This window comes from Aythya marila (genome assembly GCF_965140915.1).
Source record: "Aythya marila genome assembly, chromosome: 2".
Classification (NCBI taxonomy): domain Eukaryota; kingdom Metazoa; phylum Chordata; class Aves; order Anseriformes; family Anatidae; genus Aythya; species Aythya marila.
In genome coordinates this window covers 114,817,926-114,952,821 of record NC_139043.1, presented here as the reverse complement: position 1 = coordinate 114,952,821, position 134,896 = coordinate 114,817,926, and the positions used below count along the sequence as shown (strand labels likewise).

Below are 134,896 nucleotides of genomic sequence, written 5' to 3'. Positions count from 1 at the left end.
GACTCCAGCTCTTCCCGTCTCCCCCTGGGAAGGACTAGCTGAAGTACACGAACACACCCTGCAGCCTTGTTCTAGGTTTAATGAGGAAGGTAGCGGGGGCCCGTGAGGCTTGGCTAGATGATTCCTCAAAGCCATGGCGCTCTCTTGGACACTTTGACACGAGTAGCTTAAGGCTACTGTTTGCATCGAGTTGTTCTAGGCCTGCTCTCTCGTAGGCACCTGCGCCCTGCCACGTGAGTGCACTTTGCTTGGGAAAAAATGCTGCCAGCTCTTCTCCAGGTCCGGCTGTTTGCTGCGTTCTTTGCTTTCCTCTTCATTTGTGATCGCCGGGATTAAGAAGGAAAGACAAAAGCAAATGAGGCTGTCCTAAGGGGCAGGCAGCCCAAGCGATTGGACTCGCTCTCGGCAACTTTTCAACTTTCCAAATGAGGGCTGCTGGCTTTCTGAGGCCAAGTGCTGCACGCGCTCAATCTCTGCGCGCACCACACGTGATGCCCACACATCTTCTGAGGCTGTTACCCACAGACCTGTGGCTGGAGCCTGCAGTGTAGGCTTTTCTCTGGTGGGCACAGAATTTAGTATAAAGGCTGAAGAACGTATCACAGCTGGCCTCTCTCCATTTTGCCACTTACCGGGTGTCTTGCTGCAGGTCAGTGGTTTGTCCCACCTACGCCTGGTAGGAAGGCAGCCAGGCTGCAAGTCCCAATGCCAGTGTTTCACTTGGTGCAGGCCCTTTGCAAGCTGGGCAAGTGCCCATTTTGATTTTTTTCCTTATTTTGAAGGTGTAAGCAAGAAACCCAGACTTTTCCTTCCAAGTTATATCAGTCATTGTTCCTACCACTTTTTCTTTTATATGGTAGGCAGGAGCTGATCGCTCCCTGTGTGCTATCTATAGCTATTCTGGCATGTTAGCTACTAACTTTGCCACCCTGTCCACTCTCAAGGTCCTCTGCTTCCCAGTTCCCAGGTCACTCCCAGGAAACCTGCTTTTGAAGGGGTTTTTGCAGGGAGGAAGGAAGGAAAAGGCTGGTTTCTATTCTAGACTTTAAAGTCGATGACTGCTCTGAAGTGGAAGGAGGTGGTGGTGCGGATCAGCTCACATCAGCCCTGAGTCTGCTCCTCTCTTTGCAGTGTCCATAGAATTGTAGGATGGTCTGGGTTGGAAGGGACCTTAAAGCTCACCTTGTTCCAACCCCCTGCCCTGGGCAGGGACACCTCCCACCAGACCAGGTTGCCCAAAGCCCCATCCAGCCTGGCCTTGAGCACCTCCAGGGATGGGGCATCCACAGCTTCTGTGTGGAACATATTCTAATGCCTCACCACACTCGAAGTAATTTCTTCCTTATGTTAAATCTAAATCTAACCTCTTTCACTTTCAAACTATTATCCCTTATCCTATGCCCTTGTAAAAAGTCCCTCCCCATCTTTTCTTTAGGCCCCATTCAAGTACTGGAAAGGTGCTATAAGGTCTTCCTGGAGCCTTCTTTTCATTCTTTTATGTTTCATGGTGGCCAAGACTTCTACCATTAGTCCCTGCGTTGGTCAAGGGTTTTCTACAGGTCCTTGCTGCAGTAGGTACTGCTCCTCTTTCAAAGGCTGTTCTTCCTGGTGGATATCTTTCTTCAGAGCCACCTAAAGTTCATGCCTACGAACCCACCAGAGCTGCTCACCCGTTCTCTTCCCCGCACTATGGGGGTGTTCTCCATGGGTAGTGCCAACGCTAAAAAGTCATCCTCGCCTCAACAGCTTGGCATGGGCACTCATGCTCTGCAGGCTTTCCTTTGAAGAATTGCGGTTATCAGTAAACAATTCTCCCTAGCAGGTCACAGAGAATAGCACTCCAAAGTTTATCTGGAGTGAAAAATTATCTGACAGATCTTCTGCATCTGGTTTTGAGAGCTAATTCGTAATTATGTGTAGTTCCCCAAGCTGGCTGAAATACTTGCGCTTATACTTTGAAGTGTTCAGCGTGACCGGGTTTATTATTTACAGTTATTTGAAGGTGTTTCTTTATTTATGTCTTTAGAGGCTGGAAGGAGGAGTATTTTTTTTTTCAAGTAATTATGTGAAAATACACATGTATTGTGTGTACAAGGATGGGTAAGTAACTTTTCAAAAGAAATACCCTACTACTTGTAGGGACTGCGTTGTAACAGCTCCCAGGTCTGAAGCTCCAGCAGCAAGGAGCAGGTGAGGAAGGAGATGAATTCTTGAAGAGGTTGCAAGAGGTAATCCTTAAAAATCCTCTGATACCTGGGTGCAATATTGGGCAGAGAATAAAGATTCCCTTGAAGAGCTAATCAGCTGGAGTCCTCAAGGAGGAAGGTAGGGAAAGAAGAACGGAAAAAAAAAAAAAAAAAAAAAAAAAGAAGAAAAAGGATGCATCAAAGTAGGTGGGTATGTGTACGCAGGCTGTGTATTTAGTGAAGCAAACATATTGCATAATTACTACTTGGGAAGAAATCCTTAAATTGTTACTTCCTGTCCAATGCGGTTTTCACTCTTAACTTGGTGTTTCTTAAAAATTGGCGAGATCCCGTGTAATCCTCTTACTGCTGCTGTTAGGAGCAGCAAGAGAGATGATCACCAGCTTCAGCCCGGTGCCGCACTCCAGCCACACAGCTGGAACACTGCCAGATGTGGGGAACGTGCTCTCTTCACAGGACACGGTGGCCTGGCTGATGCTGAAAGAGAGGCTGGAAGTTGCAGAAGATGTGTAGATACAGCATGATCTATTTGACGTCTTGAAGGTGAAGCAGTTTTCCTGTACTGACGTGAAAAGAAAACATGGACGGAGGCTTGCAGCCCATGTAAGCATCTGCCTAAGCATGGAGCTGACACAGTAATCAGGGCCATGCTGCCTCTTGTCAGGGCTGGGGCTGTAATTGTCTGCACTCTGCCTTTCACCAGCCGGTTCATTATCCCTTTGCAACACGGCTGGAAGGTGGTGCAAACGCAGTCGGGCCTCGTCTCACAGAGCTCTCAGTCCTTGCTTCTCATCTGAAAGTTTTAGCCGCCTTTATTACAGAGGAAAAAATTTGAAAGTGACCCAAACTTCAGGCACAGAGGGCAAGTATTAAAAGCGAGGTGGTTTTTCCCTTTGAAATTCCTTGCTTCTTAGAGACTGCTGGTGAGTGATGCCCTGGAGCTGGGGAGGATGGCTCCAGAAAGAGATCCCCTTGAGTGTTTAATCAGCCCTTCACAGTAGTCTGCTGTGGATGCTGAAACAGAAATCAGTGTTTCTAGTTTTTTTTCCCATGCCGTAAAGAAGAACCTGTGGGAAGGTTCTGACTGTGTCCTTACACAAAACCAGGATATCCAGTAATTAGTGAGATACCTCCAGGGCAAGCTCAAATTTTGCAACACTTCCCAAGGCAGGGAGAATGCCCTGGGCTAGGGCAGTCTTGGGAAGAGAGTGAGTCAAGAAGCTTTTTTTTTTTTTTTTTTTTTTTTTTCTTTTAAATGTCTCTATAGTCTTGATCAAGTCAAAACTTACGAAAAGTTTGCAGGGATCCAACTCTTCCAGACCTTGCCACATGTGGGTGAGGCTTCTTCACCTCCTGGGGTAGATGGCTGCCTTTTGGGGCTTTTTCTCTGTAGCGGGCTGGGAATTAAAAGCTGAGTTTCTGATGATAGCCCAGCCTAGCACAGCCAGCCAGGGGCCACAGGACTGCCCTGCCCCTCAGCTCCTGGACGTTGAAGAGGTCTCCTGGATGAGCCAGGTTCTCTTGTGGGCATTAAGCAACACGTAAGGGGCTTGAGCCCTGGGGCATTTGGAGATGTGGCACAAATACTCTGTGGCTTTTTGAGCTAAGAGCCCTAGATGTGGCTGACTGAGGTCGGGGTGCAGTGACACAAATGATGCTCTCAGGGCCATGCAATTGCTGAAATGGGTGTTCCTACCTTCATCTTGCGCAGCTTTACAGGCACTTTTTGCACGTCTGCTCTTCCCAAAACCTTGTCTTCCCCTCCAACCTCCACAGCTGCTCTGGTTCACCTCCCTATCCCTGAAATTATTTGTTTCCTTTTGATGACGACCATCCTATCCCAGCTTTCTTTAGGCTCGGCACTTGGGTTTCCTTCCATAGGAGGACATCTGCACACACAACTCTTCAGCTGCCAGTTGCCTGGGTTGCAGGACCACAGATCTCTATGGCAGGCCTGATGTCCTCTGTGCAGACAGAAATGGTGAGCTCTTGGATACCCTCCATATGTGTTGAAACGGTAATTGAGATTCAGGGTTCAGTTACTTCCTCTTCCCATGATCTTCGTTAATTATTAGGCAGAGTTGCTCCTGTCACACTTTCCCTCTCAAGAGCTTACAAATCTGGGATGTGACATCTGGAGGGCCTTGAGGCTGCAATGTTCTGCGCCATCAGCTCGGTGTCCCCCACCCTCCAGCCCTCCCGAGGTGTCAGGAACGTGGACTCCCTTTCCCCCCCGAGGAGGACAACACGAGTGGAGCAGTTTTCCTTTCCCAGACCCCTCTATGGATCAAAAGCAAGGAGCAGGAGGAAGGCTGTCTCACGCGGCTGTAGCTATTTTAAGCTGTCGAGCTGTTTTCTCTCGGATGTCTCCTTCAAGTTGTGCTTTGCTGTACTGCCAACAAAAACTTGCTATTGTTAGGCTTCTGCGGCATTGCAATGAACGCCGTAAGAAGGAAGCACTTCTCAACAGCCCGGCACCTACGTCCCTGCGTCGGGGATTTCCCCGCAGGTAGTTTTGGTAGTTTCCCCTCCCAGTGTGCCACGTTTTGGGGATCTCCTTGGCACATGGCTAGCGGTAGCGGAGTCCATAGCCCTGCAGCAAGGCTACCTCTCGCAGCACCTCCTGGGCCCATGCGGCCAGTGGGGCTCCCTTGGATCTCTGAGTGCTCCTCTGTCCCCAGGCGGGCAGGGATGCCTCTCGCAGGGAACTGAAAGCAACCTCCACTCCCCTGGGCGTGGGGCTGTGCCTCGTACCCTGCCAGCAGCAGGCTGCCCATGGGAAGCTGAGCAGCGTGCTGTGGCGGCTTTGGGTAATTAATGCTGTTTCTCTGCACTGAGTGCTACCTAGCACTTATGCCCTGATTGATATCTGCGCTGATAAAGATACACCCTGCAACAACTGGATGAAAAAAGATTTGAGAGGAATCATACTATGGACTGGTTTGGGTTGGAAGGACCCCACAGACCAGACAGTTCCACCTCCCCTGACACCTCCCACCAGCCCAGGTTGCCCAAAGCCCCATCCAGCCTGGCCTCGAACACCTCTAGGGATGGGGCATCCACAGCTTCTCTGGGCATCCTGTGCCAGGGCCTCACCACCCTCTGAGTGAAGAATTTCTTCCTGATGCCTAATCTAAATCTCCCTTCTTTTAGTTTAAGACTATACCCCCTTGTTCTATCCCTACACTCCCTGACACAGTCTTTCCCCAGCTTTCCTGTAGGCCTCTTTAGGTACTGGAAGGCCACTATAAGGTCTCCCTGGAGCCTTCTCTTCCCCAGCTCTCTCAGCCTTAAAAAAAAAAAAAAAAAAAAAAAGGATTTTTTGCTACATGATTGAACGTGGGTCCCAACCTCACATTCACCCTCCCAAAACACAGCCACCCTCCACTTGGTGACCCCCATAGAGGCTCCTAGTGCTCTCCCCCGAGCCGACCTGTGTATGTTGTGCCCCAGGCCCCTGCCTGGAGGTGGGGAAGGGGCTCAGTGCCCCCCACACTGCTCATGGGGACACCGGGGCTGGACTGGGGTCAGGGGCAGCACCCTCCTGCCCCCCACCTGCCTCTGCCCTAAGGCCGAGCAGGGGGAGAGGAGCTGCTGCCACCCCCCCTGCTTAGTGTATGCTGTGAAGTTGTGGGGAATTTGTGTGTGTGTTGTTTAGTGAGCAGCTCGCTGTGAATTTAATGGTTGAGTTTTGCTATCGGTTACAACTCCCCAAACTCCCCGAGCAGTTTATTTCATGTATACAGGAGTGAAAAAGGGAAAAGTAAGAACACCTCTGGGGAAAATAAGGGGTTGGGAAACGGCTCGAAATGTGAGCGCGAGATTGCCAAACCCACACATTCAAAAAGCATGAATCAGATCTCCAGGAATCACAAGACTGGTGGTCTGAATTTCAAATATGAAATCTGGGCAGTTTCTGAAGGGTATTTCCCTCCTTGTTTTCAGTGCTCCGGGGGAAGCTCATGCCCTGGCTCTTGGAGCCAGCACTTGTGGGCTGGAGGCGAGGCTCACAGGAGCCCGTCCTCCTCAGCCTCCAAGTCCCCCCAGCCCACCAGGTTGCACTGCTCCCTGTCCCCACTCTTCCTCTGTGGGACATCACTGCCGCTGGTATCCCCACCGAGCTGCCTGGAAGGATGTCTGGGCCCTCTGTAGGTGGGAAAGTGGGATCTCTGTTTTGGGTGTATGGACTTTAATGAGACAGAGCCATTGCTTCAAGTAATTCAAACACTTGCATAGCCTGGGCCAAAGCAGCACTCCCCAGGGCAAGGAGAGCTGCCCCTGTTTTGGAGGGACATGAATTACCAGAGATTGCCCTGAAAACCTCATGCTGGAGCCGACATGCCTGCACTGGGCAGCTCGCTGCCTCTTGCACCGTCCTTCCTCCCTGAAGATAAGGGAGCACCACGACCTTGTTTCCAGATGATGGAACCTTCTGGCCAAATGCTGCATCCCTTCTCAGAAGAGGAGAGCGCCATGGCATACTTAGGCAGTGCTAGACTAAATCTCCCAATTTGCTGGAGCCCAAAGCCTGAGGCAGCGAGCAGCCCTCACCCACACCTCCAAATATGTCTGTGCTGGCAGGAGATGGGAGCTTCCTCCCTCTCCTGCCTCACTTGAGGGCCTCCAGATCTATCACTGATCTAAACTGCTGTTGCCCAACTCAGCCTTGCAGAGTCAGCTTTGCTGCAAGTCTTTTCTTGTCTATTCCTCTGGAGTCCCTCAGCCACTGCCAGTGCCATGGCATTGGTCCTCTCAAGTTCCCTGGTCATGCTCCATCTGCTCAGCTCCAGCTGTCCACACCAGAGGACCTGTGTGGTGACCCTTTTGGGAGAAGACTGCCAAGGATGGTTGCCGATGCACCACCATGAGACCTTCTTCCCAAGCCAATGCACATTAGCATTGTCCCCCCTGCACTGGACCAATGTCTTCTTCCTTGGCAGACGTCACCCTCACCCTGTTGTGTTGCCCCCTTGTCACTCCTGTCCCAGCTCACAGTTACACGAGCGTCCACACCGGACCTCATTGGTGAGAAATGTGGGGAAATCCCAGGCTGAATGGCTCTTCCCGAGCTCCCGTCAGCCAGGCAAATTACCTGTCACAGGGAGAGTGTTCAGCAGTTAGAGGGAATTGCATGCAAATGGGGAGAGCAGCCAAAGAGCTCCAGTTCTCCCAGACCTGCTGAGACTGAAGTCTGCAGTCGGCAGTGCACCTGCTTCGGAGAAGGGTGGAGCTGCAGTGGGTAAAACCTCACAGGCTTTCTCCTTCAAAGCTGAGCGGTGCATTATGCACTGAAGCATTTGTACCAGCCGCCCATGGCGGAGGAATCCGGGTGACTTCTAAGCCAGTGGGCAGAGACAGCAACCAGCGGGCAGCGAAACCACTAAAACCTAACAGGAGCAGGAGCTGTTGCAACGGTAGCTCATGAGCTGGTCAGCTTCCAGCGGAGGAATGACTCAAAGCCAGTTTATGGTTACCTGTGAGCTGTCATGCCCGGCCCTGGGCTCCCCGGGGCCTTGTGCAGAGACATTTTGCTTCCTGAGTTCGGTGAAAGGGAAAAGGTGCCTTGGCCTCTATTGATGAGTATGAATTAATCCACTCTTGCCCTAGGTTGGAGGTAATACCAACAGCACCAAGCACTCCCTCTTGCTGCATAACAAACAGGTGTGGGAGTATCCTGGCCTGAAGGACCAAGCACATTAGCCTGTCCCATAAGCGAAGTGCCTACATCAAAGACGAGGTGAGAATAACGCGTACGCGCACAGCCAGCGGCACCTTGTAAACATGCCTGCTCACCTTGTTAAAGGCTCTTTATCTGTTAGATGGTCTCATTATCTGGTAGATGGTCTCATTTGCCAATATGAATACACAGGTCTGCTTCCATGCTCGCTAGTGGGAGGCACACCGTGCATGCAGCACAGAAGCAGAGAGAGGGAGGCGAGCCCAGAGCATGTGAAGATCCAAGGCAACGTGCGCAGTCACAGCCCCAGGGGAGCAGACCCAACCACACCCCAGAGAAGCTCTTGCTTCCACTCCTCTTCTCCCAGTCCCTCCCAAACCACACCTTCCTGAGGGGGAGAGAGACCAGGAGAAGCCCTTCTCAATGCTTACTGGGGTCATGTGTAGTAAGTCAGCCTACACTCCTGGTTGGAGCTTGATGGAGCACCTTTAGCTTCTCCCAGGCTGAGTCTCTTCAGTGTAGTCTCCAGAGAGGGAAATTTAACCCTCTCTTCACTCTCAACCCATAGCTGGCCCCTCATGCTTTCTAGCTGATCAGCCAACACCATGCATGGCCTCCTGGGCACTGGGCATGGTGCTGGCTCCAGGGATGAACGACGTGGAGCTCCATGGCAAAGCCATCTCCAGCTGCTCCCTGACAGCTGGGGCTGTGATGTCTCAGCCCAAATGCTGCTCTAAGTCAACACAGCAAGCACCCACCCCAGATCTGTATGTGGTTCCCACTCTTCCTTGGGGACAGGGAGTGCACAGTGCAAGGTGCATGGATCGCCCTCTCAAGCCTTTCGTCCACACTGCAGACCTGCTGAGCTACTCACTGAATCCCACCTGCCCAGTTTCCTGGATACAAATTTCCATTCCTTGAGGCTGCCAGCACTCAGGCTGGCAAGCCATTCCTTTTGGCCCCCTTGCACACTTCTCCCACCTGCTTCTCTCCCTGGAGTTGCCCACAGTGGTTGTTTTGGGACTCAGAGAGTCAGCCGATGGGTGACTCTCTGAGTGGCGAGTGAAGAATTTTACTCATCTCAAGCTCTCCATCAAGTTCGTCAGTGTGTGCAGGCTCTGAAAGAGCTATTTTTATGAAGCAACACTCATCTGGCTTTAGCTACGTGTGCCATCAGCCTACTGAACTTTCCTTTGAAGGAGAGGGATTTCCCAGCCTTTGCTGCAAACTTCCAGTGTGCAGAGAGGTGCTTTGGTCTAGGCAAGATGGCCTCGGCGGGATGGCTCTGTTCTTCATTTCTGAATACCGCTGACTCTTCGAAAGAATGGATTTGCTGCTTGCTCCTTGGCTTCAGAGCAGCAGCCCTTACCCAGCTAAATCCAGCTGGGGGAATTCCACCTGTAAGACGTGCAAGTAAGGGCAAAGACATCCTCTGCTTTGTCCCTGTCAAGTTTCTGCTCCCCAAGGCCTTGCTTTCCCTGTTGGTAGTTCCTGCATGCAGCAGCAAGTCTGCTCCCCATGTGTTTCGCTAAAGCAGAAATGCCCACACATTTTTTCCATTGTGAACCTGGCTACATCCCTGCCAGCTCACGCAACAAGCTATTGTTAAGTAATTGTTTGAGTCATCAGCCGAGCCCACACCCAAGCAGGCTTTTTAGATTTGACACATGGAGGATTCACTACCGTTGGTGTTGCTCTGGGGTACTCTGCCTCCTGCCTCAGCCCAGGAGGCAGAGTACCCCAGAGCAGAGTACCCCTTTTCCCTCAAGAACAGAAGCTGAATGCGATGCAGAAGAGCCACCACATTGCCCCATGCAGGAGCTCCTTCCCCCATTCCCAGTAGCTTGCCTTTGCTTCCTGACGTTGCTATAGATAGAGGTCTATCTTGCTCTCCCTGTCCCCGCTGTCATTACCAGGTAATGCAGAGCAAATATCAGCGCTGCTTCCCCAGCCAGTACCGATGCCTCCTACTGATCCCTGTTTGACGTGTGGGATTTATAGTTCAATTTAAGTTTGGCACGGTTGCTACTCCCCGACTCCGGCAATTAGGGGATTTGAGAAGTGCATTGTGGGACCCTGATTTTTCATATGGTCATTCTGGCTGACACCACCCTCTTACCGCCTTTTTACATACACAGCCAAAATGCTCGGCACATTTTCAGAAGAGGGAAGATTAAAAACCCAACCAAAAAAAAAAAAAAAACAGGCAACAAAAAAAGAAAACAAAGTGAATTACTAAAGTTTATAAGGCTAATACTTTATAGGGCTAGTATGCACAGGCCTGAGGCCTTCCAGATAATATAATCTAATACTTGGAGATCCCCTGATGAAAGGCACTATATATGCAAAGTGCTTTATAAACATTAATTAGTTAATGTTGAAAATTTTGCCCAGGGCAAAAAAAAAAAGAAAAAAAAATACCAAAAATCCCCCTTCCCTCCCTCCCTCTAGTCCCTAACTATTCAACGTTAATGATTCTCTGTGTGCAAACTTAGAGCACATTTTAATTTCTGTTTACTTCTGGGAAGATGGAAGCACTTTCATATATATTATATTTCTGCAAGCACTAGTAACATGGTTCTTTTGCCTATCTTCTGATTTAAGCTTTGTGAATAAAGACACCTCAATGCCTACAGCATGATCTTGGCCGCAGTGTTTGCAGTAACACTGTCCAAGCTCTGCCATCAGTCTCAGCTCATCCCTTCATACTCTGTAATCACCAACCAACCAGGCCATGTGCCCTTGTGATGATAGCTTTCATACCACGCCACCTGCCCAAACCCTGGGTGCTCTGGGCAGCTGCTTTCAGTGTCATCACACCCCTTTACATATGCACAGGAGCAACAGGCAAAGCAATAGACTTGTTAGTTACTGAAAAATGAATGAAATAAGGGGGTCTGAAGGGAAAAGTAGACCTTGCTTCTGTAGCCTGTTGCGTGTAGGATGAGGCTGTGTTTCAAAGCAGCTTGTGTACAGGACAGCAAGTTGTATGTTCAATATTTCCATCAAGAACATTTCATGATTCTTACTGAGGAAATGCTTAGCTTCTAGGTAACATCTCTGGAAGTGTTCAGAGTTGGGTGGGATGGGGCCTGATCTAGTGGTGGATGTCTCTGTCAATGGCATGGGGGTTGGACTAGGTGATGTTTAAGGTCCCTTTGAACCCAAACCCCTCTGTGGTTCTGTGGTTACTGGGGCTCCTTTCAGCTGAAGCCTACGTCTGTGCTGGTCTGCAGTACAGACACTGTGCAAGATCCCCTGACAAGCGAGCACGTTGCACCTTCCACCACAGTCCCTCCTGGTGCTTTCAGAGCACCGTGCTCACCTCCAGACTTTGCAAAGTTTGGGGACCCCCATCTATCACCCTGGCACCAGCTGGGCTACCACAGGCACCAGCAGCAGGACACCCAGACGGACATTTTGTGTCCACCACAGAGAGGCAGCACCAAGGAATGAGACCCCTGGTAAGGAGCCACCATTTCCCTCAGCCTGAGACTTGGTAACCGGTTATGAGCAAACTCCTCATGTGAGACAGCCCAAATAACCGCTGGCAGCGCATCCATCCCCGAGGAGTGGTGAGAGCTGACTTCAAAACGCGCGTCCCCAGCACAGAGGCAGGCAGGGAGCCAGGGCAGCACCTGCAGCAGGGCTCGGTGCCGGCGGGGCTACCAGCCACACGCTGCCTGGCCTCAGCCCTGCCCAAACTCAGCCCAGTGTTGCCGTACAGTCTGCACCGGGGAATGTGGAAGGAGCACTGGAACAGTGGCCTGGCCCTGCTCTTCTCCATACCTAGGCTGTGACAGGCCAGCTTCAGCCAGCATGACCCAAACGAGCCCCATCCTTGCAGTGGCTACCAGAGCAGGAGTTGGGGTGGCCCCAGCCATGGGGCAGGAGGACATCTGAGGATGGGTCCAGACCTCAGCAGGCAGGCTGGGGAAGGCTGGCTCCTTCCCACCACCACAGATAGGGCTGGAATAAAACACAAGGCCCCAGTGAAACTGTTGGAGGGCTCTGGTCGGGACAAGGGAAGCTGGACTCTTGGACATGTCTTCTGTTCAGCCAGACTCCTCCAGCCCTGGGGTCCTCATGGTCTCCCAGTGTTGGGTCCCAGCTCCTCATCTTTAGAGAAGAGGTGAGTTATCAAGCTTGAACTCTTCAAGAAGAGTTTGGACAATACTTTTAGGCATACATACATACAGGGCAACATACTTTGCCCTGTGTGGAATCAGTAGTTGGGCTTGATCTTCATGGGTCCTTTCCAGCTCAGGACACTCTGTGATTCTTGTTGGAGAAGCATTGCACCACAAACCCCATGTATTCCTGAGGACCTCCAGTCTTAATGACAAGCCCTCCTCCTATCAGCCCTCTTCGTATCGATGACAGCTATCGATGGGGCCTTCAGAGAATCAAAGTCTGCAGGGATTTGCCCTGGCCCAGTTCAACCGCTGCCACCTCTGGGCATTGTTGCCGTTCATCTGAGCATCCGAGGCAGGCGAGCCTTCCTGGGGGAGTTTTGTCTGTACATGAACGCAAGATCAAGCTAGCAAAGAGTAATCACTTACACACGTATCTAATGCAGACGTACCTGAATGAGCTAAGCTGTGCTTTCATCTCACGCAGTTAAGGATGTTTAATTTTAATCCTGTGTCAATGGGGAGAAAAAAAAACCTGTACTGAAGTTCTAATAAATAAACCATGCCACTGAATGCTCAGATCAGCACATCCTTGCTAGCAGCAGTACAGAAAAAGCCGCCTTCCAGCACTGCAGACTGTTAGAACATCCCTTCAAATAGATGCTATTGCAAGGCAGTGATACACTGGTGCTGTTGTGTTGACTTCAGATTGTGAAGTTGTTGCCATTCTGAGTGCATAAAACACCAAGGAAGAAGAAAAATGTGAAATATTTAGTGGCTTTTGATGTTTGGCTTAACTCTTGAAGACCTCTGATTTTTAGAAACCATTCAACATCTGCTCTCAGACAGTCTGGCTGTTTCAAGGTGCATCATGCTGGGCACCTGCCAAGTCAGCCACTGAAATCACGAGTCTTCTTGGAAAACCCAGATCAGAGATCACAGTGGGGTAAACCATCTGCGCTGCTATTGCTGAAGTCATTGATTTTTACCTCTTCTGCTTTTAAATTACTTTGTGGCATTATCTGCTCTCAAGGAGAAAACTGGAAAACTGGAGAAAACTGGAAATTTCAAAAGCAAGAGAAGTTATTTGTAGTGCAACAGGCAAAAGACCTGATTTTCCTGGGATTTCTTGAATACTTAGACCCTGGTTAGGCTCCCATGACAGCAGCTAGCACAGTGAACTGTTGTGTCTCAGTCAGATGCTACCAATTTTACCAAAGCCGTCAGTCTGTGCCGCAGCAAAATTATTTGCAATATGTATTAGGACCAAAGCTGTTTACCACCCACTGACGAGCTTTTATGTGTAAAACGTCCCTTTCACTCTCTGTGCTGAAGCAGACACAGGTTTGTTGCTTTGATAGTTATATGAAAAACCTTAACTTTGCTTCAGGATATTTATAACCAAAACATGCAGAATTATTGCACCATAAAGTCTGCTTCACTGGGTTTTGCCAATATAAAGAGAAAAAAGGAAAAAGAAGGTTAATATAATAAAGCAAAAAAAAAAAGACAGATGAGTACACGGAACACAGTTCAGATCTACAGCACTATATCGTCCCAGCAATGCCACCAATTCAATTTAAATCCTAAGGAAAAAGCTAATGCTATTGAGGCACGGCAAATTAACAACAGCGCTGGCCTTGTACATCACCTCTCCAAGACAACGAGCACATCAAACACCTTTGCTGCTCTGTGCAGAGACGGAGCAGGGGAAAAGTAGCATGAAAGTGAAATGGTTTCTCTTCCTCCGCCACGCCAGAGGCAAGTGCCAACTTTTGCTGCTGTAAACTGTAAGGCAAGGCAATCTGAGGAGCTATGGAGAGAAAATGAATGCTACACTAGAAGGCAGGCAGGCAGGCAGAATGAGACAGAGGTATTTTTAATTGATGCTAGACGAACATAAATACCTGAAGCTGGCATTAAGCAGCACAGCCTTTTTTCTCTCAGTGCCAGGTACCCATTTACCCGGGCTCATAACCAAAGGCCAACATGACATCAGAAGCCCTATGGTGTTTTGCCTTTGGGCAACAGCCGGTAAAACTGGTTTCATCTGGCAGATGAGTGTGTGAGCTGAGGTAATTGGTGTGTTCTTTTCTGCCTCAGATTCCTTATCTCATCCTGAATATTCCCATAACCTCCCTTTTTCCAGCCCTTTTGTTTCTCAACAAAAAAATATTTACATTGAAATAAACAGTGGGAGCCTCTAGATTGCATCACGGCGAGACACAGGTGCCGGGAGCAGCGAGCAATGCAGCGGCAGCTGCAGAAAAGGGGAGCTGGAAACGGGGCTTTTTCTGGTGGGATGTCTCATGCGGAGCAGAAGGGGTTTAGGCAGGCACCATTTGACAAAGGAGCCCAGCTCTAAAACAGCTGCCACTCTATCGGTCTTTCACTCCCGAGATCTGTTTGGACTATTTTTTTGGTTTGTTTCACAACCGAAGAATAAAAAACCTCTGAATGTGATGGCAGTGCCACGAGGGAGTCTTTCCTTCTACAAACCAAAACTAGAAACAGCCCTGGCTGTTTCCAGCGCTGCATGAGCAGTGCTTTGCTAGTGCAGCCAGCCCGGGTTATGCAGATGTCGAGTGGGCTTCCTGCGGGCATCCCCCCGTCAGTCCTTTCTTTGCTTGCTGGACAGAGCAGGCCACAGAACAAATCCTACTGGTAGAAGCATATTTTCCAAAATGTCAGTGAATGCACATTAAGAATTCTTTGTTAGTTTGGCTCTGTGGGTGAGGTGCTTCACCCATCGTTGCTGTTGGTTTGGGAAGACCACAACGTGTCCACAGCATACACAGTAGCTCAGAAAGCTACTGTGAGGAGCACCACAGTCAGGCAACATGTGAGCCTGTCATCTAGGTCGATGGGACAAATATTTCCAGCTTGCCAGGAACAAGTGAACCTCTATGAGCTGCCCCTGGTAACACCTTGAAAGGGAATAAAGTTTGGGGGATAAAATCCCCTTCTTTCCAATTGTATTACTGACAGGCATAAGTATATCACAAGGACTGAGCATGATGCCTAGCAAAGAAAGGCTTTCCAGAGATAAGGTCCCTGCTCTGACACACCGGATCAACCCTGGTGGGATAAAGCCTCCATCATCTGCAACCTAAGGAGATGTGCCCTGCTTTCCAGTGTCCTTTCTACCTACAGATCCAGCTGAAGCGGCGAAGGGGTGCTGGGTGCAGAGAGGAGCCTGGGAAATCTGACCAGGTACAAGTCCAGAAACTTAGTTTTAGTCTCCCATATTGGAACATTTTGGATGTTTTCCCTGATCCTATGGAAATCACTGTTGAGGTTTCCCACTGAAGCCAAGCTGGATCCCAAGTCTGTCAACCCCAGCCTAGATTAAGAGGCAGAAGAAAAAGCAGATGATAGAAAAGGGAGACTTTAACTTGCCGAACAAGGCTAAAACACAAATCTAGTGGTTATGTTAAACAGTCCAAATGAAAATTATCCAAATGTACAGGATTATAGGAGAAGAAAGAAAACAGACGACTGGAAGGAGATGATGAAAAATGGGTTAAGGGAGGAGGAATATATAAAAGGTGGGAAAATGAATGGGAAAATCCACTCTGGGATGAGGGAGAGGCTGAAGAAGATGTAAGAGGAGGCCACATGGAGGAACATCGGTGTGAAAATGTGACAGAAGTGCAGGAGGTGCTGGGGGTGGGGATGGACACAGGAGGTTCAACACTGGGATCTGAACCCCATCAGTGACGTAAAGAGGGGGGCACCAACACCTCTGGAGAGGCTGGAGACTCAGAGCTGTTTGTGCCTGATGCACACACACATCCCTCGTTGCACACCTGGGGATAGCCCTGTCCAAGGGGCTGTGGCACTGCTGCGGTGTGCCACCACTTCACCCCTACCTTGGCAGGTAGTTTTTTGGCAAAAAAACATCTTGAGAAGATGCTGAGCCCACCCAAGAAAGTGCTTCTCCCATGGCCCAGCCCATAATGACCAGACAGCTCAGTGACCACACATGATGGTCCTTGGCCACCATTTTCTAAAACAGGTCCATGGCTACGAATTTGGGATCATATTTTGGTCGCTGCCCTCTCTCCCATGCTTGGGAACTGTTGGTCCCCCGTTTGGTCAGGGTCTCCACAGCAGAGCAACTCGCCTCCCTCCTGCTTCCCTCTCTCTTGGGTGAAATGCCTGCCAGCACACAGCTTCAGGGACCGGAGGAGATGAATGCCTTGCATTCAGGAAGCATGTTTCGGACTTTTAAGAATGATGAAATGAGGCAGCTGTCCATTGTGAGCAATTTAGCCTAGTGTGATACCGAATTCATCTGTTTAATACACCCAGATGCTCCAGCAGTGAGTGCATTAAAAAAAATCTTCAATAAATAATGGAGATGTGAATAAATTTTTTTTCTTTTTTTTAATGAAAATGGCAAAAACAGTAATTTGCTACTGTACATCTGCATCAGTTATTTAACATGACATCTTGCTGTAGTAATAATCCATCAACATCCAGTATTACATATGGATTCATAAAAAGGTTTATGCTTGTGTTGGTGCATTTGCTGTCTGCCAAACCAATTATATACATTTTACAATAAATTATACATATTGAACTGAGAACCTGCTGTGTTAATTGCTTGCATTTTTATAGGGGAAAATGTGGTCACAGAGTGATTTTTCTTTTTAAGCATATTGAGAACATGGCAGAAGAAGACGCTGTGTCTTCAGTTTACAGAGCTGAGAAATCAATATTTAGCCTGACAGTTTACCATCACTAAAACAAACAAAAAGATCAGCAACAAACACTCGGAAAAGCTTTCTCTGGTGCCTTCACTTTCCTCATTCCTTTAGGCATCCGTGCATTAGCTTGGAGAAGTATGGACATGTATGCACAGTTTTAGTATGTGAGTGTCCCATGGAAATAAAGACTAAACTTCAAAGGTACCAAGAGCTAAGGGGACTTTTCCATGCCTTCCCGTGCTGGGGCTCCATGAAGAACTTGTGAGGAGCACTGGGTCCACCTTTCTCAATGCTCTGCTACTAGCTTGTTCATTCTCCAGCAACAGTGCCGTGTAATTATGAGCTTCAGCTTTGCTGCTCTCAGATGTTCTGTGAGTAATGCTTTAAATATGGTTCAATACATCAAGCTCAGCACTGGCGCTTGATGGTTTTCAACCCCCAGTAAGACTGAATCCCCATTCAGTTCCCTACTGAAAAAAAATTATATATATTGCAAAAGACCTCTGTCAATTGAAAACAAACAAACAAAAAGCAAAAAACAGAGGGCAGAATTAAAAACCCAGATAATATGACCAAGTGAGGAAAGCAGAATTAAGTGATATCTTAATTGTAAGAAAATCTGAGACCATTTTGATGACTCAGAAACAAATGGTGTAACTTTAGAGTGACACTTGGAGGGAGAAATGCTCTTTGGATCATTGTAAGTAGAAGGAAGCACACATGTAAAACCCCTTTCCTGATGGTTTTTATTTTTGAGGCAGTACATGAAGACTGTTCTGTTTTCAGGGAGAAAAACTACAGAAAATACAGCAGTTACAGTTCCTGTTGTATAAAAGAAGCTGAAAAGTGAAGCCATTTTCCAATGCTGCTCGAAAGGCTCTGCTTTCCTTTACCCATTTCACCAGAGCTGCTGGTTGTCACCTTCAAGAAGAGCTCTTCCTACAAAAGAGTAACAGCTTCATGCTACGGCACTTCCCAAAGCAAACTGTTACTTAGACTCTGCCACGTCCAGTTTCTCTCAAAATATATTAAATTTTAAGTTGAGGGAATGGATAGATGCAGAGTGCGTAATCGCTTATTAAGAAAAACAGTCAGGTATAAATAATTAAAAAAAAAAAAAATCAGAATATTGTTTCTGCTTCTTTTGATGAACTTGCTAACAGTCCATAGCACATGCTGCTGAGCAAGAAAGAATGAAGGGATGGCCAGGCAGGAGACTGACTTCGTAATTAATGTAGAGATGTTGGAGGAAGAAAGTAATGAGAACATTTTCTGTAACAAAACAGGCTTTTTCAGGTTGTCTTTTCCACTCAACATCATGGGTTTTTTTGTTGTTATTTTTTTCCCTTTTTTTTTTTTTTTTTTTTTTTCCCCTGTAGTACCATCTGTAGCTGTAACATTTTCCTCTCTAAAGAATGAAAACAATCATGAGCTCCTCCTTGCACTGTCACTCAGATTACTGTCCTTCTCCCACTCTGGCATGCCATGTAGAAAGTGTGTGTTAGTCCCTTCATCTGATGAATGTTTCACTTGCCCTCATCTTTTATCATTCCCGTGTTTCATCATCACAAACCTAATACCAGAGCTGCCAGTGACCTTACATGCTGCTTTTATGACAAGCTTGTTAAACATTGCTGATGACTTACAGCCTCGTTCTCCCACGCTGGGACCCTTCCCTGTTTACACAGCACTTTTCCTCCCATACTCTCTTTGTACCCCTGCAAGGTTCAGCTTGCCCTGAGGAATGGCAGGGCTGGGACACGGGATGCCAAGCCCTCAGTCCGGCTAATTACTCAAAATGCACTTGTTGTCACCTGGGGACCCAGCTGGCCTGCCCCTGTAAAGTCCATCTGTCACCCTGAAGTTCTTCGCCTGTACTGTCACCACCAGGGAGGCCCCAGTGCCTGTCCAACACAGGATTTGATGCCCTTCCTCAGTCTGCTTTCTTTGGCACATATATATATATATATATATATATATAACATATATGTATTTGTTTTAACAATGCTTGCTTAAGCTTACAGCAAAGCTGTAAAGAGTGTTTTCCCTGGTCTCTTCACAACTTCTGTAGACAGGATAATTGTCTCCCTGGATTTATTTTATTTATTTATTTTTGAGCTACAGGCACACCTTTCAGCAAAAAGAGGAGGACAATGGGTGGCCATTGGTCACCCATGCTGTTCAACCACCACATCAGTGCTGTTGAGCACCTAACTAGACCACACCGTCTGAGGCTGCTGCAATAAAAATAAAGCCAAGCAAGTATTGAGGAGCGGTAAATACCCTAATTTTTAATGACATGCATTGCAAGAGGTAGTTCGTCTTGTACTGCAGCTGTTACCAGGCCAATGAAAACAGCAAGCAAGCAACATCCAAGGATGAAGCTAAATCTCTACAGTTAAGAATACATAGCAAGGTAAGTATGTTTAAAATGAAGGCATACTGCCTAAGAGGTGCTAGCAAAAGACAAAGAGCAACTTCATCACAGTACAGCCCTGTAACATGCCTTTGATATATCTTATGGAATAAGTCAGAAATAGAAACAGTCCTGGTCCTGGGGAACAGGAAAGAAGCATTTCCTGCACATTTTAAGAAACACCTTTTTTTTTTTTTAATTCTTTTCCCACCAAAACAAAGTATTTATTATCTGACTGATTTATTATCTCAGCCTTTGGGCTGAACGGATATATTAACATTAACAGGTAAAGACTTAAGGATCAGCTAAAACAGAGCTTGCAGCAGAGCTGTAGATCAGACTGATCTGTGATGTTGTTTGGTGAAAAAAAAAAGGACAACCAGAAACATTCTGTTAAATTTAGGCAAAAACCCAGTTGTGTTTAAAGGCATCAGTGAGAAGGAGGTGTGACAAGAGTTGGTCACCTGGGAACACTGGCCCGTCCAGAGATGGGATCTTGTGCCAAGCTGCTGTGTGAACACAGTGGTGCAGTTGGTTGGGGCTCACAGGAAGATCTTTCCCGTGAGCCTGACATTCATTCACTCTCTGAAGAGCAACCATAGGATTTTCTTTCTCTTTTCGATGAATGAGAAGATCAATCAAGAATGAACTTGACTGCATGCAACATGTTAAAGCACCAAGTTACACGCGCTATGTTTGATTTTTCTTCAACATTGTTTCTCTGTGCCCCCCCCCCAGCCTTCGAAATACTCAAAGAACTTGGCTCATGCAATATCTGGTTTCAGGCAAGCAGTGTGGCAGTTTGCCTGAGCTGAGAAAATATGCTTGAAGTCTGCATTCACAGGCAGCTTCAACGTCCTAAGGAAAATGCTTTGTTTTTCTAGCCCGAAAGTATGTCACAAACATGAATAGAATTATACGCTCACTCTCCCTCGCCCTCAATCCTCTGCACCTTAGGAAAAAATTATACACTTCCAATTACAGGGCCAGTTAAAATCAATACAAAGGTGGGAGAAAACAGATCATTTTTCTTATGGAAGTAACTGTTTTCATTAATTTTTCATTAGTCCTGCTTTTGTTGTGCTATCCATCACTGAAGGAGCTGGTATGCAGTAGATTACATTTAGGTTATCTTACATGCTTCCAGGATTTAGTAGATATTGCCTGATAAAGCTGCAAGCTTTATGGCTTTAACTTACATCTATCAATAATGCATCAGAAGAGATTTTTCTGCACAACAGCAGTCCCTGAGCCAAGCAGCTTTCTCCTGGAAGAGTTGCACTGGTTACAGCGGATACGCTAGCACAGATTTCAAGCTACTCCTCTAAAGGCTACAACTGCAAGAAACACGAGCAGATGCTTCAGGAGGAAGACAGTTTTGGGAGGGTTTAGCCCTAATTTCCTGGTGTTGCCATTTTGATTTTGGAGCTTTTTAAGCCAGGTGCCAGCTGTGCTTTGCTCGATGACAGCAACCACAGCTGGAAACCTTTCTGGCATTGACCAACCTGGTGCATCTGGGGATTTTGTCATGATCACTTTATTGATGACCAAAGCTCTTTCACAAATTACATGGATTTGTTGTTGCAGGCTTTCCCCCTTCATAACGCCTAAGTTTTGTGGTAAGGAACTGAAACATCACAAATAGAAAATTACAGTCACTACAGAAAAGAAGGGCCAGAAGAAGGAGAAGACATAAGCAGAGCCCACTTACATCATGAAAGGTGAGGGGAATTTTCACAGAACAGTCTGGGTTTGAAGGGACCCCTGGAAGTAATCTGGGCCCACCTCCTGCTCAGACAGGGCCACCTGGAACAAGTTGCCCAGGACCATGTCCAGCTGTCTTTTGAAGATTTTATTTCATTTATTTTTCTCTTGCCTGGGAAGGAATTAGAAAAAAATCCCCAAGGTGTACCAAGCCTAACAGTGTTACTTTTTGAGATTGTTCAGGTATCTCAAGGGTGCCTTGTATGTGCTCAGCTTTAAAACCGTGTGCCGTAGCACCTCACCAACTCCAGCTTTCTTCCATCCTGTACGGGCATTGCAGAAGGCAGCTGAAGGTGAATCCCAAAGTGCAGCTTGCCACCCACTGCTTGGAAGTCAGCCCTCACGAGTCCCTCCCCCAGCTGTAAGACGAGCTTATTGCTACCTTTTCTCCTTACAGGTGGAGAGACGCTTAACTGAAGGTTTGCACGATGCTTTGAAGAAACCAAGTACGGCGCTGGGCCAAAATTACTACTCTTGAGCTGCCTAGGCTTAGCCTCAAGCAGAAGAAAACCAAGCCTCCTGAACTGCAGAAAATGAGGGAAAGAAATGCATGGCTAGTTTTGTTATTTATTATCTGGCAATACATGTTTTTAACGTGAGCCCTCAAGATCTTAAGCATTTATTCATTCAGAGGCAGTAGGAATTAGTGAAATTTCTGTTACAGATCTTCAGAACCAGCATCCATACTTGGGTTGTTTTGCCTTTTGCTTTTCCATTGACTGTGATTTCTTTGGGACTAATCAAGAAAGCATCAAACATCCCCTTGTATCCTTGCTAAGCCCCCTGATTTGAGCGGAGCCAGAATGAGAGCAGTAGGGGAGTTCAAGGGACTTCAGCAAATGCAGTTTTTGCTTTGTCAGTGCCCAGAGCAAGGTACACACTTAGCATGTTGCCACCCTGCCCTATAGGCTTGTGTGCCACCAGCAATGGGCTGTCTGGAGAGAAGACCCTGTGGATCTGCAGCTCAGCCAGGCTTGGAGAGAGGAGTCTGATTGAACGAGGCTTCCTACAACCTTCAGTAGGAAACAGTGTTGATTTTAAAAATGGCACACCACAGGGACAATGCACAAGTGCGTTTGATGCAACCGTACAGCTGACCACCATGTGGTGCCTCTTCTCATAACCCCCAAATTACACTGATCTATAATTCCATTCACAACTTGGGTGTGGGGCAAATTCACAATGAATATAGAAGGCAGAAAATGGGATCCAGCCCACAGAATCTAATATCAGTTGAAAAATAATGTACTCTATTTTAGGGGCACAGAACTCAGTAGCATATTAAGCTGCTAGATGACAAATGTGAAGAAAAACACAGATTCAAGGAAAATGGACTTTCTCCATCTGTCAGAAGACACCCCCATTTCTGGAGCTCGCTCTTATACAAATGGAGGATGCTTTTGGGGGTTGGCATCAGCATTTTCCTCCAGCATGGACATAAGCATCCCAGTTACCAGCACTGTCTCAGCTTACAAAGGGATGAATTTTTGTGCTATGCATGTGCATCTTTTATTTGGAAGATATATGGTTTTAAGCAATGAGACTTTAACAATTTTGATCTCAAATAGAGTCCCCCAAATGCCAAGTCAGTTTTGGGGTCTTCAGTAACCATATCAGTGAGGTGGCAGCCAAAGCCAACACAGGGACCTGATGCAATGTATTGATTTTTGGTGGTGGCGATCCCTCCAGACCCTCAAGAAATAATAAACCACTCAAACTAAAGTCTGAGAAAAAGCAACTGATCTACAGGCCCTAAGGGTGTCTTGGTTTCATTTCCACTGTAAATAAACCTCAGGCTGCAAGAATGACTACATACAAATACCAGTTGTCCCTAGAAATAATTCATAATATAGAACTCTGCAGTCAAGAAATGACAGATGGAAATAAATGTTTTTATTTCTCTGAAAAAACTGCCTCATTGTCAATAAAAATACTTTCCTCATCCTCGCCCCCCAAATCAAGTCTTCTTCCCCCAAGTCCCCAAAAAAGTGAACATCAAAGAAAAATGCACTTGATGACTTATTTCAGTCATCAATTATCTGTAATTATCAATCCATTTTTAAAGGTTGTTGTAAAAAAATTACGCTCATGAACAAAATGTTTCTCTTCCAGTTGAAATCAGGGCCTATTTCGTGTAAAGAAAAGTAACTAAGGCTCAAATTTAATGTTTTCAGCGGGTGGTAGGATGTCCCCATTGAATTTTGTTAAGGATTCAACCAGACCTCTAGAAATAGTGCCTCACCTCTACGTGTCCGTGGCAATCAGACACTGAAATTTGTTCTGGACATAAGGCAATGGAAAGGTAAAACATCAGCTGGGCTAGACTGCCTGGCCAGTAAGATCTTGGAGATAAAATAAATTAGCAGTGCTTGTTTACAGGCAGTACTGCGGAAAAGAGAAAGTCATGACTCTGTGGGACTACATGCATCCCAGCTGGTGAAACCAGCTCAGTCTTCAGTGGGATACTCATGGCTTAAAGGTTCATCCAAGCATGCCAGGATCCATATTTATTTTATGCACTTATTTAATACATTAAGTAGGCAATAGGGAAAGAATTAAACCTCAGGTCGATGGCTGCTGCAGGAATCCAGTTGTCACGTTGCAGAAAGAAACGATGAAGAGCCAGCTCCTCTGCCTGTGTCTCACCATGAGAAAGGGTGGCAAGAGACATCTGCCATCTCTGCATGTCCACAGCGCTTCTCCTGACAACTGCTTGACCAAGTTGCTGAAGTACAATGTTGGCAGCTACTGTTCACTGTAACTCTTCCTCTTATTGAACACAGCACCACTGATAGCAACATTTTTAATTAAAAACATTAGGTAAATTTAAGCTATGGTACACGTCAACACTACTAACCTCCAGAAAATAGCTGGCTGTAGAGTCTGGTCTTTCCCTACCCTCCACCCCCTTGAAATATTTCTCATTTGTCTCACTTTTTCTAAAGAACATTTTAAGAAATGTTATTTTTAACATTTTTTTCTAAAGAACATTTTAGAAACACATGCTTACAAGTCTCATTTGCAAACAGGACTACCTCACTTGTTCTCAAAAATCCACGTCCAGCTTACTCCTGCATATTGTTTGCCATCAGGCATGGCTGTGTTTACTCATGACCTCCGACTCTGTGACAGCACTGTAATCACAGAGACATTCACATCCAGGGTCTCGGGGTGATTTGTGACTCCTTTAACAATGAACACTGCCTCAGTGGGAGGCCATCCAGCCAGCCAGAGGTGTGGAAGGAGCACAGGGGTGTGCCTTGGTTGCTGTCAACTCAAACACGTATGGACTGAGCAAGCAAAACTGCTGGCTGAGCACAGCCTGACGGCACGACAAGAAGCAGAAGGAGCAAAAAGTGGGGTGAAGATCAAGTGGATCCACACCAAAGCTGTGCAAAGGCACTGTGGGGCCAATTTCGGGCCTGACAGTGCTCCCAGGCTTTGCCTCTGGCCTAACCGGAGCCCATGCCCACACACAGGCACAGGGCAGGTCTGGATCTGGGAGTACCTCTGGGCTCAGCAGCCCGGAAATGTGTCCTTGGGTGCATGTGGGGCTGCACCTCGGAGTGCAGGAAGGGTTTCTGCAGCAAACCATCTCCAAAACACCACGTCACCTCACACCAACGTCAGTCGGCGCATTGTCAGCCCACGGGACCGGCTTCTTTGTTGACATTGCTAACACCGTACCACTTCCAGAAGCCTGAAAATCTGTTAAAAATATTTATTTCCCTTTTTTTTTTTGTTGTTTGTTTTCTAACCGACTTCTACGCAGACTAACAACCAAATTTTAGGCAGGAAGAGTAAGCATTTATTTGTTAAGAGGACTACTTGCTGCTGATTGAAAGCAAGCACTTGTGCTTGTTTGAGGCAGCTGTTTCAGTACTGGGAATAGACCGATCAGCGTCACATTGAAGATCTAATAATCTGCTAATGAACCTTAATTTCTGGAGTCCCCCTCCCCCTCCCATTTCCGTGTTTCAATAATTTCAAAACCCACTGATTATGTGCCGACAGAGTTATTTAAATATGCCCTCTGACAAATTTTAATAAAAAACAGCAAAATTGTAGCTTTGAGTTATCAGACTATATTAAAAACCTTGTTACATGTATTTACTTTAACAATTTCTTTTTTTCTTTTCTTAAATAAATAGCAAAGTGTCACCAAAATGAATGGAACGCCGGCACCATTGCCTTGATAGAAACTTCCATACCAGGATGAGTACACAGTCATATTTTGGAATATTGCATAAAAAGATACTTTGGAGGAAAGAAGGTGGTTGCTGGTGCATCTTACGTGGCGAAAGCATCACCCTGCGAAGAGGCCGTGCAGCAGCCTCGTTACGTGGCATGTTTGCAAAGCCTCGCCAAGCCGGGTTGGCCCCAGCAAGGCTCTGCAAAGGAGCAGCTGGCAGGACAACCACGCAGAACTTACCGCCTGCTGTCACAGGGACGGCCTGACACAAGGGGCTGGTGGCCTCACTCTCTCTAGGCAGAAGAACGCTAGCTCTAAACAAGGGAAATGAAGGGCATTAAAACAAACAGCCTGGCTAACACTCAGCAGGGCAAGGTCTTTGAGAATTGGAGCTGCCAGGTCCTAGTTAAGAGGGAATGACGCAACGTGGATGCTTACAAAACTAGGCACCCCTTTTTGACAGGCTTCCCTGGGCTGGACTGGTATTTTCTGAGCTTGGCCAGCAGCTGCTCTTCAAACTGGGACAAAGCTTACAAGGGACAGTGCTGAAGGAAGACCAGCGCACTGGACTGACCCCACAAAGCAACCCCACAACAGCACCTGCTGCCTTTAGCTCACTCCACCGCGCCGGACTGCAGTGAGCTAAATCCCACTTCTCTGCTCTTGTTGGCTGAAATCAGACCCTCGTTACTTTAAACAGAGTTTATTGTATTTAATACATTATAAAATTTGAAAAATTGTAGGAAAGCAGCAGATTCAAACCAGAGCATCTCTACCAAATATTAATTATTCTGGCCCCCTTTGAAAAAACACAAAACGAAACAACAACAAAAAAAAACAACGAAAAACTCATTCAAAAGAAAAGTTAACCTTTCACATCTGTGAGGGCAGACAAAACGTGTGCGACTTCTGTACAAACTACATTTAAAATTTCAGTCGACTAGCTTTCCAACGCAATGGATGGTTGTCTCCTGAACGCCTGCCCATCCACCTCTAAAAAAGACAGACATAAACCTCCATATGCAAATAAAGTTGAATCAAGGTGTGTACACATTAAAAATTGGATGGTGTTTGGCAATGGAAAATGCATTTTGTATGAGCAGTCTATGTATTCCCCAATGGTAATGGCTTGTACACCGTTAAGTGGGCCCGAGTCAGGCCTAGGACACTTAATGGCCATCACAGCACCAACCTCATCTACTTCTTTGTTGTTGCATTTCCTACTCTTTGACATATACATACATATATGCATGTACATACATACCTATACATACATACATATATATGTGTGTGTGTGTGTTTTCATTTACACCTTGAGGTTATTATTATTACTACTATTCCAAGTGTTCCCATATGAATTCAGGTGTGGTCTCTATATTTGATATAAATGTGTCTTTTATTCAATTTTAGTTCCAGGACGTGTTTGGAGTCCAAACTGCACATGAAACGTCCCCCTTTTTTTTTCTTTTTTTTTTTTCCTTTCTATCTTTTTTTTTTTTTTTTTTTTTTTTTGCATAAAGAAACATGTCCATTTTAGTCCAGAGGCTCTTGCTTTATTCGAATGACGGAGGGTGCACGAGATGTCCTTCTGAGTTCTCGTCTCAGTACGTATTCACTGAATTGGGAAGAGTCCACCCCACCTCCACACGAGCCAACAATCTCAAAACCTCTTTGCTGTAACCTCTCAAGTACCTGCAAAAAGAGGAAACAAAACACCAATGTGTAAGTAAATAAACAGACTACCCGTTGTCCAAGGATGATAGTTGCTGTGTTCAAATGGATCCAGCTAGAAAACAAATGTGGTTACACAGATCCACTAAGTGGTTCCCTAAGCTCCATTGTATTGTCTGATTTCTGCTGACTTTTGGGCACAGAGCAATAAGAAAAATAGAGAAAAATAGGTATTCTTTAGTACTGTCAGCAAATACAGTATTCTTCTATCCACAGATTCATGCCTCAAAAAATGCATTCTCTGCTTCACACAATTTACAATACAATAGGGCAAATACAGGATTGCACATCAGACACAGAAGCATGCTGAGCAAACACTTCAGTTCAATTGTGATAATGCAGATACTGTGGTCGCAATTTCAGAAAAGTTACCATCAGATTTTCTAGAGATTTAAAAGGTACCGTAACTGCAAAGATCTAAAGCTATACTCGTACCAGTGGCAAAACCTGGGACCTAGCTAGGACACGTGCTAGGACAGTAAGGGCAAGCAGAGAGCTGGGACAGGGGCAGAAGCGAGCTGGGATTCATAATGCCCATAAAACTACAAGACACGTCACATTTTTACATTCATTAATTCATTACATTACATGCTTTAGGTTAGCAAATGTCTTTCCAAAATCCAGCTAATTAACACAGCAGACAAATCTCAAAAAGCAGGAGGTGGGAAAAGAGTCTCAGAAACCCCCAGTGAAGAACAAACATCAAAACTTCAGTGCAAGTTTTATTTAACCTGAGCTTTCTCTTTTAATAATATAAGCCCAAATACGTCTCAATGCAAGCCACTGAAAAATAGAGGAGAGAATTTCAGTGCTGAGAGAAAATGTGATGGGTCAGGAAACTAGTGAAGCCCTGGGCGAATCACTGAGCCTGCACTCCACTTTCCAGGCCTACCACTAGTCCTTGTCTTGCCTCATACTGTTCTTGGAACAGATGCTTACTTCCTCCAGAATGGAAGATTTGGCATCATCAGCGTGGGATCAGCATCTCTCTTGAACCCTGTGTGTATTTTGCCACTCTGACTTGAGTTTTGCACATCACTAGGCTTGGCAATCCTTATTTGTGTGACAAAAATGTAAATATCAGGAAAAAAGCTAAGCTGCTGATGGATAAAATTGTTTTGACAACTATCATACGACATTTGTCCCCCTTGGAGTAAGTACTGTGTCCAGGTCCGGGGCCCCCAGCACAAGAAGGAGGTGGATCTGTTAGATCGGGTCCAGAGGAGGGCAACGAAGTTGATCAGAGGGCTGGAGCACCTCTCCTGTGAAGAAAGGCTGAGAGATGTTCAGCCACGAGAAGAAAAGGCTCGGGGGAGACCTTATTGTAGCTTTTCAGTACTTACAGGGGGCTTATAAAAAAGATGGAGAACAACTTTTTGATCAGTCAGATAATGACAGGACAAGGGGAAACTGTTTTAAACTAAAAGAGGGGAGATTTAGATTAGACATAGGAGGAAATCCTTCACTCAGAGGGCGGTGAGGCAGTGGCACAGGCTGCCCAGAGAAGCTGTGGATGCCCCATCCCTGGAGGTGTTCAAGGCCAGGCTGGATGGGGCTTTGGGCAGCCTGGTCTGGTGGGAGGTGTCCTGCCCATGGCAGGGAGCTTGGGACGAGGTGATCTTTACGGTCCCTTCCGACCAGCCCAAGCCATTGTGTGATTCCACGGACATGTGGCTAAATATCCCTCTTTGCATGCAATATCCCTTTTCCATTATAAGCTTGCATGCAGCGGTGTTCTAAATTTGAATTAGTCACTCTGACAAAACAACTTTGATGTTTCAGCATGACAATAAAGGCCAATTATTTAAGAGACAACTGTCCAAGCATAGCATGCATTAACCATGTCTTGACAGGTCAGATAGGACTGTTCTTTCTCCTGTGTTGAAGCACAAGCATTATATGCAGCATCTAGAGAGCCCTCAGCACATACCACATTGCTCAACCCTCTTCATCAGGGGATGGGAGCAGAGCTTTGCTACCTGGAGAGCAGGACCTGGCAGCAGAAAGATGCCAAGCTCAATTGGCAAGTCTCCATGTACGAATTTGCTCCTAAGTCTGGAGCATTTAGGAGGTGTACCTAAACCAAGCAGCATCAATAGTGCTAATGATGATTCCAGATGTTAAAAAGTGCTCTCACTCCAAATTGCTGCCTGTGCATGATGTACGAACTTAGATGAAGGTGGGTGTGGATTTTTGTTTCAACTAACAAAGGATAAAACAGATGACACTACAGCTTGTAAGCTTAATGCAATTCTTCCAGAAATTACCTGCGTTTGTCTCACAGATTATTTTACCCATTTCACAACTGTTTTTTTTTTAAACAAATACTACTGATTTTAGTTATTGCCACATCCTCTGAATGGGGAAAAGGAGGCCCTTCCTTAAGACCACAGAATTAGATAGGTCAATTTTTGCAATACACAGATGTGTCACTGTTGTTGCCACTGAATGAAGGAGAAAGAACGAGCCAGTTGTTTTTGTCCAAGGTAAAAAGCATATGGTACATTTGTTCAAGAAACATTTAAGGATATCATAATCAAATGCAAATGACCTGCGTACCACTGGAAAAATATACTATACTTTCTACCAAATGTGTGATAACTTCCCCCCTACTGCCCTATAGGAATCCTTCATATTTCAGTTTGCCTGACAGTCTTACACAAGGGTCAAAGGCCCACCAGGATGCCCCCCATTCAGGTGTTAACAGAGAGAGCTGAGAAGCTCCTTTCTCCTGTGCTCCCTTCTCCAGAAATACTGGGTCCTACTTCAGGAGAAGGAGGAGGAACAGGAGGAGAAGGAGGCTGGCTGTGCTCTCCTTTTGCAGATGCATGACCCTCATTTCAGAGGCTGGCCAACACTAATGTCCAGTCACCTTTCTCACTTTAACTCCCTTTTCCTCTCACTTATCCTGTGTTATCCAGAATAAGAGAGCAGGACTTTACTGTTTTTGTTCTTCTCTCTATTCAGTTTCCGAGCTCCTAAGGACTCTAGGAAATCAGAGTACCTCCACCACCTTTCTCGGTGCATGGCAATTGCTACATTCCAAGGTGAAGGGACATAGCCTGATGCTCTCACAGTTGCTCTGTGGAGATGTGGCACCCTCCTTCCCCAGCTTGAGATGTCCCTGGGCCCTCACATCAATCCAGAAAAACAATTTATGACAAGCAGGGCATGGGACTGGAAGCAGGGTTGAATAGTCGCCTTATGTTCAAGTGTCAAAAAAATGTTTATCCAGATATACAGTGTCTTTATAAATTGAGGCAAACATACCTCTTAGAGCTGTTTTTTAACACTAGCGTAGTTTGTTTTGCAAAGAGATTTGGTGATGATGTGTGAGAATTAAGTTGAGAAAGCAGCCCTGACCCACGGAAGTAAATAACTAGCTCAGAGACTCCAGCTGATTTTGTTCATTGAAACCTTCCAGTGAGAGAGAAGTGCGTCAACCCACAGGTACCTGGCCAGCAAGCTCCCCTTCAATAAATGTGTATGTGACCTCCTACCTGAACTGAGTTGAGGTGACAGTATCCGTTCAGTGGAAATCTGATGACATGCGTTGAGTCATGATTCCAGCCGGCATTGACAGAATTACACATCACATCACCGATTTCTGGAAACACTTCTTCTATCAACGACTTATCGCCACTCAGTGTAATCCTCTCTCCGAGATCTGGGGCAACTCGCACCACCAGGCACTCGCAGGACTTCGAGAAGCGGCCACTCTCCCGGTCCTGTTTCCACCTTTCCATCTCTCCTAGCATGGGCTGAAGCTGGAAGTACTTTGCTTCTTCGTATAGCAAACTGTAGTCCTGAAAGACATGCATATTACTGTGCATAATTAAGAAAGAGACATTGATAATGTACCACTTAATGTATATGGTTATTCAGGCTAACACTGTTCTATATCTGGAACCTTTTAGAGCTCATAGCTCATAAGTAGCTCATAGCTACTGCGTAGGAAGGTGTAATAAAATAATAGTGCAAGCAAAAAAATACATATATAAATTAAAAAAAAACAACATCAGCAAATTGAAGCAGACTGAGTATAGCAGAATTTGTGAGGGGAGGGGGAGGTTACGCTTGATCAGGTGCCTCATGCTATGGAATAATCCAGGCAGCCACATTCCACTTTTCCCCACATCTTTATCCCCACAGTGATGTCATAAAATAATGACCTCATTGAACAGATGGAACAGAATTCAATCAGGATTCAGAAAATTCATCATTAGGATCCATCGCTTCTTACAGCAATACTAGCAGGCATTGTAACAGGTATAAGAATGTAAATGAGAGAGACTGCAATGGTTCTCAGTGCAAAATGCTTCAGATATTTGCATAATGAATTGCACATATTACTGCATTTTAAAAATTAAGTATTTTTTAATACCTCTCAATTTTGCCAACAGTATTGTTTACTACATCATCTCAAGCACCAGAGCAGAGAGAATGCATTTCTACGCATAGCCAGTACAGATGTAATTTAGAATTGATGATCCCGAGTTTGTCTATTGCTGTATTTTAAATAAATAAATAAATAAATAAAGATCGAAATCCTGTTTTTCTACGTTTAAGACCATAGGAACATTTGGAAAATATACAGAGAAAAAGAAAGAAATGAGAACTATAGAGGGCAGAGGAATCAAATGACCACAAGAAATGATTGTTAACAATCAACACAGCCCTGATTTGGGCTACAGATGGAATACTTGATGGGTATAGGACACCTGAAGCATATTTAGAATATTGTTTATATTTAATGTCTAATTAAAAAAATCATCTATATATTTCTAAAGAAACACAGGGCTGAAGTTCACTTTAAGCACTGATCTGTTAGATGACTTACAGCACAACTGGAAGGGACACCCCTTTGAACATCATGGTGGTTGGGTGAACTTGCCAGGAGTTAACGTCTCTAATTTCAGCTGAGCTATGGTATATTTATGTGGTTAAAGCATCCTGCATATGTAATTTCTTAATATTGCATGGAAAGTGGCTTTTCCTTTCTCTGTACTTCTGATTACTTTTAGGACAGGCGCTCAGAACAGCACAAAGACATTCTAAGGCTTCAAAAGAGGGACACGATGCTATCAGCCGTTTCTGAACTCCCACTTTATTCGGGTAGGTCTACCACATCCCCCAGGGAGAAATATGTAGGTATCTACAACAGACAATTCAAAGATTGCTCCTGAACCAAACCTCACACCTATTATGCCTCAAACACCTGAAAATGTCTCAGGTATGAGGGATAAAAGACTGCACTCCAGTGTGAACTGCTCTAACCCTTCCACATCACCTCTTCTGTTCAGTCTAAATTGCTTCATTTCCTACGGTGAACTAATGGTGCAGCCAGCCACACTGATATGCATTCATAAAGTAATGATAAAGATCTCTTCTGATTGCAACTTTGGTCTCCAGCACTCACTTCACTGACACCACAGGTACACCCACATACCTGCAAGCACACAAGAGTCTGAAGGTCTGCCTCTGTAGGCTGAAGTCTGACATGGGGAACTATTACAAATTTGTTATCAAAAAGAGAAAAGCAGACTTTTTAATAAAGGTTAAATGATAAACATAGAACTATTCATCCCTGACTTCTCTAAAAATGTAAAACTAAATTGCCATTATGCATCCAGGAGTCTGGGGAAGAAAATACTCTTCTATGACTTAATGCTCAAATATTACCACGCGTGCTGTTTATTTTGTCAATACCATGATTCCCACATGGTTCTCTAAATTTCAGCATGTGAGTGGAAGCTGGAGTTGCTGTAGTCAGAAGGGAATGATAAAAGAGGATGACAGGACAAGTAACCAGCAAAGCTCATGATCGGTTGGTTGCAGATGGTAACATCCTTTGATTCCACCATCATCCTGCAATGTTTAATTTCCCTGGGTCAAATGTGGCAAGATTACTCCACCACACTAGAGCTAGGAGGGGAAAATGTAATATTGATGCCACTTTAGGAAAGCCTGACAGATGCCACTGTAGCAACCCCATGCTTACTTTTGCCAAGTACCTGAAATCAAACACTGTATTCCAGAAGTACCCCCTGTCTGGGGCTCTGTTTTGACGATATGTCAGACTCTTACTTCACCAAGGTACATGCAAAACATCCATGTCCCTTGAAATCTCACCTTGAAATCATCAGGAATGAGGAGTTTTGATGTTCTTAAAAAATTCAAGATATATCTGAACATTTGCCCATCTCTGTCGATGAAATAATGCTGCTTGAGGCTGTCGAGGACGATGGGCTCCGTGCCATCAAAGAGCCTGCCGATTCTGGAGAGGAAACAAGAGGTGAACGTCAGTGTCAGACCACACACAGTTCAGCAGTGACTGGGAGAACTTGCTACCCAAGCCCTGTCTCATGAGATGACAGTGCTAGAGTATTTGGGGCACCTTTCTCAATGGCCCCTTGAGCAGTCGCCATCCCACCCTGCAGCACCAACCTCCTCGATCAGCTCCGTTTCGCTTCCTGGAGGAAGTACGTGGTGAATTAGCTTGAAAATTAGACTCGGAAAAACTTTTTATTTAATTATTTTATTATGAAATTATTGTTAAACTCAAATCATTTCTGGATGCTATTTACTGGAACCAATGCTTGGACTGCCGCAATTGAGGGAGCAGTAGCCGGGGAAACAAAAGTTATAATATTTCAACGTGAGGTAATGATTTCATAGCAAAACCCAGCCATTTGTGGCAGGTATCAATTAGCATGCTTTAAATTAATCAGGAGAAATGCCTCAGCATTTACAGAGACCACCCACCACTACGCAGTTGCCCAGAGAACATCCGCTTGCTAAAAACACTTGCAACATCAGCTGCTGGCTGAACGCACATTTTCTAAAGGTGTTCTTTGCAAAACCTGATTTAGTCGGAGCTGTACGAAGGACTAAAAACTGGGAACAACCCCCCTGCCACAGTAACACGAAATACACGCCGTGTTTTTGCACTGAGGTGTTTGCAAAACACTCCGGAGTTACTCACAATTTCCCAATGAAATCACCAGGGGTGACTGGCACGTCTGATGTTGTGTGCATGTTTATGTGCCTATACGTGCATGTGGAAGCACTTTTTGACTCTTTCCAGTTCCACCCCTCCAAAGAACTGTAAACAAAACAGTCTCAAAATAGCTAACTTGTGATACGTCACGTGGGCGCTTTGCATGAAACCCTACTGACATTCTTGGGCACGGCTTTTGAGCCTTGTCACAAGCTGTTAGATTCTGCTATATTCCGCAGATTTTGCACCTTCATTGTTTTAATGAAAAAGCTAATTCGTACGTAGTTTTTGTCCTAACATAATCAATCTGTTTTGGGAATTAGCACAGAGAAACCTATGCAGTTCACCAAGGAACGTGCAATACCACCACCGTACACCAGCATGCGGCTAGGGGATGGACTCTTGTTCCCTGATCACACTCTGCTTTTGGTGTAGGCAAGGTACAAGTCTGTCTTTTTACAAAATGAATCCCACAAGCCCAACAAATAGCCATGACACACTGTTTTCCTTTTAAAAGAAGCAAGAAAACACCATTCCTCACCACCATCCTAAGGCTGCTTTGATCTCTCACAGAAAACCAAACCCCAAACCAGCACAGCTCAGACACGACCAACCCTCCTGGCTGCACAGGGCATCCCAGGATGAGATACACCTGCACTTGAGCAAGGAAAGGAGATCTCCAGCAAGGGTTCAAGAGGCAAAAAGATGGAAACAGCTCCCAAAGTTGGAAGGATGGCAGGGCTTGCAGTGAGGTTGTGGGGAATTGCTGAGAAACTGAGCTTCATGTTATCATCAAATGGTTGGGGTTGGAAGGGACCTTAAAGATCACCTTGTTCCAACGCCCTGCCATGGGCAGGGACACCTCTCACCAGACCAGGTTGCCCAAAGCCCCATCCAGCCTGGCCTTGAACACCTCCAGGGATGGGGCACCCACAGCTTCTCTGGACAGCCTGTGCCAGTGCCTCATCACCCTCAGAATGAAGAACTTCTTCCTAATGTTTAATCTAAATCCTCCCTCTTTTAGTTTAAAACCATTACCCCTAGCAATAAGTCTCTCAACGTCTTTCCTGCAGGCCCCCTTTAAGCATTGTAAGGCTGCTGTAAGGTCTCCCCGGAGCCTTCTCTTCTCCAGGCTGAACAACCCCAACTCCCTCATAGGAGATGTTCTCCTCTGATCATCCTTGTGGCCCTCCTCGGGACTCACTCCAACAGGTCCATGACCTTCTTGTGCTGGGGGCCCCAGAGCTAAACTCAAGACTTTAGGCAGGGTTTTGTGAGAGCAGACCAAAAGGGGAGAATCACAGAATGGCTGAGTTGGAAGGGACCTCCACAGATCATCTATTCCAACCCCCCTGCTCAAGCAGGGTCACGTGGAGCATGTTACACACGATGGCATCCAGGCAGGTTTTGAGTATCTCCAGAGAAGGAGGCTCCACAGCCTCTCTGGGCAGCCTGTGACAGGGCTCTGTCACACGAACCATAAAGAAGATCTCCCTCATATGGCAATGAAATCTCTTGGGAATCACCTCCCTTGGCCTGCAGGACATTCATCTTTTGATGTGGCCCAGGCTTTCTGGGTTGCAAGTATACATTGCCAGCTCATATTCATTTTTTCATTCACCAGTACCCCAAGTCCTTCACCGCAAGCCTGCTCTCAATCCATTCATCACACAGTCTGTACTGATGTTTGGGATCACCCTGACCCAGTGCAGGATGTGAACAGAGGATGCTTCGCACCCACAGTCACATATCCTTCCTTTAAAACAGCACAGCCAACCCAGATGGGTCTCCTCTCACTAGCCAGGAGAGGTGAAGACTGGGAAAGAAATAAAAACCCATTAACCTTGGCTGGCCATTTAAAATTCTGTAGGAAATGCCAGAATCAATTCAAACCATGTGAAATCTCTAACATATAAGGAATTAAACATATTTTCCAGAATGATCCAGCACAAAACATTTTTTCTCAAAGCTATCCCTTAGAACAATTCAAGCTTTCTTCCAAGGTTACTTGTTACTGCCTGCCCCGCTGCTCAAAATTTAAGCTGTGACAGGCCATATAATACAGACTTCTGTTCACTAGGTGGATGAGCAACATTTATGTCTAATATGCTAAAATGAGGCATTTAGATTTGATTTTCTCCCATACTCAAGCACGTTGTCTTGGAATCTGTCACAGAACTCACACACAAACCATATATATTTGGCCAAGTCAGTCATTACTGAAATGTATAATTGTAATTGGTTTCTGTAGCATTTCCCTAGATCTAAATTACTGTTATAATTACATATTTTAAACCTCTAGGCTTTCTGTCTTCATTTTATTAATTGTTTAGAAGAAGAACAAGATAGTATCGGAGGCTGGAGCCTTCTGACAAAATCACAAAGCTGACACCAGCGCACAAACAGCAGGGACCCGAAAGCCAGTCTGTCCGGCTTGGAGGAGCTTGCAAAGTGCCACCTTCGTGTGCTGCTGCTTTCCAGCAGCAGCAAACCACGAGGAAGCTGCTAAGAGCTGAGGAACTGCTAAGCACCAACTCCTCCCCTCCCCAGGACCACTTTGCGGTACACAATGGTATTTTCAAATGGTACAACAGCTTCAGGAGACATCTGTAAATAAAATTAAAGCCTTTTTCGGACCAAAAACTACAGATTCCAGCTTCATAGGCTGTGATAGCTCGGTGGCAGGGTCTAAGTTGCATTTGCAGCCATGAGAAAAGACTGGAGACCAGAAGAAGCACAGCAGAAAACTCTGCCTTGCCTTGAGCTGCACACTTGCTAGACGGTAATATCTGAGCACCCATCCTCCCTGTCACCCACAGCTCTGCTTCTCCTTCTGCTTGGTCTCATGCTGAAATTATAAATGCTTAAGTGACACCAGACTGCTGGCATGAGAAAAGACTGTGAAACCATGTTCATTAAAATTTCGCTTCCCAAGAAAACCTAGAAGATGCTTTTCCCCATCTCCTTCTCGACAGCTTCAGCTGATGACTGACAAAAGATTTATATATCTATATTTTTAAATGACAAGCACAAAACAGCTGAATGGATTGCTAAACAGCAAAATGCTTTGAAGGATGCTTGCAAAATAAGTTGATATTTATATGAAGAATTAGCCAAATATCAAGGGTAAAGGCTAAAAAAAACTGTAGTCTATTTATAAGGAAATTTACTTCTGAAATGTTTAATTAAAACTAACAGGCTGGAATTTTCTGTATATATGGAAAATTAATGTCCCATGGGTTGAAAGTGCGACCTCCAATGGGTAATAATTAACGTCTTTGGCTTTAAGTATCATAATCCATTGTCAGAAATCGAATGCTTTAAGGGTTGAAAATATAACCATTGTAAAACTCAGCTTCCACCAGAGAACTTGGGTTTACTTTAAGGACACAAACCTGGTTTTAGTGGGGAGAAAACAACAGGACGTGGAGAAGATCAATGTTTTACTTCCATAAAATACTACAGGGACTCTTGTCCCCACAGACCAGCACTTGCAGAACAGCATTTCTACAACAAAAAGCAGGGGAAGATGACATTGCTTACAGGGTTTCTCAAGTTCTTCAGAAACAAGTCCTGTTTGACAAGTATAAAAATACACTCAGTCTGCAGCAAAGCTGCACAGCATAAGTGTTTATATCCTTGCTCTCTGAGCATATAAATATTTACATATATTATTATAGACATGAAGAGAAAGTCTCTCCTTTAGTATATTCTGCCTCAGTTGAGTATTTGGGAAAGAAGCAGTAATTAAGAACAAGATGGACAATATTAATTGAACAAGCCAAGTACTGCACAGCTTTCTCACCACTATTAAAATGTCACAGTTCTGCAGATTGAGTGACTTCACTGGACAGAGCAACAATTCTCCTCTTTTGTATTTTGTATTCTCAGAAGGATACAAGGAACATGGAAAGGCAGCAAGCTTTGTTATCTGCAAGCATGCAGAATATTGCCTTATGTTTAATCATTTCAAGAGGTAGAAATGAATGTGTTTTTTTTTTTTCCCCAAGAAAATACAGAACTCTTATTGCTGAATATATTCAGCATATTATCACTCATGTTATTATTATAGACACTACAAACTCAGACCTGATTTTTTTTTCCAATAAATCCTTTTCAACTGTTCCAAGTTGCCAGCTTTTCTTGTTCTCTGTGCCTTTCACAAAACAGCAAAAAGGGAGGAAAACTCACGGTGCAAAGTCCTTTCAGTAACCTGGCAGAGGAAGAGGTGCAGCATTGGTGATGGGGTACCTGCAGTCCCGTGCAGCAACCTGCCTGGGACTTGACTGTGCTCTGACACCCAAGTGGCAAACCCACCTCTCCTTCCTCAAATAATGAATTGCATGGCAAATAATTATAAATATATATATATATATATATATTTAGTTGAAAGCTTACATGGTTGGAGCCATGGAAGCAAAGACAGCAGGGATGAGTGAATGCAGGTTTTCCTATCTCGTCATTACATTTAAGTGGCTAATGCGAATGAATGCTTATTTAACACTCCAGGGTGTGCAGAGAGTGAGTTGGAAGAAGCTTTTACTTTTTTTTTTTTTCTCTGCGACTTTTTAGTCCACATTGTCCTTATTAATTTCTTTTCATTTTCTTTTGCTGAGTGCTCAAAGGCAATTTGCATAAGAGCCCATTATAAATTAGATCTGTTTAATGGTATGCTCATCTCATGGCTATTTAATTTTACTTCCTCATATGTCTAAATTATATAATTTTGCACTCTCCCTAGAAGCTAGTACATTTGAAGGGGTAGCCACACCAGGGAGAAATGCTATGCTACCCAAGTGGAGAATGACGAGGCTTTTATTCATTTTTCAGAGGACCACTTTAGCAGTAACAACCTGCTCATCTTTTTTTTTTTTTTCCCAACATCTCATGTCATTTGGATCCACAGCGACTGAATACCTAGCAACCTTCATAACTCTGCATAACAAAAGTTGCCTCATAAACATGATATAAGAGAATAAATTTGCAATTTTCAGTAAGACATACATTATGAAAACCACATTTTAACCAAATACCCTGTTGTAATCTCCTGCTCTCAGTGCTATTATAATTTGTTCTTATCTCTTCCTCCTTACATTTAATTTAAGGTTTCGTGTCCATGAGTCTCAGGAATTCCTTGGCACAGACAGTTCCTAAGTTATTAGAAGAGGCATGAATACAATGATTGTAAAGTGAAGGTAACGGGGGAAAAGTGTATTAACACCTAAAATCTTATTAAACCTTCTAGAGAAAAGGTATTTATATAGGAGCCAAAGCAGACAAAGCAAGAAGGAGAAGACATTAAAACCTCGGGTCTTATGAGATTTAAGAGAGAATGTTACATGGCATTTTAAAGAACAGATAAATCCCAGATATTGAGTGGAAGTGATGTCAGAAACCTTTGTGGAAATATTTGCCAAAGATTAAAGGACTGAATCATTTACATGGAGACCATTTCAAACATCTTATGATTGTTATTTGAGCATGGAGGCAAAAGAGAGGGTAAGGACAAGCTCAAGGGGCTAATAAAACACTTAGAAGGAATTGAGATAGATGGGAGGTGGTGAGTAGCCTTAAATGCAGAGTAAAGTATATGAGGAACAGTTGGGAAGAATTCAAAATGATGAGTGAGGTGGTATCATGAGGGAAGGCATCAGAGACAAAAAAAAAAAAAAAAAAAAAAAAAAAACGTGGGATTTGCTATAACCTGCTTGATCAGCAGCAGCACCAGGAGCAGAAATGAAAGCAAATCAGGCCTATTAAAAATGAACCAATAGTCACCGGATCCGACCCACATGGACAAACTGACACATTAACTGGGAGAGAACAAATTGCACAACTCCGTGCAATCATGTTGCAGGAATGAGACGGCCACGAGAGACAACTGCAGCTTTATATGCTGCAGATGAGTGTGGAGATGCTGGGGATGTATAACTGAACGACAGCCACGCAAACGAGAACATGTGGGTCACAGGAAACTTTGGGGTGAACTAAACAATGGATGGCAAAGGCCCCAGAAGACAAAAGCAACAGCCTGATCTGTTTGCCTGAAAAGGAAGTTTTTCCAAGAAAAATTAAAACCTGTATTTTCCCCACTAAACAGGTGATCTGGCAACCAAGGAAATTCAGAGCAGAGGTAAATAATTATTAAATAATAATTCTCCTGTGATGTTCAAATGCCCACATTCAGGACCATCAGCCACCCAGATCCAAATGGCACTTGTAGAAATACTGATGATTTAGAAAGGAAGGCAATAAATAATTGGGATGGGATGTTGAGAGCTGGTGACTCATGGCTAGAAGAGTATATATGTGGGCAGACAGAAACCCTTTCCCCCCACTGCATGACTGCAGCCTAGGTGAGGCCAGCACAGTCCTAACTCCAGACTGCAGATGACGGGATGGGGAGTTTCTGTTTACCATATACCCTCTGTCTCTGCTCTGTACCTCTCAGCTTCTGGTATAACAAAAGAGATGCAGACAGATAAGAGGAACAGCCCTTTTTGCTACCATACAGACCCGTCTCCCAACAAAACCAAGCCTTGCAAACCCCAAACAGGCTGTCCCTTCAGCTAAACCACTATCTACAACACAGCCCCTCTCCTCCATCCTGCAGGACCCTGAGACATCTCTCCAGCTGGCCAGCTCCCTGATCAACCAGACCTACACGCCAAGTCAAGGACTGGGCACTTGACCATTGATGTTTGATGCTTTGTTGTGCCACCTTCTCCTTGCTCCTTTATTCAGGCTCACTCATGCACTGGATCTGCTGCAGAGCAGGCTGCAAGCCTTTAAGCTCCGCATCTCCTGCAGTGTTTGGTATCTTGCAAATAAATCCCAGAAAACTTTTTAGTTTTCCAGCGTGTATCAAAACCACTTTTCCTAAAATCATTTAAGCCAATGAAATGTTAAATCAATTATTTACGCAAATACTTTCTCCATCTCTATTTTTTGTAACCAAGTTTTCTTGGCAATGATAACATTTCACAGAAAAATTAACAAATATTCTCTTTGCTTGCCAAGATAATTTTACTAAGCTTGAATCCGATTTCATTGAGGTACGTTATTTATGTTTTATCTTGAGGGAAGCTGCCTATTAAGTTAGTAGCAACCGTGTCCTTTTGCTTATGATACGGTTATTACCAAGTTATCAGGAGTACCTTTAAGTTATTAGGGTGCAATGGCAAATTAAGTACTTTGCGTCATAATTAGCTAATAACTTTTGAATTATATTTTAATCATGTTTAAGATGGTCAGGTTTGCTGTGAGTACAGATAATGGAGGATAGGAGCAGAACTGGAGTGTTTATCGTTCAATACCAAAAGCCAGAAAGCAGCTAAACTGGTGAATGTGCAACATCCCAAAGGCCATGATGCTCTATATATGCAGAAGACTGAGCTCCTTCACAGTCAGCAACGTATTGAAGTAGAACTCGTGGCTTGGGACCGCTTTTAGGTAGAAAGCAGAAAATGTATCTGCTCCAACCCACCTTCCTTCAAGCCTGTCATTTTTTAAAAAAAGACATGTTAGCAATAGCCTTCTTCATAGCTCTGTCAATAAACCCTGTAAACCTAGATTACACAAAGAGACAACGCTAAAAAAAAAAAATAAGAAAAGCTACTAGAGACATCTCTCTTTCAAAAATCTTGGCACTGGGGAAAAAAACCACCCCAAACTACCTTCCCAGAATGGGGGAAATTCTTTGATGTATTCTTTCGTATATCAAACTTGCCCCTCAGCTTTCATGAATTTCATTCAAACCACTGCTAGCTCTCAGTATTTCCTCTGTACCCTGAAGAATGCTCTGCATTAAAATTCCACATTCAAATCACTGGAAATTAGGAAATACTGCCATGAAATTGTAAAAGATCAAGCTTTCCAAGATCTTCACAACTCTGGCTACTCAGCCAGAAACCCTACCTGTGTTGTTTTGCTAGCTGCTGCCTCCTCTAGAAGGACAGATAACCCATTTCTGCAGACGGGACAAGAAGGCACTTGCCATAAAGGCATCAGAGTGTGAAACCAACCTCTGTGTGCCACACAGGGGGTCCTACGAGGACTAATTCTCGAGAGGCCACTTCTACATTGCAGCCTAATTAACAGCTTCTCACCAATGAATAAATTTCAAAGCGCTTCTGAAACCTCTAGCTGTTAACTACAACGAGCCTGTGTCCCCGGAAAACACAGAAGCCAGCATGGAATAAAGCATTCCCACATACTGTCACAAGGCAAATTTGCCAGGGAAGGTGCAAAGTTCTTTTAAAGCCTTCTAAGAATAGACAAACGGGGAAAAATATACATGTAAAGAACATTGTCCTAGTCAAAACAAGCATCGCAAGTTAAGATGTCAGACACCGGAGGTCCTTCTGCAGCTTCTGTTTGCAAATCTCCCTGTGCCTGAAATGTGACTTTTTTGTGATCTTTCGTGACCTACAGCCTTCCCACAGCACCCTCCACTCGGGCAGCACGGGATGTGGGATCAGCCAGGTCTTCAGAGTGTATCAGACCCTTGCCCATGGGACCCTTGCTTCAGCTGCTGGAGGAGCTGGGAGAGGCCGGAGGGGTGAGGCGAGGGGAGGCAGGAAGGGGCGGAGGCCATGCAGAGAGGGACCACGCTGGAGAAACAAACTCCATCCAGATCTCCTGTGTGATGCTACCAAGTGTGTCTGCCTTATTTTGTGAGCTCCCACCCCACAACATGGGGGCCAGCTCACAGAAGCACTGAGAGCTCATGGCCTGAGGTGCCGCGACACCTCGGAGAGCAGTGGCCTGGTGGCCAGAGCACAAACCCAGCCACAGCTTCCACATCTCGCCACCTCAGCCCTTTTCACGTCACATCTCTGCCTTCAAACACAATCTGCCGTGAGTGAGGCAAGAAGGTGCCAGGCTACGGAAAGCTGCAAGAAAGCATGCAAGAATGACTCCTCAGAACGGGACTTGAATAACGTGCAGAAAATACAGCCCAAGGACACGTGCTGAACAGTGAGGAGGAACAGGAGATGCTGACGAGATGTTTATTAATTGAGCACCACATTTCTCTGTGCAGAGCAGCAGGCAATCACGTATTGGAGATGGTATTACTGCGCATATACCATGAAGATGACAGACTAAGGTTGCCCTAATAACGTTCAGGCAGCTCTAATAACGTTCTTTTCCTATTAAAGCTGACTTTAATTGCACAGAGAAAAGCTGCAAGGCCAGCTACACGATAACAGGTTTACTACATGTGTCTCGAGCACTTGTGCTCTGCTTTAGTGCATAGATCACCTGCTCCCACATTCCTCCACCTGGACCGAGGATGCGCTTCCAGGTTCACAGCTCAGATTACAAATTCCTTGAGAAAGGCAACCCAGATAGCATGAGAGCACGCACAATAGAGGCAAGGAAGATGTGGGCGTTACGACCACAGAATTTACTATGAGAAACGCAGGGCCACGCACTGCTATTGTTCTGACTAACTCTAGCTTATATGCATTACAATTACATTGCCTCGATTCCTAGTGTGGACACCCATGTGCCTACATAGAGAGACGTGTTTATACCTGTCTAATTTATTCTCATACATTTACATGTTTAACTGCTTCCACGCTAGAGGTTGAAATGATTTAGGCATTTCAGTAACTAGGAAAATCACACCATTAACCAAATCAGTTAATACAAAACCTGTGTGCTAATCAGTTAAGAGGACAGGAAAGTCCACCTAAAACATCTTAGACTGTGGCTCTGAGCAACAAACAATGCTTAATGCATAGGTTAGAAATGCCAAAGCCACGCCTGCATATTCTGCTGGTGGTGGGGGTGATAAAAAGCACACAGATAACATTACTTCCATTGACAAACTTTACATATACTAAACAGTGGCTTTATTGTTTATTAAATTAGATGCTGTCATGGTGTAATAGTCCCTGCAGCCATACCAAACCCCACAGTAAGAATGTATTTCTGTGGAGGAGGTAAAGAAGAAAGGATAAGAACTGAGATACCATACAGAAGCAATACAGCCCTGTAAATAGGGTGATGAGGATTAATTAATCAATGTAGCTGAAAACAGACAGCATTATTCTGGCAAATGAAGCCCTCAAAAATACCATGTCCAACATGAATGTCACACCATGATTCTTTCAAAGCAGGAAAGCCAGGATGCAACTAAACTGTCAAACTGAAGGTGCCTGGTGCCATTTGGGATGCTCGAGGGCATCCTGGGGACCCCTAAAGGGCTATGGACGATGCAGGGAAGCTGCCAAAGGCTCACAGAGCAGCCACGGAGTCCCAGCAAGAGCCGTGAATGAGCACTTGCTGCCCATGCTCAGCCAGCATCTCCCACCCACGGGATGGCCAGATCTTACTGGCAGAAACCAGGGCAGCCCAACAGCCAGGATTTCCTTGTGGCAACACCAGGCTGCTAATAAGCAAGTTGCCTCCCTGGAAAGCTGAGCACTGCTTTTAAGCCAGCAGTTAGACGTTGCTCATGGAGTAGTCTACTGCTTGAATCTATATATTTTTATTATTTCCTATGCTTAATTTGAAGCCTTTCTCTAAAAAGACAGAATGAAATTTAACTATGCCTGGATTAAAGTGGGGGGGGGAAACAGACATTGCTTAAGGGTCTTTCCATGCTGTATCTGTCCTCATCCCCAGACACAGGTACTGCTGCTGCACATTTCTTCTAGCAATAGCTTAAGTTGCAGCTTGCACTAACGATGGATACTGAAAAACCTGATCAACGCCTAACACGAGTAAGTGTACACCACAAGGCGACAATTCCCTTACCAACAACAAGAAAAAGACCTACAAATTCTGTAAGAAAAATCCTGAATTTCAAAACTGCAATTTTGGAGAATAACACAAATCCCAACACAGGCATTTCCAGGGACAGAGAAGTGTTTCAGTGTTCTCTTCCTCTCTGTGCTTGCTGAAAATAAAACATGTTTCAACAACCTTGCATTATCCCCTCCACTTGTGTAGCTACTTAATACCAATACATTTTTTCTCTATTCCTGAATGTAATAAAATTTTAATTTAGCAGAAATCCAGGTGTTTTGTTAGATTTTTTTTTCTTGCATCACCACCAGGCATAGATGTAATTGTTTTCTGCTATCTTTACAGGAGATCTACAGAACCACATTCTGGTTTGCCTTAAAATAGTTTGGGATAATCAAAAGCTGTGCTGTTTCATCAAAGCTCTGCACCCCCCACCTCTCCAGAATTTGTCAAGGCTGCAATATATGGTTTGAGGCTGTGGGACGGTTCTGATCATTTACCACTACCTTCCCGAAAGCCTACTTTTCTTGGAGTTCAGAGGCAGGTAGAAGCCAATTAGCACAACACAAGTCTGGAAAAGATAACGTCTTTTAAAACAAGCAATTCCAACCATGAAGCAAGACCACCAACCTATACTTTCTCACTAACTGCATCCATGAAAGTCTGTCTTTATTTGCATTAGCCATGCAGACCTCTGTGAGGAAAAATTATGGATTGTCCTGTTTGGCTGCTCACTATTGCGCAGCTTTCTTCCCCTCTTGGTGTATGCTGCAAGGTGCCCAAGTTGCCAGGCAGAAGCTGCTGCTGAGCACCAGCTTCGTGATGGGCTTTACCAGGAGGGAGAAGGCTCTGAGATGGTTGGGCACTGCGATGTTAGCAGTGATATTGCAGTGATACAGCCGACAGGAAAGCAGCAAGTGCAATGAGGATCTGTTTGCAGGTCTGCTGATTGACATCAGTCAAGACATGCTTGCTCCTTAAAGTCAAAGGCAAAATTAATACAAAAAAAAAAAATACAGGTAAAATTAAACTCCCAATCCCATTTTGGGAGCACATTGCTGGCTTATCATCACAGGACACGTAGAGAAGACAAAGAGGGGATTTCTCATGGACCCATGGAGCACGGAAGGCTGTTGGGAACAGCGCAGAGCCCTTTCTGACCGTAGGGACCAGCCCCGCTCACACACTGTCCCACAAATGTTTTGTTACTACGGCAGAATAACATTAGCACAGCGATGAGGAAAATAAACTCTCCGTGCTATGATGGATGTGCCCTCCTTTTGTACGTAAGTTTAGTCAGCAATGTACTGCAACAGACCTGACCTTTACTGGCACTGGGTTTCACCAGCCCTGTTTTTCCAGACCCCACCCCGTTTATTTTGTTCTGTCTGCAGCCTCCTCAGCTTCCAGCTGATGAAGCTTTCATAACTGCTCACCTTCCCCAGAGGAAGCAGTTTGCAAAGAAAGACACCGAGGCACACGAGCCGAAGGTCCTTCGCAGGACGGGATGGGGCTGCAGGGAGATGTGCTCCTGGAGCAGCCCTACCCAGGCTCTCTCAGTGCTGCAGTTTGAAAACAATGTGACTAATTATTCTCCTATGGATGAGAACTGCACCACCAGCTTTATGATTTTTGCATGGTACAAAAGCCAGGTGTATGTTCTCCATTGATTCCTCTGGCCTGTCCTGTTTTCAGGACTCCGTTAGTAAGAGAAGGAAGGAGGACTCACACCCCTTATTTAGCTACTTCGCATTTTAACAGGAAATAAAGTGACCCACATAGAAGCTAAATGCAGTTGAAAGTTACAGCCGTAGCAGCTGTTTCTATTTTCAGACCAATGCTTTACACCTTATAATGACACCAGACAAGCAGCGACTTCCAGCAACATCCTTTTCACCTCTCCTTTTGTTGAGCCTACCAAAGAGAGAAGCATGAAACGCGCCTGATTAGGGCTGTTATTTCTGTATCTGAAGTGAGGAATTAGAGGCTCACCTGGAACCAGACCTCTGCAGCCTGGAGAGCAGCATCCGTTCAGTCAGAGGGAGCTGCGCCATTAATCCAAAGTGGAAAGGGGAAAGTGCAATTGTAGCTCTGCTGATGAGTTTATCTGGGTTAGCTACTAAGCAGGGAAAGGCCGGCATGAAAGGCATGGCCCAGGGCCCAGCTTTATGAGACAACAATAATAGAAGCTGGAAAAATGAGAATGCCTGACAAAAAGCGGAGCCTCCAAATACACATTAGCTACTGAAAAGCAGAAGTTTTTCTCTCCTCGTCCTTTCCCTTGAGTTAGGTCTTCCACAAGGAAAATACAAGCAGGGAGGCATCTTTCCCCTAGCTTACTTCTGCCTGTAACAGCATGTTAGCAAGACTTAAGAAACATCCATTCAAAAATAAGACACCGGAATACTGGGAGTCAATCATGACTGGCAGCAAAATGACTTGAAAACCAAAGAGCAGAAAACAAATACAGTATATATGTTTGAAAAGTAATTGTCTGCTTTTCAAACGCTTGCTGGTGACTTCATTCATAGGCAGCTGTACCAGCAGCACTTGGAGAACACGCAAATCACCTTATTTTTTCAAACACAACACACGCTGTTTCACGCGACAAACTCCAAGTGGAAAATTAAAAAAATACATTTTTAAAATTCTGCAATTATACAGCTAGTAGAACAGAATTTAATAGCCAAAGTGAATAAGCAGTAGGTTTTGAGGCTGGAGAAATTACCATCGTGGTGTTATCTAATCTCTCCCCAGAAGTCAAGAATTATGACTAAGCCCTTCCAACATAGATGCAGCCTGCAATCCTATGTCAGAAGTATGTCCAATTGCATTTGGCAACCCTTAGTCAAGAGAGAGGCTGGATATAATTGGATGAATATTTGAAGTACTTCATTATTCATGTAGGAAGGCTAGGTAGAAAGTATTTTGTAGTCCCAAGACACTCGAGGGTGTGCGTTATTGGGTAATAACCAATTAGGAATGTTGACAGCACTCTGCCTTTAGGATCACCATGGCCAACAATGCACCTGGGTGGATGTTGTTGTGCAAAAGCACACACCCACTGCTTACTGCCCAGTTTATTTAAGCAAACCTTTCTCTAAAGGAAATGGAGGACATCCCGAAGGACGTAAGCTTGACGAGTCAGTTGTATTCTGGAATACTGTCTGCGTTCTTCCCGTTGCAGCTGCCCTCCAAAAATACATTTTTTCACTAGTCCTCCTGGATTATTGATACTACTGATTATTGGAATTGATCCTCATTTCTTCTCTCTTTTATTTCATATAATTTAACAAAGAACAATATCCTTATTATTTGCAGCAAGGAAACACTGGCAGCAAAATATCAGCTTCTAACCACACAATCTGGTAAAATAACACCAGTAAACACTGCAAACTCAGAACAGCTGAAACCAAGTATCTTCCTTTCATGCTCGTCTAAGTAAAACATACAAATCATTAATACAGGCATGCAAAAAATTTAAAAAACGTCACTGTTTAAAAACTAACAGTTGTGACACACTCAACTCACAAGAACTTGAAATTCAACACCAGTTTAGCACATGATAGTGCCGTCTCACCCCTTGACAACCTGCCAAAACAAGGCTAGAATGCACTGACAGCACATGACACTGATCTTTTTCTTTCCTCTTTTATTCTCTTTATCATCGTAAAGCAGAAAAAAAAATCGGAAAGAAAGTTTGTATTCTGATCTAAAGCAAAGCAATTATTGTAATAGATGCCCAACAGGGCTTTCCTACCGACACAAGAGGCACTCAAAACTTTTCCTGAACGATTTGTTTGTGTTTCAAACATGTAAAATATGAAATCAATTTGTTATAAAAAGGAACATATCAGTTTTGCTGCGGCTCTCATTTTCTGGCTTGTAACGTGTTTAGCCTATCCTGTGGCACTGGGAGCACCGCAGTCTTCTCTGAATTCCCCAAACGCCGCCTCACCCTCTCCCCCCACGTATCACTGAGATGATGATGTTTTGATGAAGCACCACACGCAGGCCCTCAAGATAATGGATTCAATGGGATACACTCAAAAGATCATTTTTCTCTTTTGTATTGACTGCCTGCACTGCTCTAAGACAGGAAGGGTTTTCATTTTTTATGCACGCCGCGAGCCCCCCAGGGCCCTCTGAACTATTTAAGAGAAATCAATTCTCAGATGGGCGAAAGGGGCCTGGCGGAGCTCCTTGAATGGGGTGGCTGTTTTGGGAGGCTTCTCCTTTGGATTGCCGGCAAGTTTGGGCAGACCAGGAACCATCTCCCAGCCCGGTCGCTCTCTGGCACAGCGGCGCTTCCTAGCATTTAAGCTCTGAGGTTAGTGCTCGCGAAGAGCTGCAATTTATCATGTGCATATGGGCAAGAAAATAAGAAGAAAAGTTCCACAGAAGCAAAATCATCACCGCTGCTGATGGAGATAAACAGCAATATTGCTGCTAAGCAAAGCAGTCCTTGGCACTCGCATAGCGGCAGGAAACCATTGCCCCATGACAAGGTTTTAATACCCTGACATTGTTGCAATTACATCCAGGCAACCTAACAAAACACATTCACTGTATGGCAGAAAATATTTCCAATTCAACGTTGCAACATTTATTTTTTAATTATAGCACAAAGAATGCTTTTGGGGTGTGGAAGGACGTAATCCATCATTTGCTCTGAAGTGACACACTTACGGGAAATGCCCCGTACTATAACTTTCTACGCCGCAAGAAGTAACTACAAGCAACGTCTCAGGCAGGGAATGCAAAGAGCCTGGGTGCGGCCCTGGGAGATGCTGCTTCTCCCTCCATCTCCCTCCCTGGCAGCAGGCGCCGAAGGCAAGCCACATTTTGCTGCTCTGGACTTCAATCGCTCCCGTTTCACGTGTGTATCACACAGCTCAAGCCAGCTCCTTGCAATGCGCCTTGCATGGAAAGGGCTTCAGCAGTTTGGGTACGGACTGCGCCAGGACACAAATACAACTTTTAATTAAAATGAATGGTATTTTAATAGGTCACTTAAAGAACAATTATGCCTACCATTTGACTGACAGACGAGTCACATTTCAGCATGGAAACCCCACTGAGGTTTAGGAAGTAGAATTAATCTTTGTCTTTATAAATTGATGAACTGCTGAAGTATACTGCCATTGAACTTAATATTGCTATGCTCTGCCATTTAATCTTACGAAGAAAATCTCTGTACCTTTCTATCACTCTCCCCTTTCACCTCTTTTACTCCTTCACAAAGTTGATTTATAGAAACTGAGTTGCCAGCATTGCTCTCCTTTCACCGAGTGCCTCTGCTGCAAAATGCAGTGGTGCATAGAAATATAAAGTATTGGTCTTCAGTAATTAGCTTGGGTACCAGCGGCAGCACAGCTGAGTTAGCTGGAAGCAGGATAAACGAGTCCAGGTGGAGCGTTGTACTATATTGCTCTGAGCATCAGGGCTAACCCAAGTGTCTACACAGACAGAGCTGTGCAGTGGAAGGACTGGGTGGAAAGGTGACCGTCAGACCACTGCTCTCCTAAAGGCATGCTCCTGCAAAGCAGGCCGTGAGAATTAGCTACAAGCTCAACTCAGAGCTGTTGTTCCAGCTGTTACAGGAGCTCCTTGACTCTCTGAGGCAGGCGGAGTGCCTCAAAGTGCCTAGGAGATTGTCCAAATGAGGTGCAGAGACAACTGTGCTGGATCTAAGATAACATACCCACCACAGTTAGTAATGCTTTATTTTGATCACCCATTCAAAGATTCAGTGGTATCCGTGAGTCTCAGAGCATCCTTTCAGCTGATGTCACTATGAGTGAAAGCATCATATGAGATATCCAAAAACCAGGCTGGCTGCTTAACTACACCAAGAAAACTCACCATTAACAGGAGTCAGAAACCTAATGGTGTGTGGGGAGAAAGAGACAAGAAGTAAGCAATGTGCCTTGATCTGGCCAGGTAAAGATCACGTGTGATCTTTGTGAGCTCTGACTCCCTTCTGACAGAGGCAGAAAAACACAGGTGAAGAAGAAATGAAGACAAAGCAATGAGGGAATTCTGATGGCAAAATTAAGCTCGATACTCAGAGATGAATGCGGACAGAAAAAAAGATGTAGTCGAAGAGACAGCGACATCCTGAGAGCTGAAGATTATAGGGAAAGAGACTGAAAATGAATGACAAAGGAGAACTCAAGCCTGTCAGCTGACAGTTGTCTGGTTATGACACGACTGCATTTGAATACGCTGCAAACCAGTTAAGTTAGAGGACGTGTTCACATAACAGGAGCTGGTGACAATCCCACAGTATTTATGCATTATTTGTATTAGAAAGAGCACAGATAAACATTGGGTCCTAAGCAGTTTTTCCAAATTCCTATGCAAACTTTGCAGATAAAGCCCCAAACGGCAAACACACTTGTATGCCTGAAACCCAACAGGAAAACTGACCATTATCAAAAAGAAGACAAGTCAGAGCCTTAGTCCTAAAGCTCCAAACACACCCAATCGGTGGCCAGGTGTTGATGGCAAAACTGGAAACCAAATGTTTACTTCTGCAATTGCGTACGTAGGAGATGCCAATTTCCTTAGCAACTGCATTGCAGTTCACGAAAGACCAGCGAAGAGCAAACAGCCCATGTGGCAGCAGAATCAGGACCTAGTGCTAACGCACAGAGGTCCTCGAGTGCAAGGACTGGGTACAGCAAAAGGCAAAACAAACCAGTGAACCTCCAGGCTGTGATTCAAATCTGGACCCAATCAGAAATGACCGATAAGCACAACGCTTCAGTGCCAAGCAGGAAGCTGCCACCTCAGTTTCTCATGGGCTTGTCCTTATCAGAGCAGCACAACTCACAGGCTGAGCACTCCCTTTTCTCTGAGCGTTTTCTTGGTCAGTTAGAACGAGCAATACAGCTCGGGTGGCTTTCTTTATGCTGGTTTATGAGCCACGCTACCAGGCTACAAGTCTGAAAGCTCCTCAGCTGTTCCTCACTAACAAATTTCCACTCACGGAGCTGAAATCAAGCAGCCTGTGCAATGAGAAGAGTTATTGGAGCACTGACCCTTCACAAACAGTAATTACTGACTGACAGCTTGAACCAAACCATACCACCTCACCAAGGCCTACTGGTACATGGACCTGTGAGCCATGCTGACAATATGGATACAGATTTTCTTCTTTTTCTTCTAGAAAAGCATTTGTTACCTCAGAAGACTACTAGCCTCAGAAATAAGGAGATGAAGCCTTTCACTTTGTAACACTCATGAGGGTAGAAATTTATTCTGAATACTTCTACCCACACCATCACATTCATGGAGCCATGGCTAAGCATGGCACAAACCCCTGTGATAGAAAGTCCTTGGGCCTGCATGTGTGAGGAGTACTCTAACACTCTACTACCTTGATTTCACTATTATTTTACTCATTAGATTGAAAAAGTATATAATAAATAGAAAACTATTTAATCCTACAAATAACTAATACACAAAGACAATTTTACTGACACTTATAACAGGAAGACATCAACTTGATGGCCCCTTTCAGTGATGACTCACTACCAGTTACTGACCACACGATGTGAAAACCTGCTAATCTGATCATGCTATTTCTTTCACCCAGTCACTAGCCACAAGCAACAGCAATGGCTTGCTGACCTTGCTAGGTAAACATAGTACAGGACTAAGATTCAGAAAATATTAACTTCTACCAAGGAGACAGTGATGGCTGACCTGTGGTGATCATTCGTTGAGGCAAAGTGAGGTCAATATATACCTTGAGTTCAATATACATACCTAGAGATACAATTAATCTCAGTTCAGCCATGACTAGAAAATACCCCTCTGAGCAATTTATTGACAGATGTGTGTTACAAAAGATTTCTCTTTACAACATCAGTTGTGTAAATTCTCTAAATTTCTTGAAGTAGGAATTAAGTATACTATCATTTACTGTTCTATTTTCCCCCCAGATCTGTATACGTGGTTACAGCAACCAAGACAAAATAAAGAACAGCAGCCCAGGAGTAAGAAACACCAAGTGACAGCACAGAAGTTTTAAACTTTGTTGAACAAACTGTATTGTGCATGGTCCTTCTGAATCAGCATTTCATTTTTCACTGATACATGCTTCTGATGATAATAATGTCATCAACTGTTTCTATCGCTGTTACTGGCATCTATAAATATTTATGCTTAGAGACAGCAATCTTTTACACTTCAATCCTCATCACAAAGCATTTTACAAATTGCTTTTTTGTTAACCTTAGCAGGAAGCAACCAAAGCTCAAAGTCAAATCAGTTATCTTGGGTCACAGAACACATCAGTGGTAGAGTGTTGTCCTATCCCAAACCTTTTTTCTTACCACAAGACCATGCAGCAATCAAATGATGAAATATAAAAAGTGAATAATTAGATGAGCAAGCCAGGGTAGGTAACAAAGATTAAACCAAGACTTTGCCAACCTCTTCTGTCTATTCCCCCTTGCCAGGACAAAAAAAAAAAAAAAAAAAAAAAACAAAATATAAAATAAAAAATACAAAATATTAAAAAATTGCCACCTGGACCACTCATACTGAGGCAGCTGCCTGAGTATAACAACACTGAAAACTCTCAAGGGAGCTTGCTCTTTACAACTTACAGAAGAAAAAGCTGTATAAGAAATTTAGCACAATGGTTTAAGTAATATTACCTCAGCCAGCTTTGACGTTGCTACTCTAGAAAGATCACCAAATAGTTCTTCTGATACAGATGTGCCTTCCAGGAAAATTAATTCAAACAAGGAGACTAGAAGTTAAGATGTAATAACACCCATTCTGTTATCATTTTCATAAAAACAACCAAAAAATCAAACATAAAGCTCATTAATTAGAAAACTTAGCTTTTTTTTCTTTTTTTTTTTTTTTAATGACTAACCTCATATGACAATAGTTTGAGAGGTACCATGAGTCAGAAACAAGTATGAGGACTGCTCTCATGAGGTGTTGCATGGGGACTCCTATGCACAGCACGGAACAGCCCCACCACAACAGGCCTCCTACCTAACAAGAAGCCTCCAGCATGGCCTTGCAACCTAGAGAAGCATGAACCAAGGGACATGTCTTCTTCTGGAACTGCAGACAGCCTTCAAACAGCAGAAACTGCCAAAGCTCTGAAACACGCAAACAGCGGTACCCTGCCTAATGCACAGGATGTCCTTGGGGGTTCACATACGCAACCTATGAAGGGTAAGGCCTGCTCCCAAACTCTCAGTAAGGGCCAAGGGCAATCTGGGCATTTTCCTAAGTAATTTTATGCTATTGATGCAAAAGAAACCCTCGTCAACCAAAAAAGCCAGTGTCCTAACTAGATCCAAGTGTGTGAAATTTAATTTCCCTGAGGGCTGAGAATGAAGATTGGGTAAGAAAACTGGGACATGAATGGATTGGTTCATATGAAAACCTGAAACAGCCCTGGGCAGAAATTTGGAAGTATTGTGAAATACTATACAAGAAGAACCCATCTTTGTATGCAGGGAATAACTCAAGATGGGAGATGTAGCAATGCAATCAAATACCCCAAAAGGTTCCAGAAGGAAAAATATCTAAAGTTTTTAAGAAATCTTCTGATTCTACAGTGGGAATATAAGATGTGCCAATTTGATGCCATGGAATTACGCAAAGGTTTGTACTGTGTGAATCGGACAGAACTAATTAAAAGTCCAGATGCTTTGAACCTATGACAGACCACACTGCTGATATTGCTGATAACAGAGATATCAGAGAGCTGATGCTCATACGGATCAAAGTCAAACATCTCATTTAGCTACGACAGTCATTTGAGGTTGTCTTAGCCTGGTGCACAACAACTTTTGGTAGACAACATACAGACAGGATAAGGCTGAGAAATGTAGGATTGCCATCTCCAAGCAAAGGGTTGATCTTATGCAAGATGATAATACACTGAGAGAAGGTGAGTAGGCTGCTCGGGTTCAAACATGAGAACTAACAGACCTGTGTTTCCTCTACTCATAAACTCTACAAACACAAGCTACTTTCCTCAGACTCTTTGGTGGCCATGAAGAACAATGGAAGAACTTGCACATGCCTCAGCTCTCAGGTGAGAAAGGCACTTCTAGGAGATCCTCATCTTGTATCCATCTTCCCATTAAAAAATGTGAGGCTTATTCTGGGTTGTTAGAAAGCAGGCTCATTTTTGAAAATCTTTATTTGCAAAAACAAAGTAATAAGATAAAAAACAAAAAAAAACAGTGCATCCAAATGCTTAACAGAAAACCATGTTGCCAAATATTATTCTGCATAATCTAGTTCAAAACAGAACAAATTCTAAAACCTCAAGATTTCTCACAGAGCAGAAACAACCACATCTGGTCCATTCACATGGACATATGCATCACCATTGGTCAACAACTGAAAAACGGGAGGAACAATCTACACATGAGTGAATGCAGCAAGTTTACAGTATTATAGGGAAAAGGTGCACAAAAGGACGCTTGCCCCTGTTCAGGTACTTAAAGAAAAATAGCTTTTTAATTTTTTTTCCGGCCTTAACACTAGGTCTTGTAGGTAGATACACTGATTCAATCTGCCTTTTCATGAAGCCTAACTCTGGCAAATTTTATTATTCAGCTGTATGAGATCATGTCTGAGGCATGGTTTCACTGATGGCTTGGGAGAACCTGAAGTTTGTTGATGAGATAAAACAATCATATGAGATCTTCCTTGTGAAAACAGCAAGTTCTCCCTGGTCTGAAATATAAACTGGGCTCCCCTGCATTTTATACTGCTGATTCGTTATGAATTGTATTTTTTTAAGCATTATTTCACCTTCAGAATTTTACATTCCAGGATTACTTAATTCAAAGATAAGCTGCTTGTCTGCTGGATTTCTTCACTGCAATCAGCCTTTGGCCAGAATACAGTTAGGTCCTGATTCCTTGGTTTCTTTGTAAGAGTATTTGAGAGAAGCCCTCGATGGACTTTCCATAGCAAAGGACAAGGGCCCAGCATCTTCAGCAAGATGCTTTTATACTCTCACCTAGCTTTTCTTTGGAGGAATGGATGGATGCTTGTCAGTAGGCGTTTTACATATCAAGTCACAAACTGGTTCTGTGGATCTAACAAAAGAATTACAGAAAACGTGCCCTGCAAGGTGCAAGTCTTTACCTGGTACCATTTAAGGAACCCTTTTTGAAGTACTCTTTCTAATTCCTAGTATCCTGTCCAAGAAGGGAAGAAGGGAGAGGCACAAGAAGAGATGTTACTGAACCCAAAAGGAGAAGGAAGAGTATACTTGCTCCAAAGCAAAGACTGCTCTATCAGGACAGGTCTCCTCCATACTGGCAAGTCGCAGTGACTCCAAAGCTGCTGCTTTGGATATCACCCTTTCAATCTCGCAAAGAAAGATGACTCTGGTACCTGGCCCACAGATGAAAGGTTCATTTTAGGCTTCTGGCCCTTAGACTGCATGTAATACGAGTCAGGAGCCTAATGACTTTCATGTCTCAACCTGTTAGATGCTGGAGCCTGCAACCTATGCCTTGACTCATCCCTGGAGCAGTGCTCTTTCAGGCAAGATAGTCAAGACCTTATTTTTCAAAGACAATACTTCATGTGACAGTAAGCCTCAGGAGGCTTCAACTCACCCTAAGAGATTGGTGAGGCCCTGCCTTAGTTTTGATTTCATTCACACACACGATATTGGTAGAAAAAAAATAAAAAATAAAGCAATGTTGACCAAAAGCTTGGATTAGAGTGAACCAGCACTAACAAAGTTAGTCTGTGGATACAGACTGATCAGGTCAGGCTACCTACAAGGAACAATTTCTAGTAAGGCCCAAATACTACTAGATAATGTGTAACCAGCACTCACCACGTTTATACACAAACGCAACATTGGAAATAAACGTTAAGGTAAGATCTCACAGACAAAAAACAAGCTACAATATCATGATTGCCAGCTTATTGCTTCACGCCACGGTCTTGACATCCAAACGAGTTTAGTAATTGCTCTTTTGAAGCTGCTAATGTTAAAAAAAAATATATCTCAAGTTCTGGAAGTGTCTGGGAATTCCAGATTCTAATAACTGTACTGGAATTATTCACTCATCAAGGGGTTCAAAAGACACTTACTGTCAGAACTGAAACATAAACGCATGTCAGAACGACTTGAAACAGAATGACTATAACTTAGAGTTTGGGTTTTCTTTAAATTATGTTTGAAGAGCTTTAAAATGTTTAATTTATTAAACCAGCTTTGATACTAGAGGCATAGCTTCCACTTTAAAGTGTTACAATAGCTCAATTGAATGCAGAATGCATTAAGCTTAAATTCCACTGCTACCAAACACACTTATGAAAGACATTTCAGTGTTTCTTCACTTAAAAAGGAATATGCTGTCCCGGTGAATTTGACATGGAAACAGAAGCTGCATGCATTATTAATAGAAACAGCCACTTCTACTGCACTGGAAGAAGGAATACACAACAGGAAGGCACTTCCCTACAGTTTCAGACACCACCACTACTACAGCTACTGAGAAAAACGCTAAGTAATCACCACTTCTAGTAGCTGAACACAATCGGGTCCTAAGAAAAGTTTCTGAAAAGGGCAAATTCCATTTTTGACGAACAGTTCAAGCTTTTCCAGACATAGCTTCAATCTCTCCTGGCAGGCCTTTGCTTTGGCAATGCTTCTATTACTTTGCTCTGCCTGGCCTTCCTTGAGGAGGTTGTCATAAGAAAGGCCATGTGTTTAGCTGTTTCTCTTTCATATGCCTTTATTTACCATTCTCTTCTCATAGCACTGTCAGCTCTTACTGTTAGAAGCGCTGTCCCAGTCCTATGCTGCAGAGGCAGTAGTACCAGTGAAACCTATGCTTAAAACAAAATTATATCCCATGAAGTGTATCTTGTACCCTCCGGAAAGGCAAGTTAGAGTTGTGGGATCAAGAAACTCACAAACTCGCCTCTGGTCTTCACCCTCCACAACCCAGTAGCTAAGGGCTGATGGAAACAAAATCTGAGAAGACAAAAGAAATTCTCTGAATAAATGCTTCAGTTGTGAATTGCTGCTATTAAAATAGCTGAAAATAATGGGCAAAAGCGACACTGGAGACCAGTCATGTGATAGGACAATAATTAATAGAGGGAATTGCTCTTGAAGCAGAAACAGAGAATTGGCTGCTTGAATTGCAATAAGGATCTTTCTGGGTAATTGTTAAATGAACCACTTAACTGAGATTCAACTAGAGCGATAGGATTCCACCAAGACATGGACTAACCTGAATACTTCTATTCTAAGTTTCTCTTAAAGCCTTAGTCAGGACTGATTTAATTTCTTTAGGTCCCAGTGCAAGAATTACAAGTCTCATCGTGGTGGACAGGATCACTCAAACCACTCACAAAATCAAAAATAAATAAATAAATAAATAAATAAAAGGATCTCAATGCTGCCAAGCACCCCTCTGGCCAAGAATCTGACAGACTGCACCTTCCTTCTTCCACTAAACCCTCGTACACCAACCCATCTGTCCTGTTAGAAGTAATGAGACCTGCCCTCACCCCTCTGCAGGACACATGTCAAGGTAGCAATGGGGCCCCTCTGGGTCTTCTACTCCCATGAACTTATGCCGACGACACTACACAGAGTTTCTTTTTTGCCCTAGCAGTGCAGAGGTGAGAGGGAGGGGTGTACAAGTGGCTGAGGGGAATGGGAGCTGCACCTTAATCTCTTCCCCACTCAAAGGCTGGCGTGGAAAGACCATGAAGGTAACCCTGTCTTCCCGCAGGATCAGGCAGTGAAGGGCAAGGTGTAGACTAATACTGTAGACACGATCAACCTCTGATAACTGATAACCACTCTTAGAATTACAATATCACTACAATGTTTATCTGCCACACGAAACATCCACATACCATAATATGTTCAATGAACTCTTGTTCTCTTAAAGCTGCACTTTTGTTACATGAACTCTACATACACCCTTTGCTCATGCACCCCAAATTTTTCTAACTGCTTAATGCTAGTAAGTTACCAAAGCCACTAAATTCTCATTTAGAAGATATATGAAGTGCAAGTTAAGAGAGTTAATTATGTAAAAGATCCTAAGATTCTATAAAAAGTATGAAATTAACGCTGTCCTATATTCTGTTACATACAACCTTGCCTTTACCTCAATTGACACATCTGCAAATATACTGTGACAGTACAGGAAAGTAGACCCAAAAGAAAAAAATCCCAGCACTTCTACATTTAGACTTAAATGCAGTACCTATACAGTTTTGGATTGTCATAAACCACAGAACAGGTCCCAGGCATCAAACCAGAATCCTACGTGGTAGAAAGTCAACCTACTTTACCATCAACTTTGTTTTAGTACATAAACATATGGATCTGTAAAGATGCCATTTGTCTGAAACACAGTGGAGCAGGGGAAGAAAAGTCAGTGTCTAACCTCCTAAGAACAAAGAAACCTCATTTAATTTTGAAACAAAAGGAACTAAATTTGTCAGTCTAAGACAGCCCAGGGATGTCTGAGCATGAAATTGAAGAAAAAGAGTTGCCAAAGACATGCAGAACAATCTTTTTAAAGTTACCTGGAATCGGGATATTTTGTAAGCGTGGCCAAGCTGCTGGTATACATGTGCCCACCCACATCAATGTGAACTGGTGCGTTGGATTTTGTGAGTTGTGCTGGAGTGGGGATGCCTTGATTGTTCAATGGAGATGCAGGGGATCTAGTGATCAGAGGTCTTGACATATTGGGCCGACTGTCCTGTGAAGAGATAGACGTGGGTTAATGATCTCCTTGAAAACCTCGCAGAAACCCACAGTCTCGAGTCAATAGCACTGTCTCGTAGTCTCAGCTTATGATTTTCATCTCATTAAAGCACAGACAAATATTTGGCAATCTTTAAAATCAATCCAAAAGTCTTAACTGGCTATGTTTTAAGTAGGTAAAGTGTGGCAAAACACAACGACCAAACCCAGAAAGTAGAAACCATGTTCAATACAACAAGTTCTTCCTGAACACTGCTCATGACAGACGACCCGTGCAGAGAAAAAAAAAAAGCTCATTCTCGCATTTCAGAGCTGATATAGGCTCTGACAAAGACACCACGAGCTGCAGACAGAAAGCCTAAGAACAATTACTATTTTAATTAAAACCCACAGGTAGAATATCTGCGCTCCTTCCCAAGCCCTCCACAGTCATTGCGAGGCAGTCAGAAGAGAAATACAAACCCTCAACTCCTCCATTCTGCACACTCTTCTCTCGAATTTCCAACTCACATATCACGGAAACCGAAGCAGAAACACCTGGACTAGTCAACTGTTCATGCACTGCAGACCACTGGACATCGACAGCCTTTGAGAAAGACATTTTCCATTTAAAAGTTATACGTATAGCGACAGATGCCCCGGCGTGCCCCACATAGGCGGCGGGTCTGAGCGGCTTCCCCGGGCAAGCGAGCTCGGAAAGTGGAGCAGGAGCAGATGCTTGCTGATGAAACCAACTTTTAGTCACAAAGGCAGAGATGTAACGCCGGTAAACAGTGCGCTCGTAGTCTGTGCGCCCAACAGGGTGGGGCAGGGCAGAGCGATTTGCTGGAGCCAGTAAGGCAGGCTGCATTCAAAGTTGGGGATTAAAATAGAAATGCATTCGAGAGCGGTTTTGAGACAGGCGAGCTTTCTGCTGAAGGAAAGCTCCACGCACCTTGGAACCTTACAGAGATGCCCTGAGAACTAAAAGCCCTTGCAAATTACCAAGTTTTACATTTAAAAGGTAAGCAAAGCAGCGAGAAGTCAGATACACTTCATCACAAAACTCTCTTTGTTCTTTCGACACATCTTTTAGCTGCACAAGGTAATGGCTCCTTTGTAAACATCTCCGCAGAGCCGGGTACTGAAACCTCGCCGAAGCGGGGAATTGCGGGGAATTTGGGCCGGCGAAGCCCTTCGCTGCCGAAAACATTTATACATTTTTCACGGCTGTTAAAGATTCAAAGCATAAAGGCAGCGTGAGCCAGGTAAATGTCTAACTGAAATGATTTACAGGCCAGCATTGCACAATAAATCCAAGTAATATGTAACAAAAGGCATCTATAAACCACAAGGTACTTAACTAATTTTCTTTCATACGCAAAAGCAAGCTTAGGTCAAATACCGATAAAAACGAAGGGGATGAAGAAAAATGCCTAGTTTAGATGTTGAGGGGGGAGGGTTGGGTTTTGTTTTTTTCTCCCCCTGTTTCTGTATAAGCAGAAGTTAATATATTATTTGCAGAAATACCACTCTTAATCACTACAATTGCTCGAGGAGGTGCCTGCAGCGCAATGAAGACAAGTCCAGACAAAATAAGGTACACACGCTATGCAAAACTAATGTCTGCTATAAATGCTATGTGGTACAACCACCACCCAAGATGCTACTGATCTGCAGTGTGATATTTAGTAAAATAATGAAGAAAAAATGAAAAACAACAACTGGAAAGGTGAAAGTAAGAAGGCAAGAAACGATACGAAGTGGGGAAAAAGCACACGTCATGGGGAAAGGAACACCTTTCAGTGCTTAAAAGCAGGCAAACAATTTGAAAAATCAACAAAGGAGGCTGAAACTAAAAGGAAAAATAAATTCTGTAACTTGTATGAAATAGATAACATCACTCCCCTCACCAGGATCCTCTCCGTCAGAAAAACACAGCCCTGTTACAATTTAGCAGACTGCAGCACTGCAGAGCCTTTAATAGTTTTTCAATTGGACACATTCTCCTGTATAACCTGCCTGGGGCTGCTCGGGAGAAAATGAACAGATTTGCAGGGTTAATATTGTAGTTAGGCTGGGACCTCATTCAGCATAGCTGTGATAGCACTGGGTGTACAAAATGGGAGAAGGTGGAGTAGGATAAACATCACCGCGAGGATGGGATATTGGTCAAAGGACCATGGGTCTTTCACAAGGCAAAAAGAGGTATGAAAAAAGAACTGGTTTCCAAAAGTGAGACAACCAAGCGGCCCTTTACAAAGTTTACCTCCTAAAACTCCCAAGAAATATAGAATAAAAGTACATACAATTTTATCTTAAAATCTTTGCTCTTTTATTTCGCCCTCCTTTTCAACATTCCCCCTTCAAGTTACCTGCAGTAGTTGTGCCTCAAAAAACAATGCCCCATATACTTAATATTTAGATATTAAAAACTCTAATGCTAATATTGCTCCAGCCTTAGCTCACAAAGAGCATTTCCCTGGATGAAACCTTTTCACTACCATTTTGGCGGCCACTTTGAAATGAAGCAATAGTATTACTATTATTTCTATTTCTATCCAGTTGCCCCGGAGAAATTAATGCAGAAGTGGGATTCAAAGAACCTGGCGATTGAAAACCAGCTTCTTTTATGTGGCGCAATCCACCAGCGCAGCAGAGAAGATCACCGCTCTGACATTTGCTTAACAGATTGGAGTTAAACTGTTGTTTTAGTTCAGCTATGGAAAAGATGATAGGGGCAGATAGTCCCTCTGAAAAATATACTGCTTTTGCTGGATTACTGCAAATACGAGGTGAACAAGCTCAGATTAAAAAAGTGGTTAGAATAAGGCGGTACTGGTAAATTAGGCATCCACTACCATGAAGTGTTTACAAATATAATTCCTTACACACAATTAGAGGAGGAGAGAAAGCAGTTACAGAAATTAAACTCAGTGGGACCCAGCTGATTTCAAGCTATTTAAAACAGCCCATGATAAAGAGGGCTGAAAGGCTCGTCAGCAGCCTTCCTTGGGGTGTTTGGTCTCACATAGGTCCCTCTGTGACCCAAGAAAGGTCTGTAGCTCAGCCATGGCTGCTCCCAACCGGCAGGGAGATCACAGAGGTGGTTTTGTGCCTCAGGAACTGCACTGACTTTGTTCACGAGCAGGACACAAAGCACAGCCAGAGCCCATGCAGGCTATAGGGGCAGCAACCTTCCCAATCTGCTAGCAGTTCATTTTTCACTTTGTATCTTTCCTTTTCAAATATTTCAATTTTTGCCCTATGGAAAACTTAAAAAGAACAGGAAATCTCAATGTTTTACACCACTTCCCATGGACCAAAATGCTTGAAATACCTTTTAAACATTTATCATTACTACTACTCAATGACTTTTTTCCCCCCCAACAACTTTTCAAACTAATGAGTTCAGATTTCAAACAGAACAAATTTACTGCTGGAGCTATATATTGAAAAGGACTACTAAAAATCTATGCAGTGGGCAGCTTAAAGATATTTAGCTTTCAACAGCAAGCAGTTAGTCGGCTCAGGTTGTCAGAGTATATTTGAACCTCCTTCTCACTTTCTGCCCTAGGAAAGCCTTCCTGTAGACTCAACAGAAAAGCAACCTTGCCTCAACTCTCAACTCCTCCTCCCCTGGACCTACAGAAGTCCTTAGTACTAAGAAGCCTTTCTACCAAAGAGGACCAAAGATCGTGGAGGAAAGCTTTCAGATCTCTTCTCCTCCCTGTCTTCCTCTCACCAACTCCACTGAAGAGGGTTGGTAAAGAATAAGCCTTTACATCCAGGCTGACAAAACACAGTAGCTGTAGGGCTAAGATGTGCACCAATGCCACTGGTCCACCAAAGGACAACACAGAAGCCATATCAATCTTCTGGCAGCAAGTGGAAGAAATAAGAGGTATATAAACTCATATATATATAAATATAAATAAGCTCAAGAACACGAGCTATTAAAATGTGCTGCTAAGTGTACAAAATCAAAGAGACAGGAGGCTTCCTCCTCCCCTGAAAATATGTGCTCATGTTAGGCTTCTGTGATTAGAAGCATTTCAAAAGTGTTATTTACACTCTGTGGTCTTGAGCAGTCATTTCAGTTCCCTTCTTAAACCAGGAACCCTGACATAAACCACAGCACTACAAGACAACCCGTGCTCACTCAACTGGAGGACCAATGCTCAAGTACAAAGAATCCACCTACCTGACCCACAAGAGTGGGGTATCATTATTGGTTGTGGTTAGTATAGCCAATATATGTCCAGGAGCCAGCCCAGCTCAAGCAGGAGCATATAAATGCTACTCGATATACTGCAGGTCTAGTCTTTGTATCATACTGGATCCTCCCTGACACAATTCAAGGAATTACAATTGCTGAGAAACTCCAAGTTACATATTTCAAAGTTTCTTGGATTTTTTGGGGGGAAGGTGAGGACAAGCTTGTCTCACCTGGACAGGACAGCAGAAAAGACAATCATGCAACAGCTTATTGTATTGCATCAAATCTGTCTGTACCCATTATCTTTTCTTACAATAGAAAGCCATGAGGGAGAGGTTTCTCTTCACAGAAGCTCTGTGCTTAGGGATCACTTCAAGTAGCAAAAGCAGACAGCATAGTCACACCAGCAGTCTCTGGCAGAAACATCTCCTCCAAAGACATGCAACCCCACTGTGTGGAAAATGAATCCAAACGGTGAAAAAAAAAACTTCAGAAGATAGAGGCACAAATGCCTATTCCTTCAGTATGAAGTAGGAACCACTCAAATCTCACGGACAGCTGTGTGCCCCACCACTGAAATAAACATCGGGCTGCTACTTAGGGGTGTCTGAGGGTATGCGCGATACCCTGCTTCAAGTCTCTCATCCAAACCAGAAACATTAGGATGACTCTCTCAGATTTGGCTCCTGCAGAAGTGTCCTCGTTTTGAGGCCAAACTTTTTCAAAATAAACATTTCATTAAAGATAAAAAAAAAATCATGATCATGTCTCACCACAATGCTTAAGCAAGTACCCCCCACTTTTTTTCAATTCAGCAGAAACAGTCACCACAACAAAGAGGCTGGAGAATATATTTATTCAATATAAACAATATCAGTAGAGTACAAACAGCTCTTCTGGAAGGTGTAACAAGCACATAGAGATACAGAGCTACGTGTCCAGGAAGCCCAGACACTTTCTCTTGGAAGGGGAAAACCCAGCCCTGGGTTCCTTCATGGGCTGAATCCTCTGAATTCTCTGGCTACAGCCATGGTATGCTGCATCCACAGTTGACACCAGGTTGTGCTGGCCCCTCAGAAAGAGCCCACAAGGTGTTCAAAAGACGACTACGTGCACAGCATGGAGCATGACAGATGCTTTTCAGTCTCCTAAGTCATCGTATGCCATCATGGTGCTTCTCTTCATCTTCGTTCTGAGTAACACAGACACCAAGAAGTAGCCCAGGCTACTGGCCAAACCCTCGCAAAAGGTGTTTACACATGAGTATATCAATGCTGTTTCTTCTGCTTCTTCACACCCTTACCCTGACAGGTGGTAGCATTCTGAGGAGATGGTTGGGCTGTACTGGAGCCACTGGGTCTGCAAAACAAAGAAGTAACGCATCACTTTCCCCAGTGAAAATCTGCCGATTGTGCTGTAATGTTTTGCCTTTCATCAATATAATGAGTGTTCTCTCCCTTGCAGCTGTGAGCTTTAGGACTGCTGACTCTGAACATTAAGAATTGCATTTATAAAGCAAAACTCCAAAACAATTGTGTTTGAGTGCTGCATGAAAGACAGGCCCAAAACACTATCAGATGCAATTTAGTGCCACAGTAAGCTGAGATACTAGATCCCCTGAGATGCAGCGGTAGTAGTAGAAGAATTATTTTAGACCTCTGGAGGAAAAGCCTCATTTTACATCCTGAATGTCTGTCAACATGTGATGGAAGACCAAATTATCCTATACAAGAAAGTCAAGTACAACAGAGAGCTTGAGAAGTTAGGAGGGTTTTCTTGAGATGCTAAAGCACTGTACACTAAATGAGTACAGCACAAAACCAACTACTACACCAAGCAGCTGCTCACTGCCCACCACCAGTGCCATGTCTGCAGCAACCAGTACGATTTGCAGAAACACATGGCTGCCTGAGAGATAGGACACAGATACCCAGAGGGGTCTATCATAGCCGGGGGTAAGGTACAGGCCATCAGAAGACAATGACATGGCTCAAACCATCTCCTAGACGTAAGTTCTTCTGCATTGTGCAACAGCTCAAACACTGACCAAGTCTACAAAAGCAATGACGAACCTTTGTCACACCAGGGTGGCTATAGCGATACTGAGTGGAGCACTTACCTGACGGGACAATTTTAACTGCTACATCCTCCTTGTCCCAGAGGTGCTGTCCCCAGGGGTGGAGCGCCGATCCCATCCCTCGAGATAGGGGTCCCTTGCTCCATATCCTGCATGCCGGCTGCTCACAGCCTCCTCCTTGAGACCTGGGCACTGCTGAGCATACCCGCCCAGTCAGTGCTGCGAGCGCTGGAGAGAACGTGGTTGCATTTCCTCGGCGTAACGAGCCTTGCTGGGATTTCACCGGAGCTGATCAGGACCTAGGATAAACGCCACAGGTGCAGAGAACCATGTGCAAGGCAAGGGATCGAGGGAAAAAGGAGCACTGCCCACCTGCAGGCTCAGGACAGCTAAAAGTGCCCTTGGACAGGAGCCTGAAGATGCTTTGAAAACCCCAACACCCAGGTGGACAGTAGCCGAACCTGTAGCTCACGATTGACTTCAGCAGAACAGCTCTAACCACAGCTTCATCAGAAACTGTCCACTGAGAGCTTAAGAAAATATCTAATTAACCTGAGAAGGGAGGCTTTAGGGATAAGGGCAGGAGCTATGCTTATACCACTAGTGCAGCAAGTCCGAAATCTGGAGAAGGTCAAGTTTACAGAGAGAGGATATATTTTTTCAAGTGCTTATAAACTTTTCTGAAGCTTCCCGTAGGCCTTGAAACTGCATACAAAAGTTTAATACCTCCCTCAAGATATTCTGTAATTTTGTACTCTTTATGGGAACTCAGCCCCTTGCCTGTTTGGGTAGGCGCTGCTGAGGCCAGCCCAAATGTTTTATTACCTTCAGGCCCTGCAAGTAAAGCTCTGTTCTTCTGCACCACCTCCCCATTTCTCGCTGTGCACACCCTCTACACTTTGGTCAAGCCAGTGGTGAATGTGGCCGGCACAGGACTTGACCTAAGCCCATGATGCAGGCAGGATCTTCTGCATACATGCAACCCACTGCACTATTAAAATAAAATCCCCACAAAACTCGGGGGCCCAGCCCAGGCCCATCGCCCTCCCCCAGCACACATCCACTGGCCACTTTGCTTTTCTTAATGGAAGCAGACTTGTACGGTCTTGGGGCTTGCTGCTGATTGGATTCTCGCTCAAGAAAAGTGGCAATTTAATTTACAAGCAGAACCGGATTCGAAAGCTGCTCCCAATTACCGTGCAGCACACAATGCCCACCCGACACCGGATAATCACAGGGTGCGCACCCCAGCACGCAGCTGGCAAAAACATCCCGTAAGCACACGGGAGGACGCAGGAGGACATCAGACCAAAGGTCAACAGACCTGCTGTGCCACTTCTCATGGCGTCCCAAGATAGGGATGGGCTAGATACCTGCAATTTCAGGCCGTTTGTTCCACGGGGAGCTTGTTTGTTCTGCACCGGCTTCTACTCAAACCTACAATAAAGTTGATTTAGGAGTGACCAAAAGGAAGTGCAAGGCCCCAGCCTGAGCCTTCCTGAAGTAACATGCCCAGCCCCAAATATGTGAAGGTTTGCATAGCTGGGCACCTCAGTCACCTCACTCAGCCGCCTGTGTTCTTGCGGACAAGAAGTGGATCCTGCCAGATCCTGCAGAAATTATCACAAGACACAGACTGCCAACAGATCCCTCAGTCTCGATGGAGAAAGACCACAGTCATCTCAGACACCTTTATGTAGTTATTTTTATTTTTTACAAGGAAACACACGACGACAAGCAGTCCCTGGGAAAGAAGCTTGCAGGCCTGAGAGCGTTTAGCAGCCTGGCAGCCCTGCCCACAACACTACAGCTGATACAAAAGCCTTTGCTTCTGCTGCCCCCAGGACAGTTTCATTCACTTCCCTTTAAGCCTGGAAAATAGGTCACTTTTCTTCTCTTTCCTCTATCGAAGCTCAGGTAGCAGAGAGGAGGTGAATTCTCTTGCCCTCCATACCACAGCAAGCGCATGAAGGGAGCTTCACCTTTTGGCGAAGGACGGAGGTGACAGACCCGTTCTCCTCCGCACAAGGCTTCAGTTGTCCAGCGGCAGCGTTGATCCAAACACCTTGGACCACTTCATCCCTTCTGCAGGAGGTGCAGTGCCTTTGCAGATGAGATACCTACCTGCTCTGGGCCCTCATCCAGGGCCAGTACCTCCTGCCTGGAGGTGGCAGCTGCCTGAGCAGCTCTCCCCGGCCCTTGGGAAGAGCCCAGCCATCAGCTCCTGCTCTTGATGACGACCATGCAACAGCCACCTTAACCCCATGTGTGTACATGGGATTCAGATCAGGAACGGAGGTGGGAAGGGGCAGGGAAGCTCTGAACACTGGAAACCATCTTTTAACTCCTCCCAGGTGGACACCACCTCGCAGCTTGAGATGTTGATATTAATAGCATAATTTTTGTCAGACTTCTTACTCGAGTGTTGCCTTTCATCCACTTCTAGCAGGCACTCTATGCATATTTTGTAAGAGTCTTTACATAATAAAAGCACAAGGAAAAAAAAAAAAAAAGCAACAACAGAAAAAAAATACAACACTCCCTCCTGGGTTTAAAAGAAAAGAACTTATGTTTGCCAGGACCATGTTGGTACATTTGAATGCAAAGTTAAACAACTCCTTAAAGATGCTGTCAAAATTTGAGCAGGGGAAAAAAAACACCAAACAACAACAACTGGTTACATTCTTCTTGTACTGAGTTTGTAATTTGTCCCATAATCTTCTGGTGAGAAGCAACACCAAAAAACAAGCATTGCTAAAATCTGTCTGTTTTGTTTGCGAGTTAAGATCCTATCAGCAGTACATGAATAAAGATTACCATCTTGAATTGCAGTCATATCTGAAGATTTTAAAGACTCATAAAAATGCAGACTTCAGTGGGATAACTGGAAGATTGTCATTAACTGTCAGAATTTGAGAAATGGGCCTTTTCTGCAAATTTGACTCACAATCCCAACAGAAATAAGCCCACACTACCTTATTTAAAGTTAATTTACACTACAGTTTGAATAGCACCTGCCCTTGGGCATGTTCCAGAAGAACGTCTACCTTTTCACAAAGCCAGGCTAACACCCATTGTAAAACTTCCAGAGGCACATTAGATGTCTATTCTCCCCCCAGCAATTTCACCCTTAGAAGTAGAAGGAACGCTGCCAGTTACAGCCTGTGCTGAGGAAACATGAGTTATAATTTTACCCTGGGAAAATTGCTGAACTGGGAGCTTCTGGTGTGGCATAGGTCTTGCCTTCGCAATCCAATGGTTCTTTTGATTCAGAGAGGCTTTGAAAGGGTGGTGATGAAAAACATAGCCTCTCCCTTTGAATCAGCCAGCCGCCTGCTTTCCTCTGCACTTTTTAAATTTGTTTTATTAATTTGCCTAGGAGCAGAAAGAGATAATACTGACCCATCTGGAGCACACGCATTTTCGGACATATCAACAGAACATTATCTACTTCAGATTGAACAAGCAGCCAACAGAAAAAAAAAAAAACAAAACATCTTCAGACTAGCTGAAGAAGTTTATATCTAGAATCACCTTAAAAAAAATAAAATTAAAAGACCCCCAAAGCCTCTGTTAGCCCTTCCTGCCATATGAAAAGGAAACAGACAAATTATAAGGATCCAATAAAACTGTATCTATGAAATGCCGTAGCACACTCAAGCTCTAAGCACTCTCCAGATGTTTCTTGCAGCAACCAATAATAAAATATTCTCAGCCTGAATCGTAATTTTGAAGACATTGAGTCCACTTAGTAATTACGAGACTAGACAATACAACAGACAGATAGCTTCATCTATCACCTCACTGCAGAAAAGAGGCACAAAAGGGCTTTAAAACCATACCTTCATAATTATCTAATTTACAACAAAGATGTAAACACAACTGCGTTTGACAGTTACAGTTCAAGCTGGTGCAGAATTAGAAATACAGTGGAAAATTGCAATCCTAAATTATACATCCCTCACTCCAGAATTGATGCACTATAGGCAGAAAGGACCGGCTTTCAGGAGCCCTCTGCTGTCATGGGGTTCTCCTCCTCCCTCCCGCCCACTTCCCCTCCCAGTGCTGAGCTATCAACGCAAGGATGCCACCGCTCAGAAAACGATGATCTGCTGAAAACCTGCCAGATGGACTGAGACCACCGAAAGGACAGTGCAAGGAAATGGTAAAGACTGAACTTACTGAAGCAACAGGGTTTTTGGGAGTCTTGGTGAACGCAGACTGCAATGAGGAGAGTTTGCTCGGCTCTGAAATGATCCCGTGCATTTCCAGGGCTGGCTGGAAGTCTCTCTCTCCTCTTGTAACTCTCATTGAAATTATCAGCCTACATATTTCATAACACACAGGAGAATGAAGAAGTCCAAGCACTATCATGAGAGAAATCACATTATTTATCATTATGCTATTTCAAAATACACGTAGGTTACTTAATACCTAAGGACAGGCGGCACAAGAACATACAGGTGCTTGGAGAGGAAACAGGCTTTTGCTGAAGAGACACACACAAGGTGGCACAGGACAGTCAAGGAGTCTGAAGAGCTCTCCAAGAGGGTTGTTCACACGTCGTGCCACATATGGGAGGTGAGCTGAAAACCCTCAGCCATCCAGATGCTTTTCTATCCCTGCCCCATACTAGAAATGTGATGCTCTTCAGATGTGGAAGCCCTCAGAGGGGTAGGTACGCAGCTGGTGGGAAGGGGCTAAAGTGTTGAATTAAATTCAAAAAGCTCCTTCATGCAGTAATGCATGAACATTTTTATTATTATTTTTTTTAACCTCTTTTCTCTTTTTTTTGAGGTTTTCTTAAATGCTGGGAAAACACTTTGGGATGAAGGGAGAAAAGGAACAGTGTGCACGCAACTATCAGGCTCAAGCAGCGACTTTTTTGGGTACGTGGAGGGCAGGATTTGAGGAGAGGAGAACGCAGGATCCTGCTTTGGAAGGCGAGAAGCGTGCTTGGCAAGGCAGCAACCGTATGGCATAGGAACAAAGCATACTTTAGATTTGGTTCATTTGATTCCATTATGTGTAAAAGATACTTTCAGATCCAAAGCTAAGAAATACAGTTTTGATTATTATTGTTTTCAAACTTGTAGGGATTTCTCCAAGTAGTCATTGTAGCTCATATGATAAAAACATCCATTTGGCAGCTAATTTTAGCATTTTTTGCCCACGAGGGTAGATTAACCACGAATCTATATAACCATGTGCTATATGCTAACAGAAGCCACCATCACCACTGCCAACTTCATGAATTAGCAACTGGCTAACTAGTTTTAGACAGCTGCTAACTAGTTAATTAAATTTTTTATTTCATATTAAAAGGCTTTAACTTGATCCTACACCACAACAGAACACATACGCATACTCAGAACACCAGTCAAAATTTTGGTATCTTAATATACATTAGCTTGGATTGCATGTTCTGTTTGAACCTGGTTTTGTGCTTCTCTGGTTATTACTAACACATGAATTGCCAGTGCTTGGACAACAAAAGGAACTGAAAGTGTCTAAAGAAGCATAAAGACGACATTGGTTAATCGACAAGAAATGCCTATCTTACTTTCTCTAGCTACTGGCTGTTATTGCCTCAAATGTTCAGTGAACGTTTCAATAAAATTGACAAGCAAGAAATACAGACACGTTAACAAAGTCATGCTAAAGATAGCTGCGCTATGGCAGAAGCCAACAACACAGAAGAAAGACCTAATGAGATGATTCTGGGACAGCTCGAAAGAAAAAGGGCAATGGGCAGCTTCACCAGGAAAATGAAAGCCAGACTTATAACACACACACACACAGTTACCTCATTTTTAAAACATGCAGAAGCTATGTTAGACAACCTAAGGACATTCACTGCCACTTGCCAGAGCTGGTTCAACCACCGTGTGGTAACCGCTCAGGTATGAAATTTCTCTTTGGTAGGCTGTTCTGTAACTGGGTTCTCGGAGAAGTCGGACATTGCCAAGAGGTTAGCCTAATTTAACCACTGATGAGGCAGTAAGCTTGATGTGAAATTATTCTCCTTCAAAACAATACTTGAAGAAATCTTGCGTTAGTCTTGGGGGAAGACTTCACCTAACTAAAGCTGCAGGAAACAAATCCACTACCTAGAGGGGTAGCAACCACTAGTACTACCCAGTAAAAGCATGTCAACAAGGGGACACATCCTTTATAAACAGCTCAGGTCCCAAACTGACACCTCCGAACTACACTGCCTTCTGTAATAGAGAAGAACATTTTAGGGAAGGATCGAGACCACAAGATCTGAGAGTATCTCCAAATGTCTAAGACAGCAGTTCGAGTATATGATAATTAAGTGCTTAGAAGATTGAGTAATTTGGGATCTGTTACTAAAATGTAATCACTTACTAGAGCAAAATCAGCTTGATTTCCAAGGAAAAAAATAGGTTAAGGAACTGTTTTCTACGCAAAGTAAAAGAAAAAAACCTTACCTCTACCCAAAACAAACAAAAAAACAAGAAACACACACAAAACCACACACACACAAAAAAAAAGAAGAAATGAACCACACACCAAAACAAACAAAGGCAAACAATGATTAAGACCCTGTCCCTTCTTTAGAGAGGATGGACCACATGAGGCTTTCTCCTTAGGCACACATGGGAATACAGCTCTGGATGCTGTGAGCGGTGCCCACCCATTGCAACACGTGGCAGGCTGCCGATGCTCAGTGGCCAGGACAGCAGGACAGAGGACACACTTTCTCACCCCTGCAGGAATCAGAGGGAGAAAAATAACCCTTCTTCACAAAAGTACTGCTTTCACGTGAAAAAGCAAACCAAACCACTGCATTCCAGACACCTGAAAAGTGGGAAAAACCATCACAAGAGAAAAGCTTGGCAGCTGAAGGGGCTGAAGAGGGGATGGTCACCCACAGTGACATGTTGACACATCTCAAGGCTTTAAAGAGCGGTTCCAGACAAAGTCTGGAAGATAGCACCTGCAGAGGACTTTCTCTGGATGTAGGCAGATATGGGGGAAAGGCTGGGGAAGTGGTGCAGGACACCAGCAGCTCCATTCCGGCACAGAGTGGAGGGAAGCAGGGAGGCTGCAGTGACTGTGAGAGGCGAGAAGAGCAGGCAGAGGGACGCCAAGTGTGCCTGGGGAGTGGGAGAGGGGAGACAAAGCATCCCCTGTTGGGGCAACAAAGCCCTGCCAAAAGAGAAAAGGGTAGGCTGGAGGAGGCGGCGTTTAATCTGCAAGAGTGTGGAGAAGGGTGGTGAAACACAAAAAACATTTGAGTTGTCAGGCTTTGGTCTCCCCTTTGGAACAAAAGCTTGCCTTCAGGAACAGATGAATTGTAAGTGACAGACACGAGTACGAGCACTTGGAACAAACAGGAAAAGTTTCACAAGTCCTGCGATGAGCATCTAGCAGTGGGGAGCACAAAATAACTTGACCAACAACTCCTAAATTATGGATTTGTCTCGTGGCTGTCATCTGTGGCCCCGTTATAGATGTACCCAGGCTGGGCACCTGATTTCTGCTGAATGCAGAACCGAAGGGGATTAGTTTGGGGAGAGGGGGCAGTGTGGGAGGATGTGGAGAGACTGCCTCATATTTCAGCAGAAACCCCCAATCTCTGGATTTCCACCCGTGCTGCCTTGCAGAAGGAACAAGGTTTCAGCCCAGAAGACAGCAGGCAGTGAGGGTATGCCTTCCCCCACATATCTGCGAAGCCGTGTGGAATGAGGTGTGGCGGTGGAATTTATACACCCAGTCCTAGCTGGAAACTGTGGCGGGATGCCAACCACAATGTAAAGGTCCTGTCATCTCGACTCCAAGCAACGTCCTGACAATCCCAACATTTTCTCGTACCAAAGTGATCCACAGGTACAGAGAAAAACTACCTTTTTCTGTCAAGAGGCCCAGCAGCCACAGCAGTCTTACCTGCCACACGCCTGCCTCAGCAAAACCTTGTGACCCATCTCACTGCGACGGACCTTGCAAAGGGCTCAGCACCGAGTAGCTCCATGGAGAATAATACTCCTGCCAACAGCGATTTCACTTGACCACAAGCAAGTCTGGAGGTTTCTAGCAGGCTGAAGCAGGGGTAGCTGGTGGTCGGTACCCAGCAGTAAGGCTGGAGGCTCGCCTGGTGGGGCCAAAAGGAAGCACACTGGAGATGCGTCACTGGGACTCAACACCCAGAAGAAGGCTGAATGCACGGCGAAGCTGAAGCAGCAGCAGTGACACCAGAAAAGGCTTTTAAACACAAAAAGGAAACTGAAGACAGCCAGATAGACTCTAATACTCGCGTGCAGATTACAATCAATGATGACTATTGTTTTTTATAAAGGGCCTAACGATGCAGCGCAAGCTAATTCCTCCCATCTGAAGCCTGGCACCATTTGGTATTTTGAATTAAAACAAAAACAACAACAACAAAAAAAACAACAAACCAAAACCCAAACAACTGAATGCCTTTTTTCTCTCCCCCCCTTCTCCTAGCTCTTTTGCCATGCTAACGCTTGCTTGCATTATGTCTATTTTGAGCTAAATTAAATAGGAGCAGCAGAGTTTTGATTCAGTAGTAGCAATAAATGGGGTTAGCCTGGCATTGATCTGTGTAAAGGGGCCAAAGCTAGGACTGCCAGCAGCAAAACGTGGTCAGTGAACTCTGCAGTACCACAGAGTGACCCTGCAGCTGAATTCTTAGCCCTGATTACAACAGAAATAGACTTGCCTTCCTGAACAAAGAGTATTTCAGGCAGCAGATTAGCAAGAGAAAGTGCACTTATAACAGCAGATTGAGGAAGCAGAACAAAAAAACAAAACCAAAAAACACAGCAGACTTCTGAGTATTTTAGAAAGCTCCTAAACAGTGCAAAACATGCATTCATTGCTCTGCATTTCTTGTAAGCCAACACTAGACCCAAACAGTAAAGAAAATAAATTTATTTTGCATTTCAGTTAAACAGCTTCAGTAAGCAAGCATGCAGCAGGGAAGATGAACCAAAACCACGTTAAGGATAGCAGACTGAAGAAGTCTGCAGACTGAGAACATTTGCCTTGCGGTCCTGCAGGAAGGGAAGTCCTGCTTTCTACAAGAGGCAAGGTCCCCTTCATAAATCATGCTCCAAATTCAGCCAGCAAATTTATACACAGCCAGAATTTCACAATCCTCAGGGAACACGGATTAAATCTGCTAGCTCGCTGGGTGTTTGTGCTGTTGTGCAATGCAAAAAAAGAGCGAGAGCGCACCAGTAAATCCATCCTCATGACTATGGGGTTTAATCAGAGTGCATCCAGGATGCAGAACAAAGCGGCTCTTGTTCGCGCCGCGATCCCCCTGCTCTCCAGCCGAGCGGGGTCAGCCTGGGTCTTTGGGCAGGGAGCCCCATCGGGGTGAGCCCCCGGTGAGGCTATTTCATGCAGCACGAGCCCATGAGGTGCTGGATGTTCATGGACATCCCAACCAGCACCACTGGCTGCTGCTCCCACCACCTGGCAGGTCCGGAAGCCACAAGACCGGCCTTGCTGAGCCCTTCCTCACTTTTAGCCACTTTCTTTTCTGTGTTTCGCAGTAAATGCTCATTAACACAAACATTTCCTTAAAAGCAAGCAGCACAAAATACCAAGTCACTTCAAATCCTTATGAACAAGCCCCTAAAGGATTTCAGCATACCCCCCCTCCCTTTTTTTTTTTTTCCCCTGCAGAAAGTCCCACTGTGGATTTTTGTTGCTTTGTCAACCTGCAAGGACACTTTAAAAGTCTTTCGGTACACTGACAGTCTGCAAAAAAAAAAAAAAAAAAAAAAGTCAGAAATGTGCAGGACAGCACCCCGCCTTTTAAATGCCACTCATCTGACTTGCCACTCTCGTTGCGAGCTGATTGCACCCTTCGCCAGGGCTTTGTGGTGGCTGCGATGTCAGAGCATGGGACATGTGGTTGTCACAAGGACTGGGAACTTGCCGACTGATTTATGGGAACTTACAAACCCACAAAACCAGAAGATATTTGTATTCGCTTATATCCCAAGTGCTCCTTTCACCTCTCACTGAGTAACTCTCATGCAAGTGAAAGTTTATGTATGGTTCAAAACTCTCTTTTCCTTCTGGGGTAGGCAACATCACGTTATAGCACAGCGCCCAGCCCAAGCAGCTCGAGGCCAGCACCGGTAACAGCAGCTGGAAATTAAGTTGTCATCTTAACTGGTTAACAGGTATTGAGACATCTCAAATAGATTGTCTCATTATTTAAAAACAGGGCAATTATCCTAATTTACACTCTTCACAAGAGCAACAGGCTAAGCTTTAAATACGGTACCATACCTGCCTGACCACCCTTTTTGAATGAGGAGAGCTGAGGGCTCCAGCTCAGCCAGTGCTCAGCAAACACCTGGGCATTTTGGGACTGCTCCTTGCAAACATCCCACTCACCAGGGGAGCTGGCAAAGCAGGGGCCACCTGCCTGCTGGGTCCCCAACCAGGCAGCATGGCACTGGTGACAATGACAGCCCCCAAAAGCCATGGAGCAAGGCTCAGCACAGCTGCTGAAGCCCGGGCACACCGCCGTACCTTTTGCTGACTCCGCAAGGGAGCAAAAAAGCTCCAGCAAAGAAGGAGGGCAGCCGAGGGCAGCAACATCAAGAGAAGATTTGCCAGGGCTTGTCTGCCAGAGGACGGAGTCTAGCGTTTTAACCATTTTTGGCACATTCCACATTCGGTATTTTTCAGAAGCTTTCTAGGATGTTTATGAAACAACTGCAAGGTAGGCAGCTACATTCACAGCGGTACGAAGAATTCCTTCCCACATTCCTCTCCCATGCTCTGCAGTCAAACTAAATGAAGATGTAGTTTATGTTTCTTTAATTACAGTTTGTTAAAAAGAGAACAGGTTGTTAAGTTATGGTAAGGAGCCTATGAGCCTGTACCCTGCTTTGAATACCACAGCGGTGTAGATTTCACTGAATCAGAAAGCCCGGCCAAAACATCCCTCGGGGGGATGCGTCCTCTGCTATTGTTCAGCAGAAAAGAATACACCTTTAAACCAATCATGGTAATCAAACCGATCAATTAGAAAATGATCTTAAAAGATCGCTTCCAACATAGAGAACACTGTCAAGTTTCAGTCATTTGATATTAAATATCACAAGGGTAATGCTGCACGTTTGTTTTATGACATTTTTATACCATCCATCTTCTGCTGTTTGCTTTTAATCCTGCTTTTCCCCATTAAATACTTACAGTATTTATATAGCCTTGTAAAACTCCAGTACAAAAGAATAAGCAACAAGAACTTTTCCCCATACATTACTTACCAACTTAATTATGTAATGTAATGTGAAAGGTTTATGTACACCAGCTGGATCTCATTACTGCTACGTTTCTCTCTCTTTAAAGCGCACTTTATCTGGAATACTCAAGTTGCTAAGAATTCCACTTAAAATACATTCGGCTGGCACACACACAGGCTCACGCTGCACTATGCTAACTCATTAGATAGATTCACAACAACCTGAGTTTGTGGATGCTTATTTCTGAATGTTAAAATGCACCGGGTAAATTAAAACATTTGAAGCCAAGCAATTCAGTCTTCCCCTCCTAAGCATCGCAGTAACCTCGGAAATGCTCTTCCATGTACAGTGAGAATCAGGAAAATGAGAAAGAAGAAATTCCACGAGACTTTTGCTTTCATGCCCCCACCGATCAGCGCTAAGAGTTGGGGGTGTGCCAGCTTCATATACCTGAAGATACATCTAAAAAGCAGATTTCAGAGCCATGAAGACCTCAGCAGTAAGAGCTCCTCTTCAGGGAGGCTATTAAACACCCAAGTGAACCAAGGCAAGCTTGTCGCACGCCTTGGTGCCACCAATTGAGACATTCCTGTTCAACCGTGAGGCAAGAGTTGTGGTTTAATAAACGAAGAGAACAAAACCAAGCATAAAAAAAAATCCTGTGCAATGGTTTTATTTTTGTTGTATATTTGACTGTAATTACTGTCTTAAGTACTTTAATTGCCTGGCTTTTCTTCAAGTGCCTTGCCTGTGGGGAGGGGAGGCAGGGCAGCTTATAGTTTGTCATTAATGAATAAAGCACAAACAAGTTTACCTTGTCTCTAATCAACATTCCCATCAAAAGAGTTCGAGAAGAAAGTGCAAAGGGGTCCGTCCGTTCACCCCACAGACCCAACAGCATCGTGCTCATATCTGATCTATAATGATTAGCCTCCTCCTGCCACACCACTTATACCTCAGAGGGGAGCTGGCAAGCCTTTTTACAGCACCCACACGAGAAGCATCCGAGCCCACCACAAGCATCACCCCCTTGCCCGTTTCCAACCCTCCTCTACAGAGGTTGCTCTTGGCCACCGGTCTGGGGATGGGGCACCAGGACAGCCAGCCCTCAGGTCTGGCCCCGGATGACCCTTCCTTGCATGCACGTGAGGTGAGAAACAGAGGGAAAATCAGTTCTGCTGTTTGCAAGCAACTCTGTAGGGCCATTTACAATTTTGCTGTGCAACAACACGCATCCAGCCCTTCTCAGCTGGAAATAATTTTAGCCTGGAGTGGAAACGGAGTGGAGGGAAAACAAAGAGTGACAAAAGGAAGCCCATGCAGGACAGAATAAAATACACCCCTCTGCTTCATTAAGAACTGATTAGGCGCAAGAAGCCATCAGTAAAAGTCAGAGCAGTTGTATTAAGGAGATGGTAAAGCCAGGAAGATGGTGAAGCACAGGGCTATTTTTCACAACAAGTGAAAAACATGAAGACGACAAATTTGGCCATTAGTCTTGTTTTTCCACTTAAATTGGTGCAGGAGTCTGCTGCTTTTCCACAACACGTTCCCAGCCCAGCAGACTGTCCCAGCAGCCAACACACCACTGCCACCAGCGTGCTTTGTCCAGCAGCAGCTCACTTCTGGGGATGAGGGCAGCTCTTCCTCTCCCTGCCTGAGGAGGAGGAGGAGGAGGAAGTGTTGACCACACTCATCCCCTAGGGTCCTGACTGAGACCACCACCTTTCCCCTAAGTCACAAAAAACCTGCCTTAAGAACGACTAACAGCTTCACGTTACTTTGGATGAGGGCTTCCTTCCACACTTTGGGCTAAAATTGCCGGTGCATCCTGATAACATCTTTTATCACCTCTCTCAGCAGTACATCTTCTCCCTTCAGCCTCAAATCAGCTGGTACACCGTCCCCAGCACCCTCATCTCTCCCTTGAAGCACGCCGTTCACCCTTATGGGACAGTCCCGCCGGCACACGGGCTGTGCACTTCTCACTCCAGGAGGTTTTATGCTGTGTTGGCCGCTTCTCACGTGCTTCATTTCCCCCACCAGCAAGACACAGAGCTTTCATTCTCACGGCACAACAGAAATAGCATATCCGACAGCATCTCCGAAACAATACTACTGATTTGCAACAGCACTCAAAGCATCTGCCTGCCGCTGCCAGCCGAAAGCACTGCTGATCAGATGAACACCTCTCCTGGAGTAAGTTTATAATAGAGTGCGTGATTATATATCTTGATACAGCCACATACATACAGGAGGGAACCAGATGATTTAAACACTGATCTGAGGTCTTCTACTCATTAAGATGCACAGGCAGAAGCTTGATAGAAGGGAGATCTGAAAAGACACTGTATAAAAGTTTAAAATGGGTTTATGAAAAATGGGCTACAGTATGAGAGCAGCTTAACTACTCCTGAAGAATTACGTGCTGAATGCTAGCAAGCAGCCATCTACCTCCAGATCCACCAAGGAATTCCTGATGTCTCAGAGCTGTGCCCTTGCACTTGTTTCTTTAGGGGGGGAAAAACAACGCATTTTGATTAAGCACACCACTGAAGCACCTGAAGTTGTGATATATAGCACGAACTGAGTACGCAATGAAAACACGGGCATTAACACACAGCATAGGCCAGCGTACACAAGTAATTTTAGACGCAGACAGCTCTTCCTAGTAGAAATTTAACAAAGCTGGTATTTCACTAGGAAACCATCATCCAGATAATATACAGCAGAACCAAGACCCCAACCCTGGTGCCAGTAAAGCTCCCATCTCATCGTGGTGCTGCGGGAGCCCGTGTGGCACCCAGGTGGGATAAAGCTTTCTCTGGAAGCAGGAACACGCTGGGTTCTCTGCAGCAATTTTATGAAGTAGCTTAAAGATTAATGGAGTAGATCGCCAGCTCATGCAGCACTTTGATCAAAACCATGTTTTCCCAACTTCCTCACCGAGTTTTAATACGATGTGAATGAGAAATTGATCTGGACACTTTAGTTTACAAGGAGTATTTCGAGTAGCTTGAGGAAACTAGTTTATTGTCCATTAGGAATAAAAACAAACACAGTGCTTATATGCCATTTTACTGCAGTGCTGACAGTGGATGTCTTCTGGGATGCACACCCAAGAACCAACACTGACTCTGAAACAAAACTCTGTAGGCAACCACGGGTGTAAATGTCTCCTTTTTTAAGGTTAAGGAAATAAAACCTTTTAGATGTCAATTTCCAAATTCAAGAATACAACGTATTTAATTTACACCACACTCAGTTTCTTTTAACTGACTTGGAAGTTGAAGAAAACCAAGACCACACTGCCCCCAAAACCCAACCACTACCACTCTTTCACATTTTGCTCCAGCACTTCTGCTCTAAAGAAAATACACAATTTTTCTTTGCCACTCCTCAGCTCTCTCTTTTCCTTGATCAAATTGTGCTTCAGTGCCTTTCTACATGTGTTATTTAGTATTAAGAAGGGCGATTTTTTTTAATTATATTTCCTAATTCTAGCTCCATTTCTAAGAGAAGCATTATTTCCCACCCTTGAACCCACCAAAGTCACTGAGCAGCAGTGCACTGGCCCTACAGAAATGAATCTGTTTCCTACCTGATGTACTGCAATGAGAAGATGGGTAACTCTTTCTCACCCTGCTTTCCCTCACTTCTTCATTTCCTACGTCAATGTTTTTCCAGCTCTTTTCCTTACCACAAAATTCCTACGTCCTAGCTCCAAAACCCAGCTGGCACAGTTATTTAGTCCCACTTGCTGGCTTCCAGATGGGTCGGAGGGCTCATCCCCGCTCTCCTCTCCCATTCAGGTATAACAGCTACTTCAGACCACTGCCATTAAAAGAGAATAAAACAATTTCAGACAGCATGCTTGCTTTGGAGCTTTTTGGCTTTTATAAAGAGTGTTTGTATGCGAGGGAAATGGCAACGCTTTGTTTTTTCCTTACAGCACTTGTTTACAGTTCTGGAGGAAAACCCAGGGGGCTCAGGGAGCCGCGGGCTGCCTCGCCACCAGTGCCCGACGTCCCCAAGGCAGGGCTCTGCGGTCGCTGCTCAGACAGCAGCACTGAAGGGTTTTTTGTTTGGTTTGTTTCTGTTTTAGCTAAAACGTGGTCAGGGGCCTTGTGAAATCTACAGCAGATCCACTTATTCATCAGCTATTGTATCTTTACCTGGACATATGATGGATTTCACCCGATGCTTTAGTATCTTTCAACTGCTGAAATAACCAAGCTTTCTAACAAGCTTCTAAAAGCCTCTCTGTACATTTCATGACTGCCACAGTTACTGCCGTATCATCGCCCTGCACTGCAAACCTAGCTCACTCTTACATTGCTGATCCTGAATGCACCTGTTAGCAGTCTGGTAGTTCGGCATACTGAGCAAAACTGGTTAAAATTCCACTTTAGCATGGGCATGAGGAATCCTTGTCTAATGAATTACCACAGTAAACTTAGAAAAAAGCATTTGGTTATCCTGCTTTCTGCTACGTGGACACTTTCACCATGTATATTATAGCTTAGTGCTACTTCCACACCCCGATGCAATGCACTAGCACATTCATTCATGCTACGTTTCGTATTATTTACATCACCACATTTTAAACTGGATACCCATTTCAACAAATTTGTATTTGCTGGTTAAAATGAACCTGGATTTTTTTATTTTTGTCTGTTTGTTTGTTTTGGCTTTCCTCGCTTCTGAGACTTTCCAATGCCTAAAAAAAAGAGAGCGCGGTTTAGGTCCAGAAGTACTTTTAATGGAAAAATTTGTATGCACTTCCCCCTTAAGCAACACCAAAAAGACTGGGAATGTTTCATTTCAAAGCAGCTGACAAATGCAGGTGCATTTCAAAAACAACGCTTAATTTATTTTATTTTAAGGTAATCTGCAAGGTATTCTAGAGATTAAAAAAAAATACAGAAATTAGACTGTTAGAGAAGTGTGTCAAATACCCCACAAAGAAAGCAAAATTTACACTGTTTTGAGAGGACATTAAAGTTGTCTCTGTTTCTTAAAAGTCAAACCTTAACTACGTTACAAACGCTGCTCTGGATTTGCAACAGCTTCAAAAGCTGATTTTCCAGCAGTGTTTTTCTTTTTTTTTTCAGCCTGACACCTAAACCCACGTCAGTCCCACTCTGCCTGTTTTATTTTCAAACAGCACTTCGGCAAAAGAGCTGGAGTCAAAGGCTGAGCGAGGAGGGATTTGCACTGCAATTCCTGCTAAAGAATATAAACTTGTACAGCATTTGTGCTGGGGAGAGATCTCATTCCTACCGACTTTGGCCAGTGGTACAGAAGGGAGTGCTGCAGGGCTGTATGTGACCCCCTCCGCCGTGAGAATGGCTGCTCCTCCACTACCCGCAGTCCTTGCGACCGTGTCTGCCACTACTGTGTATTTTTAGAGAGAGCGTGCTTTTTCAGAGAAGCTCTATTTTCAGAGATATAATCAGCAAAACAGTTACTTCAGCATTACCGAATTAAAAGGCAATAGAAAAAGAAGGCGTAAATGATACTGAGAGGCTACACAGTTCTTTCTCAGCCAGTTATTTGCCAAAACCCACAAACTTAGAACACCTTATTACCTTTTTCCCCCCAACAGCATTTTAAAAAAATCAAGTAGAAATGTAAACCTGGTCTTAGCTGGGTCTAGGAAGAGCTTCTAGAAACTGGTGTTATAACAGAAAAAGGGCAACACGTTTTCTAAACCAAGATGGGAACTAGTACTCATAAACTCAACAAAAGCCCACAGAAAGGCTCATCTCCCAATCAAAGCAAACCTGGTCTGCAATAGTTCTCTAGCTACCTATGATATCCAAGATGAAGACAAAACGAACAGCACACAAGTAGACACTGTGAATGCCATTAGTAATAAAACTATTAGAAATGTAGGAAAGCCCTCAAAAGTGCAACTAATTCAGGCAGGTTCCCTCTTTATCTGACATTCACGCATCATCCACACTACAGCCTGTAGATTTGTCTGTTACGACATCTGTGTTCCCATCTACACCTTCCAGCTTGCCACCCTAACCATCAAAATTAGGTCCTCCAAGCCTGGCATCAGAGCCACGTGGGTTAATTACAGCACTTAGGGCAACTCACACGCTTGGGGGCAGCATGATTTTGGTACGAGGAAAGGCTGCGTCGAGAAGGGAGGTAACTCCTCAACCCACCTGCTCCCAGCCTACAGGCACTCGGAGGGAGAAAAAGCCTCAGCCCAGCCCAAGCAGAATCCAGGTGGGAAGGGTAACACCAGAGGATTTTCCCTCCTCTTTTGTGCCAAACCCATGTATGCCATTCCCCCCACACACTTCTGCTGCTTCATTTCCAGATGAGCTTCGTGCCAGAGGATGCTTGGTAATTAGCCACTGATTGCACGCAATAGTTTTGGTGCAGTTGGCCATCTCTTCAGGTGTGCTGCAGGCACCTCAGCCATGAAAACAACAGCTCACACCAGCAAGATGGGCATGGGCGGCATGGCTGGTAACCCCAAATCAGAGTAACAGCTCAAGACTACTCTTTCGGATCTTAATAACACCAGACGGAGCATGCTGTCTTGCTTCTGAGCACCTCCTCCCTGCCACTTTTGAAGCCTATTAGAAATACACAGAGAAAAATCAACAGCAGTGAAAGCAGCATACGTGTATACACACACACACACGCATTATCTATGTAACTGCAGTTACTAAAAGCCCAGGGTTCAGCTGAAGGGTTGAGAAATCACTCTTGAAATTTCTCCTGCAATCCCTAATTTTAAGCATACGTAAACGGACACACACACACACACAGAGGAGCTTAAAATACTGTGGTGTTTTAAGGAAGTCATTCATTTACGCATTGCATTTCTGACAGACAGATGCAGAAGTAGTAACAGCATACACAGGCACCAATTTACGGGGAAGTCCGCGAGCTGCAGCCCCTTCATTAGAGCTACCAACCACAAGAGTCACAACTTCACAGCCTCCTCTTCCTCCCACTTCCCGTATCAAAAAAAAAAAAAAAAAAAGAAAAAGAGACAACCCACAGACTAAAACAAATGACAGCATTGCCAGATGCTGGATTTGGGTGCTTAAGGAGGAGGGAGTGAAACAGAGCCCCATGATAGACATGAATATTAGACCAGAAACTGCCTCAGTGCTTCCACAAGCTCTCTAGGATAAGGAAACAGAACAAAAACCAGAATTGATCTTTGTGCCTCACCTCTCATAGAGAGATTTATTTTGCCCTCACCCTGTGCACCCCTGAACATCCCCACACATTCCTGAGCATCCCTGGGCTTTGTCCTTCCACACTCCCCTGGCTACCAACAAAAAGGCACGAGGACAGCAGAACGCATGGGTCTGGCACCGCCAGGGCCCCCACGTCCAACTGCAATGATCTGTCCTAGCCACAGAAGTGTACAGACAGACACAATCAGCAGGCATATCAATTAACTGAGAACTTACTGAAAATGTACACGCTGCATCTGTGCGCTGCAACTTTGATTATTTCCCAAACTAAAAATGGCACTAAGAACAGATCAAAGGCACTTGTCCTCATTAGGGATTAAGTCCCTAGCAAGTTTGAAGGTTTTCAGATCAACTAAAATTGGCTGAGTGCAAAAGCACGTGAATTTGTAAAAAGCCTGGAAGAGCCATTTTTCTGTGTGGATAATCCTGAAAAACAACGAGAACAGAATTCAATCTCATGTCTTCCGACATTACTTTCAGATCAAGGTATTGTGAGAAGTTGCAATCCCTTCCTTCCTCCCCCTTCGAATGCCTGAGAGGCTTACAAAGCATTCCCCGAAAACATGATTATATATTTTTTACTATCACAACATTAATAAATCTCTTCTACATCAGATAAAATGCAGTTACTAACACTTGTCCCTTGAATCCAAAAATGCGATAAAAAATTATCTTGCACGTACATATTTGGCTACATGCCCTTAATGATTTCCTCCTGAAAAGCAGGGTGCTTTTATTGCTTCAGAAACAGAAAAGCAAAATAATAAGAAAAAAGGACACTGGGAGAAGGATGAACAGAAGGGCTTCGAAAGTGACTGAAAATCTACAACATAGCTAATTAGGTTCCAGCTTCTAACACAATAGTGGGTGTACCATGGTCTGTTATCAAGTTTATAGCCAAGGGCACAAGACAATACAACCCCACATTCAATTTAATTACAGCCTATGGCTTGTGCAGTAGTGGTGTGTTTCAAAGGGTTTAAGCACTCATTTATTTCTACACCACACATGAAATAAGGCAGCTCACTGTCATACAGACTCACCAATTAGACCGAACAGTTTCTGATCTCTTGCTCTCTAGCAGGAGACCATTGGGCAATGGGAAATCTTTTACAGGATAATCACAGAAGACTTTTTTGTTAAAAAAAAAAAAAAACAAAAAAACAAAAAACACCACACCACCTCTGCTGCCTTTAAGTTTGTGCAGCTTACCTCTGATGTTCGCAGAGGAAGAGTACCAACTTAGTCATTTCAGATTCTGTACAATTACAGAAGCATCAAAATACAGCAGCACTCCAGAGATGCTGTTTTCCCCCTAATTGTTATGAAAAGGGTCATCTTCATTTAGTTTACACAAAAGGGATCGCCTCTTGCATTCTTATCAGCGTCACTGAAGGTTGGACTAGGCAAGTTTCTCACTACTTCACACAGTGCAAATAAAGTCTAATTTCCAAAAAGTAAAAATATTTTAAGAATTGACATGCTACTGGACGAAACCACCACCTGAAGTTGTTACATAATGTATTTTCTCCAATACATCACCCCAATGCATCTAAGACCACCTACCAAGACAATATAGCAGATGTGCTAGACTTTATACGCCAGAAATCTACCTGCGTGTAGCAAAACACCATTCTCACATCTTCACAGAAACTCACCCCGAGTCACCTTCAAGCAATCTCCTCCCCAGCAGCCGACTCAAACAGACCGTTTCCATTCCAGGAAAGAAAGACCAGCTCCCTTCATTCATTTCAGCACGAGCACAGCCCCCAGAGCCTAAAGGAGATCACTGACCCCAATCTCTATTCTGCTTCTCTTGAGCTTGTCTTGGGGCACATTCATATTCCCACAAACCTCCTGTTGGTTATAAGGAACACAGTTTGGGATGTCTTATCATCTTCAAAAAATAAAATAAAATAAAAAGCCCTGTTCAAATTTTTATTTTATTTTATTTTTTTAGAATAACTGTGAATTACAGCACTGAGTGACTGAGGAGAGCAATAGCCAAGATTTTGCTATGGAGATTGATAAGCACACAGGTTTGGGGGTTTGATACCCCTGCCTCCCCTGCATTTAAGAGCATCTTTAATGAACTGCATGTATAATAGGTACCTCCTACAGTTGATCACCTTCCACGCCTGTAACTCTAATGGAAAAAGAAAGAATTTCCCATTAACAAAAACAAACAAGAAAACAACAACAACAAAAAAAAGCACAAAACAAACACCCTGTAAAGCAGGAACAGTTTTTATCGTTCTTTTCACCCTCACACTTAAAGATTTTAATATTGGTGCTTCTTTTAAAAGAGACACCTAGCAAACCCTAGGTTTTCTTGCAAGCTCTGATGATCCATTAATCAAAGAGGATGGCACTCACCAGACAGTAGCACAGCCACAACTAACCTCAGAAACTAAGTAAACACATATACTCCCACGAGAACTAACAAGGTATTTAGAAGTCATCAGTCTTAATAGCTGCTGTGCTTTAAGCCGTTAAGATAGGGATATTGCCCCATCTATTATCTGTATAGAAATAAAGCCTAGCATCCTAACGCTGCCTCCTGAAACATCCCTGGAGCTTTCTGAGGAGTTCTCCTATTCTGCAGACTTGGAAAGCTCCTAGTGATGAACCTGGACAGAGTACCAAAAAAAATTTGTACAGAAGCCTTTTTTGTGGCTACTTTATGGAAACATGGGATGTTCTCATACCAAACATTAAGCAGAAAGATTCTTATCCATTTCCAAAAGAAAAAGATTAAAAAGAGCTAGGCTAACTTATTAATTACGATGATTTGTTGCAGTTTGTGCCTACTCCTTACTTATATTCATCATGTACTACTGTTTTGCCTTGCTTTGCCAAACCTGCAGTCAGAAGAAGACTTTTGGATCTGGTCAAAGTAAGCCCTTCAAAGAAAGCATAAGGCAATAAAAAAACACTTGCCAGATCAAGAGAAAACACATGCACAAACAAAGCTGGCCTTGGGTTGAAACCAGAAAGAAAAAACCTTCAAGTATCTCCCAGACACTATGACAAACACATGTGAGCCACGCTTAAATGACCAAACATTTGGTAGATATCTTAAGAGCCGATGAAACTCTTCAGAAGTAGCCCAGAAAAACCCATCTGAGTTAGAGAACTGATGTAACAGAATCATTTCAAAGCAACCCGTGACTCCCCTCATCCATGGCATAAACCAACGTATTTCCTTAGACCTACTTTGGGAAATTTGTACTGCAGGAAGTTCAGCATGTACCAGACCTATAAATCTCAACAGCTACCACCAGACTGTAGCATCAAAGGCTTGAACTTTAGCTATTGTTCATCTTTCAGTAACACGAGAGATGAACAACAGACAAATTACATCCCTCTGTCATCAACTCGAGCTGAAGCACTGCTGTCAGTGGCAGGAAAATTGCTACACTTCAGAGCAAATAAGTACTGAAAAGAAAGTTGTGCCATGATGGCACAGTATGCTTAAAATATACTGTATAATGCTGCTCTCACGGCTGCAACTGAAAGCAATCGCTGGATCAAGTTGAGCATTTGATGTACCTTTCCCCAGCTCTGGAGGAGGGTCCTACAAACCAAGTGCTACAAACACGTCCTGGGGCTAAAACAAAAGAAGGGAGCAGCCACGACAGAAGAGAATAAAATTACTATCCTTGCTCAGATCCTTAAAGTTTGCAGACAGTGCAAATTCAACACCTTCAGCTTAGTGCCTCCATTTAACCTTTTCCATACCTTGCTTAAGGTATTAATGCTGTAAGAAAGCATCCGTACACACACACAGCATAAACATGCTGAGAAGCCCCCTCCTTGCACTGATATTTATTCAACGGGGTGTTTCACCTGCCCAGGGGGCAGCAGAATCTGTCCCCTGGACCAATAATTACGGACGGGACCAATACAACACGGGCTTCTGACCTTGGTGCTTTCAAGAAACCAGCGATATTTGTCAACAGCAGAATTCAGTGTCACATTGCCTGATGAGCTGTATTCAGTGAAAAGGCCTGGAAAGTCTTTGTTTATAATTAAGCAATAACGATTGAGGGCCAGGGCATTTCCTGGGGATTAATGACCAGCTGGGAGAGTTGATGGCCTGAGGCAGTGCCTTGGGCCATTAACCCCAGCCAGTCATTAATTTCCCCAGGAAATGCCCTGGCCCTCGATTAGCGTAACTATTATAAAAGGTAGCTAGGGAGAAAAAGTTTAGCATTAACAGTCTCCCAAGGAAACCCAGACAACGTTTTTTCATCGCGTCCCAAGAAGAAATGCATAAGTTAAAACTGACACGACAAGAACCAGCGATTAGGAAGGAAAAAAAAAGCTCCCTTCTCCTAAAGACTTAAATTACTGAGTTTTGTAGTGCAGGCAAGATTTAGCTACAGAAGTGGCTGGGCAGCTTGTTTAGCTCATTAGATTGTGAATGGAGATGAACATTTCCATATAATTACTGAGAAAACCCACACTGTCTAGTATCCTTGCTGATTGCTCATTTTCCTCCTTGCTGTAGCTAAGAAGGCAGCACATGGCCGCGTACGCTCCCGTCTATTCAAGCCATTTCTCCCTTTTCCCCCGATACCAGCCACTAATGAGAATCACAGCTCCGACCGTGCAGCCACACAACGAGCAGTCCAACAGCTGCATTTCTCCTCGTGTGAGCTTTACGGGGATGTTATGGGATTTGGGGGACAGGCTGGGACACCTCGCTGTGCAGGTTATGGGCACGCGTACCGCGCGATGCTCCCTCCATCACCATGGGTCCCTCTGCCCCATCCTCATGTTCGCAACCTTCCTAGGAGCCAAGCCACGCCTGAAGTTCCCAAATTACCCTCTAGGTCACGAAATGCAAGCACGAGAGGAGTCTGGGGTGAAATACACCTGATGTAATCCCTGACATAAGGAGCTAGAACAAAAGCACTATCTGCACGCAACCGAGCCTCCGAGCCACCCGCAGACACCAGACCCGCGCAGCAGGAGGTCAAACCGCAGCGCTCCGCTGAAGTGGTCGAAAAACCCCAAACCCACACAACACTAGAAAGGAGAGGTCACAGGTACCGTGAAGAACATCGATGCTTATGCAGGCGTTCCCAGAAAGCCCCCCTCCCGCTCTCCCCTCCCCAATTAGCCCAGGGCTGGCTGATTAGCCGGCAAGCTCCCTGAAAGGGTCACTCTGTCCAGAACTGGTATTTCCACTTCGGGAGCAGCTCAGGCATGTCGGATACCTGCGTTCACCCCACAGCACGGCCCGACACCGAAATCCCTGTTACTGCTCAACACCAGCACGTCGCAGGGTGGGGGGGGGGGGGGTGTTGGTGACCACGCAGGGCAGCGAGCATTAAAGCTGCTCGGGGTTTTATGGGGCCCGGCGTAGCTGCAGAAGTTTTACAGAGGGAGTTGGAAGGACTTCCAAACTCGGAGCCAACTGTAAAACCGTAGCACGTTCCTAACTGAAACGCGGCACGGTAATTTAGCTCCAGCCATTGAAAAAAAAACTAAAACAACCCAAAAGGAGATGGATTTTGAAGGGTCCGGGCAGCACGTGCGGCAGAGGGAACTTGCAGCGCGGGGCCGGGGGCACCTCTCCGCTTCGCCCGGCCCGCCTCAGCGACACGAAGCACCTCCAACAAACTTGGTCTCGCTGCACCTAACCCGCCTAATTGTGCTGCTGCTGTATATTTCGCCACTATGGCAACTAATGCAACTAAAGCCAATTTGCCTTATAAAAAAAAAAAAAAGAAAAAAAAAAAGAGGATCACTGCCAGGAAACAGAGCTATTTTAAATAAACAAATACAAGATGAATGCAATTGCCATATTAACCCTCTTGTTAACTTCTGAAGTTTAAAATTACACCCTCATTACTAGTGTGTAATTGAGTATTCTCCTGGCTGTTTCCTGCATTTGAGGTTATTCAAATAGTTCATTAGCACATCAAGAACACCACACACACTAATGATATCTGACGCGCTTATCTACTACTTTGGCCCGACTTTTGTAACTCGTATCTTCCACAAAAAGAGGGGGGGGGGGGGACAGAACAAAAAAAAAAAAAAACAAGGAAAGAGGAAAAGAAAGCAAAAAGGAGGGAGAGGGGGAGCCGCAGGACTGGTGCCACCGCCAAGGGGGAGCAGGACGGTACCTGGGCACCTCCCCGTGGGACGAGCGGGGTTTGGCTGGCTCGCGGGGGGCTCTGGCTGCCCAAACGCTGCCACCGGCCCTGGGGGAGACGGGCAAGCGAGGGGGGAGCGCAGGCTACGTGGGCCGGGGTGGCCAGCTCGGGGGTTGTATTTATCTCTATTTTTTTCCTCCTCCTCTCCTTTTTCCGGTTACCTGTGTGGGGGAAACAAGAGCAGGTGAAACTACTGTGGGTGAGGTGGTGCTTCTGTGCCCATTGGCTTCGGGGAGGAGGTGAGGCAGGGGGTCGTGTTTCACTGAGACCACCACCACGGCGGGCGCGGCGGCGTCCAGGGGCTCGGCGGGGCGGCGGCAGAGTCTTTTGGGGGAGGCCGAGGGCCCGCAAGCATCGCCGCCGGCCGCGGCCCCCGCCGGGAACACCGCCTCGTAGAGGGCACGCTTGGCCGGGGCCACCGCGGCCGCTTCCGCCTTCACCGGCGCGGCGTCGCCGTCTTTGGGCAGCACGTAGGGGTTGGTGGCGGGCGGCCGGGGCCGCGGCCCACCGTTGAGGGCGGCGGGGGTGTAGCAGCCCCCGCCGGCGGGGTGGTGGAGGAGGTGGTGGTGGTGGTGGTGGTGGTGGTGGGGAGGGGGGTGGTGGTGGTGCGGCGGTGGCGGCGGCCCCCCCAGCTTGGTGCCGATGCCGGCGATGCTGTTGAGGGTGGCGATGGAGACGGCGCCGATGCAGTGGTTGGTGTAGGTCTTGGAGAGCTTGGCCGCCTTGGAGAGCATCTGCATGCGGGTGCCCAGCAGGTTCTTGCCGATGGCCTTGTTCTCGTACCAGGTGATGTCGCCCTCGCTGCAGTGGTCCCGCGGGCGCTGGAAGAAGGCCTTGCAGAGGGGGTTGCGCTTGGAGAGGTACTTGACGAAGCTGGCGTAGGGGCAGAACTCGGTGCCGGTCTCGTACATGCGGGGCAGGTTCTCCTCGTCGCTGCTCTCCGCCCGCTTCTTGCTCCAGGAGGACGAGCGCGACTTGTGGTAGGGTCCCAGAGCCTTGAAGTAGACAAACTTGCGGCCGTCCTCGTCCACGGCCAGCCCAAAGGAGTCCTCCTCCAGCTCCCGCTGGTTCTCCCGGCCCCGCGTGCAAAAGTACATGCAGGTCTCGAACCAGACCTTGTTGAGGAGCCCGAAGGGGCTCTGCGTGCTGAAGACGCTGCAGGTGTAGAGCTTGCGGAGGTCGGCGCGGGTGATGGCCTGCTTCTGCACCACCGGCCCGGCGCCCTGCTCCTCCAGCTTGCGGATGACGGCCGCCAGCGTCAGGTTGGCGGCGCGCAGCTCGGGGTCCTTGGTGAGGTCGAGGGTGCGGCAGTAGGGCGGCTCGTTGAGGTAGCGGTTGAGGGAGCTGCGGATGCTGATGAGCGACGACTTGGAGTAGAGCTGCCCGCTCTTGGAGCGCGCCTCGGCGTAGAAGGAGCGCAGCACCCGGCACAGCGCCCCTTTGTCCATGGTCTCGAAGTCGGGGCTCTGCGCCTTCTCGCTCAGGTACTCGCGGAAGATGCGCACGGCGTAGCGGGTGGCCAGCCGCGTGTTCTCGCTCAGCCGCGCCCGCTCGGGCCGCTGCAGCAGCAGGGCCGCCTCCAGCTCCGCGTCCTCCGACGGCGCCCCCACGACCCCGACGCCGCCACCGCCGCCGCCGCCGCCGCCGCCGCCGCCGCCGCCCGCGACGCCCCCCGGGGCAGCGCCCGCGGCTCCCCCCGGGGCCGCCCCGACGCCGCCGCCGCCGCAGCCGCGCTCGGTACGGCCCGGGGCGGGGGGCAGCGGCTCGGGCTCCTCCTCGCCGTCCCACTCCAGACCCATCTCCTCTTCCTCCTCCTCCTCCTCCTCCTCCTCCTCGTCCAGCAGCAGCCCCCCATCGGCTCCATCCTCCTCCTCCTCCTCCTCCTCCTCCTCGTCCCCCGTTATCTGCACCTCCCGGATCTCATCCTCCTCCTCGCCCTCCTCCTCCTCCTCGCCGGCGCTGCAGTAGCGGGGCGGCCGGGGGGCGCCGCGGACACGGCCCGGCGGCCGCTCCCCCGCCTTGTCCCCACCGTCCCCACCGCCCCCTCCGCCTCCGCCGCCTCCGCCGCTCCAGTCGCCGCCGCCGCCGCTGCCAGGCATTCTCGCCATATTGCCGTCTCCCTGCCAGTCCTCGGGCAGGGCGCATGCGCTATATTGGACCGCAGCGCCGGAGCGCTTTTGTGTTTTAATGACCTTCAGCTACCGGGAGGCAAAGCCGGGCTCTTAAAGGGAGCGCGCTCCCAGCGGCGGCGGCGGGGAGCAGACGGGGCGGGACGGGGCCGGGATGGAGCCGGGACGGGGCTCCGAGGTGCTGGGTACTCACCGCGCCGCTCACCTCGGGGCCGTCCCGTCGAGCCGCGGGGAACGGGCGAGGGGGGAAAGCCGCCCGGCCGGGGCTCCCCCCTCGCCCGTCCCGCTGCGCCTCGCCCCGACGGCTCCTCCCCGCTTCTTTATGGCTTGCAGATGTGGCTCGCTCCGTGCCCCACAGCCCCGGAAAGACACTTTTCCTGCGCACGGAGTAGGGGGGGGTGAGGAGGGGGGGATGAGCACACGTCGAGGCGGCCGGTCCGGGGAGGTTTGGGGGTGGGGAGGGTTGGGAATGAAAGGAGTGGGGAGATGAAAATCGTTGTCGGGATTTTGCCAGCCCGGAGATGTCGCCCCGAGGTCTCTCCTTCCGCTCTTCCTTCCCCTTTTTATTTTATTTTATTTTATTTTATTTTATTTTATTTTATTTTATTTTATTTTATTTTATTTTATTTTATTTTATTTTATTTTATTTTATTTTATTATCATTATTTTTTCATCCCCAACAGCTAAAAAGAAATCCCTGTCCTCAGCCGGGATGCGAGCCTCACGCCTCCAAACACCTCGTCCGTTCAACTTTCATCAACAATACCAAAAAAAAAAAAAAAAAAAAAAAAACCCCAAACAAACAAACACCTCGTCCTCATAACTTCAATAAACAATGCCAAAAAGAAAAGATCAATACCCGAAAACACCGCAAACCACCCCGCACGGCGCCCTCCGGGCTGCCCTCGACGGCAGAGCCCCGGGGGCGGCCCCGCGACGCGTACCTGCGGCGGGCTCGGGGCTTTTTGGGGCTCGGGGCTGCTGTGAGACGGCTGCCGCCCCCGCGGGGCTTGCGGGACCCCCAGGAAGGTGCGATGCAGGGAAATGAGGACTTTGGCAGAGGGGAGTCCCCGGGGAGCCTGGCTCTGCCCTCCGCCGGCTCCGAGCATCCCCAGGGAGAGCCGTCGGGGAGCTGCTTTACCCTTACCCCTTCCCCGGGAAGGGGACGTGGCCGGGCTGGGACCCTGGACGGGACCCCAGCAGCTCCGCAGCTGCTCAGCCCGAGCTTTTCCAGAGCCTCCCTCATTCCCCGGCCGGCAGATTTTCTCCTCTTTGCTCCGTTGGAATAAATATTCATTACCACCACCGGGCTACACCTGAAATTAAAGTCTTAATTGCAGAGCTGCCGGCCTGAGTTACCGCATTTGGGGTTTACTCATCCGTAGGCTATTGTTCAGCACCGGGCACCAGCCGCGGGGTTACCGTGGGCCGGGGGGGGGCTCAGCACCGGCCCCGGCCCCGGTCCCGGTCCCCGAGCCCCGCGGCCGCCCCCGACGGGGCGTCCCGGGCAGCGGCTGCCCTCGCAAGTCCACGCAAAGGGGCAGGCAGAAAGGATACGCGAATCGTCGAGCAAACGAGGCCAATTCGAGACAAACAAGCGCTCCAGGAAGAGAGCCTGCCACTCCCAGAAAATAATTGAAGAGAAAGCCGGCACTGTTATACTGATGTAAGCCCGGAGTAATTACACGGAGGTCAGAGTTGTTGCATGCACTGAAAAAGTTGTACTTGCTCTGTAGTTTGACAGTGGATTATGTCGATGGCATATATATATATTCTAGCTTTTTTTTTTTTTTTTTTTTTTTTTTTTTCCTATGCACATAAAGAGCATAGAAATATCTCTCTCTCCCACCCCCCCACCCCCCATCATATGATATTTGCAACCCAAAACTGAGTCAAAATCTCTAAGACCTTCTGATGAGGTGGACCAGATGCTGAAACTGATAGCTATCAAGCAGAAAGACCATTAAAACCTAAATGCCCCAAACGAGCTCCCGAACTCCCGTAAGGAGCTATAACAGCCCATCCCAGGAGACACAGAACTGCAGGGCTTGCAGCGTATACATTTTCTGTGGAGATCTGTTTCCTTTATTGTTCCAGGAGATGCTAAAAATGATGTGACTGGCAATGACCTTCGAACTTGATTCTGTGTAAGGATCATAGAAGTGGTGATGCCTTTCCCTTTCCCTTTCCCTTTCCCTTTCCCTTTCCCTTTCCCTTTCCCTTTCCCTTTCCCTTTCCCTTTCCCTTTCCCTTTCCCTTTCCCTTTCCCTTTCCCTTTCCCTTTCCCTTTCCCTTTCCCTCTCCCTGGTTTTCAGAGCCACATGAGCACTAAAGGTAATTGAACTTTTTTTTTTTTTAACTTTAAAAAAAGATGAACACCAGGTTGACAGCTTCTGTACTTGGATGTTCATTTAATCACCATTTCCTGATTACAGGAGGTGAACTATGTTGACAGACTTGGAGATGAATATGGAGCCAAGTATACTAATAGTAAGTATAAAGGACATAAAGAACTTGCAGTGAGGTTGGAGGGGAAAAATATATATGGAACATCCATATTACACACATCACTGAGAAGCACCTCAACAGCCAGGGGGAAATCAGAGAGTAGCAAACGAGGTGTTTAGGGTGCTGCAGGCGACCATAATTGGGTAGACACCCATATAACCTATATACCTGTATAACCTATATGTGTATGTATATGTGTGTATGCGTATGTATATATATGTATGTTACTTGCATATATGCGTGAAGCTGTCTATCTCTCTTGGTTCCTAAAGATAAAAATTAGCCTAGTCAGTTGTATTCCAGAAGTCGAAATCCTATTGTTCCAGCTCTCCAGCTATGCCAGGTAATCGAACTGCATTCCACAACTGCCAGAGTTGCACAAGGTTGTCTAATTGAGGTTGGCATAATGACATTAAACTTAAATCTACCCCACCCTCCACGTCACTAATCAAAGTTTTATCCTGCGGAGTGCTCCACATAGGCAGAGAGAGCCTTCTCCCCTCTGACTCGAGGTTTGGGGCTGATTCTAATGTGAGCTCTGTCCACACTATGAGAATGAGTTTCATTACTGCTGTCAGCGAAGAAGATGTAATTACCCACAGAACACTAATAATGCACTTGCCCCGCTACGGCTGAAACTCTAAACCTGATTTTCCTTCCTTTCATATACCTGTGGATCAGTTTATATGCAACAAAATTAGCATTCCAGGTTAAAAAAACAACAAAAAAAGACCACTTTCACAGTCAGTTGGTTTACAATAAAGGTAATGCTTGTAACCATGCTACCAAAGAGTTTCAGGCCTTTCCTCATGTCTTTTTCAAGCTCCTCTTCCCCCTGGCCCCTGGTCTGGCTCCTGGCAGGTATGGAGCTTAGTAGAGCTGTGGTCTTTGACAATTAGACCATTGTACTAAAGCTCTCCACAGCCTTGTTCTCCTTCAGACAAGCACAGGCTACTTCTCCTGTAGCCTCCATAAGTGGTTATTTGACTTAGATCCATCTAAGGCTTCCCAGTTCTGTGTTTCTCCGTACATATTTCATCATGAAGCCTCGCTAAGATGGAATATCCCCCAGAAGGCAAGCAGCAAAGAAAATCCACTGGACTTGCTTGTTCCTTGGGATCCAGGCTAGACATCTAGAAGAGATTTTCAAAATCAATGTTTAAAACAAGCTTGCTGGTTAACCCTAAGGCTGACTACGTGGCACGGTGCTGGGAAAATAGCTTTTCTCCATGTACACTTTTACTGATAGTTTAAATACAATAAACATGTTCTTAAAAAGTGTTAATATGTTCTCTAAACACAAGCTATTTTCCCCATAGAGGCAGGCTATGCAGAAGTTGGTATGAGAAATCCACACTGACACTATAGAACTTGAAGGCAAATAACGCTTGTGACTCCTGGAAAATTCACTTAGGGAAAAAGCATGTCCTAGAAATCTTTCTCCCACCCAGAAATACTCAGTTTTTAGGCAAGCTCTTTTAGCATTTCAGAATTGTCACTTCAAAATGTTGATACCATTTTTCTTTTATTCTTTTACTTGCATATATGATATTTTTAGTTGTTTCATTACTTCCTGATACTAGGGACAGCCGATACTGACATGCTATAATAGATTTTAAATATCTTCTAGTTTAATTTTTTTATTATTTTTTTTTTTTTAGAGTAGTGGCTCCTGTCTGCGTGGCAATGAAACAGCTTTATATAACTCAACAAAGGAGACATTGATTAAGAAAAGCAATGATGTATCCATCAGAGCTAAGTTGCAGTTGTTCTTAATGAATTTTAAAACAGGGAAGCTATTTCACCTATTAGATTGTCATATTATGAAATGTTAGCAGTAGCTGAGCATATCAAAGCGCCAGCTCCTACCGACACGTTGTGAAACGTGAAGGCAGCACCAAACCACCCCCCTCTCCAAGCCCCATGCAGTGAATCGTGAGCATATTGCAGCGAGTGCGCTCACTTTCTTTTCCCATAGGTACTGGCCATTACTCACTTAATCTTTTTTTTTTTTTTTCTTCCTTTTACAAAAGCAGTAATTTTGTTGCTGAGGACACGTCTCATTTTCTGACTGCTCTGTTTCCCAAGTAAAATGAAGAAAACCCGAGTCATCATCTTTGCGAGAAAGCATGTGCTTAGTGCTCGGGAAATTAAAAGCCAAGACTTTGTGAATTGTTGTTATTTTCAGTGTCAAGCAGCTGGAGCAGTCTTTGCTTCCAGAAACACAGACCACTGTCAGACAGCTTGCAGGGAGTCAGGTAGTAAATTGCATTGCACTGCACAGAGGTTTTAAGGGGCTTTTAAAATGTGCTGGAAGTAGGTTGCCAGGAGATATATTAATCTTTTATTTATCTGTGTTTGAGCTTGTGTTTGTCTTTGCTTCTGTGGTGATGACGGCACTCGAAACAAATTAGCCGCTCTGTAAGGCACGGCTGGTACAGTGGCTCCAGCGGTTGTGCAGTCATTTGTAGGAACTGCTGACGCTGAGCAGTCCTGTATGGCAGGGACATAATATTTGTCCTCTGTGGAGGGAAGCAGCTCTTCCCGTCCAGGCTGATAATGTAGGGTAGCTTTCAATCCTTCTCAGCAGTGTCCATAAACTCTGTGGGGTATGGAGATGAAGGAAATTTGGAAGGACCAAGCCAGTAACTTGGAGAGAAGCCTCAAAAAAAAAAAAAAAAAAAAAAAAAAGATCCCCGTGAAACCACAAAGCCTCGTTTATAGGTGTTGTAGTCCTGTGGAAGTATGGGTTTTCACTTTTTATAGTGCTTTTAGTAGTATGTAATGGAGCATAAATTAATACTGTATTGGATATGGACTTCTCAAAATCCTATTTTCCGTTCATAATCTTGCAATAAAAATTTATTTTGAACTAAGAGCAGAGGCTGGAAGTCAAACTGGGCTGGATGAAATCTATACATTCAGTGGGGAATGAACAGTTATATGGCAGCCAGGCTTCTTCAGAAGATTTCTGAAACGTTCTCAAAAAAAAAAAAATAAAAAAGGAAGAAAAACTTGAGCCCTTACAGTTTAACAAACAAAATGTTGCTTTGGAGACTGTGAAGAAATGCCACTTTCCAACTTGTTTCTGTGCTGTGTGGGTTCTGCTTTATCTTGTTTGTTTTCTCCATCCCTAGCAAATGAGCTGGAGCCTCTGGGTCTCTCCTAGGTGGGACTCAGCTCTCCGACTCCTGCGTGGGGCCAGAGGTTGGGATTTACACCCAAACCCCCTCATTCACGCCAGGCTTTTCTCAGGGCTTGGGGTCCCCAGGGCACAGGGCAACAGCTGGCTTTCAGCACAGCCTGGAAAAGGGAATCTTCCTCCCACCGCCAGCTCCTGGCTTTAGAGCCTCTTTACACCATGAATTCACAGTCAATATACTTTTGTTTTGACTTAGTGACTGAAATAAACTGATTATTCCCCTTTTCCACCAGTATTATGTCCGTGTCACTGTGGATTTGGAAATTCCTTTTCAGGTATTTATGTAGCAAAAACCACAGCACCAATGACCTGTCTGCTTGGATTTTCTTCCCTCGATTGAGTTGTCTCAGCTGGGCTGACACAAACCCCGTTCAAGCAACTTTAAAACTGGGTGAGTTCAAACAGAGCACACAGAGAGTGTCACCAGCCTGCTCACGAGTGTCAGAGCCCTGCACAGGCTGTCACCCAGACCCACCTGCCTGCTGCTGGCTCAGGACATTTAATTGGATGTTGTACAGCCTAAACCAGGAGCTGCTTAGCTCCTGTTTATGTCCCTTTCTTCATTCACCCATGTTCAACTTGGTAGGATATTGTCCTGTGCAATTTTTTGCACTTATTTTCTTTTGAACTGTTATTTGGTCACAGTGGTTTCCTGCCCTAACAATGAGATTCCACACTCCCTTCTCCACGTGTGAGATGCTAAAGCCTCTCAAGTTATCCTGGTAGACCTAAACGCACAGGAACTGTCCGCATAAGGTTTGTATCACAGACTGTGCTGACTATAAAGCAGCGTTTTAGCAGTAGGGAATAAATTCATACATCATTTGGAAGAAGAATAGAGGGATAACAAAGTATAGTGTGTTTATTGCCAGCCCTCGCCACGTCCTCTATCAGTCCATGATTTGATTCACATTGTGAAAATAGAAGTAGAACAGAATGAGGTGGAATATTACTAGATAAGCAGAGCTAACTGTGCACTGATTTTAACTGGACTGGTCCTTTATGTGAAAGTACTTTCACAAAGTGAATGGGTACGTGAGTTCAGATAAAAAATTGTAGTACTATCTTCAGGGTGTTGTCAGGACTCTCATTTGTTGTTTGAAGCCACTGACTATGGAGCAAAGAAGGTGCAAACTGCAATAAAAAGCTGTATTTTAAGTTTTAGAGCATAAAGCCCTCTTTAAGTAAAGCCTGGACAAATATACTAAAAAAAAAATAATCAAAATTGTTCTTTTTTAAGACAAAGAAGCCTTAGAAGGTTTCCCAAAAAAGACTGAATGCATTGGTTATTACCTCTCTTGTTTCCCCCCTATCAAATATTACTAAAGCAGATGAAAAATACTTTCTCACAGCTGGTGAGCATCAGTATTCTGTGAAGGTTTGGCATTATGAAAATGTTACTTCTATAGCTGTTGAGAATGCTTAAATGCAACAAGCTTTTTGTCCATCCTTGAGGCGTATCTTGTTTTGAATAGCCTTGCCTTCTTATATTCACGAAAGATTAAGCTGTCCCCACTCCAAAGTTTCCTTATTTGGTGATCAAGGCTAAAATTCAGTTTCTTTTCACAGAACTGAATGTGTCACCAAATAAATAAAAAATAATTTAGAAAACTCTCAGCACTGGCATTTTGCACGTTCATGGACTGGGTCATCTAATTACAGGCAAGGAAGTTATTAGATAGCAAGGATGCTGCTTCTTAGGATCAATGAGCATTGTTAAAATAAGCAAGAAAAAATGATAAGCTCTTTTTTTTTTTTTTTTTTTTTTTTTTTTTTTTTGCCTTGGACAAAATGAGGTCACATTTGCAATCTTGGCAAAGGTTTATCAAGTTATTCCGAATAATTTCCTCCAAGTTGCAAGGGTGTCACTTTGCCTGTTACAGGACAGTCCCTGCAGTTTACTTGACTGTTTACCTGTGCATTGTCAGGCTTGACAATTGGTGATTGGTGTCAAAGGAAAAAAGCAGTTTTTAAAATCAAAGCTTCAGTGTGGAAGGATATAAAGTATGAAATCCAGACCCATTGCTTTCATTCTGGCTTTAGTAATCACAGAAACCTGCTGTAGGGCAGGAGTAATCTGCCAGAAAATTATTATTGAGCCCTGGTAACTCAGATATATGTGCAGACATGAAAATGTGGTTCTTAGTGCCAACTCGAGGTCCTGCAAGAACCTCACATGCCATCCTCCACCTGGCTTGCAAATATGCTGCATTCCAGCGTAAAGGAGAGGAAGTTTGTTAATTCCCAGGCAGCTGTGAACAATTTAATCTCTTTCCAGACAGCCCGGCATCCTATTCCAATTGTGAAGTTTCTCGGGGGATGGAGTTTGAAGAGTTGCTGAGAGATAATAGGGCCTTTATTCCAAGGTCATTCCTACGTGTTTGGCCTTGACAGTAACATCTTGATAGTGAGGCTGCCAATTTGCGCAGTCTCATGATAGAGTTTTTGGAGTTTCCTCTTCCATATGTTGGAATGGAGAGGTTGAAAATTAGTGATTGGAAGGAAGAAAAGCTTGAAACCTTGAATGAATGCTCCGTAAACCTTGGACATCAGATGGAGAAGCAGTTTGGTAATTTCAGAGAGGAGAAATCCCTGTGATATTTTTAAGATAATTTTTAAAATAGACTTCTCACTCTGAATACTGGTTGTTAGTACTCCTGAGATTTCCTGAACAACATGCCCATGAGGATTGAGCTGGTAATTTGACTTGTTTTTCTGGATAGATCTCTAAATTACTGACTTTTTTCTCCTCTCAAGACCTCTTTATATATGTTAAAACAAACACAAACAAACAAACACAATCAAAACAACAAGCAAAGACAAAACCAAACCAAACAAAAAACCCGCCACCATCACCACCACAAAAACACACTACACCATCCAAACAGTGTGCAAGCCCTTTTTTGCTACCTCGTTGGGAAGACGTTTTGAAGAATCAGAAAATCACAAGGAGCTACCTCAAGAAATTCATATCCAGCCTTCTTCAAGCTCTCAGAACCAGTAACTTTGCTCAGGTTTTTTGAAAGTCTCTGCATTCAGAAGCGGTTGTAGAGGCATTTAAACCAGCTGTACTTTCAAACAGGCTTGCACCTGATATGGTTTCCATGGGAGCTGCTTGGTGCTTAGCCATTTGCAAACATGGCTACTTATGTAGATAATTTAATTAGAGTTAGTGAACTTCTGAAAACCTGACCTTTGGTCTTTCTGGCACACCGGTAGATGAGTGAAGGAAAAAACATCTTTTCTGTGCTTTACCTACCCTGCACCTCCATATTAGCCTGTAAAAGCAGCTAGATGTCACTTTTGGGACTATTAACAAAAACTCTCAGTTTCACTGTATTTTCAGCAACTACAATTGGATTATTCTGCCCAGCTGTAGTTATAGTATTTAATTAGCTCAGTTCTTTCTATTTTCACTGTATTTCTCATATTTTAGAGCTTTTCTTTTATTCAGCAAGATATATTGGGTTTGGATTACATAAAAATGTTTAGTAATATTCTCTAAGTAGTTTTATCCCATCAGAAAGTAATGACATTTAAGTATTTAGGAATCTTAGTCAACTGTAAAATAGAGAGGCAGAATTACAGGAGCTTTGTTTGTGAAGCTAAAGGGATCAAAGTATCTGGATTAATTTGTAACACTTTTGGGATGGGCACTTTATTTTAAAGGAACTTCTAAATTTGGTTAGTTAAACCATCTCTCCAAATGAACTTGTCAGATCCCAAACAGCCAGGAATGGGATTTTGTCTTCTGAATTCCAGTTTGGTCACCAGTGCATGGCATAATTTAGGGCCAGGTAGAGAGAAGTCTGTGAAGTCCAAGAAGCTTGGTACCATTCTGGGAAGTCATCGTGAGTTTCTGTTCTCAGCGGTAGAATCTTTACCACACTAAATCTACACAGCCACCCTGGTGTTGGGGAAAGAACACTTCTGAATGAGAAATGCACAGTCACTGCTCCAAGAACTTGCTTAAACAGAAAGATACTGACCCCCTGGAAAGCACATGTATAGGAGATAGCAGAAAGTTGCCCAGTCTTCATCTCTTCCCTCTTTCTGACCACAGACTGAGTTTTCATGAATGCCCTCCCTACTGCCATGAACAAAAGGCTCCTTCCTTGAAATGAAGCCCACCAGGCTGATAGGCTGATGATGAATTCTGGCTTTGTGCGGGCTCTCCGCATGGCTGTCCAGTCTCTTAGGCTTTGTCTAAAGCTGGGTGACTTGTTAAAACAAGAAATACACCCCAAATGATACTTTTTTAGTATTTATTGACATTTTAGTGGAGTAATTTTAGGAGAATTTTGAAATAAGAGAAGTTTTGACTCTGAGTGCTTCAAGCACAAAATCTTTCACCATAGTCTGAACTTAAGCACCATGATATTTATATTAATCTAGTCTCCTCCACATAGTACATCAGTAAAAATACATTTTTTAAATCAAAGGTGGTAAATACCAGCCCTAGAGTAGTTTCAACAAGTCTTATGAATAAACAACCATTTTAAGAGGTAATAGAGCACTCTCCTACATGAAGGGTCTACCTTTCATTTTAACCTGAGAGAAAACCATTCCTCTCATTTTCTTCTGCTTTGCCAAAAGGACATAAAAAAAAAAAAAGAAAAGAAAAAAAAAAAAAGTTGTGAATGTTCTATAGTTTTGGATATGTTTTAAAATTTAACATTAACAATAGTAATAATGATCATAATAATAATAAACTAAGATGAAGCTAGCTTAATATAAATAAGGAAACTGAAAAAAAATAGATAAAAAAAATTATAATAAAACTTCTGTTTTGGGTGACAGACGAGGTTTATGCACTGCTAAATGAGGATCTTTTCCTTCAAGTGTATATAAAATGTCACTGACTCAACAGAACAGTATGCAGAAATGAGCAATAATTGCATTGTATTGGAATAGTGAATTTGAAAACAGTCAGCTGGATAATGAAGAAGAAACATTTGTCATGTGGAAGCTACCAATTAAAGCAAGGCATTACTTCAAGGATCATCCCAAGAGCAAGAAAAGGGAAAATCCCAAATCTAAGATCCCTGGTTGCACCTCTGCTTCCTAGCATGAAGAGCAGACTCAAGTTCTGGCTTGACACAGAGGATCTCCCAACAAAGTATGGCTTGGCAAATAGGCTGGGCAAAGAAGAACTGAGTCTCAGCTGTTTGCAGACATCTGAGACCTTGTGGTGATCTATGCCATGTTGTTTGTGCTCACTGTGAAGTGTTGACACCTTAGGGGGAAAATGTTAGTAATCTGGGCATGAGAGTTAAAGACTTTCCGGTAGAATAATCTGCATTTTTTGGCTTAGTTTCCTCATGGGAGAAATAGGAAGCTCCCTTGTTGTGCATAGTCATTCAGCTTACCATTTTATTTTTAAATGATGTTCTCAGTAAACAGCAGGGATGCCAAAGCTGCTGATGTGCCATAATAACGTATGTGAGACCTTCATGTTCCCATTAATACAGAGCCCAAATTCCTGAAGATCTAGGCGAGAGAAGGAACTCCAGAACATCTCCTGCCATGTTTGCAAAACCAGCCATACTGGGAGAGCTCAGCTTGGGCTCATGACAACCAGTCTGACAAACAGTGACTTGTAAAGGCAGAACAAATAGAAGTACAACTTCACCATGGACATTCCTCTTGAGTAAAGAACCACCCACCCACCCAAACAAGCTAAAAACCGCTGGAAACCCAGACCAAGCAGATGGCTGTTTTCTCCAACAGCATCCTCTCTTGATCCTGTTGACCAATGCCTCAGCCATTTCAGAGCAGATCCAACACCACTATGTGTGGCTACTTTGGGTCAGCCAAGGAAAAGAAGGCGGAACAATGGTGAATGACAGGAGAAGGCAGAGGGGCTGGTGTTGGACCACAGAAGAATATGGACTGGTTCTGAAATTGCTCTCATTCAGGTTGTTTTACTCCAACAGTCCCTGCGTGTTCTCTAGGTCTGTTGGCAGTTATCTGAACCTTTACAGCCCTAAAGCCATCCTGATGTCAGACTGAGTGCTATTCATCTGATACTTTGCTGAGAGGAGCCTTTAACAGAAGAAGATGTGGTCTGGTTGCCTGTGGTTTCTCCCCATCAGCTGTCCCAGCATGTAGAATCACTGTGGGAGCATTCCTGTAGCCCTGATGGTATAGCCACGTACAGATATTTGTGAGGTCTATACCCAGCACAGGGACAGGCTTCTCAGTAGTACAACTAGATTTGAACTTTACTGCCCCAGTGATGGGGAGTAAGGAACAGGTGTGACGAAGCCAGAAGGAGGGTGCCATAGAGCCAGGTACCACAGTGGTGCCAAGTGACACACATCTTGCAGAAGTCATGTGTCTCTCTTGCAAGTGTCTCCATTGGCAGACAGAGCTGCTTCGCCTCCAAAATGAACAGGAAGTCTGGCTTTAAGGCACACTAAGGCTTCTTGCATTTACCCTTTTTTCTTTTTTTTTTTTTTTCAACCCCCGAAGAGGTATAAAATCTGCCACTTTCTCATTCCTCGCTCCAATTAAATGCAGCTGTGGAGAAATTCATCTCATTCCCCTTCTGGTTTTTATTCCTTTGATACCACTCTCAGCAGTCCAGCCCCATGCTGGTAAAAATGGCTGATTAATGTCCCATGCCTGTCACTCTCCTATGAGAAACTCCCCAGTTTTTCCCTTCTCCCTTGTGCATCGCATGCAGGTAACTGAAATACTTCACAACGGTCCCAGCTCAGAAAATGCTTCCTCTCCTCTCCAAATCCCCTTGTTCTTTCTCCCAAGCTGCACCTCCCAAGCTGTGTGAGCTGTTTCCTAGATTTCTATTTGTGGGGATGGAGAAGATGAAAGACAGAAATGTGCAGGAGTAATGTGCACTGATCTGGTGTGCAAAGCTACCTTGTACTTCTAATTCTTCTAATATCTCCGCCTGCTTTATCCCTTCTCCTTTGCAATGCCTCGAAAACAGGCAAGAGAATACCACATACTTGTCAGCTTCAGAGTAGGGGAAGAGAAAAAACCCTTCCTCTCTGAGCTGTGCATATGTCCCGGGATGGGTGGCTTCCCATACTTATTGGGGAGAATCTCTGTTACTGTTGCTACTCTGTTGTTTCTGTGGGGCACACAAACAGATGAACACAGTGCTGATATTTGTGGGAAAGTCAGGATGATCCTCATCCTCCTTCTCCAAGTGCTTCCATTATTTTTGCATAGCCCTGCCTGCCTTCTCAGGAGGTTTCACCTCCTCAACTTGGCAAAGGCCATGAAACAGCCGTGATGCTCCTCTCACATTGGCACCATGTGCTGTGGCAGTCTGCCAGTACTGATCCCCATGGCCATGTGTAAGGGAACCTCCGTGCTTTCAGCTGTGTGTCGTTGCAAATGTTTGGGTACAACAGTGCCCACCCATTGCCAACCTCCAATATTCATAAGCACAAGATGTCCCCCAAAAAAGAAGCATGAGGAAAAAAAAACAACTAAACCAAACCAACCAACCAACAACAACAACAAAAAGACCAACAACAACCTTGATTATGTATTAATTAAAAAAATATATAATAATAACAAATTGCAGCATATCTGGGGGTATTCATTTAACTTCTGATTTTGAGTTTTTGAGTTTTCAGATTGCATTTCATTTTTCAAGTCCTCTTCTGTCTTCTCTTCTTCCACTGCCCTACCAATTCCCCCTCCATCCAAAACATAAGGCTGAGAAAGATTGTTTCCCCCTTTGAAATCTGAGAATCTCTTCGTTCCTGGATATAAGGCTCTGAGAAATAAATATACTGAGAGGTGAGGTGGGGGAAGTGGCTTGGCAGCCCAAGAAAGAATGCAATAAACCAGTCATTTCCTTCCCAAGCATTAAACTCCACGCCCTAGAGTTAGTGGTCTTTATGACAGCCTACTCAAATAGGAAAGGGCTCTCAGAAAAGCGGAGGAGAAAGGTCCCATGTTTCAAAACTAATGCATGGACAAGGTGCCAAATGATTGCATTTCTTTCATTTGCCGCAAACTGAGTTAGCTTTGAGCTTGAAGGAGCAGGTTTTTAAGTACTGCTTCTGGGCCTGGCATGAACGTTTCTGTTGCCATAATGAGTCAGACATCAGAGGCAATACACACTAAAGGATGCAGGCCAACACCTAGGCAAATACAAGCGGGAAAGGAGGGCTTAGAAAATACAGGCACCTGACAGGGAAGAAGGACTCCAACCCCACAAATGTTTTGAAATGATAACCTCAATTTCCTGTGCTTCAGCAAATAAAATCACTTCAAAACAAAAACAATGAAAAAAAACCTCTAGAATCTGTGCAAGGTTAATTTGCCAGAGGCGGATTTTGTTCTGTTAATTGCCATTTGCCATGTACCAAAGCCACAGACCCCAAATGCTCTTGCACATTTCCCATCAGGCAAGCAGACACACGATTAAGAACATTTGAGCAGTCATCCTTAGGACCGTAAAAAAGATAAATCTTTAAATGAAGGGAAATTAATCTTCTGAGCCACAGAAATCACAGCCACAGATGCCCCTTCCGCTTGTCACCTGCCAGGGCTCCTGAAGGGCTGCTGGATGGCTGGGGGTAGGTAGCTGGCTCTGGGGACAGAATATGGGGTGGAAAGTGCACTGATGGAAAACATTTGAAACTGATTTGCACCATGATTTGGGCTCCACCAGGAACTCCAGCCTAGAGACACTTACTTGATACCTCCTGCTTATTTCAGCTATTGAGTAAATTTCATGATTTGTTCTCATCTGCCTCATTTTTTCCCCTGTTTTTTCTTCCTCATGAGTTCATTTTAAGACCATCCCTCTTCTCCATCTCCTCTTTGAACTTTCATCATGATCTGGAGAAGTGCTATGTTTTGCACAGTGCTCTTCTTTATTTTCTGTTAGTCTCTCCAACACTTCATCAAACACAATTTTCATGAAGAAAGTATTTACTACAAGAAATTGTAATGATCTGCTAACCATCTAATACAAAATGACCAACTACAGACTTCTAACAGACCTCTCCTGTTTCTTCCTTTCTCTGTTAATAGGCTTCTTGTACCGTTTCAGGACCAGACTAACTTTGACAGTTTTATTAATGAGATTGATTAATGGGAATAATTTTAATTTTATTCTGACCAATGATTGTACTGACAGAGCCTCATCGCCATTATTGTAGTTGCATTGTTATGAAGATGACCTACACAAGTCACCTTTCTGATGAGACCACCACCACCAGACAAAGCACTGTGCAGCTACAAATAGATATCTCTTTTTTTTTTTTTTTCCTGAGATGTATCACTGAACCTGCCTTCTGACTTAAAAATTAGAGCGACGTGTCACAAACTTTGTGTTATAAAGCCATGTGATGTAAAAAAAGAATCACCTCTACTAATGCACACAGAGATCAATAACCATGTTTAAAAACCTCCAGTACCTCGATTTCCATGGTGTTAGAGAGCACTAACACTATACAAGCCTAAATGGTGAGGTCACCGCTCCGACGAGAACAAAATAATGAGGTCCAATACCCACAAAGAATTTGTATTCACATGCCATTGTTCTGGAGCCAGTTAATGATTTACCCAGATTAACTCCTGTGCCTTGTGGACATAATGCCACGGTTTCCCCCAAATGCAGAGGTACACAGATATGGTGTAAGAATTTAGAAATAGATGATATTTTTAAGACAGCATAGTGGTTAAAAGCGAAGATCTTACAGAACATTAAAAATGTGTACATTTCCCAACCAGCCATTATTTCACATGCAGTGCCGTAGTATGTCAGGTCATGCCTACTTTGTGTGATCCCACATACACGCTACAAATACTGAGAATGTGATAAAGCAGAAGGCTCATGATTAAGCTTTGATGTGAGGATGGATCCTGACTTTACCGTGCTGTTGAGCGTTTGTGGGCACCGAAGGGAATATGGAAAATTTGCTCAGGGAACTAAGGGTGTGACATTAGTGCAAGTCACCCAACAGTGAGGTCTTCCACACAGCCATGTCTACAATAAAGCAGTTTCCCCGCTAGTTAGATTAAAGCCAGTGTGGCTATGCTTCTTCTTCTTACTGCCACATTTTCCTTTGCACTTAATGATCTAATCACATCCTCTTTTTTCTACAGGGCCTTTGCCTCGTTCAGTGCCCAGGATGGATGGGACTCATTGAATAGGCATCTGCAGTCCGACAGTTTGTCTGCGGAATTGCCTGGAGCTTCAGATACATCCTTTGATTCTATCCCTGTCTGTGCCACAAAGTTCCTGTGTTAGGATATGGGGCTACTCACTTAAACCAAACCAAACTGGGCGCCTGACTCAAATCACTCGAGATCTCATTTGCAGAAGAGCTAAGCACTCATTGTGTGCAACCGGAGCAGAATGTTCCAAAATGCTAAGTGTTCAGGGAAAGGTAGATACTAGGAAGTTAAAACTTAAAATTAGGAGATGGTTTTAGCCATGATCTCCCAGGACTTGTCAGACAGCTGCCTTATGCACATTTCCTATCTGGACTGCTGAGACTGTTGCAGGACTCCCTGAAAAGAGCGTACCAGTCCCTGCTTCCAAAGGTTGTTGCTTTGGGTGAAGTCTAACTAGGCTTGCAAAGGCAGCTCTTTCATCTGAACTCTGTTGTGCCAACTCTGGATGCTCCAGAGCTCCTGGGGAGGTCACCTGGCTCAGGTCACCACCCCATGCTACAGACTTGGTGGGTGACCAATCTTTGTGGAAAGCCCAGTAGCCCTGGTTTCCCACCTGAGATGCCTTCAGTTTTCCTCAGAAGGGTACCCTGCTTCTGACTTACAGTATTTATTTGGCACAACTTCCTATAAACTATTAGAATAAAGCTGCCACCTCCGCAAGCATCCAAGCTTTATTCCTTCTTCCCATACATATGTCCTTCTCTATACTGCATCTGAATCTCCTCATCTCTCAGGGACAGAGAGAGAAGAGAGATCACTTGTCCTGCAAGGCTAGTGCCCAGGGGAGACAAGGAGCATCTGGGGTGGCCCTGTTTATGCACTGCACAAGCCAGGTAGTCAAAGCTCTTCTGAGGAGAGGACTCAGCCAGCCTGTCCCTCCTAGACTACAGCTGGGTATTTCTGTACCCCTTTTCAGCAGTCCCTGGAGGATGAAAAAAAAATTAGGCAGGACTATTAAAAGAGAGGGAAAGATGTCAGCAGGTTGTGGCAGTGACTGTCTGCCCAGGCTTTGCTGTCTGGGTGCTGTGCACATCACTTCTAACAGGGATCAGTGCAATCTGGCACTTAGGCAGCTTTACAGGGAGAGTGATTCTCTTCTGCAGCATGCTACAGTTGCTTGCGCAGTGTCAGATTTGGTATCATTTCGACGTCTGGTCTGTGGCACTCATCCATCTGTTGTAACTGAGTAGGTGTTGGGTGGGGTTGGCAGGAGAGGCTTGTTTAAGTGTTTGTTTTCATCCTGAAGGGGAACTGCAGCGTCAGCTCAGCAATTAATTAAATACTTGTCTTCTAAAAAAATGTGTGTACTGATATTCTAAACAAAGGGTGAGTAAGGCAGCTGGTGCTTCTCACTACAGAAATGCGGAGAATTTGTTCCCATTTCTCCTTGGTTCCATGCTTTGTCAGGTAGCTTTCCCCACCAGGCTGGCACTCGGGTTTCTCCTCCTGACTGAGCCAAATGCCCCCTGGCTGAATTTGGATAGGCCACTCCATCTTCCGTGCAGCAGTTCTCCTCTCTGTAAAATGCATCTAAAGTTAAACACCTCCTTTGTTAGAGGCTTTGAAACCTGCTGATAAAAAGCGCCGCAGAAGAGATGGCCGTCACTATTAATATCATGATCTTGTTGTGTGGTTATTCCATTGAAATAATCATAGCTTTCAATTAAGCTTTGGTGTCATCTACCCATAACAGAAGACACATGGTCTCGTGACACAATGGGAACCTAAAGTTGCCTCTCCAGGTAAACCTGTGTCCTTTGGGAACCTATTTCACTCATTTCACCCAGAACAGAGCACAAAAGCACTTCCCTCTGCTTTACTGCCTGCCTGTACCTATTCATAAGTGCCCGGTGTACCAAGCAACCCTTTTCTCCTCCATGTTTGACTAGGTAACGCTCCACCTGCTCTGTTTGAGCTTGTGGACAGACCCTGGTGTTCAGCTCTTTGCCTTGGGACAGTGACTCCTGCTGGCTTGTTTTCCAGTCTAGCAGGATACAGTTGTACTTTCCGTCTAGCAATCAGCTTTAACCCCATCCTGTCCATGGATCAAAGAAGTGATCGATAGGACTTATTGCCACCTTCAGCAGAACATTTATTTGGGAGCATGATAGATTCCCAAGGAAATGGGGGACCTTCCTGTGCACAGCTAAATATGTCCAGTGTGCCTAACCCTATGAAGTTCTGACCACCTCCACCGAAACCTGGGGACAGCAAGGGATGTCCTGAGCAGCTCACAGACTGCTATTTTGTGGCTGGCAGGCCTGAATGCTGATTTCATTAATACCTGGGATATACTTAAAGATGTACACCCACCTGTGGGGATTACAGGATCTGCCCTTGTGAGCAGATCCGTGATCCGGCTGTTCCCTTTTCTCCCCTCACCTTCTTACAGACACACAGCAATAGGCACTGCCATAGAAGTCTCTGTAAAGGAGTTGGTGGGAAGATCCTCGCCTGTTGCATGCTTCCTATTTCCTGGCAGCCCCTGGAAAGCCTAGCATCTTAGTTCTCCCACAGGTTCATGATTTTGCTTCTAACATTACCAGTCCTGTTGAACAAAACCATAAATCAAATACCAGGCTTTCACATGCAGTTTCTGATAAAATACTCTGGAAGAGCCAGACCAGAAGCATGCACTGGGGCACTGATTGGAAGGGACAAAATGGGACTTTCATTCTTGTTTAGTTAAATAACAGAAAAATGTCAATGTTGGCAATATCACTCTGACGTCACCTGTATTTTACCTGTACTGACACTCTTTGGTACCAGAGGAAGGTGTAGGAATTAAATCCTTTATATTGGTGGATCAGGCTAGGAGAGGGGCTGTGTATTATTATTTCTTATCTTGCAGACTAAAGCACATACTATATGTGGGAAGAAAATTTATTGTTCTTTTCTCCACTGTGATTTGTGTCATAATAAACTTTACTTTCTCCTCTAAATTATTTCCTTCTCTATAATTTCCTCGAGTGACTCTTGGACCCTGAAGTGCTACCAGTCACAAAATTACCAATCGGAGCATTTTGGACTCTAGTTATTCACAAGAAACTTGTACTCCTGACATCCCACAAACACTGTATTTGCAGTAAGATGAAAGAAGCACTCTGTGCTTTAATCATGTCCTGTTCATTTCCATAAACTAGGATTTCTCTTCATTCAAGTGGCTTTCCATTTCTTTCTTTTTTTTTTATTTTTTTCTCTTCATTTGTGAAAAAAAACCCTCTACCATCAAATACCCCCATACTGAACTGAGTATTTTTCACTAGCAGTTTTGCAGCAGAACATGACCACTACAGGAGGAAGGGAAGGAAAAGACACATGAACAGTGAAAACAACCTTTGGATTACAAAAATCATTAATTCAGCTGTAATACTGGTGGTGCTAGATGTGGCTTTCTCCAGATTTGCTTTCAGGAAGTCCTCACCTCCATCAGATAGCTTGAACAGCCCATGCATGATAGCAACTCCATTCTGACTACATCCTAGCAGAGTTTTTCTCCTTTCTCTTTTTCCACTTCTCCCACTTCTGCCTTTCTCACTTTTCTACTCATCTTTTTCTTCCTTGTCTCCTCTCATCTCCCTGCTTATTCTTTGGGAGAAGATTGCTTTATTCTCTATTCTTTATATTCTTTTATTCTATTGCTTTATTCTTTATTCTTTGGGAGAACATTGCTCTGGCCAAGTCAGTTTGCAAAGGTAAGGAAACCCAGATAGAAACATGTGGGAGTGATGGCTGCAGCCAGTATGGGCAGAAATACAGAAAAGCTGAGTGAATTTTCCAGGAATAACACCAGTTTCCTTGATGGCAATGGGCACCCCGCGGCTGAGCACACCCAGCACAGGGTGAGGAGCCCAGCTGCAGTGCAGGAGCCCCTCACGCTGCCTTTAGGCTCTGTCCATAGCAGCTGGGCACCACTGCCTCATCGGCTGCTGCTCTGCTCTCAGGTGACACGTGAAGTAAAGCCTTAAGAGGGTTTTCATAACCTGATAGCATAACCTTGGGTCCCCACGTTTTTCAGCCTTGTCTTGCTCTGGGTGACTGAGGGGCCAGACAATTTTGTTGATTTGATTACATCCGAATACCACACCTTATTGTTCAGATAATTCATCAAAGTATCAAAAAATACCCTCAGGGTCTATCTGGGGGTATTCTGCTGCCACCTTTGCTAACCTTGCTAACCTTTCACTTTTCTTTCTCACTACACTTCCTTTCTATTTTAAATCAAACACCAGAGCAGATTTTTGCATCTTCCCCACTGCTGCTAGATTTCCCTAATAATAGTTTTTTTCTCCTCTTGTGAGAAAAGCTATGATAGACTTTCCAAAATCCCCCCTAATGTTTATATTCTGCATAATCCATGGCATCATTGAGAAACTTCAAGATTCTTTTTAGGAAATTAAAAAGGCGTACTTTTCCCTGACTGGCTTCATCAAGTCTAACATTAAGCTCATCTGCAGGTTTTATAACTCACTCCCTTGTAGTTCTTCCCTTCTCACGTGTGTGAGATTATCTTGATTTTAAAGTAAAACACTTGCCACATTCCATTTAGCTGGTATAGCAGAATATTATAGATATTTCTAAGGGAAAGTTGCATGATTTTCTCAACAGCTATCAGCCTTGATTAATGCCATCTGCTCTGGGAGGCTTGTAACTTTAGCATGTCAATCCTGTAGTTTCTCTTTTGATACCTCGGTGTTTGACAGGCCCTCATCTTTGGTAATTAAATGAAATATGTAGAGAGTGAAGATATTTCCAGCCAGTACAGACTGATGGGACAATATAACTTAGGCTCTGCAATACACTTGTCATTTTTTAATTGCCTCTTTGATCCAGCAAATCCACTAATTCTCTTTCAGATACTTGTATTTCTCAATTGTTTGTAGAAATGTGTCTGTTTGCTTTTGAAACTTCCTCTCCATCCTCCTGGTTCCCATCTTTCACCTTCCTTTGCCAGTTTACACTCGTTTCTGTCGGGTTAGCCAGGGCTAGATTTCCTTTTCCTGAAGGTTACCTGTTTGGTTCATCATACTGTGTTTGTTTTTTCTTGCCTTCCTGCTTCCTTTTTGGTTTCGGGGTATGCATACCTTCTGTGATGCAATTATGGTATGCTTAAGTAGTTCCATGCTGAGGCTCAGGATTGCAGTGTCTTCACTTCTGACTCGTTTCTTTCTCTGTACTTCTCTCCAGCCCTCCCCTCCCTGCAAATCCAAGAAATTTAAGGGATTATATTTTAATTGCAGTACAATTTAGGTGCTTGCTGGCTATTGGATTTCTCTCTCCACCCTGGAAGGCTTTGTGTGATGTTTTGTGTTTCTGGTGCTGTACTGGGGCGGGAGGTATTTGCATTAGCTTCTTTATTTAAGGCTGGCCCAGACCCAAGGCTCTACACTTCTAGATACTGCATGAAACCCAGTCGTGACACAAACAAGTGGCAAATGCAATTTCAAACAAAGGTCCTGCCAAGGCACTTTGAGGGGAAATGACAAATTAAGATTGGTCAGACTGTTTGATGCTGGAGCATGCTTCAATAAGTTCAAGGGCACCACCGGGTTTTGGAAAAAATCTGGATGTGTTATCAGGCTGGCATTATCCAGGAAGGGAGGAGTTGCTTTGTTTTTTCCACTGTGATCTTGTTTAACTATGTTTGCTAAACAAGAAACTAGGGGAAAAAAAATGCAAAAAAGAAAAAAAAAAAAGCAAGAAAAATCCTGGTTTAAAACCAACAGACACACATGCTTTGTTTTAGCATCTCTCTGCCATGGTAGGACAAACAGCTTTAATCAGTTTCAAAACAAAACAAAGCGAAACAAAAAACGTGCACAGCTCTGGAACCCAAAGGGAAAAAAAAGGCATTTACAGAAAAATGCCAAGAGCACTGAGAAGGAATGAAATGAGAAGGTCGGGGAGGAAAGAATTGACATCTTGCCTTCTGCTCACACGCTGAAAGTAAGGGTATTATCCATAACTGGGAGAGACAGTGGGGAAAAACGAGAAAAAGTCATGCAAGGCCCCAAATACGAACAGCCTGCATACCAAAAATTACACCAAATTACTGGGCTGCAAAGCTACAGCCAAGTCCTCACAGGTCCAGCGTGGAGTGGGGGAACTGAGAGCATTTCCCATCTCCATGCTACATCCCAGCTCAGCTCTGGGCAAGAACCCACTGCCCTTCCCCACCAGGCGGCACCCCCCAAGCTACACTTGCAGTTTGGAGGTGACAGGTGCCACCACGCACAGCAGGGGACACTTTAGAGAGTGTCGCCAAATTCCCCGGGTGGAAGTGGCTGAAGTCCTGCAGCATGGCAGCATTGCATTCACTGGACTTTGGCTTTAAAAGGAGATGTGTAAAGGAGAAGAATAGCACCGATGTATTTTTAGGACACAGAAAATTTTTATAAAAAGATACGTATTTTGAAACTGACCCTTGGAGGCCTGTTTAAAAGAGCTTGAAACTATCTGAACTACATAAGGAGGAAAAAAAAAAAAAAAGGAAAGAAAAACATGCCCATGAGGGCTGAAAAATCACTTCAGTAATAGATGACTTTTAACTTTACATCAGAAAATGTTTGGCAGGCATAATTTTAAAGTGTTAGGGAAATGTGTGTGATAACTGCTCGGGTGAAAGAGCAAATGTAGTCCACAGTGAGATTTATCAAATGTTCACATAAGCAGTCAGAATCTGGCAGGGCCAGCTGCCGGAGAGGGACAAGGAGGATCACAGCTCTGAACTTTGAAAATCTAATGAAGCCCAGTGATTTCTCACAGGAAATTTTTCTTTGAGCATGTTCATGTGTCGTGGGAATGCTAGGGAGCAGAAGGCTCTGAAAAAATGCCAGCTATAAGGCACGAGGGAAACAAAACCCTACATGACCTACTGAAGGCCAAACCACCCTTTCCCTCTTTTAAAGCCGCAAAGATTCTCGATGCACCAAAACCCTGAGCCTTATTGTATTCTCCTCAAGTACACAAACAGGCCTGTAGACATGACTGGGGTTATCAGGAGGGTCTTGCAGGATTGGTCCCTTTTCAAAAGAGACCAGAAGAGCATTGAACAATCTGAGGTCTGTGTGGGATTATGAAGGCAGTGCCACTTGGGGTTTTCATGGGAATGGTACCTGACTATCTGCTCGCAGAAGAAGAGAGGGACTTCAAAGCAAAGAGTTACAGGGCTTGGAGGAGAATGGCCGGAGGAAGAAATGCAGCTTAAAGCAGAATTTAGCTAACCCTAGTTTTGCACTACAACTATGTAAGCAGCTTGCTTTTGCTGTCCTGCTACAGTTGCATCCTAGCAAAGAAGTGCACAATTTCAGCACCTTTTGTGTCACAAGATGCTTTAAAATGGTGGATTTTATAGCTTAGACACCTTAGAGATCTTTTCCCGTGCTTAAGGCCTGACCATTTTCCAACGCGATGACATTTGGGAATGTGTTTTCATGTGAGGTTCCTTGCTGCTATGGAGCCATAGCAGCTGGGTAGCCCTCAGATCCCATGTGCCAGAAATGATGGGACAGTCAAACCTCTGAGGTGTCCCAGACCTGAACTGGGCTTTTGGAGAGTGCTGGATATGCTAGAAATGTGTAACAGCCAGGCCTAGCTGCAAATGTCTGAGGAGGGAGCCAGATGGGTGAGTCTTCTGTTCTGTGTGAGAGTCTTGACAGGTTGTGGATAATTAGTTCATTTAGACTGGAGACAAGCCAGCACTACCTTAGCCTTGATCCCACATGCCTGAAGTATGAGTGGGAGTGGGGGGTACCCAGCACCTCCCAGGAACAGGCTGTGTCCTACATGTCAAAAGCTGGAATTTGATTCTGTTTCTCACTTTCAGCAGGACTGTGCTGGTTTTCCAAGTCCCCGAGGATGCATGAAAGCCATGTGTCTGTTTGGCCCAAATCGGTTGTAACTCATACTTTCCATATGAAGTTCACCATACAATAACAAAGAGAAATGACTTAATTGAATTTGTTTGGAACCCAATATCAGAGCAGTGTAACAAATAGAAAACAGTTCAGTGCTGTGCAATCAAACAGTTAGGGAGAAGTTACAAATTTCAACACACATGCAGCTGCATTGTGGAAAAACAATCAGAACTACTACATGTAATATGGTTGTGCTTCCATAACAATTTCCATCCAGGCATAGAGAAACACTTTGCATATTTTACTTGAAATTTCCCAGCGCTGTTTCCTGGGACAAAAAGGGGAGCTGTGGATCTCTGCAGCTGAGTGATTAGCACAGGGTCACAGGGCAGGAGATGTGGAAGCAAGACTTTGGACTCCTGGTGATGTACTTTAACCACAAGACCATCCTTCAGTCTCCTTCACGCTGATGACTTTGGAACTAGCTTTAAAAGATCCAGTGAGACGCAATGATGGGAGTGCTAGATAGCTGCACTAGATAGCCAGAGGCAACAAAAATGATTAAAGACATGTGGGGGTATTTCTAAACAAAAAGATTAAGACCAGAACTATTTTATTTAGAAAGGAAAACAGTAAAAGATGATAGAATTGAGGTATATAAAATAATGAATGGTGTGAAGGAGAAATCAGATGCCCTTCATAAAACAAGAGGGCACCTAATGGAATTTAAAAAGGCATTAGCTTATAAATGGGTAAGGATATCACTCTCCAGCTTATCTCTAAGCAACCCATGTAACTCTCAGTTGCAGGATATTGATGTAAATGGTTCAATAAGATTAAGGAAAAAAGGAATGATTATATATAGCCAGTAATAAACACAGAAGATTTGGGGGCTAAAGAACATACTTCAAAGCTATGGTTTTGTCCTGAAAGAACCACCTCTTTTCCTGAGGAAGAGCTAACTCTTCTCATTCCCAGTTGTGTCTCACCTGCCCGAGTGCAGAAGGCCCAGCAAAAGCTGCAGCTGCTTTCTCAAATGTCCCCAAAAGAGGAGCACTCCTGCACACATGCTTTTCAGGAAGCCTGTTCCTCAGAACAGCACCAACACCTTAGAGATTCAGTTCTGCTAATACCCCAAATCATGTCCTCATCTTGCCTCCAGGAACCCCAAACTGTCTTTGTACCACAAAGCCCCGTCCAATACAGACTGTAAGCCTGTCTAACCCCTTTCCTGACACGCTATTTAGAACGAATCAGGCTGCTGTATATAAATGGTGCCAAATTTGCCTGTTGGTGGCAAGCTAGGAAGGCCTGTGCTAACCTTATGTGAGTGATCCTTAGTGCTGGGAGTATCTCTCTTCACTGTTTAGAAAAGTGTTTGAGGTAATGGACACATGAACAGTTAAAAAACTTGTAACGATCATTTTTGACAACTACTCAGCACTGGTCCCTGGTGTTGAATGGTCATGCTCTCTGAGCATGTTTCTTTATTAAGTCTTTCCTCTCCTTGTTATACAGTGTGATGAAAATTAATCAGAGAATCAGAGAACATCCCAAGTTGGAAAGGACCTGAAAGCATCACTGAGTCCAACTCATGTGGAAGGGAGTGAGTTGAGCAAGTGAACTCATGATAAAATGAATGTTACTAAACAAGTCAGAGGCAAACAATAAGCATGAAGGGTTTGACTTGAAGAAAAAAAAAAAAAAACTATAGAAAAAGAAATAGTTTTGCAGCTGGAACAGGGAAAAAATGAAGGATATATCTACAGGGCAAATCAGAAATTCTCCTCACGGACAAACACATGCAACATTTTCACTGATCAGAACAACAGGCATTGACTGAGTATTTTTTCCTGTGAAAAATTCAGATGATTTTTTAGTTCTTTTTTTTTTTTCTGTCAGATGGTCTTTTTCATACTTCTATTTAATTAAAATTCAAAATAAATAGTGGCTTCCAGTTGTGAGAAGGATCTGGTTTCAGTTTTATAACAGAATCCCAAATTGCTTTTTGACAGATGTGATTTTTTAAATGAAAATGTATTTTTTTGCTTAAGGAAAGTAAACTTTTTTTCCACTGACAGTAATGCTGATGAAAAAAACCTTAGTTAACTACAGCCTATTGGGTCAGTGCAGGTAAGCTCACCAAGGTAAAAGATTGGCTGGGCTTTCTTTGTAAATCTTCTCCAAGTAGCTGAAGCTTTGAAGAAATGCCCAAAGCAGAATATTACCGAATTAAAGGCATCTCACTTTAAATGGCATCTTCTAGATGTTGTATCAGAAAACGTTCTTGGACACAAACACTAAACAGGGACACATTTATTGTCACTTAGTTTGAGCAGATTTTCTCTCTGGGATTTACTACCTATGTATACTTATAAAGAATGCTCATATCTCTTTCCAGACTGTGTTTTGCTAATGTGGACACTCAAGCCCCTTTGCACCTCCTTTCACAAGACAGATACTCCACTCCCTGGTCATCCTTCTAGCTCTGGTTCCAGCTTAAGTTCATCGTTCCCCAGGATGGATGCTCTGAGCTGCACACCCTGCTCTAGATTGCTTCACCCGTGCCCTACGCAGAACTATTAATATTTCTTTGTGTCTGCTGGAAATGCCTGGCCTGGGACAACCTCCCATAATTTCTGCCCAGCCAAATCACAATGGGATTTCACAGTTCTTTCAGGAGAACCAAAGGCTATGACAGATGAAGCCTGGCAACTCTTGCTACAGCAGTAGGAGACAGTTTTGTCCCCACACCAGCTGCGTGTTTGACAGAGGCCACCATGCTCACCCCAAGCCAGGAGAGGGCTGCATATGGGTGAGCTGATGCACTGCCAGTTACAGCCCCACATCACAGCTGTCATGTAAGTCATCTGGAAGTGTTCCTGTGAAAATAAAGGAAACCACATAGATGCTCACCCTGAACCCAAGGTCTGGGGCCACCGGTGCTGGCTGAGGGGGAATGACTGCAATTGTACAGGTCTCACTTGGGAACCACAGGCAGAAAGTCTGGGTGAGACAGAGCACCTTCCCTATCAGAGGGGACAACCTTCTTGTGCAGTGCTATTTTTATTTTATTTTATTTTATTTTTCCACAGGGCTGTTTCTTATTCAGTGCGAGTACATCAGGCAAGGAAAAAAACAGTTGAGTAAAAGTCACTAAATAAATTGTCAGGGTGAGTTGTCCTCTGCCTCAACAAGCACTTCTAAGGTTTGTATCCCTCACCTGTAGACTTCGGCTACAAATAAACCACCTGCAAAGCCGCATTTATGCTAACCTGCCAACCACATCAAACCGGCAGCTTCCTTTGCCAGTGGGGGCAGCCAGCCCTACGAGCAGCTATCAGGAGGTTATCAGGTGAGCCATTTATTTCATAAACACGGGCTTAAAGCGACTGAACATGCATCGGCACCCACTTTGGTGCAGTTGGGTATGGGATGATTGGATTTCTGCATCAAAAGCTCGATTAAAATTCACAGCAGACAACCCAAGATTATTAAAACTATGATGTACATCATCAATGTGGAATGTGCTCATAGCTTTCACAAATATCTAAAAAAGTGCTCAAGGTATTATCAGCTAGAAAGGTAGTAGTTACTGCCTCCCCCTGCCCATACGTGTTCTCTAAGCGTATAAATATATTCAACACCTTTTAGCAAAGAAGTAGGGAAAGAAGACCCTACTCTGCCTGCACAAGGAGTAAAGCAGACAAAATAAAAATGAAGATCTGCATTTTATATTATTCACCTTTGATATGAAAAAAATATATAAATTAATTTGTATTCTACAGAAAGTAGGACAACAGCAATCTGTATTTTAGCACAGTAAGGGAAATTAATTATTTGTGAAACAACACAGAAGTTGATGGAACTATACCAGAGATGAAAGTTATCCAGGCTGTAAAAAGAAAACATAAGTACAATGCAGACCAACAGAAGAGATTCCATTTAAAGTAAGAGTTATGTTTCTGTCAGGAAAACAAAAAAAAAAAAAAAAAAAAAGAAAAAAAGAAACAACTAACTTAATTTGTTTCCTGGAAGGAGATCCAACTTGGCTCCATTGCAGCAGTGTAAAAGTGTCCAAAATAAGTAACAGCAGGCATCTCTGCTAAAATTTGCTTCTGATCAACATTATTTTTCCTCTGGTACCAGCGCAGAGCTGAACATATATTGCCAGTGAGGCACAGAAGTTTACTGCACAGAATGGGGAAAAAGGGGGCTAAAGCTCTGGAATTTAAAGCTCAGCTCAGCCAGCGAACTGGCTTAAGCACGGTCTTAATTCACATGCTTTCTGTGAGGCTAATTCCCACCTAAATGCTTAAATTTCATGCACACATAAGGCCAAAGCTTGGGGAGGGGGAAAACTCTTAATTCCACCCGTGTTCTGTGCCCTCTTCCCCACTCATCAAGGTGGGACCCTCACTGAAGGAGTGTTAGCAACACTGGGGGACTATCAGCTCCTGAAACAGCAGCATCCTACTGAGTCCAGCTGATGAGTAGTTACACCAAAGCAGGAACTTTACATCGTGTTTTAGTGGCCGTGATTTGTATATACCAGCACACATTAATAAATGAACAGCAAAGCACCATAATCACAATCTGCACATCTGTGTCTGTTTTACGGTACCCTGAAAATGTTTCTAAAGTAGCTCGACTAAAGAAAGCAGAAATATCTTTCCTTCCCAGCTGGGCTTATGCGAAATTGTGCCCGACTGTGACTAGTAGATATGATATTTTGTTAATTGTGAGAGACCCCACTTTGAATAATGTCCTCACATTTGCTACGATCAGTGAGTATTTCCTTTCACGACACATTTTCTCCATACATAAACTTAACATAATCCAATAAAAAGCCTGTGTGTGCAGTTCTTCTACATGCAGCCTTTCCACTGTGCAGGGGAAGGGCTGGCTTTTCTATACACGATAGTCACGCGATTTTTCATTTCTGCGTGAGTAAGACCCACAATGAGTGGAAGCCTGCCTCATGCAAAATCATTTGTTCTCAGGTTGTTCCAGCCTAAAACCGAAGGCTTCATTCGGAGACATCTGGCAAGTAGCGCTTCTCAGAAGCCAGCAACAAAAGCTGCACTAGACATGAGGAAATTGTTCATTAAAGAAACAATACCAAAAACCAACTAGGGAACTATGCCGATGTGACAGATGAAATTGTAACGAAAAGAACAGAAACAATCCAGAGCCAACACAGTCCCAAAGTTTTGCAGTAAATTGTCTTTTGCAAATGAGATGTACGCCAAATATCCTCCCTAAATTCTCACGTCTAATTCGGTCGTGTTCAAAATGGAATTTAAATGGAGGCGGTTTCTGAGGGACAGAGCAACACCTAAGGTCTGAATCTGGCTCAAATCCAGAAGAATTCTCCTGAAATCAACGATTACAACAGTGCAAATCCGCAAGAGATCTAAATCTGTCCTAGCTGATTCCAGATCTATCTTTTATTTGCTATATGGCTTGAGGCAAGTCAGTGACCTTCTTTTTATTTCTCAGTTTCTCCATCCGTAAAATGGTGATAATACCGCTTGCAATACATGAAGGCTGGGGGGGCGAGTTCTGTAACATGGTCTGCATATGAAAATTGCTTGGGATAAGTTGCTTGTGGTCACCTCTATCACCTCTCTAGGCTCTTTATAATCTTAATACTCTTCTTTTCACTGGCTTGCATATTTCTCTTTCGAAAACCATGAGCCGTAGCCTGAACCCCTCACTCAAGTTTTCCGCTCTTTAACTCCACAGCGGGATCCACACGAGAAAAACCGAGGGTGAAATTTGGCCCTTGGCCCCCCAAACAACAACGACCTGCGAGGCTTTCTGCAACGAAAGGCTCAGTGCAGGGAGGTCTCGTCCCCCTCTGCCCGGGCTGGGGTCCGTCTCGGTGCGTTTTGGCAGAGCTCGGAGCGCCACACACCAACAAAGGTGGCAGCTCTGCCTCCCCTCGCACCCGAACCACGCATCTCTAGCAGTGAAACCCCCCCAAAAAAAAACAGTCTGAGCACACCCTCGCCCTGGCAGCTAGGAGAGGGACCTCTAGCGTGTGCTGCCGGGTCTGGCCGGGTGCTCGGGGCGTCACGAACACTCCCGAGGCACCGCAGTCATTTTCAATGCGCCAGGGGAAGTTTCGCTGAGTGCCTCCCAACTACTTCGCAAGCATCCTCGCACGGGAGCAGCTTAACCCAATCGGCATCAATTAAAGTTCCACTTTTATTATTATTTTTTCTTTTTCTTTTTTTTTTTTTTTCACCCCTTTTCTTTCCTCCCCCGGCCAAGGCACCGACTCCCTTGCCAAACCCGCCCCCCCCCTTCCCTTTTCCCCCTCTGGCTCGCCCTCCCCCGGCGGCCGGCGAGGGAGGGATTTAAGGCGAAAAGTTGCGTTTTGGGCGAAGCGCTTGTGACAGCGAGGACGCGTGAGGGAGAAGAAGAATAAGCGAGGAAGGGAAATAATAATAATAATAACAACCGGCCGGGCCCCCACACGCACCGGGCGATGCCCGAGGCGCAGCGGGGAGGCTCCGCGCCTCGGGGGCCGGGGGGAGCAGGCGGGGCAGCGCTGCGCCCATTTTTCATGTGCCCCAACAATCCCAGCACGCTCGGTGCCCGCGGGGCATTCTCGAATAAACTTGTATCTGGCTGATTGAAAACAGGCGGCGGACGGCTCTTTTATTTATTATTATTATTATTTTTTGTTGTTTTTTTTTTTTTTGGGTGGGGGGCACGACGGCCGGTCCCGCGGCTCCTCAACCCCCTCACAGCCCCCTTGGCGGGGGGGGGGGGGGGACACCGCGGAGGACGGGCTGCGGGGCCGCGCGGGGGGGGGGGGGGGGGAAATGGCCGCGGGGCCGCCTCCCCATCGCCAACAAAGGGCGCTGAGTGCGGGGGGGGGGCTCCGGAGGGGCTGCGTGAGCCGCGAGGTGCCCGCAGCTCCCCGCCGCGCACACAATGGCGGCCCCCTCCCCTCCCCTCCCGCCGCCCGCCGCCGAACAATGCGAGGCGCGCACCCCCCCCCCCGCGCAAACACGGCCGATGCCATGAAACACCCCCCCCATCACCACCGCCACCACCACACGCACACACCTTGGAGGGGCGGCGGGGAAAGGAGGAGCCCCCACCACCCGTCCGCCTCCCTCCCTCCTTCTTCCCTTCCCTTCCTTTCCCTTCCCTTCCCTCCCTTCTCTCCCTTCCCTTCCCTTCCCTTCGCCGCCTCCCCGCGGCGCTGCGCGGGTTGCGCGGGGGAGCGCGGCGGGCGGCGAGGCGAGGGCGGCCGCGTCCCCGCGCGGGGTGCGGGCTGCGAGCGCCCCGGCACATGCGTGGAAAGCAGCGGCACCCTCCGCAAAACAACAACACGCCCGGGCAGCCCTTACCTGGAACATCGCCGCCGACAAACTCTGTCCCTCTTTTCCTTTTTTTTTTTTTTTTTTTTTTTTTCCTCCTCTTTTTTTTTTTTTTTTTTTTCCCCCTTTTTCCCACCGCCCCCCCCCCCCCCCCCCAAACTCACACACTTCCGATATTTCTCTCTCCCGGCAGCGGTCTGCTCTCCTCGCTACACCAGAGAGAAATGCAATAGCTTGGCTAAGGTAGACAGAGCAAAATACAGAGAATAGTTGCTCCAGGGCTTTGAAACCCCTCAAGGCAAGGATCAGGATACAATTAGCTCATGTCTCTACCTCCAGTCTGAATCAATCTCCGAAATAAAAGTTAAATTAAATTAACTGATCACACGGGCATAAAATTGATCTCCTTCGAAACGTGCATATAGATAGATATATATATATATCGCGTCTAATTTTTTTTTTCGGATTTCATTTTTTTTTTTTTTTTTTCTGTGTGGAAAAAACAGTCTCATTCCAGCCTCCAACTTGCTTTTTACTCTCCTCTTGCACAGAAAAGCTGATTTTAATCGTTGTGATTAGTTTTGATGTAACGTTTCCGCGGGCGATTTCTGCAAATGGATGGAGTGTTTCTTTGCCAGAAGAGGGAAAAGCAGCAGATGATGATAATTATAAGGATTGTTGGTTCTTTCTTTCTTTCTTTCTGCCTCTCTCCTTCTTTTTATTTGTATTTAGAGCTGTCTCTTCACTTTCCCGAGCTGACCTGACATTGCCATTGCACTAAGGTCGCACAACTTGTTGATTAGGATCACCTCCCGTTTTGATCGAGGGATATGTGATAATTTGGCAGTGGAGCAACACATTTTCTGTTCCCTTGGCTATATAACTTCCCAAATGACGTGTATAAAAATAAGCACATGGAGTCTGCTTTGCCCCAATCAAGTCTGAATCAATGCCTGGGGGTGATACACAAACTCATTTCAAATGTTCAACCATGCAGAATTGCAAAAAGATTGAAGGAGTTGCATTGCATTTTTTATTTTATTTTATTTTATTTTATTTATTTATTTTTTTTTGGAAGCAGCAAAATTAAAAGAAAACAAATCCATGTAAGCAAATCCAGGAATTTACCACTTAGCTTCATGTGACATTGCTCACAAATGCTACTAACTTTCTTTCCCCAATTATCCAATTAAAATGGAGCCCTGCACGTTTCCTGTCCTTCAGCCGGGAGTTTGCAGCTCCCTTCTCCTGATGAAAATGAAACCAGGGATAACAAAATAATTTGGAAATCTTTCTCCTGACCGGGGTTCACTTATACTGCCTCCCACTTACACTCCCACTCCATTGCACGTTGCGTCGTTCAAAGCTCCTGTGTATAGAAGTCTTCTTTTTGTTTTTGTTACATTGGGCTATTTTGTCATAAACCCATGGGTCACCTCCCATTAGTGTCACATCCTTGCAGTACACTTTTTTGAAACGGTATGTTTCTAAGCACTTCACAGTCCATTAATTCAGAGACTCTGCTGACATTTCTTGTGAAAAAGACCAGGCTGTGAGGCCAAAGCTGCCCAATAAAGCCCCTGAATAGGACCAGACATATCCAGCAAATACCTACAGTTAGCTTTTTATTTGTGTTTATTATTTTAAATAAAATAATGCAAAATATGACAATTGCCTTTTCCTCATAAGGCAGTTGATGTAACCTAAGGAATGAATAATTCTCTTGCTTAAAAGTAGATCCAACCCAATACACTCTTTTTACCTTCTTTTTCTCTCTAAACACAAGAATAATAACATGGTAACATTTCTCATGTAGGAATCACATCATTTGCAACTGCTTTGCCATTGTGATATACCACACGTAGATGTACTGGGTTGATTAATCGAGAGTGGCTGACAGAAATTAAAAGGAAAAAACTTTAAGGAACCACACACTTTCACGCCCCAAGAAATACTGAACCTAGCTTCATCTGCAATTTTTAATTTTTAATATTCTTCCAAACAAACCAGTAGCACACAGGGGGAACACCTCCCCTCAACCATTTGTGCCTTCCCCACTTGGGTTTTTGTGGACCATGGTCACTGCAACTCTTACTGATGTTATGCAGCTTTAGCAACCGAGTCACTTTTAAGAACTTAACGCTGGTTTAATAACTTAAAGTCTTATGGCTCGCCAGTGAAATGCAGTAAAGAAAATGCTCAAAGTTTTCCATCCAGTTGAAGTGAGTAGTTTATAGAGTTCAGTAGACCTGTGTCTTGACCCAACTTTATTTCTGGCTCACTGTGTGTCACTGCAAAAATTTTAATGTCTCTCTGTATGTGACTGTTTTAAATGCTTCACTGCTCTTCTCTTTCTAATAAATAAATAAAGCAATGCCAGCAGCCTGGTACTCATTAGCGACCTGCATAATACAGAGAGAAAATCAGGAAGGGAACAAATTTTAATTTTAAGCTTGCATGTGGCTGTTAGCGAGAAAGGTGAGGGAAATAGAAATGTACCTTCCTTTAAAAAAGCAAAAAATATTATTATGCTTTATTTTACCTACATTGAAGGCTTTATCAAATTATGACAACAGTAGGTTAAAAAAAAAAAAAGAAAAGAAAAAAAATATTTTCTTCAGAAGCAAGAAAATGTTTTAATTATCTCATGAAGGCTCATTTGGTAAAACTTTCATCTCTGAGTCAAAAAATGATGGGCTTAAGTCTCACACAACATTTACGGGGTAGGGGACATGCACAATGGGGGTAGCTGCAAACCATGGTGGGTAGTAGATATCTACTAGTAGATATAGGGGTAGATACTGCTGCCTCTGTTCGTCTGCTGCCATTCCATGACAGGACTGCAGCCTCCTCCTTCCCATTATATGATGGTGAAAAATATGAATGCACATAAATGAGATAAAGAAGCCAAGGTTAATGGTTACGCTTAAATACCATCTGCATCTCTTTTTACATGCAAATTAAACATTTCCACAGTACTTTCTAAGCAGGGCAGAGGAAAGACCCAGCCTGTGGTTATCCTGCCCTCTCCCTGCAGCCCTCCTTCCCTCTGCTCAGGCCTCAATTTACTGCTGGTGTGGCCCTGCTCTGACCTGCAGATGTGTTTTTGACATCAGTACAGTTCACAAAAAGACAGCCTAGCTCATAAGGGCTGTCACACATATATATATACAAATATATATATAGATAAATATGTTAGCAGTGTTTACCTTTATCAACTGCTTGGAGGTAATTTGCATGTAAAGGAGAATGCATTAAACCAAATTCTTTTCTATTTTACTCGGAGTTATCTTTTTTTTTTGAAAACAGGTTTACATAAAACTTCATTGTGTTTGTGCATTATAAATATTTTACTGATGCTGAATAGCAACCTTAATGAGCACAAACTGAGTTCAATATTTGATTTCTGAATTTTTGCTCAAATCATCACCTGTTCCTAATTAGCCCCTGGAAAACTATAGTAGTTTTGCTGCATCATTGTCAATGTTAACAGTTTGGAAAATTGCAGCTTTTGAAGAGGCAGGGTTTCCAACGGCTGCAGATCATATGTGTCCACTTGCTAAAGGGCATTATTTCTGATTTATCTGTAATCCTGTCTGGAAACAAATACAGGGGCTCTTCTCAGGAAGTCCCTCATGTCAGCTTGACCTTCTTTTCAAAGTTTCCTCCTGCAGTTCGGTAGGTTTTATATATGTATCAATCTCGTTTCAAAAATATTAAGAAAAGCTGGGTAGTGTGGAAATAAAGGCTAGCCACAGTTGCCTACACTACATAGTTTGTAAGTGATTCCTTCTCCTTTTTAGTAAAAATTAGGGGATTTTAAATTGCATGCAAAGGGGGAGATTTATGAACACAGTTTCTCCAGATTTGTTTTCCCCAAGGACTGTTAAAAATACCATATCTTTTTCTTTATTATCAGTAACATTTTGATGCAGAATTTGAAGAAATAGATTTTATTATTTAACTGTAATGTGAATTGAACAGGGCAAGCCCTAACAAGCAGGGAAGTAGCCTAAGCAATGATATCCCTTCTGCACTTGTGAGAAGAAATGACTGGAAATCAAGCCACGGGTGCACTGTAGGAAAGTGGCTGACCTCATTCAGCACCAAGTTCAACCCTGCCTCTTAAGGGGTCCGGTCGTTCCACTGCCACCTATGCCATTTATGCCCTACTGCATTTAGGAAACCAACAGAAGCTGAATAGGGGTATTTCTGTATCCCACTACAGTTGCCAGCTGTTTCCATGTGGATCCCCTCATTCTGCACTTAGCTGCCCAGAGATGACAGCTCTGCCTGCCCTGCTCCATGGGAGGAGATGATGTCCCTCCCTGCACCTTGGGCTCCAAGCTTTTGGTTATCTGCTTCAGGGAACGAGTGCAGTCTGTGGGTAGCTGATTTAAGGACAAATAGCACCACTGGATTGGGAGATAAAGTTCATTTAACTTTTTATGTCATTTTTCTAATTGGTATGAAAACTGAGATTGAATTAGGTTCTTCCCCAGAAACATAGGTTTTTGGTGTATCATAATCTCCTGAGAGTCTCTAGGTCCCTTGTGAAGATATAGATAAGCTTACAGACTGTATGGGTAATCCAGGGACCACAGAGCCGTTTTACAGAAAACCTCTCTTCATTTTAGGGGTCTCTTCTATGAGTGTCTTTCAGAAGCCTTCAGTGCCCCTAGATCCCTCTGCCAGTGATGGGAGCTGGAAATACTCAGACCTCTAGCAATTCATGAAACTTGTGGATAGGTAAAAAAAGAAATGCTTAGAAGATTGCATTCAAGCACACAGGACTAAAACTGTGAGTCTGGGTATAATTGCCTCCTATGTATATTTGCATTTGTAATGAACTTTGGGAAATCCTCTGCATTTTTCTGATGTTCTCTACTTCTCTTTTCCCTCCCCAGTTACTCCTTCCCCAAGAAGCGTACCCCTCTGCTTACTTGGTGATTGCACAGAGAGGCTTTTTGAGGAGCAGAATGGGACAATACCACAGTGCCTTTGTTTCTTGCCTTCAGAGAGCTGTTGCATAGAAAAGTTGTGGAAAAAGAGCCAATTCTGCAAAACAGGTGGAAAAGAACCAATTCTGCACAACCTGTGATGGCAGACAGCAAACTGGAGTTCGCCCGTTCTCCTGCTGTTACTTACTTCTTTTTTCTTCTTTCTTTCCCTAAGCACACTTGAAACTTCTTCCCTCCACCCCAACACAAGCCAGATGTTTTATTCAAATTAGTGTGTCCACTTTACCAAAGGACTAATTTACCCATATGGTCACTGTAAGCTTTTCTGGGCTGGATTGTGTGAAATACTAGAAGAATTGAACATGTAAGAAATTTGAGTCAGTGTGGTAGATAAAGCATGCAGAATTCAGGGCATAACTGATAATGCATCTCATGAGATTGTACAAATTGCTCTAAGACCATTCCAACTGAACTGCTCAACTATTTCTAATTAAAGACTACGCTGAGGAAAAGAGGGTAAAGGCTGTGTGTGCGTGTATGTGTGTGCACGCTGAGACGTGGAGGGGGGGAGAGGAATTGGTAGGGAGTAAAATATGTATTTGATTAACTTGTTTTTCCTATTTTATATTTTAGTACTCTATAACAAAACACACAGTTTCTAGAGGTAGTATAATCTGCCTCATTCTCAGTTCACCTGGTCCAGAACCACTTAGCTTCGCTTCACGGTCCTATTGCCTGAGCCAAAACTGCTCATGAGAAGCCCTATAATACAATGGTGGTACCTTCAGGGCACCATATAAATTTATGTTAGAGTATCTCTTTGTTCATCCTTTGGGTGTCTGAACCTCTTAGCTTTCCTGCCTATAAAAATATTCCCTGAGCACACCTATGCACATAGTGAAAATGAGCAGAGGTATCTGGTGTTGTTAAATAACAAAACACACCAACAACCTTCCCTTCTAGATTTTTAACGTTAAAACCACCATTCTCAGGATTGTTATTTAACTGTACCATGAGTTTTCAGAGAGAAAATTGGCACTGATGATACATAACTCTCTTTCAATATAGATATACTTCTATACACAGTCTTCCAGAAAGTGTGAGATAGTAGCAAAATATGGTAATACATTGAGATAGTTATTTGAAACATGAATTTCTACTCAATAAAGCATCCTATTCGACTGAGGAAATATTTCAGAGGGATAGAAAATACAGCTTTAAGAGAAACTCAGGCTGTAAAATCTGGATTCATATTTGTGTTTTGGATAGCCCAAAGCCTGGGAGTACATATGTTGGTCTGGGGTGTTCAAGTGGCTGATCTGGATAAAGAAAAGGTTTGACTATAGCATTTGAACCTGGCTGTTACTATGTGCCCCCTTCAGAAGCAGTCTGTTCCAAGGTTTTAGATCTACAAATAATGACTGCAATTAGTGATCTGCGGATTTTGGAACCATACTCATTTACTACACTCATTGTAGACCAAGTGTATCTTTTTAAAAAAATCATTTGAAAGAGATACTGTCTGTCTTTCTACTAAAAATCAGGTACTGCTTGTAGCACTTTCCAAATCTAAAACGTATTTTGGTTGGTATTGTATTTCTGTAAGACAGAAATTACCCTATGCTTTCAATGCTATGAATGAGTTTTGAAAAACTGATGTTGTCAATGTACCTTTGCTCCCTCTTTGCAGAAAAGCAGTGGTACTTTTCTGCTTGGAATACTTTGGAGAAAGCCACTTTTAAATCAATGATGTTTTTCTCCTAGCCACTTCATGAAAAGCAGCCGTTTTTCACCTCATACCGATTTTACATCATTGTCATTTCCCAGGCTTGCAAGGTATTATAGGAGCTGGGCTAGTCTAGTCCTACTTGATGGATGAGCTTATATAGAGGAGGAGTGGTGCAAAAATGTTAAGCTACTGTCTGCTCCATTCTTGGTTCCATATGTTATGCGGATATCACACCTGCAGTTATATTGGTGATTTTTATGTTTTAGTAATGGCCCGATACTTTGTTTTATACAAGGAACTTGTAAGCACTGAGTAGTACTATACAACAGTAGGTTTTTGGGTAGAGACAGCAGCCAGAGGTACGAACATTGCCACCTCATCACTATTCTTTTTTGTTCATTTTATGGTTGAAAGTAGTGGCTTGCCAGAAGCTCATCGATATTTTAATCCATGCCCTGCTGGTCCTGTCACAGCTGCTAGGGGGACATGAGGAGACCTACAAGTTTAAAGAGGATTTTAGTTGACTGCCTGTGAAAATAGAGACTGTCATCTCCTAAGGCAAATGCTGAAAATGTCTGCCAGGGAAAAATGCCCATCTGGAAAAACTCTCCCTCTCATGCCACAGTCAATGAAAATTGCTGTGCTAGTTCATGCAAGGGCAGTACCATAGATACCTTCAGGCAACCCTTCTGTGTCCTAGCCAGCATGAGACAGATGTTGAGAGAAGTCCTACCTTGTCAGCCAACCTTCTGCTAGCCTTCTTGGGGTTTTGCTGTTGTTTTTCTTCCAGTCTTCAGTCTTCTTGTGAGTGACCGAACCATGGAGTGTACATCCTAGAGAGCCTCTAGGAGAAAGGACACAATGATCACCAAACATATATAGGTGAAGGTGGCATGAAGGAGGCATCTCACAAGGGCACGTTAGCAAGGAAGCGTTGCTGCCAAGGCCACGTCTATACTAGGAACACTCCCCTGACAGAGATAATAGCAAGGAGTGCTGGCAAAGAGTCAGTGGCTTGATGTAGCTGGCATAGCTGCTCGTGCAAAGGAGGGAATAGAGCTCTGTGTTAAGGCTGCTGATTGCCTTTTCCTCTCTCTGCAATTACACTACCTGTGCACACAAATAGCTACTCCAAAGTGCACTCACACAGGCAAAACTGCCTTATCTCTCTGCCTCCTGCACTTCTCTGCCCCAGCAGAAAATGCAGAGTTCTGCTAATGCAGCAGCTGCTGCTCTCCTTCTCCTCGTGACATCAGCCAGCAGTGAAAAGCAGCATCCAAAATGATCTGAAAAGGGCACAAATATGAAGAAAATATTCTTTCCCTTTGCCTGGGCATTTGCTGCCACTCTCCAGTGCTTTGGCCATGGTATTGTCTCCTGATTTCTCTCTTAGAAAGATGTGCTCAAGAAAGATGATGTGCTCAATTTGCTTTTTTTCTTTTCTTTTTTTTTTTTTCTTTTTTCTTAATAGTCAGCTAACCAACCCAGTCTGATGCAAGTACAGGAGCAATCCTCTCTGTTACTTCTCTGTGCCCACATACAGGTAGGTGTGGAAATGTGCAGGTTGTTGCTGTGCAGCAAAGTCAAACCAAACTTAATTCAAAGTAAAACCAATGAAGTCACAGAGAGAATGGTGCCAAAGTTTATTACTGTACACTCGTCCAAGACTAAGCTCATTTGATCTTCAGTTATCCCCAAATTCAGGATACACCAATGCCTCTTAATTCATCTCAGGCTTCTCTCAATCCTCTTCAGCTGCATGGGACAATGAGTACCATTAGCAAATGTCGCTCAATCACTGTTTATTTTCCCCTGCCAGCTCACTAGTGCAAACATTTGCTGGGAGTGGTCTCTGTGTCCCCCTGAGGAGCAGTCCTTTCTCCCTTCTTTCTCACCAACAGCTACAGTCCAAAACCTGAAAGATACCAACCACACCAGGAAGGTCCTGGGCTCCTGTGACAGCTGTGGGAGGGGATTTAGTGTGTTCAGCCTTTTGCAGGAACAAACTGAATTACAACAGGTATAGTTGGTGCCACAGCTGGATTCATTTTTTTATTATTATTATTATTTTTTTTTTCTGCTGGTATTTATTTTCTGTAGCATGTTTTAGAATTTATTGGTCATGACTTTCCAAGAAGCTGAGTGTCCCTGCTTCCCTGGGAGAATCGGGTCAATACTCTTCAGCTGCTTTACAAACATTGACCAACTAATCCATGCAATACCCCCCAAGATAGGAAAAGGAGGCAGAGAGATTATATGACTTGCCCAAAGCAACAGAAGGAATAAGTGTCAGGCTTATTATGAACAGGGCATATAGATCAAAGGAAATACAATGAGAACTCTGGAGTTCCTGTCTCCCGGTCCAGTTTTTACAACAGAGAACAACACTTCTTTTCTACTGTGCAGCTTTTACAGGGTTTTTTAAGCAAGGGATCTTGTCAAAAGCTTGAAGAAAATCCAAATAAGTCATCTTAACTATGTTGGTGCAGATGACTTATGTTTGTGAAAGAAACTTGCAGGCTTGCCAGCTTTCAGTGAGAAATGATGTTGTAAGATTACAAAGGCACAATCTCTTTCTTGAATAAAGTTGTTACAACGACTTCCCTCTATGGCCTTAGCTATAAAGCTACAGGATTAATTTTTGTATTATCTCTTCCCCCCCCCACCCCCCCTTTTTTTTTTTTCCCCCCTCTTAATATGTTTTAAGCCTTCTCTTCTTCTCTAATTTAATTACAAAACTTTACTAACTGGAAGATTTGAGTTTCAAACCTCATTGTAATGAATCCTTGTCTGTTTTAACCATAACACTTTGGTAAATTAGGAGCTTACAAATAGGTGGGTACTGGCCATCGCCCTTCTGGACTCTTTGGAGACTTACTTGGTTCACTCCAGCGATATGTATGTCCCGAGGAAACATCATTTTCACTAGTTCCACTAATTTCACTAGTTCACAAGTTCCTATGGCTTTAAATACCACAAAGTTGTACTTCTCATTTCTGATTTGTTATGTAAATTCATTTTTAATGTGGAGATCATATCCAAGTGTAAGCTTGTGGAAACAAACATACTGCAATTTCATATTAATTTTAGTACTGGTGGTAAACATGTTCTGTTAATATTTTGTTCAAATTTTAAATATCATGCGGTTGTATAGGCACTCCTTTACAGGTGTGGTAGTACTGAGTACTCTTCTGCACATACGTGTATGTGTGTATATAAACATGCATATCTCTATCAATATATCTATGTATCTATCTATGAGCAACAGAGAAGACAAAGATAAGATGAACAAAATCCTTACTTTGAATTTTCTAGCATTTAAACAATGAGATATGCAATCAATATTTTATTCAGAACAGTTTTCTCCTCTTAAAATAATTCATTTTTTTTTTAGAAAAAAATGGGAAAATAAGAAAGACCACTGGGCAAACTGTGGAGAAATTTTCAGGAAGGTACCTAAAAGCTGTGTTCTGAAATGTCTGGTTTGGGTCACAGGCAACCTGAAGGCTCTCTCAAAGTCCAGGTGCCTATCACCCCCCTCAACCACTGTGTGTTTCTGAGCAACTGTAGGTGACAACCATCTCTGTATGCAACAGGATCTCCAGTGATGGGAGGTGGACCATTTCCTGCCTATCATTGGCAGAGAATCTCACCCTCTCAGAAGGTGTTTTCTTAGCACTTAGACTTGTTGGATTCTGCTGCATGATGGTATTTGATTACTTTTTATCTTTATTTTATTTTATTTTATTTTATTTTTGGTATGAGTATATGCCAACCAGCTCGTCCTTTGAAACAGTGCTCACAGTAGCTACAAGATGATTCACTGGCTTTAAGTGCTTTGTTTTGCCCTTCAGCCTGCTAATTCCCTTGCATTCTTAGATTTTACACTTAGAAGTTTTTATTCAGATGCCATTTTATGGAATTGTATTATCAGTGGTCTGAATTAATCAGTAAATATTTACTCACCAGATTTTCTATCAAGTCACTGAACTAGCTAAACACTTAGGAAGAGACTTAAGTCTCATTAAGTGCAAAGATATTTAAGCACATGTTTAAATGCTTTAATGAACTGAGGCCTAAAGCCTCCACATTGTTATTACACTAGATTAAGCTAGCAATTAAAATTTACCAATTGGAAAAAGTTAGTTGTTTCTGACAATATTGTTAGAATGAATATTCTTTTGTGCATACTCTCTACCATATGACTTAATAGAAATGCTCATTACATTCCCCTAGCATGAAGGAAAAATTAACAGCAAAGGGGGAAACCCTTGTTTACAGGGATGCTGGTATTTACAGATTGTCTGGATCATGAGGTTTTAGTAAAATGTCTTTCCAAACCATTCATATATCAACTGGCAAAGTAAGCTGGGAGTAGGTGAAGTAGATACTGTTGCTATACTGTCCAAGTATTGAATTTTATAGGTAGTTCCATAACAGATTACCTTCAGCAATATAGAAAACATCTCTTCTAATGCCACCTACTATATCATTTAGGCACAAGGCTTGTAAGGCAGCTAGGTGCACGAATCTCTTGGCTGCAGTGTTGAAATATACAGTCCCTATGTGGTTGTGTTTATTTTTATTTTTTTAATATATTTATATATATATATATATTTTATTTTTTTTCCCAGTTTCTTGCTGCTTGGTTATACCCCGTGTGTTCACAGAGTGCTTGCCTAAACCAGCCAGATTTATTCAGTTTT

The 134,896-nt window shown here is 44.3% G+C and overlaps 1 protein-coding gene across 6 annotated transcripts; it reads right to left on the bottom strand.

Annotated features, from left to right (window-relative positions):
- Positions 1 to 23,452: 23,452 nt before the first annotated feature.
- KCTD1 (potassium channel tetramerization domain containing 1) lies at positions 23,453 to 123,687 on the bottom strand. 6 transcript variants are annotated; one of them, XM_082754264.1, is made up of 5 exons: positions 123,665 to 123,687; positions 59,168 to 59,346; positions 32,965 to 33,109; positions 30,333 to 30,638; positions 23,453 to 26,793 (listed from the first exon to the last, which is right to left on the bottom strand). In XM_082754264.1, the coding sequence occupies exons 2-5, from the start codon at positions 59,329 to 59,331 to the stop codon at positions 26,635 to 26,637; spliced, it is 774 nt and encodes a 257-aa protein (XP_082610390.1). In that variant the 5' UTR covers positions 59,332 to 59,346; positions 123,665 to 123,687; the 3' UTR covers positions 23,453 to 26,634. The 6 variants fall into 6 exon arrangements, with proteins under 6 accessions (XP_082610390.1, XP_082610389.1, XP_082610386.1 ...); XM_082754263.1 differs by lacking the exon at positions 123,665 to 123,687 and adding an exon at positions 92,618 to 92,724; XM_082754260.1 differs by lacking the exon at positions 123,665 to 123,687 and adding an exon at positions 90,457 to 92,087.
- Between the last annotated feature and the right edge of the window lie 11,209 nt (positions 123,688 to 134,896).

Bases quoted from the DNA above. Each gene is read 5' to 3' on its own strand.
- KCTD1 (XM_082754260.1), bottom strand. From the start codon at position 91,743: ATGGACAAAGGGGCGCTGTGCCGGGTGCTGCGCTCCTTCTACGCCGAG. The intron at 59,347-90,456 runs GTAACCGGAAAA...ATCTCTTCACAG, and splicing joins CTCTTGTTTCCCCCACACAG to GACAGTCGGCCCAATATGTC. The intron at 26,794-30,332 runs GTAGGAGGTCAC...CTCTTTTTGCAG, and splicing joins GTCACCTCAACTCAGTTCAG to GTACTTGAGAGGTTACAGCA.